The sequence below is a fragment of the Tympanuchus pallidicinctus genome, unplaced genomic scaffold (assembly GCF_026119805.1).
Source record: "Tympanuchus pallidicinctus isolate F22 unplaced genomic scaffold, pur_lepc_1.0 scaffold13, whole genome shotgun sequence".
In the NCBI taxonomy this organism is placed as follows: Eukaryota; Metazoa; Chordata; class Aves; order Galliformes; family Phasianidae; genus Tympanuchus; species Tympanuchus pallidicinctus.
Window position 1 is genome coordinate 18,429,151 of NW_026294648.1, and position 121,896 is coordinate 18,551,046.

At 55.8% G+C, this 121,896-nt stretch overlaps 2 protein-coding genes across 11 annotated transcripts; one reads left to right on the top strand and one right to left on the bottom strand.

Moving 5' to 3' along the window:
• Window positions 1-67,639: 67,639 nt before the first annotated feature.
• Window positions 67,640-79,375, top strand: LOC128076073 (relaxin receptor 1-like). Of its 3 annotated transcripts, none has more exons than XM_052673387.1 (18): window positions 67,640-67,988; window positions 70,222-70,365; window positions 71,026-71,106; window positions 71,195-71,300; window positions 71,643-71,714; window positions 71,965-72,036; window positions 72,344-72,415; window positions 73,236-73,307; window positions 74,734-74,808; window positions 74,903-74,974; window positions 76,084-76,155; window positions 76,253-76,324; window positions 76,480-76,551; window positions 76,636-76,707; window positions 77,764-77,993; window positions 78,089-78,499; window positions 78,659-78,874; window positions 79,116-79,375. In XM_052673387.1, the coding sequence occupies exons 1-18, from the start codon at window positions 67,928-67,930 to the stop codon at window positions 79,283-79,285; spliced, it is 2,142 nt and encodes a 713-aa protein (XP_052529347.1). In that variant the 5' UTR covers window positions 67,640-67,927; the 3' UTR covers window positions 79,286-79,375. The 3 variants fall into 3 exon arrangements, with proteins under 3 accessions (XP_052529347.1, XP_052529348.1, XP_052529349.1); XM_052673388.1 differs by having other exon boundaries at window positions 78,089-78,454; XM_052673389.1 differs by lacking the exons at window positions 76,084-76,155; window positions 76,253-76,324.
• A 136-nt stretch (window positions 79,376-79,511) lies between these two features.
• On the bottom strand, window positions 79,512-121,221 carry STARD8 (StAR related lipid transfer domain containing 8). Of its 8 annotated transcripts, none has more exons than XM_052673379.1 (15): window positions 121,088-121,221; window positions 118,659-118,692; window positions 91,902-91,973; window positions 90,357-90,438; window positions 87,630-87,693; window positions 85,212-86,581; window positions 84,289-84,462; window positions 84,031-84,190; window positions 83,550-83,748; window positions 83,229-83,439; window positions 83,011-83,125; window positions 82,523-82,744; window positions 81,955-82,175; window positions 81,664-81,840; window positions 79,512-81,426 (listed from the first exon to the last, which is right to left on the bottom strand). In XM_052673379.1, the coding sequence occupies exons 1-15, from the start codon at window positions 121,130-121,132 to the stop codon at window positions 81,309-81,311; spliced, it is 3,264 nt and encodes a 1,087-aa protein (XP_052529339.1). In that variant the 5' UTR covers window positions 121,133-121,221; the 3' UTR covers window positions 79,512-81,308. The 8 variants fall into 8 exon arrangements, with proteins under 8 accessions (XP_052529339.1, XP_052529343.1, XP_052529344.1 ...); XM_052673383.1 differs by lacking the exons at window positions 118,659-118,692; window positions 121,088-121,221 and adding exons at window positions 110,062-110,283; window positions 110,645-110,689; XM_052673384.1 differs by lacking the exons at window positions 118,659-118,692; window positions 121,088-121,221 and adding an exon at window positions 110,645-110,793.
• Window positions 121,222-121,896: the final 675 nt, after the last annotated feature.

The following is a 121,896-nucleotide window of genomic DNA, read 5'->3' on the forward strand; positions in this document are numbered from 1 at the left end:
ATTTATACAGCTGCTCAGCTGGTGTTGCAGTCTGGGTCTTCTGCAGGAGCACGGCGAGCAGCTCCAGGTCGCTGGGTAAGTGCAGCACCTCAGGCATGGCACAGCCACGGGCAGCAGCTGGGGGAGCACAGTTGGTGCTGGCACTGCTGGCAGCGGTGACCCATGGCCACCAGCAGCCCCACGGCCGCCTGCTGAGCCCGGCAGCCCAGGCTGTGGGCAGCATCCCTGCACTGCACTGAGGGCTGCTCCTGAGCTGCAGCATCTGGGGAAGGCTGGAGAATAGAAGCAGGAGGGGGAGGTGACAAGCCCTCTCCTCCTGAGCACAAGCTCCCTTCAAGCTCCAGCAGGGCAAAGTCAGGTCTCCCTGCAGCCATCCCTTCTCCAGGCTGACCACCCCCAGCTCTCTCACTCACTTTGCTGACCATCTCTCTCTGGTGCTCCTCTGGTGCACACTAGATTTGACCTTTGCTGGGCTCCTCAAATGTCCATCTCCATAGCAAGCGGAGGAGGTGCCCACAGGTACTGGGGCAATAGGGGAGGCTGAAGGACACGTCGGCACCTTCCATCCCCTCAGGAGCAGCCCTGAGCACCACCACCAGCTCACCACGAGCTGCCAGCAGCTCCCCCAGCCTGTGGCTTCGAGTGAGCATCTCTGTCTTTGATCCTCTCCCGTGACTGCGGTTCCCTGTTTACACAGACAACCACATCTCTTTGTGTTCACCTTCATTAACTCTTCTGAAGCATTTTTTGATCACCCTGATAAGACTCCGTGTGTCTGAGAGGACCAAGCCCACATCCCAGCATTTCCTTCCATGCCCTGACAGATCCCACAGAGGTTCTCACCTGCTGTGTTGAGCATGGCACAGTCCCAGACCAACCTATAGAGGGGGGCTGGGGGACTTTTCTTCCCCAGCAGCCAACGCACAGGCAGCACCTTGCAAAGGGTGATCACAGGGAGGGCCACAGGTAGTGCTCCGGGGGGGACACGCCTCAGTGACAGCCTCTCCCTTACGCACATTAGGGATTTTTTCTCTCTCTATATGCATTTATTTGCTCGCTTTTATCCTCCTCGCCTTTCTGGCAGGCTTTTGAACACACATAATGACTTGGAAGGTGCAGTCAAGGTTCTGGCATCTGCGGAGTGTGGCGGGATTGGAGCCAAGACACCGGGCAGCACGGTGGTTTCATCCCATTTGCAAACTACAAGGCTGCCTTTGAGCAGAGGGGGGCAGTGCGAAAGAACATGTGCTAAACATCATGTTGGGAAGCTTAGCGCATTAAGGGGAACAGCATGCTGGCTATGGACAAATGGAAATAGTTTGTGATTTGTTATAGGAAAAGGAGAGGCAAGGAGCAGTCTCTTTTGATTTAGGGCTCAGAGCACAGTCTGGCAGGGCAGGTATGATGGCCCTGGCTAGGTGTTTTAGCCAAGCAAGTGTCAGAACTGCATAAATCAGAACGTTTTACCCATGTCTGTCAACCCTTTGAGCAGAATTGCTTGGTACTGCAGAGCTCACAAACAAAGAGATGCACAGACACAGCGACGAGGCACAGAGAATTTGGGGAGGGAGAATGCAGACAACAGCCTGCAACATACGCTTCAAGCCTGGGCTCCATGAAGCTCCTCCAAACTACCTGGGCTGCTCCTGGCCAGCCCTGCTGTATCCTCAGTGATGTCACGTGGAAGGGGGACAGCTGCCTCTGGCAGCTCCAAATAAAGGGGGTCCACCTCATTGGGCCTTAGTGCACCCACGGTGCTTGCACAGTGCCCTCCTTGTCACAGCAGGGGCCCCAGTTCTCAGTGTCCCACTGCATGTCTCAGCTTTCCAGGCTGCTCCTGAAACCAAAATACCTGCAGGGCTGACAGACCCCATCTGTCATCGTGCTCCTTGGGATGGTGCAGGATGGAGTGGTAACCTTCAGAGCCAGAGCTGTGGGTGCTGACTGATGGGATCGTTTGGGTCAGCTTCCCTGGGAGCTGGGAGGAAGGTTCAAAGCTACAGTCAAAATTCTCCCTCTCAAAAGTCTCCCCTTCAAAAAAAATCCCATCTGTCCCCAACTTTCTTTAGCCTGAGTCTGAAGGAGTTTGTTTGGGCAGCGCTGGGACAGCAGGCAGGGCTCTGATGACTGCTGCAGCCAGAAGAGAAGCCCCTGAAGGAGTTCTTCTCCAGAGCTTTGTGAACTTTGAGCATCCACAAAAAGGTTCAAAGAAGCAGCAGCAAGCTGAGGGGCTTCCAACCAATGGAGGAGAGATGCTTATAGGGCCAGGTGAAGAGGGAAGGGGAAGTGCTGAGAGTTGCATCCCACATCTATTTCTCATAGAGCTCCCGTGCATGGTCCCCAAAGCCAGGCAGAGGGAAAGAATCAAGCACACCCTGCTCAGAGCCTCTTCAGGTCATGCCAGAGCCCCGTACACTCAGGGCACCACTATGTAGGAGCAGTCGTGTCTCCAAGCATGGTTGAGCTCCCCTGCAGCGCTCTGTGTTGTGGTGCAGAGTGGAGGGCTCTTCAGTGGCATCTCCATGACCTTCCCCTGCTGCACAGCCGGTGCCCAAAGTGCAGCACAGCAGATCTGGGAGATACTGCAGAAATGCCCCAAAGGTCCCCCTGCATCCCTGTGGCTGGGAAGATGTTTTCCTGCAGCCACGTGCACAGGAGGAGTCACAGCTCCATGCTGGTCAGACTGCTGCCACTGCACACGCGTGGTGCCAGCACCAGGCTCACCAGCCCCTTCTGTTGCTTTGCAGCACTACAGATACAAATGTTTAATAAGCAAAGCCGCAACACTGTCTGGGTGGTGGCATACATCAAATCTCGAGGCATACACCAGGCTGCTCCTGAGTGGGGAAAAGCTTCTTTCCTCTGCATCACTTCCAGCATTAATGGATATAGCAAATAAGTCACACCCGACAAGTATAAAAGCAGCACTTCCCCCTGTGATCTCACTGGGAGGCCAAAGCAGCGGCTCTGACATCACAGCCCATCACTGAATTCTGCACTGCATGGAAAGCCTGGCGCTGCTGCAGCCTGCATGCACCACTGCTGCAGGAACTCCATGCAACACAGCAGTAGGGACACCTCCAGGGTGACGGCCCACCCCACTGCAGCCATTTCCACGTAGCTCAGGAGCATCACTGCTCCGCTGCTCCCCCCCCTTTTTTTCCATTTGTTTGTTCATTCTTTCTTTATTCTCCGCAATTGTCCTTAATGGAAGCAGCATCTCAGCAGAAGTCACCCCGCAGGAAAGCTGTAGCACAGAGGGATTTTTGTAGATGGCTTTAATAAAAACACTGAAGGTCTGTTGTTGTTACAGTGCTGTGTGATCCATTAAGTCTATTAAATACAACACAGGGAAGCTGTGAAAAAAGCCAGAGGAGGCCGTGATGTCACACAGAACAAATGAGCAGGGCTGCTTTCCTGGCCCCCTTCAGCCGGGTGGTGCCACAGCTCTGTGGCAGAGAAGCATCACACCGGGGTTGCTGCCTTGCCATGTGCACACATTTGTGCTCCCATAAAAGAGGAGTTCCCAGATTTCGCACCCAACAAGAAAAAGCTGAGGCCCCAGGAGATCTGCTTTCACCTGCCCAATGCAAGTGGACTCGGTGCAAAGCAGCACGACAGGGAGATTTCCTTGCTGTTTAAATGGCTGTGCAAAGCCTCCTGCTGTGGGGTGAGGGGAAGGGAGGTGCCCCAGCCCAGCACTGGGCTCACCCCAGAGCTCGTGGGGTGATGTCTGATGGCAGCTCCTGCTTGGGAAGTGACCAGAGATGCTCTGCTAGAAGATGGATGGATTGTGGTTGTGCTCAGGTCCCTGCCCTCCACGTGTCTCTGTGCTTCTTGGCTGAGTGCTGCTCTCACCCCTGTGCAAACAGTGCAGGATAATCCACCCATACTGTTTATTTGCACAAGATTATTTTTTGTTGGTGTTCAAGAACCTTTTTCCTCCACTCCCCCTGCCCTTACATTGCCACTAAACGTCAGCCCCAGTGTCACAGCAGTGCAGCAGGGAATGCCAGCCCAGGAAGGCTGCACGGTGCACCCAGCAGGCCAGATGTGTCCAGATGCAGATGCTCAGGGAAGAACACAAGCAATAACTCATGCAGAGCGGCTGTATCCCATTGCGTCCTCCCATGCTGTGCCAGGATGGGGTTTATACCCCTGGAGGTGCTCAATATCCCCTGCTGGACTTTCTTTCTGAGAAGGGCCCAAATCCCCTCTAGAAACCTTTTAATTCCTTCAGGTACTGCACTGCTGTGTGGCAAGTTGGCTGGCAGTTCTTCCTCACCACCAGGCTCTCTGGCCATTCACAGTCCATGATGAGTTAAAATGGGTGCATGGACTTTAAACAAAAGCCCAGCTCCGTTACCCCATCCCAATCACTACTTATCATAATTACAGGCAGCGGCTGTGGGACTCGAGGAGCTACAGACAATATGTGGGAACAAGCAGAGCAGTGGAGAAGAAAGTCTCTGTGTGCAGCCCGTGGCTGCTGAACCCACTGGGCTTCTTCTCTTCCTTGTGCTGACTGCAGACAAGGAATGTGAGTCTCTCTGCTCCAACATAACTCGAGAAGGAGAGTTCCTTGACTGCAGAGGAGCACTGCCAGAAGTGGGTCAGAATAAAGAAGCCTGGTCTTGGAATAACAATATTCACAGCAATAGACTGTATTATATAATGTACTATAATAAAAGATATTACAGTATTACCGAGGGACGGGCACGCAGAGGGAAGGAAGGAACAGACGTGACAGTGATGAATAAATCTGGAGAAGAAATACCAAACGCAATATTCTTTTTGTCTCCCTTTGTTTGAGCCCGTGATAGATGTTTCCCGGTTCAAATAATAGAGCTCACAGGAACACAGTGCTGCTCCTGCTCTCCCACTTATGCATTAAGCTGATTTTATTAAACCACTCTGTAAACAACCATCGCCATGCATCTTTCCAGTTTCCCCCTGACACTTCTCTGGCAGCTGTTATACAGATGTCCAGCGCTGCCGAACGGGAGTGGCTGCACTTATAGGTGAGATAATTCAGCTTAAAATTGCTCTTGATGAAGACAATGCGGGCCTCGGGGATGCTGCTGATACTGCTGGTCCATAGGGCAGCTGGTGGGGAGCACACAGGGCATGGGGCACCCACTGGGCTGCAGGAGGGGGCGGTCAGAGGGAAATGCAGCTTTCCAGGCCTGGGTTCAGGGCAAGGTTTAATCACCTGTCCCATTTCAAACATTTAAGTGAGCCCATTGACTTCAATGATTTTCTTCAAAGGAGCAACCTAGATATTTAAAGTGGCAAGCCCTGCTGAATCAGGGCCTTGGCTCTTTCCCAAGTATTTTCAGTTGGTCTTCAAATTGACCAGTTCCTTTTATGTAGGTTCCTTTTCTTTCTTTCATTCTTTCTTTTTTTTTTTAACTCTTTGATGCTGTTAATTTACTTTTCTTATGACATTTAACCAGGGCGAACAAGAGCACCGCAATTTTTTTCAGCTGTGGAAATTAGGAGGAAAAAATGGTGACCTGTGACTTCACCAGGAGGTACCGGGTTGTCATTTCCCATAACGTCTCCCAGGGTTTCACTCTGTCATGCTGTTCTGGGCACCTGTGATGGGATAACTCCCAGGGGCTCTAAGCTGTGTTACTGTGCACTGTGGGAGGCTCCCAGATGGATTTCGGCTGCCTCACGGTGTTTTCAGGCACATCCTGGCACTGTCCATCCTGTCCCACACCTTTGGACAGGGGATGGGTGACAGCCCTGCTCAGAGCAGACAGCCCACACGGCAGTGAAAGCCCTTGACCCCAAAGTAATTCTGATTGACAAAAAGATGACTGTGATGGGCTCTGTCTGTTCATTTTCCTTATTTATCTTTAGTAAAAAAGTAACATTTCCTCTTCTTTGTTTTAATGACCTGAGGAAATCCTGAATGCTGGCTGGCAGAAGTCAGCTCTGCAAGATGGGGAGCCCAGAGTGGACTCCCATCTCCTTTGCTCTTTTCTCTCCCTCTCCTCCTGTTTCTGTCTCCATCATGGCTTTCCCTCCCCATCACCTCCACGATGTCCCCCGTGTTTTATCTCTGGATACAAAGAAGATCAGACCTCCTTTAGTTACATATGTGTCTCTTGGCTGTGTCTCCAAGCCTCACTAAGAGCCGTGCTGGCTCAGATGTGACTGCGTGCAGGCTTTCTGCTTGGTTACACTTGTTTATTACTCGTTCATTAGCTTTTTTACATTGCTGGAGATCTGAGCCACTCACATGGCAAAGGAGGCTTGAGCTGACAGCAGAAAAATCCTCTGCTAGTGAGATTATAGCTGCTCGCTGGCTCGGATGGGAGAGATGGAAAGGGCAAGGGGAGCACTGCCTTTGTGCTGGGCTGAAAGGCATTGTCAGAGAGTGGCAGGCAGCCTCCTGGAAAGGAATTCCCGGCCAAGCCCCAGGCACCTTAACCCCTTCCCTGGCAGCTGCTCCCCAGGGCTGTGGCAGAGGCAGGAAAGCTGCCTGCACCCAGCACGCACACATCGTGCCCCAGCGCCCGGCACAAGCCATCCCCTTTCCTTTGTAAAATGGGCTCATTTTTTCACACTGAGACAGAAGCTTCCATATCTTGCAATAAGTCAAGCTGACAATGTGAGTCCAGCAGCAAAGCGACTCCCTCCTGCCCTTCAGAAATCAGCTCCCTGAGTTTGCTGCAGGCCCATGCAGGGCAGTGTCCCAGTCACCACCTGCTCCATGCTGCCACAGCCATCCCATGAGGTCACTCGGCTCTGCCATGCCCTTGTTCCTGCAGGAGCTGCAGGGTGAGCAGGCTGAGTGGGACCCAGCTGCCCATGTGCAGCCATGCTGGCTTCAGCACCCCCAGGCTCCTCCACTGAATGTGGGCACTGAAGACTGGGCAATGTTTTACATAGGAATGCTGTAACACTGGCTCTCATGGCACAGATGGTTTGCTCTGGAAGTGAGGACACTGCAGAGCCCAAGAGGAGTGGGGAAAACACGAAGGTTCCAGGCAGCAGAAGGCAGAGACATCAGACATGGTCCCAGCAGGCAGGAGGAGAAGGGGAGGCTGATTCTGGAGCACACAGATCAAAATACATTGTGTCAAACCGTGTGTGGGATGGTAAACACCGCAGACAGCAGCCACAGCCTCTCCTCTCTGTGCAGCTGTGCTGTGATGGGATGCCAAGCAGGACTTGAGCTGCCCATTCCAGCCCTGCAGGCTCACCTGGAGCACCACTGGTCAGAATGGGTGTTACGGGGAGTCCCCTTGGCACAGATCTACGTTTTGTGACATGGTCCTGTGTGCCGTGGCATGGTTCAACCTGGTGTGGCCCGCCAAGCTGTGATATGTTGCTTGCAATGAACACCACCCTGTCACAGCCCTGTGGCAGAAGAGAAACCCTCTGCAGAACACCCTGTGGGCTCACAGACCCCTCTGTGCCCAGCCCAAAGGCCAGGGAAGCTCTCCTGGAGTGGAAGGAAACAAACAGCAAGGAGCAGAGCCGACAGGCCCTGGCACTGCGCTGTCTGCAGGAGGTTTCAGTGCCGCCTGTCCTGGGCTCCAGCCTTTCCCCGGCAGTCACAGCTCTAATGAACCAGCCCGCTAATGGGCTCCAAGGGTTTTAATTGCTTCTCCACCACCACTGGAGTCAGAGCTGCAGGGCGCACGAGTGTGAGAGGTTTCCTTTCACAATTTGCATTGTTCCGAAGGAAGCACATTTTTTTCCCAACTCCTAATGAATATTGCAAATTCCAAGGGCTTGAGGAGATAAATACTGCCAGGCCAGATCGCGCTCTGCAGAAACACTTTGTCACTAGCTGTTCCCATCATGTGCTCTTTAAAAGCCCGATAAAGTCTAACTCATGATTATGGACAGCTAATGTCTTCAAAGCCCGCACCGACAGAGTCTCTGGTTTCAGGTCATGGAAATGCCACTGTCACTTCAATGTCTGAATGTCCCAAACACATTGTCAATAGGGATATAAAATGCCCTGAGTCAACGGGAAGGAGGACAAAGGGGAGAGAGGCAGGCCCAGCAAAGCAGGCACAGCCCCGGCCGCTTCCACTAGAGCACAGGTCCCCTTCCTGCAGCCAGAAAGTTGGGAAGGTCATTCGGGCACCTGATCCCAGCACTGCAAAAGATTAAAAAGGAAAAACAGAACCTGCATCCTTCAGAAATAAAGCTTTGCTTCGACCCCCTCCTGCTCTCCCCACTGATTTGTCTGCAGGGTGCTGGGCGCCGTGCCGCACTGCCCTCTTCCCGTCAGTACAGCCAGACATTTTCTGCTGCATGTCAGGCAGGGGAGGTTGGGGGCTGCCATGCTTTGGGGCCTGATGAGTGCAGAAGTGACAGCCAAAGGAGGCATTCAGGTGTAACACACTTTCCTCTGAGCTGAAGGATTGTGGTTTGTTTGGCTCTGCTGCCCCATGGTGCCCGTGCCAGCCAGCACGCCATGCAGGGTGAGGAGCAGAGGCGGCTTCTCCATGAGTGCACTGCTGTGATCCAGCCCTGTCTGGGAACTCACCCCGCTCTGCTCTGAGGCAGGCTGTTCGATGGGCACCATTAAGCTGCCATGGGCAAGGGGCAGGCTGTGAGGATCAGGGCAGGGAGGTGATGGTAGCAGAGATGCACTTGGAAGAACGATTTCTAGCCAAGTTACTGTGATTTTAAGGAAAGCCAAAATGAGCTGACAGTGCCATGGAGTTTAAATTAATCGCTATGCGACTTTGCTGCCTCTTTTTCAGCTGAGCCAAATAACAATTTTGCTTCTTCTCTAGAGGTGAGACGTTTCTCTGAGGAGCAGAAAGGTGAGGATGAGGCCCGTTGTACCGCACCGAAATGTCACGACTGTATTCCTTGGGCCGGGGTCCCCAGCTGCTGCCAGCCCACACAGTGAGAGCTGATGGGGACTCAGCACATGGGGGCTGCAAGGAGCCCTGCTGGGGCTGCAGCAGTGGGCAGCCTGGGGCTGGTCTCAGGAATGGATCTCAGCTCTGTGGGAAGCAGCAGCAGCTCAGCCCTGTCGTGCTGCAGCAGGAGGCAGCGCAAGGGGATGTTTGGATAATACTGAGAGCACTTGGATAGTATTTACTGATAGCACCGGGATAATGCTTCTCTCTTTTGTGGTGTCAAGTTGATGCATTTTATGGTAAACCATCATAATGTTTGGTGTGAGCACGCTGGGCGTTGTGCTCCATCCATTGCAGTTCGGTGCATCTGCGGATATCAGCTGAGCATTACAGTGCTTGTAACAGAGCTCACATCGTCTGAGGGCACTCGTAAGTTGCCACTGATTTGTGCTGATAATACCCAGAGGTATTAAAACAAAGGAGTAAACAACAAAAACAAGGAGTAAATCTTTGGCCTGATGAACCAAAACGTTCCACCATCGCAGGGCCAAGACAGGGAGCACCGAGGAGCTGAAAGGCAGCATCTCACCCTTGGGAATAACGGTATCCTGCCCACAGTGGCCATAGGGGGATGAGAGCTATCCTGCACGCTCCATGCAGGCACACACAGGCAATGAGTGCTCGCTTCTGATCCAGCTACTTTCAGAGGTGTTCTCACTCCGCTGCTTCTTATTTATGCCCTCCATTTCATGGTAAGCACATCTCAGATGGTGTAAAAGTTTTCATTTTGGATCTGCTCTCTCCAGGAAGCAGGCAGCAGGAGAGTGGTTTGAAAGTCCTTGGCATCGTTCACTTCTTGGTTTTATTCCATTATTCTTAGTTTGTTTCTAAAACTGTCACTGCAGAGGGAAGGAGCCGTAGTGGAGAGGGGCAAATAACTGCAAGAAAAGGGAATCCCACATGCTGTGGCACAGCAGGGCCAGAGCCAAACTCTCCCTTCCCAGGAGAAGGAGTGGAGGGATATGCAGCAAAACCTTTTATTGAAATTCTAAAATCAAATTTGAAGGATGGATCAAGAATACATATGATTCTATTATATGAATACAGATTTTGGGGGCTCCTAATATCACCAAATTACATGAGGGACAATCATACACAGCCTCATAATGCAAAACACTTCAAGTCAATTCCCCTCAACTGAAATTAGGCCAGCAGTGGTTGTGGCTGTGCTGCCATGGCGCAGCCATGACCGCAAAGCAGAGCGTTCTGTGGGGCAGACAGAGCTGGGATGCTGGAACTCTCCTCCTGTTTTCTTTTGCACAAAACAGAATATTTTTTCTGGCTTCATACATCCTCCCTGAACTTAAAAATAGCTGGGTTCCTTCCTGGTGCAGTGGAATAGTTTGCTTTTCCTAGATTTGTCATTCAGATTTCCTATTCCCCTCACATCCAGTAATTGCTCCTGGAGACAGAGGGGTGAAGGCAGCACTCTGCACAGATCCCTGCATGCTCACACTCCACCAAGCACAGCTCTCCACTCACCCCAGCACGGTGCCAGCACAGACAGCCCCCCAGCAGCATGGCTGCCTTGCAGCAGGTTGGGCACACGCAGGTTTGCAGCCTTCACCATTCTCACCTTGGCTGCTGCTGCTGAGGTGCCCACAGCTCAGTGCAGGAGCAGAGCTCAGTGAGCCCTCGGTGAACACACTGCTGGGGAATGGGCAAGAGTGTGCAGCGTGTGCTTGGCAAAAATAAGAGGAGCTTTAAAGACTTGTCCTAAATTCAGTCAGTCCTCTTGATACATTCCCTTCTCCATGACTTGTGAATCAGGCTGGGATCTCAGCAAGCAGCCTTTGTGCTGACACTTTGTGTTTTCCCAGCAGCTGTCCGTACTGCTGCCCTCCTCCAAATACCTCTGTGCTGCCTCTGGGAAGCAGAGAGACTGAACTCTTTGCAGCCACATCTGTAACACTGCTGATGTGAAGCTCTCCTCTCTGAAGGAGCAGCCATGGAAGTGACTTCCCCTCCCTGCCCGTTAGATCGCTTGCACTTCTGCCTGACACAGCCTCAGGATGGCACTTGCCCTAATTGCTCAGCACTGGAAGGAGCTTCGGCTTTGCAGACAGATTAAGTCTGAGGCTTGGAGCTGAGGGCTAGGAGAGCTGCTCGAACAAAGCACGGCTCCATTTCTCTGCCTCCTTTCCTCTCCGGGGGAGGGCACCCTCGTTTGGAGCACTGCCTGTGCTGATGTTGCCCAGAGGCAGGGTGAGCAGTGAGTGCACATCTGCAGACACAAAATGCCCCTTTCCCACTGCAAGTGCAAGTGTTGGGGAAGAAGCAGGAGGCAGGTAGGGAAACCCAGGGCTCTTGGCTGGAAAAGCAACACTGGTGCTGGCAGCCTGCTGCTTTCCTGCACCAGCATCCCCAGCGCCTCATCTCCTCATTGCAGAGATATGTTCAAGTGGGAGCGAGCAAGGAGCTCACTCTATTCAGTCCCACACTGCGCTTGCAGAGCAGATGGCACTGGAGTGCTCGTGCTGCTCCCACCAACAGCACACTCGTGTCCATCTCATATGGAAATATGGGTGACACAGCATGACTTTGCAGTGTGAGTGGCCTTTCTGCAGAGTGCAGGACGAAGGGCATTTTGCCCCACACTGCTGGGCACCTATTTGGAATGTGCCTGGTGAGAGCCCTTCCTGAAGCACTAACTGGAATTGCCTTGCAGCCTCCAAGCCCAGAAACCCAAGGCCCATAGCAGCCCCCTCCTTCCCTCCTCCCACTGTAGTGCTAAATAAAAGTGAACCTGGGCCCCTCTTGTGTACAAGCTGCTGTGAGTGGCTCCCAGAGTGCTTACAGAGCAATCCCTGCACCGCTCACATGCAACTCCTCCTCCCCCTGCCCCCACGTCCCCCCACGTCTCCCCGCCATACGGACACAGCTGAGCAGCTACTAGATATTCAGAGCCGTGAAGGTTGATAAACAAAAGTGAGATAGGACATGGCACCAGAAAGACCTCAGCTAATGGAATTTTTAAGCTACTTAATTTGGGGGCTTGTCAACCTTGACAGCAAGCCTTTAATAAATGATGTGTTGTAATTTGCACCGAGTTCGCTAGGTATGGGGAACGGTGCTGCACGGGGGGGAGCCCAGCCAGGTGGAACCCCAACAAATCACTGCCTGCAGGGCAGAGCCTGCACTGCCCCACAGTCCTGCTGCAGCTTCCCCCTGACACTGCAAGCTCACTTGCACACAGCCGGAGCCCCCAGACCCCCGGGTGGCTGTGCTCTGGCATCAGAAGGGCTGCCCTGCATCCCTGTGCCAAGGCACATGAACACCAGCCAGGTGCCGGATGAGACCCCCTGTCTAGGGCAGCACTTATAGGAAACGGGTGCAGAGCCTGGGCTGCTGCACAGACAGTCACAGCGAATGAGAGCATCGCTGAGGAGCAAGCTGCCCTTTTCCACACTTCCCTCACTGTGGCAGTGTGTCAGGAGAGCAGTGCCTCCTCCAGAGGTTTCTACAGGAGCTCCAGTTTTTCTGAGCCCTTCTGCAGGAGGCTTTCCTCCTGGCAGGATGCAGGCAGGGCATGGAGTTAGCTGAATGCATTTAGCAGAGGACTTAATGGGTTATGCCCCTTTCCTCATCAATTCACTGTGGCACATGCTTTGAGCAAGTGACTGAAAATTAGCTTCGGAGTTGCTCTAATCCACAACTTGGCTGTGTGCACTGGAAGCTTTTCCCTGTGCCACGGCTGGATCCATCAGGCTGAGTGCTACATAAGCTCCGGATTTTTCTTTGCTTCATTGTCTCAGTGAGGTGGGCTCGAGCTTACATCTGCCACATACACACACACACACATATACACACCTGCCCACTCCCTTAGCACTGCAGTCTCACTGAACCTGCAAGGGAACAGCAGTGGCACAACATCACCACCTGTAACACCATCACTTCCAATCCTGCCAGCTCTTTGGGAGGTTGCTCTCGCTTTTGGTCATGAAGCCACCTTCACTTCTGTTCCGTGCAGAGAGAATGACCCAGTACAGCTCAGCTTAATGAGTGCTGCTCTGGCAGCAGAGCAGAGACAAGCCTCTGACCACTGCTGACTCAGAGACAGCAGCAGCAGCCAGGCTTCTGCACGCGCTGGAGTCTCTGAACCCAAGCAAGAAAAGTCATTAAGAAGAAAGTATCCAGGCTGGGAGACAGCCAGATGGCAGAGGTGGCGGGGAAGCAGATGGGAGATGTTAAATATCCTGCATATCCAAGTGTGCCGAGCCCTGCGCTGCTGCGGCTGCGTGCAGCTACCAGGGTGTGGGGCCGGGGCCAGAGCTGCGGGGCTGTGGGGCAGTGTGCCCAATGCAGGGTCTGTGCCTGCTGCTCCAGACTGCTTCCAGCATCCCCCCCCCTCCGGCAGCTGTCCTGCTCCACCATGCCCTTCTGTGGGTGCCTGGCCGCCCTTGGAAAGCCCGTTCCCTTGGAAAACCCCATCCCATCTCCCTGGAAGCTTCGGGAGAGGCCCGGCACTGTTGTGTGAGACAGCAAGAGTATACAGCAGGACGCAGCATCTGCAAAGACAGCCATGCCATGGAGCCCTGGGGCAGCTGCTGGCCACGACGTCATGCTCTCATGAGCAGGGGACAGTGTTACTACCTCAGCCACCACTGCCAGTGTTGGCACCACCGCCACCTGCTCCCTGCGCCTCCCCTGCTGCAGGTCCCACAGTGTCACAAGGGCTGAGCTGTGAGCAGAGGCACTGGGAACAGAGCCTGTGTCTCTGAGAGGGAAATGCTGATGGTGCAACACCAAGGCAGGACTGGAGGAGGGCTGCCTGTGTCCTGGGGAGAGCTTCTTACTCCAGCCTTGGGCTGTGGGATGCAAAGCTGCCAACTTCTCACGCTCGTTTTGCGCCTCTAGCCCCAGAGTCAAACATTCTCCAACCAGAAGTGTTCAGCAGAATTAGCTGAAAATCCTGCATAGGTGTGAGATGGCTGAGCTCACATTTTAAAGCAAATGTCTCATTTGCTGAATGCTTCTCGCCTGCCTCTAGAACTATGCACAGGAGGCCCTTGGGAAGAGGGGGATGGAGAGGAGCCAGGGGCCAGGCTGTGGGGCTCAGGCCGGGCCAGATGGCTCCAAGCACCCCATGCCGTGGCAGATCCTGCCTGTGCTGAGATGAATCACCCTCTCCGGAGCTTTATAGCTGGCCAAATTAATTTTTTAAAAGCCCCTCCATGATCTCTGGTGCCTGGCATTTGGCTGAGGTGTCAGATGCTCTCCAGCCTCCCATTCCTATGTTCTGATGGCAGGGTCAGAAGTAGGGAAGCAGGACCCCACCAGAGGGGTTGCGGCCAAAGGGGTCCCCAGAGCACAGGGATCCCATGGGGCAGGGATGGCCCCAGCCTGCTCTGGGGACAGCCCTCAGCCTGTCCTGCCCAGAGCTGCTTGGCACTAAGGACAGCAGGCTGGCACAGTGCAGCAGGGCTCCCTGTGCTGGGCCATCACTCTGCGCTCAGAAAAGGAACCCAAGGCCCTCATCACCAGCTGCCTCCAGCATCCAATTAGGCATGTGCAAATACTTGGGACTGAGGTGGTTTAATTACCATTTCTCTTATTTCCGAGGCACCCAGCTGGCACACACACAGCCACAGGCTCCTCACCTCCCAAATGCTTTTCCAGGTCCCCTCCACCTGGATAGCTGGTGCTCCCAGGCAGCTTTTCTCCTTTTCGTGCAGTTTGTCACAGATTTTCTGCAGATGTCAGACGGGCACTTTCCATCACTAGGTGGGCACTTGGAGGGGATGCTGCTGGGACGGCCCTAAGGTGACACCACCCTCTCTGCCCCCCATCACCAGCGTACACCCAGCCCCAGACACAGTGACCCCAGGTCACGGCACGGCCAGGACCAGCTCCCACTGCCTCCAGCTGCTGCTGAAGGGCGCCCTGCAGCCACCCTGTGCCCGGTGGGAAGCGCCCGGCTCTGCTTTCCCAGCCCAAGCTCCAGGGGAAGCCAAACCTCAGCAGCCCAGGCAATTACCAGGGGTTTATCACTCAAAACTGAAAACCGAGCCTATAAATAACCCGGATTTCTGTCTAATGGCTGCATTTCAGCCTATTTTTAATTATCATTTTATGAATGGGTGCATTAGAGTATATTTAAATACCGACTTAGCCGCTCTGTTAATGAGGCAGGATTGTTACAGGCCAGGTCTGGCTATATATTTCGCTGGTATATACATATGCTTCGACATCACATTTAAAAATTAGCTATTTGAAGCGTAAAATTATAATTGGTTTGCCTAATAAAAGGATAAATAAATATCTATTTAACTTCATTACTGTCAAAGGCAGGAGGCTTTTCTCCATTGTCTCCTTAGGGTTTTATGGCAGAAAAGCTAATTAGCTGTAATTGGGTGGATCCGAAGCGAATGAGGCCGGCGCAGCAGCGGTGCCGCTGGGAATGGGGCAGTGGGGCCTTTCCCGGGCTGCTGCCCTGCCTGGGCCGGGGCTGCGCCGTGTGTGGGTCCATCCTGCTGCCACGGGAGCCCCGCGTGCCTCCTGCTCACAGCTGGGATCCAGGCAGGGATGCTTTGCCTGGCGGCCTCAGCAGAGCGGGCTGAAGGCAGAGCCCACAGCCCCCCTTTGCTCTGCAGGATCTCACGTTGGATCTCGCAGCCTCTGTCTGCGGTGGGAGCAGCGCTGTCTGCTCGGAGGTGGCAGGAGCCTCAGCGGATGGCGGAGCTGCGCCGTGCGCTGTGATGCCGCTGCGTGTACATCACATCACATGCATGTGGATTTCCATTGCATAGGATTTTTGGCAAGAGGGGAGAGAGAAAAGCGGGGCTGACACTCAGCAGATCACCGAACTGCCAGCGAAACCTTTCCTTTTTATCTTTTTTACGAAAATGAGGAAGGTGGAATTTCAGTAAGCGCCCTTCCGCCCCAACAACGAGCACCAGGCGGGCGATGTTCACACGGACGGCGCTGCCTATGTTTGCTTATCAGTTCTGCTTGTTGAGCGTGTTCCAGGGATGGAAGAAACTCCAACAGACAGCGTGAAAAATTAATTTTTAATGCCTTTTATTGGCACTTAAGCCATTCAGAGAGGATGAAATAATCCCTGTTTAGGTGGAGTGACGAAGGTCTTGCAGGGCTGTCGGGAGGCTGAGTCACTCCCATGGCCAAAATCAGTGACATCCACAGCCTCACCCAGGGCTGGAGGCTCCTGGGATGGCGCTGGAGCAAAACCAATGCCAGCAGCTCTGCTCAGCAGCACGGGGAACAGCCCCAGAATGGGGATGGAGGGCATCAAGGCACGAGGAAGGGGAGCTTTCCTCCACTGGGGCTGAAATTCTCTTTCAGAGGAAAATTGCAGCCAAAATAATCCAACTGCTTCCCATAGCTCAGGGAAACCTTTTTCTCCTCAACATTTAAAGCAGACCTATATCCTCACCAAGGAATTAATACGTCCTGCACTCGAGAGCTGCCCTGGCAGAGGGCTGCTCCAGTGTCAGAGTGTGATCCTGTGGGAAGGCCAGCACGGGTTCACGTAATTAAAAACTGTATCATGACACATGCTCACAAGGGGGCTGATTTGGCCTTGTACAAATGACCCCTTTTGTTCTTGTAATGTATTCTTTTCTTCCATCTACTTCTCTTTCTGAGCATGTATTCAGCACCAGTACATTCTCTGCCTCCTTTTAATGAGGTTTGTCTCTGGGCACTCGTACACACCACACGTATCACACACACAAGCACACCTCTGTAACCCACACATGTGTGGGGACATCACCCACCCAGCATTTGTGTGACCCCCAAGGGCAGGAGACCCGGTGCCACCCCCCCCTGGGCACAGTGCTCCAATGCCACCCAGGCTGGGACATCCCGATGTCCCCAGGATGCCCATGGCAGGGTGGGAGCAAATGCATGTCCTCCTTCCCCATCACCTCAGCGATCACCATCAGCCCAAGGATGCTGCCACCCTCTCCCCAGGAGGAAGGAAGCTCAGGAGAGCCTCTTCACATGATGAATTTTAACGTTTCTTTCCACATTCAGCCCAAGAGCAAATCCCTTCAAAGCATCAGCCTAGAGCAGCAGAACTAATTTGAAATGTCACTGAGGTCAAGCCCAGCTTCCCCAGCCATTAACCCGCTTCTCAAGCTGCACACTTCATATTTATTTACATAGTCACTCATTTATTTAAGCCTCAGATCCCAGAATGAAGGAGGGGCACTGGGGCTGCAGAGGGGGGAAGCCCTGGTATGCTGTCCAGGGATGTGGGGGGAGCACCTCCAGGGGCTGCGTGTGCAGAGCACCCCAGGGAGAAAGAGGGGGGTGCTGGGAGGAGTGGTGCTCCAGCCCAGCTCTCCAGCTTTGGTTCTACTTCGTTTATCCCCTTCCAACAGCACGAAGAGCAACTCTGCCCTTCTGGGCAGGCCGCCTGCAGGCATAAATCAGTGCAGCATCCTCCAGTTGATGATGCTGATCGGCAGCAGCTTTGAACCTGCTCTGTATTTCAGCCCTAGCTTCTGATCGCTGATAGAGGAGAAAGTATAGACAGTGGGGGAATACTCTGCACATGTGTTTTCTTCCAAAGTTTGGTCATTTGCTCATTTCATGTCCCGCTTCCTGGTGAGTCATGGAATTTGGTGAAGATCTACACCCAAACTCTGCCATATCTTGGTTCCTGGTGCAGCTGCCTTCGGTATTGCTACAGCTTTGTGCTGCCTATAGATAGAACAGAAACATGTTTCTGTCTTCCTCACTGCTTTGCCCATCACAGCCCAACCTCCTGTGCCCCACGGACACCTTCCTGCCCCTGCCCTGGCCAGACCAACCGCGCTGGCATGGATCTGCTCTTCGTGGGGAAGTTATTCACCATGAACTGCTCCATGGGAGAAGGTTCTCCCCAGAGCATCAATGTCTTCCTAAATGCTTTTCCATTAGGATGTGCCAACTGGGAGATTAAAACCTCCTGCTGAGACATGTTTGGGCCCAGCTGGGACTTCTTAAATGTGAGTGGGCGCAGAGTGGGTCCCTGGGAAAAGAGAGACCTGGACTGATGCTAGAGGGAAAGGCTGGGCAGGAGAGCACAGCTCGTGCTCTGCCTTGTGCCTGACAGCCCTCTGCTGGGGAGGGAGATGAGACTGGGGAGGATTTCTGCCTTTATTACAGTGTAGTCCCATGTCCTGTCCACCTCTGAAGTGCAGGGAGCCCCACATACAAGGGGTGGTGCAGTGGGAACGTCTCCCCATCTTCCTTCCTGCTGGGCTGGAGTCTGAGGAGCAGGAGCTGACCTTTGCTTTTCTTTTTTCATTTGTGCTCTCATTGCTCGCTGAACTCCAGGCTGTAGAGCTGGTAGCCTGTGGTTTAAAAAAAAAAAATCTTCAGAGAGCTCTGGCAGGGTATTAAAAGAGTTCATAGTAACTCAAAATGAGTTGGATGCTCTGAGACAGATGTGAGCGAGGGAAGAGGAACTCGCTTGCTGCGTCTCCTCTCTGCTGCTGCTTGAAAGACACTAATTTGATGGTTTGTTTTGTTTTGTTTTTCCCTCAGAAGCAGACATCTCTCACCCCTCAGTGAGGGTAATGAAAACCCATTTCTCTTATGGTATTCCAACACCTTTCTTCCTGCTTTCTTCCCCTTCCAGCACACCCTGCTGCTGACCGGGGGGGGTTGGATGTGGCACTGGCTCAGCTGCCTCCATCCTGCTGGGGGCTTCTCCTGTCCCTGGGTGATGCAGTATCCATGGCCAGGAGAATAATGTTTGTGGAGGGGGGAAGTTCTGGTGCTGACAGTGACCACAGGGTGTGTGGGGGATGAAGGGGAAAATGTAGCAGAATGTGGAGTAGTTCTGCATCTCCAGGCTGCTCCCTGGTACAGTCAGGTGGAGGATGGAGCACTGGCAGGAGGGTTCCCATCAGAGGCACAGATGCTCTGAGTCCTGCAGAAGCAGCTGTGCAACTCCCACGTCCAGGGGGTGCATTGGCTGCTCCCAGCTTCTCCCACTTTGTGCCAGTTTGCTTTTGAGGGCATCTGGTGCCTGTAGGATGGCTTCAGAAGAGCTGCAGGAAGGGAGGTGTCAGGCCCTGATGAAGTTATCCTGCTGCAGCTCCACTTGGGGAAGCAGTGCCAGGCGTGCAGCAGCTCAGAGCAGCTGTGTCAGCACAAGGAGAGATGTCAAAAAGGACCAGCAACACATGGCATGACTAAAGGTTCTGAGGAAAAACAGTTGTCAGCAGGCTGTTGGTGGGTGAGATTCAAGAGCACCAGCCACACTACCAGAGGTCGTTGGTGTGGTGGAAGGGAGTCACGGCAGTGAGACCTTGTGGGGCAGATCTCATTCTGCACCAGCCCTCCCCAACCCCAGCTGCCAAGCAGCCTCGCTGAGCCCAGTCCTGCTGCTGCCCTCCTCCCTCTCACTTGGATTTGCATCCTCAGCAGTGCACGCTGTGCCACAGGGCAGGCTTGCTCAGTTGTCTGAGGTTGGTACGCGGGCACAGCTGCCCCATGTGCTGGCACCTGCAGGCGTTTCACCTCTTGCCCACAGTGTGAGATGCTGTGGTGAGGCCAGGCGGTCAGGCCTTAACAATCCACACCAGCTGTGTGCAAACTGGGCCTGACATCAGCAAGGCAGCTGGTCAGGCTGCCTCTGCTCCTATCTGCTCAGAGACGTTTCCTAATGGGAGAGCAAATCCTCATTGCCCACATAAGGGAGATGAGAGTGATGGAAGGAGTAGAGCTGCAGCGGTGCACAGCTGTGCAGAAGCATCCCACAGCAGGGTGCACCAGTGGGAGCCTGAACCTCATCCTGGCAGCACTGTGTGTTACTGAGCAAAGCAGGGCTGGAGAGCACCCAGGGTCACCAGCTGGAAATGTGCAGAAGATAATCCAAACAGGCAAGTGTCTGTCTGCTGCTCAGGTGTTAGCAGAAGTTAATGAGAGTCTCGGTGTCTGATCTCTTGCAATCAATTCCACTTCCTATCACTCTGCGAGAGGTGAATATCCAAGCTGCTGTGATGCTGTTAACTCTGGCTAACGTGCCTGCTTTCAGCTTTGGTGCCAAAGGAAATTGCTGGATAACTGCTGTGTGGCTGCAGATAGAGCATGGGGAGCAGGTATTCTCCTGGCCGGCCTGGCTCAACGAGGAGGCTTCTATATGAGATCCATTCACCCAGCAAAATTGCTGCCTGTCTTTCCACAGAATCATTTCTCTCCTCGGTTGGGAGAAAGCATGCAAAGCAACCAATGAAGTCAAATGCAGTGCAGAGCTTGTGGTGAGGGGCCACAGTGAGCTCACTGCTTGTTTATGAAGAGCAAGAGCTTTGCCAATGTTTCTTCCCTAAGAACAGAATTGTTTGCAGAGCACAAACACACTGCAGCTGCCCCACGCAGGTGAGGTGGGACACTAATGGAGGCTGTAGGACGGTGGGCAGGGCTTGTTCTGGGGCACTAAGCCTTCAGAAATCCTCCTTAAGAGAGAAAGCAGCAGAACAAGGGAATCCACGTGCAGAATTTGTGCTTCGACTGTTTTCCTTCCCTAAAACCAGCTCTCTCATTGCTCAGCATCGACAGCTGCTCTGTCGGCCTTGAAATGGGATCTGCGGGGGCTGCGAGAGGAGGGGTGAAAGCAGCGCACCTCATGCTCTCCCCGCTGCCCGTCCTCGCAGACTCACCCTGTCCCTTCTGCTCCCGCTCGCTGTCCGAGGAGCAGCACCCGGAGCTGCCGAGCCCCGGTACGGCGCTGCTCGGGATGCCGCCGGCTGAGCGCTATGCAAATGTGCCGAGCGGAGACGATGTGCAACACGACGCCAGCTGCTGGCTCCTTCTGAAATGCAAATCCCGACAAGGGGCCGTCGGGCTGACAGCGGCAGCGGGCGGCTCCGAACACGACAGCCGCTCTGTACGGCGCAGCGCCAATTTGCTGCGGGTGACGGCTCTGATAGAGAGAGGGAAAAGCTGCCGGAGTCGGGCCAGGAGCGTCCTGGTGCTGCCCGGGATGCCGGCAGGCTGAGGACGAGTCGCTGGGGAGCGTGTCAGGAAATCGGCCCCTGTTTGAGGCAGAGCACCGCTTTTGGCACAGCCCCCACCTGCTTCAGAGGGATCCTAAAAGATGGGGTGAGAGGGGGCAAAAGGAAACCTGAGTGCGAGCAGGGGGCTCTGAAGGGTGCCTTACATCGCCTCTGCTGTTATCTACCGCCTCTCGGATGGCTTCAGCATCAGTTGCTCTGCCCATGAATGCTGCCTTGTTCTTCGCTGTGAGAAGTAAAATTCCTGGCCCTTAGAGCCAGAGATCCTGAAGATATCAGGACTGCTGACTTCTTTGCTCCCAACTGGAACGAGCTGTTCTGCAGATAGCATCATACAATGAGGGCAGACAGCCTCCGCTGCTCCGAGGGGGTGATGGGCGGAGGTTCCCACAGTCCCTCCGTGTCGGGCACAGCAGAGGTGCTGCGGGCAGGAAGGGAGGGAGTGCTGGGCAGCCCCGAACCGCCCTGTGCTGCTGGCAGAGTGCCTTCATGGACACCCGGCCACAACTGTTTCTCTCCAGCCACCGGGTTTGTGGTTCTACCTTAGATGGAGCGTTTTGTTTCTATGGGACCCAGCAAAGCCTAACAGCCCTCTGTCAGCCTTTGGAATTTATGAGACCTCTCCATGCCTTGGGGGAGCTCAGGACCAAGCTAGCACAAGATCAGGGGCCAGCAGATATAAATTAGCACTGGCTCCAATGAGCCCTCATCTCTGTGCTCTTTGCACCATCCACAGCTGAGCAGCTCCCAGGACGCTGGTTATGTTCTCGGCCCACACTGGGCTATAAAGTCTGGGAGGTGGCAGAGGTGGGAGGAAAAATCTCTACATGTATGTGCTGTATATACGTGTGTGTCCATAAAACGTTCAGCGGAAGCCAATACTTGATCCAGCACAACCTATAAGTGTTAATCATAATAAATGGGAAAAGGGAAATGATTGCTGTTAATAAGGGAGAGGTGTTGCTGCGCTGGTGGGCTGCGGGTGGCCAGTGGCTCAACCCTGTGCTCCTGCTCCCCATCTCCACTCCACTGCCTGTCCAGGGCCATGTAGGGCTGTGGGGACACCATCCTTGGTCACACCAGCACCGTGTCTGTGCTGTCACCGCGTCCCAGTCCTTATATCCATACAAAGTGGTTGAGGAATACTTGGCCAAGCACCACTGAAGAAGGCTTAACCAGCCCAGCAACCACCCGAGTTCCCAAAGGCTCCGCTCTGCTGAACTCCAGCCGTTACCCAATGAATCCTAAAGGCTCCCCAGGGGCCTGGAGAGGGCTGCCCAGCAGTAATTACCTTGGCTGCGTGCCACCTCCAGCCCACTGCTGGGTGCCAGGGGACTGTGGCTACCTCTGCAATTATGCAGCTCTGCTGCTCCTCCTGCACCGAGGTGGGAGAGAACGCGGCCGTGGGGAGAAGGATGGGAGGTGGGCACGCTGCTGAGATGGAGGGGCAGGTTTGAGGGGAGAGGCACAGAGAGCCTTTTGCTTTCTCCCATTACAAGCCCTTAAAGCCAGCACTGACAGAATGCTTTGGCTGGGTGCAGGCAGCAGCCTGGGACTGCCCTGCAGCTCCCCGCAGGTTATAGGAGCCCGGGGGGTGAGGAGAAGAAAGGGCCTGGCTGTGATGGAGTGGTGTGTAATTTTATCACACGTTGCAGCATCTTGTCCTGGCAGCTTGTCACCGGCTGGGCTGTTAAATTCCCTTGAAAAATGAGGGATCTGTGGCAAATTACTGATTATAAGATAGGAAAGGTAATCTTGCTACATGTGATGGATCGCTTTGATACTGCAGTGTCAGGTGCCCTAGAAAGCCCCAGCGAGAGCTGCAGAGGAAGTGCTGTGCCGTGCCAGCCAGTGGCAGCAGGACAGACAGCCAACAGGGCACATCAGCAGGATGGACAGACAGCTGTGTGCCTGAGCTGACAGACAGCTGCAGAGAGATGGTGTCACCCATCAGAGGAAAGGGCAAGCAGGAGCCGATGGTTTTAAGGGAGCTCTGGGAATCCTCGTTGCGTTTGTGTTCGGAGCGTGAATTACACAGCAAGTTTACAGGTTGTTGCATCCACAACTGCTGGGCTGCCCTTGAGTTGTCTTCATTCTTACTTGGGAATAGCAAGGGGACGAGGACAGGGGAAGGGGTGGGTAGCTTTTGGCTGCTAAGCCACTGCACAGCGGTGCTCAAGCTCCAACATCCAGCAGGAGTTCTGTGCCAGCCCGGCCCTTCTCCAGTGCCATATTTTTGGGGAGCAGAGCAGGGGTGGGGGACGCTGCCCTGCATCCTCACTGGTCACGGTGGTAACGAGGCAGCCAAATAAAATGGCATCAAAAGGAAGAGCAGATCTCCTGGAAGTGCTGAAACAAGTCAGGAATAAAAGGCACTTGTGGAAATTCAATGTGCCTTTTCTTATATTTGACCACACCAATTCTCAACAAAAGAAAACCCGGGCTCATTACATAGAAACATCAAACCAGCCAAGATAATTATCTCTAATTAGTGCTAATTTAAAAGTGAGGTCTTTTCTGTAGCTGGATTGTTGCATATTTCATTAGTTCATTGGATGCTGAGCAGACAATGCCGATAAGAGAAACGGTTCGGAGGGATGATGCAAATCCTGTCCTCCCATCGGCAGCACTGGGTCCATCCCCACGGCTGTTGGGTGTCACACAGCATCAGCCCAGGAATGATCCAGTGGCTCAGTGGTTCATCCTCCGGGGAAGTTCAGTGCACACTGCTGAAATTCACTTCCCAGGAGTGAAAAAAGGGGAGAGGAGCGAGCGGTCCATCGGTCAGCGTTGTTCTCCCACTGCCTCGGCAAACACAGCTCCATGCATTGGAGGTCTCTCTCGGTGTCTGCACAGGGAGGGAGGATGCAGTGTGCTTCGGACCCCCACACAGCTGGGGCAGCTCGCAGGGGTGGCTCTGGGTGATGCCTGAAACTGACTTTCCAAAGAAGGACTGGGTAAACACAGAGATCTGCAGCTCCAGCACTTCAGGACTGCAGGGAAATAACCGCTTCCACTTGCAAACTCTACGTGAACTGGAATCCTTGCAAGGCAATAAAATATCCCTTCTCCTCACGCTGCAGGTTTTTAATCAGATTAACCTGACTTTATGGGGCTTTCGACTGCAGCCGCCGCTGGAGTGAGGTCCGAATTCAATGCGAGTTATTGTCAGGCAAAAGGCAGAGGAACTTTTAATCCTCAGGAAGTTACTGAGCAGGAACGCAGCAATCGAAGAACGTTACCACAGGTGTTTGAGGCTGTAATTAATCTTCGAGAAAGGAGGGAAAGCTTTAAAGGAGCAAACTTTGGGGTTCTGAAGCATTTCAGAAGAGCAAATTGAGCAGAGATGGTGCATGCAAGGGAGAAAGCTGTGAGCAGGGAGAGGGCCGGGGTTTGAACACTGGGGACGGGGAGCCAGCGGGGCTCATCGGCTCGGGGTGGGTGAGTAACCCCACAGTGCCATTGCCAGCACTCAAACACCAGCACTTCCCCTGCCAGCTTCTGATGATGGAACACTACAGATTTTCAGAACTGCCACTGGAGAGGCTGACGTGGCTACATGAGAGCATCCAGGCAGGAGAGGTGAGATTTTGAGTGCTTTACTGAGAGCAGCTCCTGAAAGGAGCCGCGTACAGCATCCAGGAGAATCAGCGAGTTAGTGGCTGCCATTGAAGATGGTGGAGGTTTAATGAACAGTAATTTAACTCATTGATTAATTGGAAAGCTTTCTACTCTGGTAATGCTCACCTTACCACGCAGGCATCTCCTGGTTGGTCCTGCCCTGCTCCTCACCTGGCAATGCTCAGAGTGGGATGCTGGGCACCAGGAGCCGAGGCAGAGGCACAGTGGATGTGGCTGGTGCCCAGCGCTGCACTCTGTCCATCCCATCCCATAATGCCATCAGGGGCTGCCTCCATCCTTCTGTGCGTGATCTCCCTTCTGCCACCCCCAGCTCCCTGCCCTGTCCCCATGCCATGGTGCCTTATCCCTGCCTCCCTGGGGTGCGGAGACCCCAGGCACCCCGTGCTTTGCCCCTGCATCAGCTGTCACCGGGCCCCAGGATCAACATTTAGATTTCATGCTCAATATTCTCAAAGAAAGTCTGACATCAAAACCTCAGCGTGGTGCCTGGGAAAGTCTGAGTGAGAGTATCAGAGGGAGCTGTTCTTACAAAGCAGCAGCCGTCAACAAAGGCTGCTGGTGATGGTGATGGTTCTTCATCCTGGAACACAAGTACAAATTATGAGTGTAGATGTTATTTTATTAGTAGTATCAACCCTCTTGATAGCAATCTGTTTCTCTTTGCCACAAACACTGTGCTGTGCTGTCAGCCAGCAGTGCCTCTCTGCTGCTGACCTGTAGTACAGACACAGGGCAGTGGGACCCATTGGGGTCTCTGCATGCTCCATGGCAAACCCAGAGCCGTGGCACACAGCTGGCCTGGTGCTGGCACAGTTGCCATGGCCCAGCATGAGCTCACCAGCGTCTGGGAGAGGGGGATGAAGAAGAAGAGGAAGAAAAGGACGTGATGGCACTTGGAGCTGGATACCCCCAAGCAGCGGGGCCGGCTGCTCCACTCCTGCTGCTGCCCCGTGTGCCTGGGCTGGGGGGATGCAGAGCCGAGCGAGTGCTTTTTGACAGCCTGAACACTTCCAGTCTTTGATTGGCAGGAGAAAGCATTTTCCCTCACATCTCAGCACCTTCAGGCTTCATCGTGAGGACAGCCAGAATCGTTCTGATGTGATATCAACAAGACCTACATGAATAAGGCATCACGGCGTTCAGCTAGGATCCGGGAGCTGTTCTGAAGCCGACGCTCGGCTCGCAGCAGCCCAGCCTCAGAGCAGAGAGCAGGAGGAGCAGCCGCCCCTGTGCCATCACCCATCTGTGCCCTCGGGCACTCTCAGACTACACTTCTACCTGGGGGGGCAGAGAGAGGCAGGAGAGAGGCAAAACAGTTGTGCTCCAGTAACACAGCAGCTTTTTTCAGCGAGCTCCTTTTATTTATCGGTTTTATTGCAGTGCCACCTCCCAGAGCCGTAGGGTCATGAGCTCCACAGGGATCCATTTCTCACTGATGGAGCTGAGGACGTGGCAGGAAGGAGCAGAGCCCCGCGATGCCCCCCGCGATGCCCTCTGTGGAGCCCTGGGACAGAGCTGGGTTTGTGAGCTGCCAGCACAGCCACCCCACGTGGGCTGCAGGGCTGTCCCACCGCCCTCAGACCCCCCCAGCAGCTGCTCTCCCTAACAGATTTATTGTTGCTGGTGAGGAAAATGAAACCATGTGGAGCTGTGCGCAGAGCCCAAGAAAGAAGCTGGCCACTTGGAGGCAGATGGGAATTTCCTGAAAGGTGAATATGGCAGAGCATTAAAAGACAAATAAATAAAAAGCCTTGCTTTATTCCTCTGTCTCAGCCGTGCTTCAACTTGCCTCAAACCCCAGATAATATAGGAGCCTAAGAGCTGCCATAAAGGGCAGACCAGAGCTCTATTTAGCCTAAGCTCCCATCCCTTCCAATGTCAGCTACCAGATGCTGCAGGAAAGGCCTGAGGCATCCCATTAAGAGCTCTGATGGGGCAACCCACTCAGATGAGATATTGCCACCAAGCTCCAGAGAGCCGAAGGATGCCTTAGAAGCAGAGGCAGGGAGGTTTATCTCCCCCGTATTTTTCTCCTGTCCTACCTGGCAGCAATATGAACACTCCTGGTGAATCCATAACACCGTACTCATGAGCACCATTACAGGTCCTGTCTCTGAAGCATTCTCACTGGGAAGTCTCAGGGAAGCAAGTGCTCTCTTGGCTCACCCCTCAGCAGAAGGGAGCAGAAGGGCCCTGCAACCCTATCACCTCATCATCCTGCCCCCATCACCCTGTCACCATATCAGCCCATCACCCCCATGCCTGGTTGGTGTGGAGCAGAGCTCCCTGCTGCCTGAGCCTGGAGCTGGGGCACGGCTGCTGATTTCTCCACAGTTGCTGCATTTTTCCTGCACATATTTCTCTTCACGATCATCTCTGCTCTCACTGCCTCTTCCTTGCCTGCCACATTGAGCCCAGATGTCTCCTTTAAAGGGGAACGGCAAAGTTTTGTTTAAAATAACACTATTTAAAAAAAAAAAAAAAAAAGCCCAAGATCCCCAGCAATTAATCAACTCTACGTGCAGACTCTAAACTTGCAAACACAGCCGAAAGCAAACGGCTTGGGGCTCGGCTTCCTGCACACCCACCTGCCCACTCCCAGCATCGTGGTTCTGTGTCTGCACGGCTGGGAGCTGCGTTACCTCTGGAGGCGCAGGGTCCCATGTTGGCGTGCAGGCAGTGCTCCACGCAGTGGCACGGATGGCAGCGGTCCTGCATTCCTTGGGCACAGAGCATGGGGTGTGTAACTGAGAACCTGGGCAGAGCCAAACATCGGGAGCAGCCCAAACAAGAGCCCTGTCTGCAAACTGCTGTTGTGCTTGGCTGCAGGATGGTCTTTGGGTCCTAACAGTGAGAATCGGATCCCCTATGCATCCTTAAGCCCCAGTGGTGACCAACAAGCTGCTGGTGGGGACATTGTCAGCACAGCTCAGCTCACAGCTCTGCTCTTTCTGTCCCACTGCTCCAAACATGCAGCACCGCTCCTGCTCCTTGTGTGTCCCCACTGAACTCACACCCCGTGCCCATGTTGGAGAGTGGCACCCTGGGCCACTGGGAAGGAGGATCTTCCCTCCTCCTCGTCCTTCTCCTCTTCTTCCTCCTATCCCAGCCCAGGCTCCCCCAGTGCTGCATCTCTGAATGAGTCTCATCACCCCTGACCCTCTCCCCACCCCCCGCCCTGAGATTTAATTTATCAGGAGCATTATTAAAACAGTCATTTCTCAGCTGTCTAACGTTTCAAACCCCTGCTCTCATTCATCTGATAAATATTTACAGAGCTTGACATTGTCTTCAGCTCATTCGCTTTTGCGCCAAACAATCCCAAACACTCACTTCCCCTCTCCCACCGCCCCGCGGGGCTGCAGCAGTGGGGCCGGGGCCGGAGCCCCCAGCAGAGCCCCCCACCCACACCCACTGCCCTCCTGCACCCAGCAGTGCTGCCGGTGCTGGGAGGTGGGTGTGAGCTGCCCAGAGAGCGGAGCGTTGATCTCCTGTTTCTGTTACAGCTCATCACGGTGTGTTTGTCCTGTTGTTTCTTTCATTTTCCACTCCCAGTGTCTCGGGCTGGGGACGAGGTTTGTGTCTAATGCAGCAATGGAGCTGCATGGAATGTGAAGCACCAGAGTGCAGCTTCAAACAGTGCCATTCCTCTGCTCTGGCTGCTCCTTCTCCCCTTGCTCCGGCACCCCTGGTTCCTGCTGCGGCTGCTTTCACCCCATCCCCACACAAGCTTCCCTGCAGAGCCTTGGAAGAAAATGCTGACCGCTCTGACCCCGTCAAACCACATCAGTGTCTCCAGCTTCACACCACCCATCCGTCCCCTGGAGCCCAGCACCCCCCCTTGCCTCAGCCCAGTGCCCTAATGCGGGGCGATGGGCCGGGGCAGCTCAGCACCACTGCTCATCCCTGCGCTCCCTTACAGCCCCTCCCTGCAGAGCACAGAGCACCACGAACATCCCAAAGCTGCCTTTGGAAAGCATCCATTTGTGTGAATTTGGACCCAGAGGGAAAGAGCTGCCTCTCCGCAAGGCACCTCCTGCACTGGGGCCACCAGGAGCCACAGGCTGTTCTCACTGGGACACCCAGCAGGTGAGGCACTGTGCCCCCACCCCCCTGCAGGCTGTCACCCCCACAGGGCCAGAGGAGCCAGGACGATCCGGCTGCAGCATCGCTGCTCCACGTCTATTTGTGTCTAAATACAGCATTTCATCAGAAGTGAGAACTCTTGCGGAGACGCATTGATTTCAATGCCTTTTTCAGCAGGTTGGGTCAAGGACTCTGCGGTCACTTCAGAGTGGATGGAGGGAGGCAGATGCTCACAAATCAAAACCCCAATTGTTCTGATTTGGAAATGGATGTTTCAACACCATTCCATTTTGCAAGGCCTTACAGGAGGTCAGATTTTGTTTCCAGAAGAAAAACAATCAATTTCAAGCTCTTGAAATTGTTGAGCAGCAGAATTGCCATCTCCCGCCAGTTTGATCATAAGGCAATAATTTCTTTCCACGTATTTTGGGGGTTAGAAAGATGAAGTCCCTTCTGCTGCTGCTGCTGCTCCTCAGGACACCTCTGTGAGGCTGCAGAAGCAAGCAGCTGCATGGGGAGCCCCGGGTCCCAACAAGGCCAGCAACCTCGAGGACTTCTTTGGGCCACACCACAGATTTCTCCATCAGCCTCAAGAGAAAGGTCTGATGAGATCAGTCCTGCTGCCTTCCAAAGCTCCTGCCAAGGCTGTCAGCTGGTCTCATTGTTTAGAGAGGATTTTTTTTTCTTTTTTTTTTTTTTTTTTTGCTTTCTTGGTTGTTTATTTTTATTTTCATTGCTTTTCTTTTGCAAACAATCTTGCAGAAATTCCCCTCCTTTCATTCCGGTGACCGTGCAGTCGCGTTGCTGTGGAATTAACAATAAATCACTCCCAGCACTGACAAATGGATGTGCCAACCCAGAGCTGCCCCTGGCTGGGCTCTGCCCACCTGCTGCAGAACGCAGCTCCCAGGCGTGGGGCAGTGGGGCCACAAGGCAGCACCCACCGATGGGCAGCCCATGGACAACGTCCCATGCTCCATGTGGGAGAGCTCAGGAACCCAGAGCAGGAGGGAGAAACATGTCATTGTTTCTGCTCTCTGCAGAATTTCACTGCGGCCAAATGCAGCCATCCACTCACTCACATACTGAACAAACACAGCTCTCTTCGGGTGCACGGCCCATAGATTCCACCACTGCTTCATCCACAGTGTCCACCACCAGCTCATCCATAGCATCCACCACCAACTCATCCCTGGCATCCACCATCGCTCCCCCTCTGGCAGCCACCATCCGTTGCATCCCCCAGCAGCTCACCCACGTGTCCCTGACGCTCATCTCCCACCTATCTGTGCTCACCCAGCCCCACCAGTCTGCAGGAAGCTTTGTGTTGGATCAGCTGTTGTGCTGATGTGTCCCACACGCTGGTGGCGCTCTGAGGCAATAACACCAAGTGGTCTCTCATGCACTGGAACAATCCTGCACACATGAGATCCATCTCAGACAAAGATGATGAAATAAACTGCTGAGAATGTGGCTCATCTCAGTACTTAAAGCCCAAGCACAACCCAAGGCCCTGGGGGTGCATGGGACCCTGCCTGCTCCTCTCAGGGCTGAGCTCAGGCTGTGCTCCTCGGTCGGCATTCTCCATGCTGCAGAACAGGAAACAGGGCTGGATTTTTTGTCCAAGTGTTCATGCGTGGTGAATTGTTAGCAGCAAACCTTGCATTCCCCGCCTCCCCTCACAGTAACTACAGTAAATAAATGCCACATGTGGGCAGCTCCCCACAGCCCAGGCACTGTGTGCATATTCCTTATAGATTATCCGGTGTTCCGCAGACACTGAATATTGGGATGTTGAGGAAGCTGGTGGTGTTTCACCCAGCTTCTGGAACTCGCTCTGTCATTTAGAAAGCAAGAACTTCTCATGGGAAAAGTGCTCATTTGAGGGTCAAATGGAGCAGTAAAGGCTGTGTGGTGCCCATGAGCCCCCTGTAGTCTCCAGATGTGGGACTCTCTGTGCCCCCCACACACTGTCTCTCAGGCTGCTCTGCCTTTCATCCCACGGACAAATTTCTGGGCAGAATTAAGGACCTTGCGCTCCTCCCCACACACCATGCATGGCCCCAGCCCTCACTGCTGCACTGCTGCATGCACTGCTGTGTTCCTGCCTTGTCACAGCTGGCTGCGTCCATGCGCTGCACTGCCTGCACCCAGGCACTCAGCTGTGATGTGACACTGTGCTGGGAGAATGTCTGCTCGGATGGGGCTGCGACAGAAGCAGTGAGCACAGATATCAGCGTGTCAGCCAGCCTCCGAGCTGCCTTGCAAGGGCAGTGTGCTGGCACTGCACCCCTCGTGTGCCCACATGGCCCCGTGCTTTGCTTTGCTTCCCCGTCTCCCACACCTGCAGAGCTCATTGTACCATCACCCCAGCAGATGAGGGAGCAGCATCAGGAGCTGCAGGGTTGGCTCCTTATCTTCATGCAGAAGCCACAGCCCAGGAGGTTTCTCTGCCCAACGCAGAGCTGATCCCTGTGGCTCAGCTGAGCCCAGCCATGCCAAGGGCTGTGGGCAGAGAAGCATCACTGCTGCCATGTCCCTCCTGCCCCTCCATCACACATGGCCCGACAGTCGCTCCCATCTTTCTCCCTCTGTAATTAGCTTCCAGCAGTGCACATAACCCACTCACTCACTCTTACATCCCTTGCACTCGCAGCTCAGGCTTGCTTAGCCCTGTGATTGACGTGGGACAAGACAACTGTGGAAACAAAGCCATCAATTGACACGTACAGTTTCTAACTGCAGGATGGTATTTGCAGCACTAAAGTGATGTCTCGTTACTTTGCTGTAGTGATATTGTTAAATGCCAATTCAGACCTTGATCACAAGAGTGGAGCACAGGATTCCAGCCCGAGGAGCAATATTGTGAAGGAAAGAGAAATCTAAAGCCTGCCCTGTAGTCCTTCACTGCAGTGCCATAGAGAGAAGCGAAAAAGGCCTTGTTATCTTCTCCCCTATCCTCCGTGGGCCAACACAGGCCTCTGTGTTAACCCCCAGGGCTCCTCTCAGTCTAAATTTAATGGCTCAGGTTTTCCATCACTCCCTTAGGATGCTGTATTGAAGCCTATGGAGTTGCTCGGCTCTGTGAAACTTCCCTGGGAGTCAGCCTAAATACTGAATTCCTTCCCCCTTTGTCCTAATTAGAGCTAGCAAAATAATGAGAAGATTATTTACAAATTATCCAGAGTTGAGATTTGCACACAAAATCCGTGGGTTGATTTCGCAAGCTGTGGGATGCACGTGTGTGTGCTGCATGCAGTGGACACGGCACACAGCTGCATGACTCAGAGACCATGCAAGGTTGGTTTGGAGCTGGGTGCCCCGGCCGCTGAGTGCATCACCTCCCACCATCCCCTCCCACAGGAACCCAAGGGATGGCCGTTCCTGGGGATAGGTGTGCATGGAGCAGAGCCCTCCCCAGTGCCCACTGTTCCATGCCACAGGATGACCATTGCTGCACGTGGGGGTGTGCAGCCCTTCTTCCCCACCCCCTTATCTCTCCCAGCCCCATGGTCTGTGGGTCACAGCACAGCCCCTGCCAGCAGAATGCTGCCCACAAGGCAGAGCTGCAGCACCACAGGGTGTCCATGGGAGCTCATCCCCACCACGGGAAAGTGACTTCTGAGGAGCACCGGGCAGGATATGAAGGCATTGCAGCCCCAGTCTACATAGCAGCACCATGTGCTGCCCTGGAGTGGTGAGTCTGTAGAGACTTCAGTTATAAGCCCCTCTTTCAAAGGCTTTTATTGCACACTTAGTCATAAAACTTTGCCTGGGGCTGACTTGGCAAACGAGTCTCGGCCCGGAAGCCAAACCCTTTTCAATTTTTAATAACATTTCATGAAAATCCATTTGGCCCTTTGTAATTTGGACAGGTGGGAAAACAATAGAGCTCAGTGCTCAGCCCGGGCTGAGGCGTGGGGCTCTGCCTGCCTGGGGCCCCTGCGCTGCCCAGTGATGCAGTGAAGCTGCACTGCTGACCTGTCCTTGCTGGCTGCAGTGATAGGGACTGCATGACCTGGTCCCTAGCATTTCCCTGCACTGAGTCCTATGTGCCCCTGACCAGACACCCATGTTTTCCAACCAAACCACAAGACAGGAGGTCTGCATTTGCTGTCAAGCTGATGTCACCATCACAAGAACACGAGGTGCTGCCTGCGTGGCTGGGGCTCTGCTCCAGCTCACAAGGATGGCAAGGAAAGGCAGAGAGGTGAAGCCTACACCACCCCCAGAGCTGCTCTCATCTCCTGCCTACTGCACCTTCCCCTGCTGAGGCAGAAGTTCCCATCTGCAATGAGATCAGGGCTGGAGAGGTGTCACCGGCCTGGGTGGCTCTGTTGGCACAGTGACAGCCAAGCTGCTGGCAGGAGCAGCCCCGCAATGAACTTATTGCCCGTGGTGTCTGCTGTTCTCCCACCTGAAAGGTCCTCCTATCTCCTTTTCTGACCCCTCTGTCTCTCTGCCCCAGGACCCAGGATGCCTTTCCTGTGCCACACCAGAGGTGGCAACCACTGACTCCGTGTCCCATCCCCACGCCTCCCACCTGCACACCGGGCCAGGGATGGCCACAGCCTCCTCCCAGCACCAGCCGGTCGCTGGGGCTTAAGCTGTCCCAGGGAAGCAATGGAGGAGAGACCTGGAGCTGCCAGGAGGCAGACATAAAGTTCAAAGACGTGTTAGATGGGTCTCTTGGCATCAGCCTCTATTTTTACAGCTTGAACGTTAATGCTACCAAAGTTTAAACAATTGTGAGGGACCAGAAGCTTTGAACATGGCAGGCTTAGTGCAGGCAGTGTGCTGCAGCCCTGCTGGGGGGATTTCCCCAAAGCCCCAGCACAGCCGTGCACGGCAGGCAGCTGTAGGCAGGCAGTGTCTTTCCTCAGCTCAGTGACAGCAGGGGCAGGGGGGTGGCACAGCGTGGGGATGATGTGAGTGGATATGGGGCAGGGTCAGGCCGTGGTGTGTGCCCTGAGAAAGCTGCAGCAGACACGCAAGCAGGGCTGTGCTGGAACATGGGGTGCAGCACATCATCACCACCTGCGTTTGGTACCAGTTGCCACCAGTGCCAGCCTGCTCTGCCCACAAGGAGCTGGTGAAGCAGTGTCACCTGAATGCTGCTCCTCAGGGCGCCTTTGGAGCAGTTTAATACCAGATCTGTGTTTGAAAGGTTGGAGTTATGAGACTGTCAGCATTTCCATTACGAGCCCTGATTAATTTGGGGGATATGGGTAGGGTTAGGAGTTGTCATTCCAGATGTGAATTTTTGTTTTAATTCCTTTTAAAAAAAAAAAAAGAAAAAGAAAAAAAAAGATGAAGAAAGAAAGAAAGAAGATTTAAATCCTTTTACTTTGTGTTTTCCCTCTCAAAACAAAGAAAATATGTGCCGTCTGGTCTGTTTTGTTTTTGCTGCAGAGCTCCAAATGCTGTTTGCCAGGTTTGTGGCCAAAACTGCTTTTGCTCGAGCTGGGTCCACGCTCCATCCTTTTTTACAGACTCACCCCAACCTCAGCCCTGTGCTGCCTGCAGATGTCCTGGGTGTGTGGAGGAGCTCTTGGCCCCCAGTGCCATTGCAACACAGTGCTGCAGGGGGGCACAGGGTTCCCTTCCTGTGTGACAGCAGTGCCAGCTGTGGTGCCCCAGAGCCATGGCAGCTCCTCCTGTACACTCACACTCTGAGTTCCCTGCATTAATTCTGTCCTATATAGGAACACTTTCCGTTCACATTTACAGCCCACATCCTCCTGAATGCTCCCCCGACACCCCTCCCTTGTTTTTACATCACAAGATAGGGAGCAGTACACCTAATCCAAATATTTATGTTCCCTAGGCCCCCCCGATGCAGTCTATCTGTGTCACATCCCTCCCAGTGAGCGCACCATGGAGGTCTGCAGGCCGAGGGCTGCGCCCTGTGGGGAGGGTTGGGCAGCTGAGCTCTGAGCGCCCTGCTGCAGGGTTGGCATTCAGGTTGGATGTTATTTCTGCTCCGACAGAGTGCTGATGCACAGCACGGCTGCACAGGGACTGGGGGGGTCACCGTCCCCAGAGACGTTCCAGAACCGCAGGGATGTGGCACTGAGGGATGCAGTGATGAGTATGGAGGGGTGGGCTGGGCTTGGGGATCTGAGGGGGTTTTTCCAGCCTTAATGATGCCATGATTAGGAGCATTGGCTCAACTTTTGGTGTCTTCCCATAGTGGAGCTGGTGGTGGCCACTGTGACTGTGTGCAAAGATGCCGCTGTGGGGAATGCATGAGGAGGAGGTGAGGAACCCCAGAGAGGGCAGCTCAAGGAGACAAACATTTTGCCAAAAAGCAAAGGAAATTCTCCAGCTGGTTCCAGTGGTGTGCAGCAAAGCACTGGAGGCCTCATTTACTCATGAAAACGTATTTGTTAGGGGATTTACTGGGAACACCACCATGCATGCCCCACACTGCAGCCTGGGGAGCACCCAGCAATGCCCGGCTGCAGGATGCCACACATCCACTCAGCCCCACATTGGAAGGAGCTGATCTACGTGGCTCCAGCACCCGCAGCCCTACGGCCATCCCCAGCCACGTGCCGGAGCCCAGAACAGAGAAAGGACCCAGCTGCTGGTCCCCGCTGTGGGTTGGAGGGGTAACTGGGAGGTGATGAACTCAAGATACAAGAAACGGGCGCAGAGCTCTGCGGAGATAAAAACAAAAGCACTGGGATTTGCTGCAGCTGCTCGGTAAGATTTGGAGGGGGCTGCGCAATGGTGAATTTCCTTTTATTGCCATCTTTTCACTTCAAAATCTGCCTGGCAGCTTTTCAACTCTTTGCAGACGGTTGTTGTTGCTTCTGCTGCTGATGATGTTGCCAGGAAGGGTTGCGAATAATTTTCCCATTGAGGCTGACTGGGTATCCAAGTTGGGATCGGCACTTCTCAGCAAGAAACAGGAAGGGGCTGAAGGCCCTGGAAATGCACTTCCTTCCACTTTTTTCCGAGTTTGAGGCAATGCAGGGAGTGCAGAGCAAGGGCAGACCTGCAACGATGCTGTGGTTCCTAAAGCCCTCAAAAAGGACATGAAAAGGGCAGGGAGCACTGCAGCAATTCTGCCAGGCTCTGATCTCCCCTACCTGCAGTGCTGTGGGGACGCTCTGCAGTGCCCAGAACTGTTCTGTCCATCACAACCTGTTCAATGAACAGTTCAGCTGTACTTTACTACACTGGAATCATTTGGGTTGCAACCTGCATTCCTAAAAACCTCCTGCACAATGGCACCAAGACGTCAGCTGCGGGGCCGTGTCCCTCCTGTGGGATCTGGTGCTCATGGGGATCTGTGGGCATGTTCCCTGTGTGCCCCCACTCCCTTGCACCCAAGGGTGCCCCAGCCATACATTTGGCACAGCAGCCAGACCTGCTTCCTCACGCCCTTGTTGGGAGCAATAAGTGAGTGGCCGGCACAAGGAGTGCAGGGAAAACACAGCTGAAATGCAAAGCGTGATTAAGGGAAAGGGAACCACTTCCAAGCAGGAGGTGGGATCTGGCAATTCCCCCCACCCCAGAGGCTGTAGCTTTGTCACTGTTTGCTGGAGGTCCATGAGCGGCCAGCCTCGGGCAGTGGACAGCACTGGGGCGCAGGTGGGGATCAGGGGGACCCTGCACTCCTGTTGCCTTCCAGGCCCCACGGCCCATGCACAGCACTGCTTCCAGCCCATCCTGATGTCCTTTCTCATTTGCAAAAGGGTGGCGTTCATCGATTTTTAATAATAATTCCCTTGTTCTCCTTTATCATAGTTCCCTTGGTCTCCTTTATGTAATAATTCCCTTCATTTCCATTATGTTACAGCTCCTTCAGTCTCCTTTATATTATAATTCTCTCACTGTCCATCACACAGCCCAAGAGCAGCCCTGGGAATGGCCTTTCCCGCCCAGCACACTGCCACCAGGGTCCCCAACCAGGCGCTGGGGAGTCCAGACCCAAAGCAGTGCATGAGGGCCTGAGCATCAACTTGTGATATTTCTCAGTGCCCGGGTTCTGGAGCAGCGAAGGGACACCCGGTGTGATGCAGTGCAGCACGATTGGCTGACGGGGGAGCAGCGGGCGGGGATGGGGCCGAGTGCGAGCCCTGTCCGTCGGGATCTGGGGCAGCTCTGGGCGCTGAGGCTGCTGACCTGGCCCTGCAGGGGGAGGTGGCTGGCACAGCAAGCCGACAGCCCCCGACACGCAGTGAGATTTCCAGCTCTCCCCACACTTTTTTTTTTCCCACAGCTTTTGTGCGTTTTCCCACCTCCCTCTCCTTTTTTCTGCTGTGTTCCCGGCTCCTGCTGGCGAGGCACAGAGTATGAGGAACAGATGGAGGTGGGAAAGGGGAAAGGGGAGGGGATTGCTGTGTGCCGATGAAATTAGTCATGGAAATGCAGACAGCATGTGCATTTGCACGTCAGGATGAAATAAGTGTGTGATTTTATGTTTCCCAAATGAGATTGGGAAGTGGACAAATAATTGTTTCAGGGTTTGCGCTCCATTGATTTATTTTTTCCTTCATCCCTCTCAGATTCTCCCCTGGCACAGCCAGGTGGGATGAGCTGTGGGCACCGGCACTGGGCTGCAGAGGGGGACAGCCTGACACCCAGCACGCGAGGTGTGATGCAGCCGTGTGTCCTGGGGACACCCGAAATGGAGGCAGCAGTGCGGGAGGAGGAGGGCACCCAGTGGGTGAGAACTGGTCATCATTCACCGTGATGGATGGGAGGAAAAGAAAGTGGAAAGGCGGACAAGGGAGAGAGCAGGGAGCTGATTTCCAGATAAAGTTTTCAGGGCACTTAAATAAACAGCTCGACTCGTGGGGAGGCTCTGGGCAGCACTGGGAGAGTTTCAGCAGGACACTTCAAATAAACAGCATTTAATAAATGTGTGCCAGACGTGGGGGCTCGCTCTGACTGCTCCCTGCAGCTCCCCACAGCCACAGCTGGGCCTGGGATGGTGTGCAGTGCTGTGTGACAGCAGGCAGCAGTGCAGCAGCGGTGCAGACCAGGCAGCCCCGTCCCACTGCAGCACATCCCTGCTGCCTCGTCTCCTTCCTCTGGAGAACAAAAGAGCAAAAGGGGAGATCAGAAAACGCCCGAGCCATTAAAAACAAAGATGGAGGGCCATCGATGAATTAATACAGCATTAAATGCTAATAATGAGCGGACTCTAAACATTTATGGGAACAGATTAAAGCCAGGTTCTGCTCCATTAAATTGCTCACATGGCCTCTGCTTTACACCCACCCCAAGTGAGGTGGAAGGAACGTGGAAGAGGCGTTTGCTCAGAGGGTGCCGGGTGCCGTTCCCTCACCACGGGTAGAGCAGCGCTGCTTCATGGGTGCTGCTCTATGGGCTCTGCTCTGCAGGTGCTGCAGAATGGGAAACCCTTCCAGACACAGAAAATCGATTCCCTCTGACACGATGCCTTCCCAGCTGCTCTGTTTATAGGTGGCTGAGCAGCGTTTTGCCAGCAGCCCGGGAGCACGGAGCCTTGCCTGCTGCAGACGCACGCACTGCCAGCTCTGTGGGCACCAGCACACACAGCAGTGCCCACGGCTGTGTGACCACCAGCCAGCTGCACCTCTCACTCCCTGGCTAACAAACGCATCCCCACCCGGCGCAGCCCTGTTGCACACACTGGGACGTGCCAATCTCAGGGCTTCCAGTGCTAATAAAGCTGCAATTAATCACCCCGCAGAGCCCCAGCATACCTTTTATTTATTTATGTTATTTAGGGAGTATTTGAAGCCGGGCGGTCAGCCTGCATCCCATCGTGTCCAGAGCAGTCAGAGCATTTCCTGAACGCCTGCATTGCTTTCCCAGCCGTGCCCTCCTCTCGCTACTGGGTGGCTGGGTCAGTCAGCCGGGCAGCAGCAGTCATAGGAAACACACGGGGGATACATTGTAAAAGGTTGCACTGCAAGAGCAGCATGTTGTACTTCTGCAACAATGTTCACAAACGGCTCATTTCCACCCGAATGAAGCCCACAGCGGGGACAGAGAGCCGAAGGTGGAAGAGAAGGCAAAATGCTGGTGGGACTGCGAGCACCGGATTCCTCTCCTGTTCTTGCAGTTTCACCACCATCCTGGCTTGGTCCTTTACACCAATGCTGTTTGTGCAAATCATCCATTCCTCCATAAGCACTTTTTTTTTCCTAAGCTGACCTCTAGATTCTGTTATGCCAAACCGCTTCTGGAAATATGGTTTTCAAGCCGTTCCCTTCATTTACCAAAAGACAACCTGAAATGTACACAGCAAAATAATAATAATAATAATAACGGTTTCCCATATATTACTTTCTGAACAGAGAAGTGCACTCCTTTGTGAATGGAGGTGTCCTCAGGCCACTGCCTGGGTGCTGCCAGCCCTACTCCTGGTGGCTCACACCTGAGCTGCTCACCTTGCTCTCAGCTCTGCCCTGCTCCCTTTGCTCACTGGGAGCACAGCCTGTGCTCAGTGTGGGGAGGAATGCAAGGAACGTGTCAGGAATCCTGCACTGCCCTGAGCACATAGGGACGGCGCTCATCAGCATGTGCTGCCAGCCCCAAGGCAGGGAGCAGAGTGGCAAGGCTGTGCCAGTGCTGTGTCCCACCGGCTGGTGCACCGGCTGCATGCACATGGGCACCACATCTTCTCCTCTGGTGGGAGCAGCACTGGGCTGGTGGGCATTGCCACGGTGCTGTGTGTCCTGGGCATCACTGCTGCATGGCCCCACCTGCTGCAATTCCTGCTATTGCATCTCTCTGCCCACTGTATTTCCCTGCCCACTGTATTTCCCGGCCTACTGCATTTCCCAGCCCGTTCCTCCAGCCTGGTTTAAACTTCCCCCTGCCTACAACCAAAGCTTTTCCCCACTGCTGTAGGACATCACCGTGCCACCCGATGGGAGCCGGTTGGCCGCATGCTGTCTCAGCAGAGCCCCATCTCCCCTGCCCTGTGGAACAATGCAGCTCTGTGCTTGCAGCCCGCAGCCCCGTGTTGTTCTTGGCCGCCCTGCTCGGCTCTCCGTGCTGCGGGTTGGGGCGCGGGGTCCTCGGTGGCGAAGCCTTTTGCAATCGAAAGCTTCCTGCTGAGGACCATTCAAGGGCAGCCCTTGTAGCAGATCTAATTATACAAACAATTTTGTTCTGCTTCTCCAAATAAACACAGCGAGGTCTGCGGGACACGGCACGATGGGAAATTAGAAACGAGAACGCTCGCTAATGGGCTCCTTAGCTGCAGGGGTAAACAGATTGTTTGAAAAGGCCCCGGCCGCCCCTCCGACATCTCCACCGCTCCTCTCCCCTCTCTGCTCCCCACCTCCCTTCTCACCCCCCCATCGCACCAAATATTAACAAAGCTTGTGATTTAATCAAATCTCTGAACTGTGAAGGGAGACTTCTGTAGATTTGATTTCAAGGTTTTTCCCAGTCAAGATCTGCGTTGAGAAAATTAGATTAAAATCCTGCATGTAGGAGGAAAGGGTCGGGGGGAACGGGCACGGAAGGGAATGGGAAGAGTCTCCCAGATTCCATCCGTCGGAGGGATGGGCTGCAGGTGCCCAGCTGGGGAGCTGGAGGGGAATTCCGTGTTCATCTCCTGCAGACAAACGGCCCGTGTGGTGTTGGGAATGGGTGATGTTTGTGCTGAAGACAGGTTGATGATGAGGAAATACAGATAACAGAACCCTGAGGTAACTGAGCTTTGCATCACATCGGTGCAACCCACACTCAGTCCCACTCCTGCTCACCATGCGCAGCTCTCCTGTCCCATGCATGGCCATCAACACCCAGCATGAGAGGAAATCTAATGCAGGTTTGAGTGCCTCAGCGGCAGCTTGGCTGGAACACACTGCTGGCCAGGGCTTTGTTTTCATTACTGCCCCATGTGATTTGCAATTGTATCAAAACCGAAGCTGTAATTACAGCAGCAGCAGCCTCACCACCCATCCCAGCCCACGTGAGCAGCGCGATGCTCCCAGCCTGCCTGTGGGTAGGCTGCAGTGGGATGGGGAGCAGTGGGCAGGGATGGGAGCAGCTGATCTGGGCTCTCATCCCTGCTGGGACAGTGACAGGGACAGGAATGGGAATGGGAACAGTGATAGGGACGGGGACAGAGACAGAAATGTGTCAGCTTGCTCATCTCAGCACGTGTGGAGCTGCTCAAGGATAAGGACAGATGCGATTAGCACACAATAAGCTCGGTTACCTGTGGTGGAGCACTCGTGCCCAGGTGTGAAGATCCACAGTGTGTAACACACGTTGGGAATTACCTAGCAGCTGGGAAGTCATTCTGGTTGACTTGAGGTTTTTTTTCTCAGCCAACCATACCGGGCCTCTTCTTTCTGAATTCATTTTCTTCATACTGAGATCTTTAAATTAGTTTTTCCTTTTCCCAGATTAAGAACCCCCCTTTGATATTTCAACAATGCAATGTGTCGATTTTTCTGTCCAAAATCCTTTGCTTTTAAAGCATCCTTCAATCCTACTTTTTAAAAACTAATGCTCCAGAACAAAACAAATATTTAGCTGCAAGTCAGACGTAACATTTCACTAAACCCAGATCAATTCCTTTTTGCTTTCTGATTCCCTAAGCTTGGGTCTCTTCCAGCTGCAGCTCTCACTGAGCTCTCTGCGGTTTGGGGAAGCCTTGTGGTGCAAGAAATGTTTGGCTCTGCCCTGGAAGCCAAACTTCAGATGCTTGGACTGTGGGACAAGGTGGGCAATGCGGTGATGGAGCAGGTGTGGGTCAGAGGGGACCTGGGGCTCACACTCACTCCATAGGCGGTCTGTGTTTAAAGTTTTAAGTGTCTTGTCACATTAATTCATTTCCTGCCTTGCTTCTGTGCCTTTATTGCAGCTAATGCATCTTGTCTCATCAATTTTGCAGAGTCCTGGATTGCACCCAGCATCGTGTCCCACCTTGTCCCCGCTACCCTGGGCAATGCCTCCAAACTCAGCTGGCATCCTCTCTGGTTATAGAGACATATGAGCTTTCTCCTTCAATCCCCGCATCTCTAAACACACCATTCCCAGCTCCCCGTGCTCCTTGCTGTAGCCTCTCTCCAAGCCTTCCCCCTCTCCATGAAGGAAGTCCCTCTGTTTCCCAGGGCTGTGATACCACTGAGCTGAAGGTGGAGCTCAGAGCCTGCTGGGGGCAGCCCTTGGTGCCACTTGGTGCCAGCCCCCAATGCCACCAACCCACCTTGTCCTGCTGGGCACCAGGACAGCTCAGTGCCCCCTCTGGCATCTTCTGGTGCCACAGCACTGTCCCCAATGGGACTGCAGCCCTTCTGCACACACCTGTCAGCAAAACCCAGATGGGAAAGGAAAAAAAAGAGAGAGAGAGAGAGAGGAAAAAAGGACTGACAGAGGGAAAGAGCAGCTCTTAAAGGAAATCCAATCCAGAGAGCAGGGCGAGCAGGCGGCTGGCCCGGCTGCGTCTGGGGCTATTGAATGGCAGAGCTAAGTGGTTTCCTCTCCACCTCACAGGGGAGCAGCTTTTATGTTCCGCTGAAAAGGTATCCTGCTTGAACAAGCGGAGACATAATGGGGAGAGCATCCATTAAACAGAAGGAAATGAGGGCATGTTAAACATGAAATATTCATGGGGGCTCTCTCCGGCTTGTTAATGCATTTTTGTTTGCAAAATACCTCTCACTTGAGGCTGGGGGGGGGGGGGGGGGGTGGTCCTGGCTGCAGTGTGGGGACAGGAGGAGGGACAGGAGGGGCACAGGTGACTCCTGCCTAGTGTGGGAAAGGTTTGCTCATAGAGTCCTGATGAATATTCCTACAGCCGGTGCACTCAGCCCCAAGGCTGGGACTCTGGCACTCAGCGTCCTGCTCCTGGCACCTGTGGCCCTGGTGTGCTTGGGTCCTGCCAATTCTTTTGTGCCATTTCACACCGTGCATCAGCCCAGGCTCTGCTGCTCCCAGCCCTAAATCCTTGCTGGGACAGCTGGTTTTCCCTGGGAGCACAGGGACTGCAGCAGGGCAGATGTCTGGACTCTGAGCTCCATCCTGCTGTGGCACGGAGCAGCTCTTGGGATGCACTGAGCCTTCCCCAGCTGCACACAGTAATACGTGGTGACACTGAGCACCCAGGTCCCAAACAGGAGAAGCACCAGCGCGGTGCTGTGCCTGAGAAACAGCCACATGGGTCCTCCAGAGGCACCACAGCATCGCACATCCGTGTCCTCCAGCTTCCCACGGCACAGACCTCACTGCTCCCCACAACGCACCGCTGTCTATTTACTGAGACATTACCAGAGAGCATCAATAATTAAAAATAAACTACAATTGTCAAAACAAGCAAACAAAGTGCATCTGGAGATGAATTGCCCTAGCTATGCAAGATGGAGTTCGCTCTGTTGCTTGCTAAGCTGTGGATTTCATTAACTCGCAATGGGTCTCCCAGTTATTTTGTGCTAATTAGGGAAGCTCTATTGTATTATTGCTGCTGATATTATTGTTGTTGTTGTTTTGGAATGCAATCTCACAGGTCTCTAATAAGAGATGCTGCACTGAATTCGGACCTGGATGAACCCAGCAAGGCATTGCCAGGTGCTGGGGGAGTCCCCAGGGCACCAACTGGGGGTGGTTCCTCAGCCCCAAGGGGGGATGGGGTGAAAGCTGAGGGTCCCCCAGCACAGCCCAGTGCCACTCAGCTCTGTCTGCATAACAGATGATTGGATGGAGTGCCACCAGACAAGGAGAGGAGGAAGGGAGAAGGTCTTAATGAAGAAAGTTTTCTTATGGTTGCTATTTTTCACTCCTAATTAATGAAAGCAGGCATGGGGTAGGCAAGCAGGAGCAAGGCAGGAGGAGGATATGAGGAGATTTGCAGTGTGCATTGCTGGAATTGGTGGAGTCCAGCAGCAGGTGAGGAGGAATATCCTGCAAGGGGAGAATCAGAGTGTAATGCACCCATGATGGGGCTGCAACACTGAAGGAAAAAGGCTGGGAAGGATGAGGATCCCATTGAAAAGTGGGCAGCCTGCTGAGGTCTGGGGTCTGCAGGTGAGAGGTGGACATCTGGGTGCTACAGTAAAGGTATGAACTCTGAAAGCCACGAGTCTGAGGGACAAAAGCACCAAGGGAAGATTGTTCAGATGGGGTTTATGCTGTGCAAATACCTCTTTGCAGTGGCATTTGGGAAATGCACTCACAGCTGCGGCCTGGGAGGAATTAACACCAGGTTGAAAGCAGCTCAGGCTGAGTGTATCAGAAACCATCCTCTCCTGCACCACCCAATGCTTTGGGGTCTGTGCAGCCCTCTGCCTTCCTTCTTTTTTCTTCCGCTCATGTTAAACAATGCCCACCTTTGCTGGTAATTTAAAACCAGGTTAACATGGCTGCACAGTGACCAACAACCAGCTCATTTGCACTGAAATAGGTTTATAACACTACATCTTTCCCCTTTTCCCCCTCTGGCTCCCCTGGCACAGCTGAAAGCAGAGGGAGGAAACCTGCAGCATTGCCCTGCAAAGAGAGATGGGGTGGGATAGATGGGGTGGCATGGGGCTGAGCCAGGGCACCTGGGCTTTGCTAATAGGATGGCCTGTGTGCAGCCGGGTTCAGATAAATTGAAGCAAGCAGGAGAGGTCTGAGGGCTGGGCGGAGGTCTTGGGTCCTCATGTTTTGCTTAGAGGGGGATGACAAAGAGGGCAGTGTTTAGTGAGGAGATGTTTGGAGGGCTGGACTCACACAGGATAAAGCCTCATGTTACTGGAGCCTCACCTGGATGCAGAGCCGGGGGTTCCTGGGCAAGCTGGGGAGCCTTGAGCAGAATGCAGCTAACAGTCCTGAGTTTGGATCTGCATCTGAACGTTGTTTAAAGCAGGGAGGAAAATGAAAAGAAGTGTGCAGAAAGCTTGCACTGTTTGAAAGGTGAGAGAGGAATAGAAGGGACTGCCTTGTTCTGGGTCATCTGGCAACAAGGAAGAGACGTTGGCACTGTGGAAGCCCATAGGATGCTGCAGGACGAGCCCTGTCCCCGGGCTGCCCCCAGCCCCATGTGTGCTGCAGGGAGCTGCGCTGGGAACCCACTGCGTGCTCTGACCACGGGTCGTTAGAGCAGTGGGATTCTTAATAAATAATGAACTGGCATTGATTGCTTTTGCCAGTAAGCGCAGAGTGACCTTTATTAAAAATACACGAACGCGCACTCAGGGAAAGTCGCTGCCTTTTGCTGTAGGTGGGTTTATGCAAAAGGCTGAATTGTCCCACAGCAGCCAGAAATGTGGAATGGAGACTGGTGGGCACCTGGCCCTGGTGCCACCCTGGCACCTCAGTGTCACCACGCCAGCATCCTGACTGCAGCACAGCAAACACAGAGTCCTGAGAGGTTGTAGGGTGGCACAGAGCCCAGCAGAGCATCCCCCGAGCACTGAGCTGCTCTTTCCCAAGAAGTGCATGCATGGAATGCAGCCTCAGGGGTCCCCGCAGCCCTGAAGGACAGCAGCCCTCCACTGGGAATCTGATGATGTCGACTCCTGCAGCCTGGCCATGAGCTCCTCCTGGAGTCTGAGAGACCTGGGCAGGGATGCTGGGATGTGTGGATGGGGTCAGGGCTGCTGCATGGAGTTGAAAGCCTGCCTGAATCAGAGCCAAGCGGGCGAAGGTGAGATTAATTGGAGTGTATGTGGGTGAGTAGCATCGATCACTGAAGTCAGGGGAAGTACATTAGTTATGGATTTTCAGCAAGGGCTCCTGGAGCAAATGTGTTTGATTGCTAAATAGAGCTGGGATTTGAGTTTATTTACTCTTTCCCTCTGCCGTTTTTGGGTCGGTGTCGGGCACCTGCCCTATGCACCTCACTGTGCCTCCCATCAAAGAACCCAGCTCAAGCCGTCAGCCAGCAGCCGGCTGGGCAACAGGGAGATTCTACCGAGGCAGGGAAGTGAGGGGTTCCAGCAGAGCAGAACTGCCCTGTGCAGATGGAGCAAGGACTGAGCAGGGCAGTGCCGTGGCCGGGGGCACTGCCCACCTGCAGGCACTGCTCCTACAGAGCCCTGCACTGCTCCTGTGCTCTGCTTTGGGAAACCCCTTCTGGAGAGCAGAGAGGAGATGTGTGTAAAGGCTTGATGTTTGCTTTTCATTTACAGAATTGCAAAATGAGAAGTAAATAGGCAGAAGGCTTTGATGATCAATAATTCACCCAATTTGCACTTGTTTTTCTACCCAACGCCCTAAGGAGAGATGATGTTAATAAATATGTAACAAAATGATTGGTCTGTTCTCAGATAGCTCTGGGAGCACAGGGATACGTGGGCTCACATTTGCTTCTTCACCTCTGTGACCCTCATGGCTTTTGTATTTAAAGTGAGGGTGGTGGAGAGACGCTGTTTGTGTTTTGAGACCTTTTCTCCAAATTCGCAGATTTTTCTCAACTTCCTGCAGAAATCTCCTGGCTGAATAGCATTGATGGGGAAAATAAGAATCCACCTTTTTTCTAGAGCCCTCAAGATGTTCCATTTTGGAGCAGCCAAAGCACATTATGAAACAAAACAGGCTGCAATCACAGCCCAGGCAGGAAAGCTGGAAACAAACGGATGCGAGCATGAAATGTGATGTGCAATGAGATGAGATAAACTCCCCGTCTTATTTTGGTCCATTACGGCAAATTATTCATCAAAACACTTTGTTGAAATCAGCCAGCTCCGGGATTTGTTAATTTTCTCCGTTTCAAAATATCAGACTTGAGGGGAGAAGGAGCCAGAAATAGATGCGTAAGTGGCTGCAGCCTCATGGCCCTCGAGTTCAGCCCAGCCCCTCTATTGGTACTCATTGGGTTCCTGTGGCAGTTTGGGGTCGGGGCAGCACAGAGCACCGCTGCTCCAGCGCTGTGAGCACGGCTGGGACGGGAGAGTGGGCAAAGCCAGGGCTTCCTGCGTGATGGGGTCAACCAGCCCCACATGCAGACATGGGGCGGCAGCAGCATCTGACAGAACCCATCAATGTGCAGCTGGGGCAGAGCAGTGAGAGCTGATTTGTTAGGTGCTGTTGATTTTCTAGTATTGGTCGCAGGCTTGTTTTGTATGACTAAGTTGGGTGCTCACTCCTGTTTCTTAGCAACCCTGATAGGCTAATGCTTCTCATTTCTCCGGGAATTGCACAAGACAAATTAAGGCCCAGTGTTTCTGTCATCCTGTCCTGTGCACATCTGTCCTGGCAGGTGAGGCACGGCAACCCCTGCTCCGAAGGGGCTGGGGACATTATGAGGGCCATCAGCCCGTGTGCCTCCAGCACATTGTCCACCTGCATCCCCCACCTCTCCAACCCCGCACCCCCCAAGACGGGGCACCGAGTGGGCAGGGATGGGTTTGGTGTTCCACACTGCAAAGTCTGCTGAGAGGTTTGTAGAGCCGTAGAATTGTTCAGATTGGAAAAGGCCTCTCAGATCCACAGCCCACCCCCCCATGTCCATCACACATCCCTCAGTGCCACACCTCCACAGTTCTGGACACCGCTGGGGATGGTGACCCCTCCCCTGCTCCCTGGGCAGCTGTGTTGGCACAGCGCTGCTCTGTTGGAGAAGAAATGTTTCCCAGCTGGAATGGGTGCACCAGACTTTCTTCCTCGCATGTGCTGGGCTGCATGCCTGCTGGGTCACCGTTCTGATCCCCAATGAAGGCAGTGCACAAAGCCAGGCCAGAGCTGCTCAGCCAGAGCTCGGGGTGCCGCTGCCCACGAGGAGCTCTGCCCTGGGCAGTGCACTAGGGTGCATTTAGCCGTCCTCTGTATCTTTAAATTGCTGAAGCAGTGTAACTTCTCAGGGAAAAAACAAGTCTTTAAAGCCGTAAACAGCTGTTTTCCCTCTTTCTATATAAGAGCAATTTTTAAAAACACTAAAAAATTTAACAACCTTCTTTTTCTCTGCAGTTTTTTAGTGGAGTAGGGCCATTTCAGGGGTCTGTCAAGCATACTCAGTAACAGCGTGACATATCCAGTAACTACATCACCAGTAACCAGCTTGGCCTTCCTCTCTGCTCGGCTTTATTACAGCCCCTAAACTGGCCCGGTCGGGATTTCTGCTCCGTATTTAAATGAACTTGCAGGCAGTAAAGGAGCGCATATAAAGGAAGGGGTGAACGTTATGTCAGTTTTGTGTATTGTAACCCTTTTACTTACAGTCTCTATATCTTCCAAGTTCTGGCAGGGGCAAAGGCACTAACTTATTCACTCCCACTGTCTCCATCCCATAAGTGTGCAGTTAATCCCGGAGCCCAGGCTGCAATATCAGCTTTCTGTTCTAACCAGGGCAGAAAAAAACCAGAGCAGGATGGACCAGCTGCGCTTAGCGCCCCATCAGCTGAATTTCAATGGAATCATTTTGATGAATTGTTTAGGAAGGGGAAAAAAGCCCCATTAGCTGTACATTTGCTGTTAATTAATAGTCTGCTTTTTTCCTTCTCTTTGACGCAGCGCTTCCGCTCAGTTGCACACTCCTCCAGCCGTTCCCGACGCTCCTCGAGCAGCACCAGCGCCAGGAAAGGGGCATCCATGTGGGTGTGAGCCTGAAAAAGGGAAAGGGATGCGGCTTCAGAGCTGGGAGGGATGGAGGTGTGGAGAAGCAGCTGCCCACTGCGCTCCTGACACCGACACGGAGCTGCTCCTGGTCCAGATCCTAATCTTCACCCTGCTCTCCTGGCTGACTGCTCCTTGTCAGCAGGGCTGCCGAGGCATTCCTCAGCTCCCCGCTTTTATTATTTTTAATAACTTCTCCTTTCTTGTATTTATTTTCTGTGCACATCTTGTAAATACCTCTGGAATGCTGCTCGGAGCGGGCTGGCCAACATCCCCAGGGAAGCAGGGCCACGCAGCGCTGCCAAACCCCCACGCAGGGGGGCAGCTTTGGGTCAGTCTTTCCCAATTGGCACAGCAATGTGCCTCGGGGCTCCGGATGTGGTGCAGACAGAGCCACAGCATCAGCTCGTGCCCACTGTGCCCCATGAGGAGCAGCCATAGGATGTGAGCCCGAGGGAAGGTGTCCACCCTGAGCAGAGCCCCCCTGCCACAGCCACCCATGAAGGCAGTGCGTACAAAATGCATAGATGGTGCTGCATCCGTGCACTCGGCCTGACCAGCCCCAGCAGCACTATTCAGAACTCCTCACGTGATTCTCTGTCTTTCATGCATTTGTAGATCAGCCTTGGGTAATTAATCCAGAAACAGTCATTCGAGTTCAGCCTGGATTTAGGAAATGACCACGGCTGTAAACATGGGCTTTTCCAACCCGCTTGCATCATCTTAACTCTGCAAGGCTGGAGAACTTCAGGAATGTGGATTGTGATTTATCTGCTTGTCAGAGACCCCTCTGGTGCCCACACACCTATTGGTGCCCCAGCAGTGTTTGCATTCCCGTCAGTTGCTATCTTGGTGCCTGCATCCCCAGCAGCCCCCACCTCCATGAGCTGCTCTCGTTCCACCACTGCATCCTGGCCCCAGTCAGGGCTCACCCCAGCCCTACACGAGGCCAGGGCTGCCTTAGGGTCAGGGACAGGTGGGCTCACAGCCAGGGCTCCACATCTCTCATCCTCTACTACACTGGGACCAGAAGGAGGGGGTAAATCGGCAGCAGGGACTGAAACAGTTTGCTCACCTTCAGCAAGGCCTTTCCATTCTTTCAAGTGTTTGGGTTTCCTGCAATAAGCTCTGATTTCCTGGGGCTGTTTTATACTTCTCAAGCTACCGTGGCCTCCAGCTTGTACTGGCAGATCCCTGTGCCTGCACAAAATACCCCTGATGTCAGCCAGATCTCCGTGCCTGTGCTGGAATCAGTACAGGCGTGGTCTGAAAGCTTCCCTGGGGGATTCTTTGCCCTCAATATGTGACGTGCATGCTCAGTTTGTGCTTCCCTTTGGGAAGCCTTTCCCCAGGTGCCCCATCCTGTGCTCCAACCCCCAGCCCAGGACCGGAGCTCTGTGGGCAGGAGTTCCTGTGCTGTGCCACATGCTTCATTATCCTCCCTAGAAAGAGGAGCCCTGGTAACATTTGGTCCAAATTAATGATGGTTTATTTTGAAATGCAAATAGGTTTTAATCAGAGGGGGAAAGGTGGAAATAGACAGCACTAAGTTTCTACATTCAGGTTTTTTTTTAATGAAGCCGTGCATCTGTGCTCTTTTTTCTTTTTAATATATATTTCTTTTAATATGGAGAATAACTTTTGTGTGGGCCGAATTAGCTCTAAATGAAAGCAAACAAGGCATAATTAGAAACCGGTCTACATTTTTTCTTCTGTTTCTTCTCCTCTGTAAGGCAGCATTCTAATAAGGTGTGCATCTGGGAGGGGAGGGCCGGAGGGGAGCAGAGCACTGCAGCAGAGGGGCCAGGGGCCATAGGGCTGCAGCTGAGCCGTGCCTTGGGGGCAGGGCATGGTCCCTGTGCACCCACAGCCAATGCTGCAGGCACCAGAGCTGCAAATTGGCCCTGGGAAGGAGAGGGCTTTGCAGAAGTGTGAATCCGGGAAGTTCCCAGTTGGAAACTACAGGAGTTTCTCATTTAATATGATGCCACGCTGCATTCCTTCTCTATAAAGAGACCTCATTTAACTTTAGGCGTGTTTATTCATCTAATTAAAAATTGGTCATATTTAATTGATTGCATATATCACTGCTGCTGCCGTCCTGCATAAGAAAGCGTGGTGCAACGGCTTCAGCCCACAGCGGCTCCCTGGGGCTGGGCACAGCAATACCTCAGCTGCCAGATCACCCCTCTCTGTGCCACCCCCTCTCAGCCCACACTGCTGGGGAGCACCTGAGCACAGCGGGGAGCTCCATGCAGACAGCACCGAGCATCCATGGCTTCCTGCAGCACAGCATCACACGCAAGGAATTCCACCCTGCACTGGTGGCTTCCAAATCCCTGGGGCTGAGGAGCTGAGCTGGCTTCCCCCAGCCCTGCCTTGGTGTGGGGCAACCCCACAGCCGTGGGGTGCTGCTCCTCCTCCTCCCCTTCCTCTCTGTCACACCTCTCCTGGGTAATTGAATCAGATCGTCAGCAAAGAAGGGATGATGATTCAGCTCCTGTGAAAGGCCAGACTATTACCTAGCAGCTTAATAATGAAAACTGTCATCATTCTTGCAATAACAAAAGATAAATAAGTTATTAAATGCAAGAGCTTGCCACCCTCCCCAGGCAGGGCGCTGCGCCAGAGGAATATTAACTTCTGGCCCCAGCCTTCCTATCAGGGAACAGAGAGGAGGACCCTGAGTGCTCAGAGTGCTCTTTCTCCTCCAGCCAGCTCTCAGAGGTCTGCAGCTCGCCTTGTGCATGCTCAGCAAAGAGCTGGCCCTTCCCTGTTCATCCCCAGTGGGGAGAGGGAAATATGGTCCCAGTGAGTGCAGTAATCAAAGCTTTGCTGAGCAGCTCCAGCAGTGAATGACCTGCATGGTGCCACCAACCAACAGCTGCGGTGTCACAACCAGAGACCTGCGCTCTGTGGCACAGAGCGAGAGGCACATCACGTGTGCAGGGTGAGAGGTGAGAAACAGGAAGGAAAGAAGGCAGATGAGGTGACCTCTCCTTCGCAGCTGCATTTTGTTGGGAGGAAATCCGTGAGTTGTTACACGCCCCACCAGGAATTAGATGGAGCGAGCCCTGGTACTGCTTAGGTAGCAGCTGTGCGCGGTGGAGACCCATAGGTGCGATTATGAACTGTCAGCCATAACAAACGACCTTCATAACACCTTCCCTCTAAAATTCTCCCACTTTCCCACTAATAAGCAATGTGGTTGTCGAGGCAGTCCTATCGTTTTATCTAAAAATTTCTCCTTCCTTCCCTGAGGAGCACCCACGGTGCCTTCCCGTCAGCACACAGCCACAAGTTCTGCCCCAGCCCTCCCCTGGGGTCAGTTGTGCTCCCATCATTCCCACCTTTTGAGCTCAGACCCTTTCCCACAGCTCTTAGCTCCTCAGGGATTAGAAAATATTGTTTGCAGCCGTGGAACCTCTCTCTGAACTCAGTGCCATTTTTAGCCTCGGCGCAGCCCCTGGAACCACCTTTTTTAATCACCACGTTTACACGCACCTCGTGGAGGCTGCAGAAGTGCCCCGACAAGTCTGAAATCAAAGGCTCCGAGCTGCCCCAGGACAGGGACCGAAGCAGAACCGTTACCCTCAGCACGGCCGGGCTGCAGGAACGCGCAGTGTGGAGGCCAGGCCCAGCCCCATGCACCCTGCAGCCCCCGCTGCTCCTCCCCACCACCCGCAGTGCTGCAGGTCCCGGCACGCCGCACTGCACTGCTCGCAGCCCCAGCCCCAAGACGCCGTCAGAGACCACAGGCGAGTTTCCATGCGTGGCCATAAAAGAATCCATAAAGTTAGCGAGCATCTTAAAATTAAGCATCTAATGAGCCCCGTGTGGAAGCCAAGGGCTTGGCTCCAGCTTGGCACTGGCTCTGCTGTGCCCTGCCCATAACGGTAGGTGCGTCTGCTCAGCTCGCGGCAGCGGGGCTGGGAGCAGTGAGCACAGGGCATGGGGAACGTGGGGACGGTGAGAGGGGATCTATGGCCTTGTGCTTGGGGTACATCTGCTCAGTGAATCCCTGCATACCCATCCCAGACACTGTGCTGAGTGGTGGCTGTGTGCTCCTTCCTGCAGGAAGTGCTGTTCAGGTGAGTTCACCCAGCGCAGGGTCTCTGCTGTGCTACCCTCGAGCCATGGTTCATTGCTGCTGCAGAGCATCCCCAGAGCATCAGTGGTGAGACCTGAAGGCAGCAGGGAGGGGACCTGTAGCCACACTGAGAGCACTGGGTTACGACATACTGTGTACCCCCACTTTTCCCACTATTAATAACAGCATTCAGTGAGTGAACAGACTGCTGCAGTGCTGGGCGCCCCAACAGGAGGAGACGGCCTCCTCCCCAGCTCTGTATGGCTTTCTCATGGTGTCACCTCCCTTGCAGCCATCCCTCATGCCCCTGTACCGCAGTGCCCAGTGCCCCTCCTTGCCCTTTACCAAAGCACTGCCCCAGGAACAGACCCGTGCTGCCCCATTGCAGGCTCCTGCCCCCAGCCCCACTCCTGCCGGCTGGTCTCTGCTGCTCACTGCCCTCTGCTGCTTTCCTGCCAGCCATAAAAGTATATAGAATATAGAACATTATTTTATGACATGCTATTAAAAAAATAAAAAGACCCTGGAACTATAAGACATGTGCCAAACCTCAGCAGCACATGCAGGAATGCCTTTGTTCCAGTTGATGCTGGATCGCCTGTGTTCTTCCGGGCACAGTTTGAAGGCTTTTGGGGACAGAAACCTTGTTTTCTTTATTTTGCTTCTTCTGGCATGGAGCAGCAGCACAAGTTGTGGCCATACAAATCCTGTCTGTGCTTCACATACAGACCATCCATCTCTGAGCCACTGGCTGGGACTGCCCACGTCAGTGTTACAGGTAGAGTATGTAAAGTGTGCGTACTCAGTGCATGCACTCAGCTTGACAGTGTGAGGGATGTGCAAAACAGGCAGAGGTCTCTGATTTCTCACTGAGGATGCTCTCCACGTGCATTGCTCCTGTGCCCCTCCTCCAGCAGCCCCCTCCTTCCTTGCACCCTGATCAGGCAGCACAGAGCCTGGCAGTGCAGTGCAGGCTGCCTGGCAGTGCAAGTTCTTTCTAGGGTGTCATCACAGTGCTGCCTCCAGTTTGGATGCTTTGGAGGAACCGGTGCACAGAAAACTGCCTGCATTTCTTGTCAGGGCTGAAGAGACCTAAAGGCCACAGGGACAGGACTGCAATCCTGCAGGACTGCGGGGCTCACTGCCCCACTCAGCCCCAACCGACCCTGGGGGAAGCAGGGCAGAAAACCTTCAGGTAAATGGCACAGATCCTTCCTGGCTCTTTGGCAGAGCTTTCCCAGCCCTCGGGGCACTGCACCTCTGCTTTGTTTTCTCTTCTCCCATGAGCTCCTCAAAACAGACACAAGGTTTCATTTCCACTCTTTCTGATGCTTTGAAGCGAAATGAAAGCCCGCTGGTTCCCACCACCACCCATGGCACAGCCCTTCTACCCTGCAGCAGGACTCCCTGCCCCAGTCCCAGCCCCTGGTGCCAGCTCCTGCTCCTCCCTTCTTTTCCCTCCTGGGCCGGTGAAACTTTTATATAAAACCTGCACACCGAGCTCCATAAAACCCTCGATTCATTCTGCAGATATTTCCTGCACTGGGGCTTTCAGCAGCATCTGCTGGTTTGAAGTACGCATTTTATTCGTCCTGAGGGCACCATTACTTTCAGCTTTAGCAGTTTTGCCTGCTCTGTAGTCCCTGCCAGGCTCCATGCGCGGAAGAGAAAATTGGTGAAAGAATAATAATTATGATAGTTATAAGTATGTATTTCATGGAGGGGGCCGTTTGTGGATATGTTCATTGCTGATGAGGGAGGGGGGTGCCGTGCCCTGCCTTCCTCACCACCCTCCTCCTCCTCCTCCCGGGCACTGCCATAGGGCCCACAGTCTTATCCAGCAGGGACCCGTCGGGTCCTGGGCTGGCAGAGGAGGGAGCTGCTGAGCTCAGGAAACGCGGTGCACAGCGCGGACTCTCTCTGAGTCAAGGAAGTATTTTCCGTCCTTCCCGCAGCTGAGGATGAGCACCTTCTCCCCGCACTGAGTAGCGCAGTCCTGCAGGCTGGGGATGCTCCCAAGGGCCCCTCAGCCACTCAGCCCACTCTGCTTTCATTTCCTGCTGCAGAAATCAGCGGGTTTTTCAAATGCTCGCGTGGGGTTCCTCGTTCCTCCCCTGATGGGACAGCCTGGGGGCAGGGCAAAGGGAGCTGAGCAGGATGGATGCACGGGGACACTTTGCATTGCTCAGCCCACTCAGAACCACCCCTCCTCACAGCTCAGACCGTCACACGTTGTCCCACCTGGCCCTGAAGATCCACCTATGCAATTCCATCCGTGTGTGAGTGATGTCGTTGCTCTCAGCTCCCCACACCCACCCACAGCTCCTGCCAGGCTATGAAGGGATGTCACCTCAACACAGAGAAGGAACAGTCCCATAGGCGTACAGCTCCCGAGGGAGGAAACTCACCCCGCGGCACTGCTCTGCAGTAAGCCCATTTGCCATAGCTCCTCCAGAGCACTCAAAGCAGCTTCCCAGGGCTTGTGTTGGCCACAAAAGCAGAGAAGAATTGGGAGACTTCACCCCAGTGCTGCCCCTGCCCCACCAGAGTACAGCAGCCCAGGCAGCTGCAGCTGCAAACGCACAGAGCAAGAGATGGGGGAGCACCCAGGGAATCATGAAAGATTGCTCCAGGGACATTAAATTCTGCTGGAAACCAGTGTTGTGAGCCAGAAACATTGGTGTGCACAAAGGCAGAGACCCGGTGCTGGGCCTCTTGCTGACACAGGCTGTCCTGTCAGAGCTGGCTGCTGCTCAGCGCTGTGCCCGGCCCCATTCCAGGGGGTTCTGCTGCTCCAGCACCTCCACCCATCTGTTTGCTGCGCCCTGCTCCTTACCCTGTGTGCCTGGAGGCCGTCAGCTCCCTGCCTGCAGCTGCACTCCCTGGCCTAGCAGCCCTCCTGAACACCCTGGTATCCATCTCCCAAAGCAAACATGCATTTCAATGGACAAGCCGAAGCTTGGCTCAGGCAGCAGTGAGGGATGTTTGCTAACACCCAGTGTCTGAACCCAGGGAGGACTGGCACAGCCCAAAGGGGCTCAGTTTCATGTTTGTACACAGGGAAGCTGTTTCTTGTGTTAATTTGTGCTTCAATAAATGTGAAACAAAATTCATTCTGCCCTTTCCCAGCTGGTGTCACCACCGTTCCCTTCTGTTTAGCACATCCCAGCCATCACCCCGGCAACCATGGCACATCCCAGGCAGGATGCAGGCTGCAGACAGGTGCCACACGTCAGAAACAAAAATCCCAGTGTCACCAGCTGTCTGCAGTGGCACAACTGGGTGAGAGCAACCCAGGCAGACAAACGTGGGCCAGGGCACAGCGCTTCTGAAGGGGTGCTCTGATGGAGCAGCTCTGACAGGGCTGCTCTGATGGGGAATGCTCTGGCAGTGCCTGATCCTGACGGCACCCCAGAGCTCCCAGCTGCAGCCCCATTCCTCAGAGGTGTCTTCCTGCAACCTGCAGACAGGGACACCCCCACTGCCTGTCTGCAGCACCAGGAAGGAAGCAGACAGAAATCCCACCCAGAATACGGCACCGTGGGTGCAGCTCCAGGTGCTGGCACTCCTCTCCACACCTCCCCGCTGCCCGCTGCCCCACAAGGTACCCATCTCAGCCCTGCGAAACGGCACCATTCAGCCCTTCATCATCAGCCGTTGGTTTGCCTCCTTCTTCCCTTTTTAGCCTCGCATCGATTTGATTACAGAACTCACTTTGCAATGAGGTCACCGTTCTACGATGAGCCCCAGACGCTCCCGCACGGCGGAGCAGCGCAGCGCAGAGCCCCGGGCGGCCCCCGCCTCTCCGCCTCCTCCGCGGTCTGTGTCTGCCCCCGCGCGGCAGCGTCCGGCCCCGCACCGACCCCCCCCCCCCCCCGGCCCCGCACCGACCCCCCCCCCGGCCCCGCAGCTGTGGGGACCTGGCGATCGCAGCAGCAGCTTGGATCCAGGGATTAGTCGCCGTGCGTCTGGGACCTTTTTACCCTTTGCCATCTATTCGTAACGCACCAGCCCATGAGCATTCCCAGAAGGCTCCCAGCCCGCCTGGAGATGAGGAGTTAAGGAACGGGGGTGTCAGGATCCACCCTCCTTCCTCCACCCTCCATACACACACACACCACCAACAGGGTGTGCAGGGATGCATCAGGCAGCTCGGCTCACAGAGCAGGAAAATACCCCCAACGAATTCTAAAAGCAGCTTGTAAGCAGTGGGGAGATAACGAGGCAATCAGAACAGTCAACACAGGTTTCTCAAGAACAAATCATGTCAGACCAGCACTCGTTTCTTTTTATGACAGAGCAGCAGCCTTGTGGATAGAGAAGCAGAAGTTGTCCTATATCTTGTCTTTAGTGCCTTTTGATGCTGTCTCTCCTGGCACACTCATAAGCAAGAGAAAAACTGAAGTGATTGGGAGCAGGGTGCTCCCTGCGTGCATCCCATGCTCATGGCAAGGGGATCGGTGTTGGCTGTCAGGCCGCAGTGTTACAGGGCTGGCTATGGGCTCCTGCAGTCATTAATGGCTCGGCTGACAACATGAGAGCCTGCCTGTTTATTTTGCATGTGAGATCGAGCAAGGAGGACACAGACGTAGGATTAGAATTTGAAATGATCCTGAGAAATAGGAGAAATGATCTCAGGAGGAAAGCAAAGCGCGGCCCAACAGGAACAGATGCAATGTTCTGCCCTTCAGAGCAGTCGTGTGCAGAAGGAGAGAAGGAGGGGAAGGACAGAATGGAGGGTGCGGGAATCGCAGTGACCTCAGGCTGGACCAGTCAAACATTGCCTGGAGGGTCTGCAGCAGCAATAGCAGTCCAGGGGTAGGTAGAGGACAGGCTGTGAAGCCCTGAGGGCATAGCAGGGAGAGCATTTTCGAGCACAGTAATTCAAGAAAGGCCTGTGAAATGGCCAGAGAAGAATGGTGAGACTGGAGAAGGAACGCAGCTGACACAGGCTGGTATTCAGATGACACAGTGGCATAACCCCAGGGTCCATAGCAGCCTGATTTCAGATCAGCTCCATTAACTGCAGCTCCTGGTGGCACTATGGGTGAGATGGGTCCGAATGGGAGCAGGACCCTGGGGAGCCCTGTGCCTGTCCCACGCCCTGCAAAGCACTGCAGCTCCCCTCCCCATCCCCAGCATGATGCTCACCCCAGCCCGGCAGCCAAGGTGAGGTCTGCGTGCCAGAGCGCCCAGGGGACCCTCGTGCAAGGCTCTCGGCTGGCACAGCCCACAGATGAAGATTAAATAGCAGTGTGAAACTGCCTTGCCTCTTATCAAAGAGCTGCTGCTCTCCCCTCCGCAATGACTCATGCTCTGCTCGAGCACTTTCCCCGGCCTCATCTGGGATGTATTACCACTTGGACCCCACTCCGTCTCCATACAGATGTGGAGGCTCCTGGAATGTCTGCCTCCTCCTTCTCCTCGTCTCCCAGTGTTTCTGCTACCCCAAGTGTCCCCTCCCCACTGAACACAACGCAGTCCCCCACGGCCCCCAGCTCCCCAGCGTTGCCCATTTCCCAAAGGCCACACTCTGGGCACTGCAGAGCAGCCCATCCATCCCCTTCCCTCCGGCCCCCAGCTGTCCTGCCTGAGATTTCCCACAGTTTTTGAATCCATCACCCTCTCCTTTTGAGGCCCATTTGATTCTGACCTACCGAAGGGAGGGAGGGAGACATTCAAATTCAGAGCAGTGAGCAAAATTCATTGGATCTTCATTACGGGCTGGCAGCTGGCATTTCAGAAGGGGTGAGCGCACACCCTTCTGTTTAGTGCTGTTTAATTTAACTGTCTCCGAAGCCCATACATCTCTCGGTGCCTGGGACAGCGGTGACTCGAGGAGGCAGCAGAGCTAAATCAGATGCCAAATACTGATTCCTCTGCACATCCCCAGGGACTGACAAGTGGAGTTACTCTCACCATCTGTCTTCCCGCATGCAGCCCCCGGAGAAGATGCGCACTCCTTCGGCTAACCGTAAAGACAGCGAAAGGACAAATGCGTTCATTTCCAAGCCTATGGATTTTCTGTTCAGGTATTTCTGGAATGCACTCCATTAAGAGAATGTGTTTTGTTGTCTCTGTAATGGGGCAGAGCTGCTGCACCTCGCTGTTGTTACAGCTGTTGCTGTGCCCATGGTTTGCTGTGTGCCAAAGGTAGATGGAGATTCCTCCACGCTCCCTGCCCACAGCATCTCCAAAGGATGTGTTTGTGTCTGGAGGTCCTCAGAGGAAAAATGTGCAAAAGGCTGTATTTATTGTTCCTCGTGCTGCTGCTCTTCTGTTGGGCAAGCACGGAGATTAATGGGCCGGTCAGAGACTAGGGACGTATGATTAAAGCATTTCATTTCTGGATAGGACACATCTTCATGGGAATGAGTCCGGAATAAACCCATCCACCACAGACAAGTCCATGGTCTGAGCTCAAAAGCGGTGAGGTTGTGAATCACTGCAAGTCTGGGACTCAGGGATAGAAACCAGCTTGCAAAAACACTGGGTTAGACCAAAACCTGGAACTGAACTCTTTTTTTATTCTTTATGGTTGAAACTATTTAACAGTTTATATTCCTCACATTCTCTCTTCATTTCACACTTCCCAGAACGCAGGAGGGGAAACCCCAGCACTGCAGACCCATCGTGGTGCAGCAGAAGTCTGGTGGCTGCAGGGTGGGCTGATGGGACCCCACGGGGCTGCAGGGCTGTGGGGCTGGCTCAGCCCGGCCCGTGTCACCATCCATCCACTCACTGCTGGCTGACATGAGAGTCAGAAGGGTTCCCACAGACAGAGTGAGCTGTGGTGGGAAAACTGTTCTCTCCCACTTTGCATATTCATTTATGATGATGAAGAAGCTAATCCAGTACCCCTCCCTTCACCTCGACGTCCTCAATACCCATCTGCATGGTGCACGGCCTTTCCCCTGCAGTCTGGCTCGCAGACCACCCACAGCATCACCCTGCCCTCCCTCTCTCTCCCTCCCCTCACACCTCCCTGCTACCCTCAACCAGCGGATCCTGGGAGCAGAACCCCAGCTCCAGGACTCCTTGCTGTGGGAGCTCAGGCCTCAATCCCCCAAACTGCCCTGAGCCTCTCCCTGCATCTTCTCTCTGTGCAGTTCTGCTCCTGCCTTCAGCTTTTCTTGCAAGCTCCATCACCCAAGACTTACTTTTCTTCCAAACTGTGAGAGATGGCAAACCCACTGGATCCAAATTTAAGTGTCCCATTCTGACAGTCAGTGTTTTATTCAGTGCTAATTTGCAACTCTTTGCATTCCAGAGGATATTGAAGCGACTTTACTCTTAAGCAACAGTAAAGCCAGAGTTTGTACAGACCTGGAAGAAACTCATCTGCTTCCTGCCAGCTTGGCTCCCATGGCACTTTGCAAAGAGCAGAGGATAATTGCACAAGGATGAGCCGAGAAGAGCCATACTCCTTCCTTTGTTTTCGCTTCCAGGATTAAAATCTCCCTCTTCCTCAGCTCCTGCAGGGCTGCCATCACAATTAACCCTGCAGCGATGGGCACCGGGGCTCCTCGGCAGTGACCTGATGGCCCCACCTGCCCTGCTCTCCCAGGCACCGCACAGCTCCGCTCCCCTGTAGTGCAGGTGCTGTTCACTGGGGTGATGCTTCCTGTTGGGTTTTGTTCAATTAAACCTATGATCCCCTATTAGCTGACCCACACTCCGGAGTCTCCCAGGCACTGCTAAGCGCTGCTGTCTCAGCTTTTCATTTACATGTTTATTTACTGCCTTTCAGATCGCCGGGTTTGCACCGTGCAGCCTCTGATGAATAAATAACCAGTGTCCTTGTAGGCCAGATTGATTAAATGTATTTAATTAATGAGCTCAGCTCCCCCTGAGGACTCTCCCAACTAAAACACCGAAACCAGCCCTTTGTATATGATGCCGCCAGGACCCATTGATTTGAAACAATATGAAAGAGGACTAATTTAGGAAGTTCATTGACACTGGAACAAGGACAGCGGGGAGGACGGGGATGGGCTGCAGCTCTGGGGCACTGTTTGGCCATGCTGGCTCAGCCCTGAACAGCTTCTGCACGCAGCAGGGAGTGGGCCCCCAAGGGAAGAAACAATCCGGTGGAGTTCAGGAGCTCTTGACCCTTTGCTCAGGCCATGGGTGGATAAACAGTGGGAAGAGGCAACAATGGGATTCTTTATGAAAGAAGTGCAGAGAAAGCCAGGAGCTGTGTGAAGCAGGGGGCATCGTCCTCTGGGCACTGCAATGGGGAGTCCCACATGGCAGAGCCCATCCCACAGTGCGTGTGCACTGCTCCCAGAGCTCACAGCCGTGTTGCTGCTGATGGATGCTGGGCTCACAAGCGGCCTTTCTGAAAGCCACCAGCAGTCTTCTGCCCCAGCTTTCCATCAGCCACTGCCGTGACGGGCAGATATCAGGAGCTCCCCAGGGCCTCTGCTCACCACGCAGGTCACTGAGGCACCACCGATCAGGGCTCTGAGCAGCTCTGAGCACAGACCCGCAGGATTTGTCCCTGTGCAACAGGGCTCACAAAGCGCAGCTCACCCCCATGCCCCCCCCAGAGCTGGGAGGGCCCCTGAGTGCTGAGGAACGAGGGAACTGGAGGGGACATCCCACTGCCACCGCGTTTAGCAGCACCGGAGAGAAACTGCCGCGTGAGTTTGTTCATTAACCCATTAGGTCATCACCAGAGCTAATTGAGACTTGCGAGCTCCCTCCCTGCTCCCCCCCGTGCCAGCAGCCCGCAGGACGAGGGCTGGCACTGTGCGGCTCATCAGCTGCGTGGTGCTGCAGGGAGCATCGCCGCGCGCCCTGCGCCAGCCCCCGCCGGCTGCCAGGCGTCGCGTGACGAGCGGCGGGTTTTAATTAGGCTCAGTCACGATTCCTGTCACAAACACTCTGCTGGGGGTTGTTTGTTTTAATCAGGGACAGGCAGAGATTGGGGGAAGAAGGAAGATAATTAAATATGACTAAAAAGCTCGGAACGCCGTTGATAAGGACGTCCTCTCTCGCACAGCCCTGTTGCTCCGCGCCGGCGCGCCCCGGGGAGCGGAGCAGGAGAGACTCGCGGCCCGCAGGGGGCGGTGCGTGGCCGGGATGCACCGGAACCGCGGGGCTGGGTTGGGCTCGAGGGGGGCAGCGAATCGAACCCCCCTCGGTGCTCCGTGGGAGCTGTGGCAGCTTTGCTCCCCAAGGAGAAAAGGGGCTCCGGCGATGCTTCAGCAAAGCGTCACTCAAAAAAAGCAAAATCCCACTGGCTTGGAGGGGGCTGGGGCCAGGTGAAGGAGGTGAAGGATCATCACCTGGGCTGACTTCTCCACTCCGCCTAACCGAAGCTTGCAGAGAGCTGCCGTGCTAAAGGTCTGCTGAGGTTCCTAGCCAGGGACTGGTATGGATGTGGGAGTCCCATCTGAGAGCCAAGTACGTGGGGAACAGCTCCCGTGGCACAGAGCTGCACAAGCAGCAGGGCCATGAGGTGCTTTGCTGTGCCAGCAAGCCCCAGAGGTTGGCTGTGAATCTAGCCCTGGGCCTTAGGGAAGGCCAAATTCCCCAGAGCTGGGATCTCAGTCCCCTGCATGAGGAGCAGCAGCTTGGCATGGGGTCAAGCAAGCACGTCAGCCCTCTCTTTGAGGGCCCTCAATGAGCCCCTTTGTCTCTGGGTGCTCCTATTTCCCTGTGTGTGTTTCCCTGCTTAGCATGGAGAATATACTATTCCTAATTTCCCTGCTTGGTTGTCCATAAAGCAATTATCTGATAATTATTTCTGTTCATTGGCAAGTTAGTTCTAATGATGTTTGCTGAACGTTTGATTATTATTGCAAACACCGCTTTTGGATTCGGAGCTGTGATTGCTGCAGGCGGTTTCTGGAAGAGGTAATTCTTACAGGCAAGTTTTTATAGAGATATCACAGTGAGAGCTGGAATTTGTGATGCTCTCGGCTCCTTTGGTTCTGTAGATAACATAATGAAGGCGATAAGCTTGTATGCAGTGATAAGCAGTGGTTTGGTGACTGATAGCATTAGGCAGCAAAACTCCACGGTGGTTTGGGAAGGAGCTCTGGGAGGAGAGGGGTAACAGTGCTGGGAGCAGCTGGGCTGCTCGTGGTCCTGGGCTGAGTGCTGCCAGCCGGACAAGTGGGAACCAATTGATTCCCTTCCCAACATAAAGATCCTTTTCAAGCCCTGGTTTAGCCTGGAGACCCTTGTGCAGCTCTTGAGGAATTCTATTGCAGGCCTTTCTGGATGATTTTCTGTGATCAGCGCCTTACACCGAGTCAAACGGCAGCAGAGAGGGCTCATCCCTGGGGAGGGCTTCCAGTGGGGGTTTGCCTGCTGCCAGCAGCTCTCAGAAGGAATGTGAGCTTTTCTCACATCACTTCCTTCTACTGCAGCAACCATGGCAGCAAAAGAGCCCTGGAGGAACAGCGGAGTGCAAAACAAATAAGAAACGGAGCAGAACTGCACACTGCTGGTAGAGCTGGAGGTGTCAGAGCCCTCCCATGCTGCACACACAGGGCAGGGCAGGAGATGGAAGGGGCGAGGGCAGGGTAGGAGTTTGAGCTGTCACTGGAGCAGTGGAGGGGAAGAAGGTGATGTTGGTGACATGAAGGAGGCTTTTGTCAGCAGAAGACTGAATGAATGGAGGGGCAGTGCTGCAGTGCTTTGTAAACACCTACAGCACTGGGCAATGGGAAGAGGAAACTGTTACCTGGTAAAGCTCAGGTTGTCTAATTCTCATCCAGTCCTGTGGTTTTCAGATCTTCTCCCAGAACTGAAAGTCTGCATATCTACTGCAGTGGCTCCCAGACACCCTCCTGCAAGCTGCAACCATCAAGAAGTGTAAAGAAATAGAGGCTGTGAACCCTAAAAAGCAGCACAGCTCAGTATTTGTGTCTACAATCCACCACCACAACATGGTGTTCTGATCAAACCTGTCTGCTTTAAGGCTGGCAATTTCACACCGTTTCAGCGTGACAGCTAGAAAGCAAAGACCTCGATGGCCCAAATATTTTCTTGTGATTCATTCTGCAAGGCTCTGCAGAAGAAAGAAGCAGGTAAGTCTGCAGACTCTGGCAGAAGCTGCAGAGCATGCCAGCTGGAGCAGCTTCAGTGGTTCGTTCCTCTCCCTGCCAAGTGCTGGGTTCTCTTTCTGCCGATCCGCTCCCAGTCAGTGGCTGTCCTGCCAGCGAGCCAAGAGGGTCCCTTCTTTCCCTAAAAGCAGATCTGTGAGCTGAGATGTTGCTCTCCAGGCTGTGAAGCAAGAAACCTGAATGCTCCAAGCAAAGCCCCAGGGCAGAGTTCTGGGCTGGGGCTGCAGGGGGAACCAGGCAGGCAGAGCACCACTCCTGCTGCAGCTGCCATCATACCGTACCTCCTCGCTCCTGCAGGATTGGAGTTAGTAAAGTCCACGAGTCAGCCAGGCCCTCAGCCTGAATGTCACAAAGCAGCACAGCATTACCTGGTGGTGTTCCTAGGAGGACTTTGTTTCCTCCTTCCACCCCAAGCCTTGTCCAGCAGGGAGCTGTGACCTCGCTCCCACCAGGCTCTGCGCAGAGCTGTGCCATCTCTCTTTCCAGCAAAAGTGGTGATGAGTAGCAGAGGTGTGAAGCAGCAGGAGCTCTGTGGGGATTCACATGTGAAGGGCAAGAGCTTCCTGCTGCCCATCCCCAGGCGTGTCTCGTGGAGAAGTGCAGCAGCTGTGCAATTTAATCTGAAATGCACACGGCTCTCATTTTGTCTAGCTGCAGATGTTGTCCTGGTCTGACCAACACCGTCACATCTCAGTAGCAGTGCCCTGCTCCTGTGGGCCTTCAGTCCTTCCCAAGTCATCAGGAATTGGACTCCCAGTGTGGTTCTGGCATTGCTGGAAGACCAGCAGTGATGTAAAACAGTGCAGCCACTTCTGAAGAGCTGTGGGCTGGCTCACGTGAGTGAGATGCAGGCTTGGGCCAGTATATAAAAGTACAGAACTGAGGCTGCTCTGCTGAGATCAGCACCCTGCTTCCCAGGGAGGGAGCATGGCAGCGGGCTGTGCTGCTGCTAGATGGATGAAGAAACACAGCAATGGCCCCAGACCAACAGCTACCTCCAAGCAAGCCAGCCCTACCGCCAGGCCATGTGCTCTGGACAAAGGCAGGCACTGCCCGGCCTGACTCTGCACTTCACCTCATCACAGGGCAGTGAGAGGAGCCTGGCAGCAACCTGTGCTGAGGTGGGGTTCAGCCAAGACCCCCGGCACACACCCTATGCTCTCATTTTGTGGTCGGGGCTGTTGCCCAAGAACAAGTGATTTATGGGTGTTCTGCATGAAGAAGGGAGCTTGCCTCCACACCAGCGGAGGATTTACCATCAGTCTGCAGAGGGAAGGCTGTCAGGAGCCAGGATGGGGATGCACATCAGTGAGTGCACGTCCAGCAGGTGTGTGAGGCCCCGTTCCCGTGCTGCCTGGCTTCTGTGAGCAATCTGAGCGGTGAGAAAACCAGGAATCCTGAAGCAGCCTTTTCCCTCACTTTCTCTTCCTTATAAACCGCAGCAGTGCGCAAAAGGTCAGAAAAAGGAGGGCAAAAGCTGAGAGTGAGGAATCTGTCAGTCGGTGAACCAGCAGCTAAACTCTAAGGAGGAAAAGAGCCTCACGTAGAGCAGCACTGTGGGCACTGGGGGTTTCTGATGTGCTGCAGCTCAGTGCTGTGAGAGCCTGCAAGCTGTGCTGCAAGTTCTCTTTATTACATATCATGAAAGGTATTCCAAGAACAGTGCACCATTGCAGCACAGGTGTAAATAACATGCACTGCAATACAACCAAGCCATGTCCAGAGGCTCTGGCCTCGGAGCTTGGAATTGCCTGTGGGTGAGCAGCTGCAGCACAGAGCTGAGCTGCAAACCCCATCTGCAGCCCCAATGCACTCCTGGGAGGTGCTGGGGAAGGTGGGAGGTGGAGAGAGCCTGAAAGAGGACGAGGACAGTGGGAGGACATCTGCCTGCTCGATGCCGTTGTGCCACCCACCCCCAAAGCCTCCCCACACACCCAGCCAGGACCTGATAAGCTGCTGGGCTCTGGATGTCACTTCAAAACAAAGTAGATTCAATTTGGGAACCAAAGTCCCCAGCTGTGTCCCCTCAAGCTCACATGACCATTAAGGTCTGTGGGATGCTCCCCAGGTCCTCAGCTGCTCCGCTCCCACCTCTGACACCAGGTCCGTGTTTGCATTGCCACTGTCCATCTCTTGGCACCCAGCTGCACAGTGACTCAGTTCCTCAGCAATTTCAAACACTGAAACATCTGCTCCAGCACAGAGTAATTAATGACTTTCTGGTTCATCTGCCGAGGAGAAACACTTGGGCTTGCAGCTCTGGTGTAGACTTTTTTAAAAGGCTTCCCATCAGGAGTGTTTAGGTTTCCCTAATTGCTGTGTGGCTGACAGAGAGCTCAGGGCACATCGCGGCACTGAAAGCACTGCGCACCACACAGGAGCTGCAGGCAGTGTGCTCCAGGAAGCTCTAGGCACAGCATCACCTCCCACGTGTGCTCATCGTGCATGGAGGAGAATCAGGGCTTGGGCAGCACATCGTGGTGCAGTGGCAAAGCAGGGCTGCAGACCCCAAAGAGCCTAACCAAAAATCCAGCACCCAGAACGACAGCAGCCCGCGTGGGATGAGTATGAGTTTTCCTTCGCTGTGCCCTCTCTCTTGGCACTTCTGCCAACAGCATCTTTCTGGGTACCTGGGGTGCAGCATCCTCAGCTCCCTGCTTCTTATGGGAGCAGGGCAGGCAGCAGCCTGGCACCAGCACTGCTGGTACTGCGAACCGGTACCCTGCACAGCAGAGGCACATCTCCAGCAAATCAAGAAAAGCAGTGCTGGAGAAGTCCGGCCTGAGCCAGAGGTAATGGATTTGGCTTGAGAGTCATCTCAGTGGAAAACAAAGTGGAAGGAAAGCTGGCTCGCTTTGCTCAGAAGTAACATTATCTGGGGATATGACAGAGCTGCTAGCAAGACGCACTCGCTGCAAGGCTGGGCTGGAGCAGGCGCAGTGCTGCGAGGCCACGCTTCTGACCCCAGCTGTAAATCCACGCCATGCCATTGCACAAGTCCCTTCTGAGCCGCCTGGGACTCTGTTGTATCATATTGCTGGGCTTTACAGAGATTTAATGCATGCACCGAAGCCTCCAGCGCCCATACATCACTCGGTGGTTAGTGGGAGGCACAGTCAAGAGCTGGACAAAGATTTCTGCCAAAGGGTGTGAGGGGAAATGCTTTGGCCCATTAACAAAGCTCCTGCAAAGGAATGCAGACATGGTGTGAGGATGCTGACAGCCGGCAGAGCCGCAGAAGAAGCAAGCTGAGGGCTGGGGGGAGCGGAGGGACTGCAGGAACACCCGGCAGGAGTGGTGAGAGGAAGCACCACTGCTTTCGCTGGGAAGAGGGAATTGGCCGCCATCAGTTTGCAGATGCCTTTCCTGCCTTTGCCCAGTTGTTGCTTGCTCACAGGGTTCCTGTTTCCCATCCTCTCTTGGGATGGCCTCCCGTGCTGCTGGGCAGCCCTCGCTGTAGCTACAGCCAAGCTAAAGCAGAGAGGAATTTTGTTAGACCCTGAAACATGCCTCACTCTATCCGGCTGCTGGCTTCTATGTGCCCTTCGATCCTAAATAAATCTGATTTAGAACCACAAATGCTCCGTGTCATCTCCTTTTGCAGGCTGCTCCCCTCATCCTGGCACAGCCCAGTCCCCCACATCCCCCATGGCCCCCATGGGGCGCAGTGCCAGCAGTGGAGCAGGCAGGTTTGGGGCCATGCAGCCCTCCAGTGCAGCAGCTCAGTGCCTGGGGTCAGAGCCATGTCCTTGCATGGCTGTCAGCGTGGAGCTCTAGAGGTGAAGGAGATGTGTTTTATTCTCACCTGCTCAGTGCTGATAGGAATGGTTGTTGGGTTGTTTTAAAAGCGTCAGCAAGTTTATTGATAAGTTTTAAATGTGTTAATCAGAATACTCAAATAGAAAGGGGAATGTGTTCATCATTGAATCTCACACACCTACATCATGCAGCTGAGGGAAGTTGGGAGAGCCACTCCAGCGTCCTGAGCGGATTTGCCTCCAGCAGCAATGGTTGTATTTGTTATATATTTACAGATTTTCTGGACTCATAACAAGCATTCAGAACTTGGAAAGGAGATTCCAAGCAGATTCACCACACCGATGGCAGAGGAACGGAGCACAGAGATCAGAGCATGGTGAGGCCACCAGATCCCCTGCAGTGGCACAGCTGTGACTCCTCAAGGTCCATCCTTCCTCTTAAGGGTGAATCCAGGCCAGCAAAGCAGTTCAGTCTGCTGGTTCCTGGGAGCTGAGTGAGGGCAGTGGTGACCTGAAGGTGCCGGGGGTGGATCCCTGGCAGACACCCTCCGGCTGCATCACGTGCAGAGTCTGGGGCTGCCCTGCCCCACATGGGAGCATCTATCGAGAGGGCAGGAGCACAGGCTGCAATGCCAACTCCCTGCGTGGAGAAAGCAGCCCTCTGCCTCCTCCTCCTCCTTCTCCTTCTCCTCCTCCTCGCCCTCCTCCTCCTCCTCAGCTCCCAGCCTCCCCAGCCGGGCATTGCACAGCGCAGCACATGGCTTTCGGAGAGCACTGACAACTTGCAGCACCCCAGTGCTGGTGTGCGTTGGTGGAAGCTACTGGGAGGAGAGGACGGGTCACATCCCCACGCTCCATTTGCCTCCTCTGCCTCCCGCAGCAGCACTCTCTCGGTGCCATGAGCCCCATGATGGAGCTGCTCCTGCTGGTGCTGCCCTCGCTGCTCTGCGCTGCCACAGGTACGTAGGTGAGGCCACTGCTGGAAGTGGGGAGGGCCGTGGACCGTCTGCTGGGGGGCAGGAGAGGGGGTTTTCATGGGCAGCTGTGTCCCAGTGTTCGGGTGCAGAGCCCAGCACAAACACGGCGATGCCTGCAAAGCGCCGTGCTGCACGGAAGAAGAATGCTGGGTTCAAGGAGCGTTTTGTGCCGCCGCTGACGCTGCTCTCTTCGCTGTGCTCCTGCCCAGACTCCCACGTACCGCAACCCCATGGACACGTAACCCCAGAAACTACCGCAGGTTGTGCCTCTGCCTCTTAGTTGGGAGAAAGCGAGCATGGAGCAGAGCAGGGGAGGTGCAGGGCAGTGCTAATGCTGCGGTCGGACAAGGGACGGAGCAGTGGACAAAACCATACGAAAACCAGGTGCTTTTGTGGGGAGCTGGGAAGGGGTACGCCAAGCATCCAGGCGTTCTGTGGTATTTCTGTCGAGGATGATTTGTTGTGCTTTGCTTTTGTCGATGGCAACGCAAACCATTCCTTCCCCAGCGGCCCGTGGGAGGGGAGGGTCGGCCTCTGTCTGATGTGCAGTTAATTATCGGGGCAGCCCTGACAGCCGCGCTGGGGGCACAGCTCAGCCAGCAGCAGCGCTGGGTCTCAGCAATGGTGGGATGCTGGGATGCTCAGCATGGGATGGCCGCATCCTGGGCAGCACCAGCAGTGATGTGCTGGCAGCAGCCCTGGGCTTTCCTTGAGGATAGAGGTGATGTAGATGTAAGTCAAGCTGCTTTGCTGCGTGGGTTAGCTCCTAGAGTTTTTACCTTCTGGAAATGAATGTATTGAAGTGACTTGGGAAACTGCTCTGAGTTCAGGGAAGGCAGAGCAGGGCTTTGGTTTGGTTTTGAAATGAGTGGGCTCCCAGCGGAAAGCTCTCAACCCATCCCTCTGGCACTCACATGCAGTCCCACAGAGCTGCATAAGACCCCGGGATGAAGTTGCATGATGAGGAAGAATGTGGTGTGTATGGACTGGGGCTGAGAAATTGGCCTCAGCTGGGCTGCCCCCCCCCCCCCAGCAGCACTCTTTGGCTTTGTGCTCTATTTTGGTCGCAGCCGTTTTATGGGGCTGCGTGGGCTGCGTTTACAGGCCTGTGTGGCCCTGCAGGGATGCAGCAAATGCCAAGATTGGCCCCGGCTAAATTTGGCTGCTTCCTCTCAAGGCTGCCTTTTCCCAGAGCCAGGCAGGGGGTACACGAGCAGTGCCCGCTTTTCTTTGTCCATTTGTTTCACTTTTTGCCCATCTCTCCCCATTTGCCTGATTTCTCCCTCATACTGTAACCGGTTCCTCCAGCCCCAGGTTGGTTAGTGCAGAGCAGATCCCGGGGCCAGGGAGCATCAGTTCCACTGCGACCTCCGCTTCCTTCAAAAGCAGCATCTGCCTCTGTTTATGTGTGTCAATATATATGTGGATAAACTCTTCTCTCGCGGTATTTACATAGCTCCATATGCAAACACTCTCTGCTGTGGGGACCGTGAGGTCCTTCTGCCATGTCTCTGCAGTGTGGGGCTCCCTGGGTCCTGTTTTGAGACAGGTCAGCACAGGAGCAGCTCCTGCACCTCACCATGGCCAGCATGGGACAGTGAGGCTGCAACCAGCTATGGGATGCTGCTCTCCCCCTGTCTTGCTTAGGGCTGGTGGCGAAGGCAGAGTACTTGCTGACGAGCGTGTGTGCACGAGTGAGACAAAGTGCTTTTAATTATAGCATGCCCCATTAGCCATTAATAGGCTGACAGCTGAAGGAAATGTTGAGCGACAGGCTGGGCCCTGAAAGCAGCCCTGCTCCCTCCTGATTCCTGCCTGCTGCCACTTCCCGGTTCGTGATCAAAGCAGGTGTGGAAACGTTTAGCTGGATCTGAGGCATGCCTCTGCCGGGGATAATTGCAGGATGCTAATGAACAGAGCCCTGGAGCTGAGTACCTCAATGGCTCTGACAGAAGGGGCTCTGCAGAAAGGGAGCCTGAAGCAGCCATGCGCTGTGGTGGGACAGAGGGCTGGGTGTGTGGGCTGGGGTAAGGTACAGGGAGAATGTCTGTCCATGGAGGAATGTCTGCCTGTGGGAGAGTGTCTGCTCTGGGCGTCAGGGAGACCCACAGGGAGCAGAGCCCTTTGCTGAGGGTTGGCAGATGGCACATGGTCAGGTGGGAACACAGCAGGATTCAGCCCCCCGAGTACTGAGCATCCCCTCTTCCCTCTGCAGAGCCTCTTCCCACGCCCTCCAGTGATGGGTACGTGTGTCCCCTGGGGCAGTTTCCCTGTGGCAATCTCTCGGTCTGCCTGCCCCAGGCCCTGCACTGCAACGGGGTGGACGACTGCAACAACGGCGCTGATGAGGAGAACTGTGGTAATTAGCAAGACCCTAGGAAGGTGGGGTGTCCCTGGGCTGGAAATGCCAAGAACTGGGATGATGAGAGCATTTAGGGCAGAGCTGCAGCCTTCCCTGTGAGCGATAGCAATGGCAGGAATCATGGACCACGGCGCCCTGGTTCTGGCGCTGTAATGCATGCCCACTTAGCAGCTCCCCTGTTTGGGACTCTCCTGCTGCAGTCCTCAGGGTTGTGTGGACTGTCTGCAGAGACAGAGGAATGGGAGGTTCTGTGCCAGCTGTTGGGGCACACGGCTGCAGCAGATGTAAGAAAACAAAGTGAATTCCCTTCTTTGCACAATATGCTGTGCCACTGGGGGGCTTTTCGCTCAGGGATGCTGGAAAGCAGAATGTAAAAGAGTCAGAGATTGGGCAAACATGCTGCTGGGAGCTGTGGGTGCAGCGCCTGGCACAGGACAGGTTTGGTGGGATGGGAGAAAGAGTGGAAGGAAACGTTTGGATGCACATAACATGGCCGGATGGAGCTAGCCCTGCTTCACACAGCCATGGGTCTGGAGCCAGCCTGCTGCCTTCTTCCTTCCCCGCACCCTGCCTGGGGCTGTGGGGTTCTGCACCCACCATGCAGAGTTGCTGGGCACTGTGGGATGCAGCCATGCCTGACAGCACTCCTGCCCACAGTGGACACCACGGGCTGGCTGGGGGTGCTGGGCGACATGCTGGCTGGGAACATCTGGACAGAGGACGAGGCAGACACGTGCTGTAAGCCACCTTCAGGACTGCCTTCCCATCCCCTCCCCACCACGTGGGCCCCCTTTGCCCCCTCAGCACATCCCCTCTGGTCCTGCAGTGCTGGAGATGTTCCCGGAGCAGTGCCGATGCTGGGGAAGGGCCGTGGACTGCACTGCACAGAACCTCAGCGCTGTGCCCAGGCTGTCCCCCAATGTGACACAGCTGTGAGTATCACAGGGCTCCCCCCATCCCAGCACTGCCAGGCCGGGGGCTGCCAGCACCACTGATCCCCCAGTGCCTCTCACATACGTGACATGAGAGCAGGGAAGGGGGGGGAAGCATGAAAATTCTCACCTGGAGAGCAATTAGCAGGATTGTGTTAATGAACAGCAGCTGCCTTGCAACACATTCCTATTTCAGGGAAAGGGAGTCAGGGCTCTCTTGTCCTCCTGTTTTTTCTCTCTGGCTCTGAATTTGATTTTTAAATTATTTTTATTATTAGGTCTCTTTTTTGTGTTGTGTTTTTTTTTTTTTTCTTTCTTCTTCTCCTCTCACTTTCCTGATAGGGACCTAAAGAGAAATAAAATCCACACTCTGCTGGACAACCAGTTCGCTGGGTGCTGGAGCCTGAGGAAGCTGTGAGTACTGCCTGTTCTGTCCCATGGGGTTGCACAGGGGAATGGAGTGGCTCTGCTCTGCTCCTCATCTCTATCATTTGCTCCTCCTGCTCCAGGGCTGCAGGTCCCCAGCAGACATGGGGCACGTCCTTATTTCCTGGGGACCTGCAAGCCCTCAGAATCCCTTAGAAAGCAACTCTCTCTCAATCTGCTTTCTGTTTTGTTGTTGTTGTTGTGCTTTTGTGGTTTTTTGTTGTTTTTTTTTTAATAGATTCTTGCAGAACAACAAGATCCGTGTCATCTCACCCAAGGCATTTGCTGGACTTTCTCAGCTTAGGATGTTGTAAGTAAGAATGGCTGCATGATGAGGCCTGGGGGAGAGGGGCCATGGGATGCAGCTCCTCACGCACAGCACAGCTGCTCCTGTGAGAATTGCACTGAGCTGCTGTCAGCTGGAGTGGGGGGAGAGAGAAGGGCAGAGCAGAGGCACCTCCAGCTCCCCCAGCTCCAGCTGTGCTCTCCTCAGCCCAATTCCCTCTGAGCCGGCCCTGTGCTGGCACTGACCAGGGAGTGTCCCAGGCGTTGGCAGTGGGGGCTGTGAGCAGCCCCACCAAGGCAGGAGGAAAATGCCTCTCCTGCTCTGTCCGCAGGTTCCTCAGTCACAACAGGATCTCCCAGCTGCTGCCCCGCACGTTTGAGGACCTGAAGCGTCTTGAGTGGCTGTGAGCTCCCTCCTGCTCCTGGCTTCCTCGTGTGCATCGTGACCGTATTTCCTTGGGGGTGGCAGCCCAAAGCCCTGGGAGGGATATGGGGTGGAGCAGAGATGCTGGGCTCGTGGCTCTGTGGTGGCAGCCAAGCGCTTCTCTCCTGCAGGGAAGAAGCCGCTCCTGCTGGGCTGCAGAGGGCAGTGGGTGTGCACAGTGCTGGGCACGGTGCAGGGCACTCTCAGGACCACAGCTCTGTGTGAGACCTTCCCAACGTGCAGTCAGTTTGCAGGTCCAACCCCCCTCCAAAAGTGCTTAAACAAAAAAGACAGCCTGTACCGTTCGGTCCTGTTTGCTCTCTAAGGCTGCATTTGGTCAGAACTGGGGTGCAGAGGCTGCTCTGCACGGTGCCCCCCTTTCCCCCCCTCCCCGCATGCAGGGCTGCTCCCAGCTTCCCTCCCGATGTGCCACAGGCCCGGCTCAGCCGTCCCTTAAATCAAAGAGGGAAACAACAACGAGCAGCTCATGCAGGGTGGTCTGTGGAGCACACAAACCAGAGGATTTCAGAGAAGTCAGGCACAGCCCCGAATTCCCTGAATGGTGTTTAATTTATCATTGTTTCACAGCAGAAGAGAGGAAAAATCCAGCAGAGCCTGACTGTGAGGGAATCCAGGCTCTGCAGCTGGATCTAACGCTTCAGCTTGGCCAGGAGCTGAGGGGAGGGGATGGGATGGGGCAGCCCCCAGCCCGGGGATGGGGCCGTGGGACAGGCTCCCAGCGCTCTGTGTGCTGCCAGAATCCCTTCCCTGCTTTCACCTCTCCTTCCTCTCACCCCCAGGATACTGGACAACAACAGGATTGCTCGGATCACCCCTGCTACGTTCTCAGGGCTGAGGTCGCTGTACTTCCTGTGAGTCCTGGGGAGCCACTGTGGGTCACCTCGGTGCCTCCTGCACTGCTTGGCCATGCCCCAGCTCTGGGCTTTCTGGGCTCGGCCAAGGATGCTGTGCCCCCACTCTTTCCCCAGGGATGCCCTCCCACTGCACTGCCAGCAGCTGTTGGGGCAGGGTGGTGCTGGAGGTGGGACCCCAGCCTTGGCCAGCCATTGTCTCTTGTGCTGCATGTTTGTACAGAAGGCAGGCTCAGGCCAAGCATTGCTTATGGGGCCCATTTCCAAGTGGAAGAAAAGGATAACTCTTGTGTTGCGACTGCCATAAAAGTAATCTTGCAGTCACTTAAACATGATTGCAATGCCTCCTCCACCTCCACAGTCCGCTGTGCAGATCAGAAACTCTGGCAGCAGCCTGGAGTCAGTGTTAGGGGAGAAGTTTTGGCTGTCAGAATGGAAAAAAAAATCACAGAATCGCAGCAATGTGTGTGTGAGCACACATTCACATATGTATGCTCATGTATATCTGGCTGCTATAAGCTGTAATCCCTGAGCACACAGCTGCAAGGGAAGAGCCTCAGTTATTGCTGCTGCTGTGGGTTTGCACATCTCTCCTGGAGATGTCTGGGCTGGAATTAGTTGTAAAAGGCCCAAAATGGGGTGTGGGGATGTGGTGCTGAGGGGGCTGTGGCCAGAGCTGGGAGCTACCAGGGGTTCTGGGGGTCTGGTGCTGGGTGACTGGGACAGCGAGCACCGCAGAGGTGGGGATGGTTGGGGCTGTGGGGCTGGGGATGGGCTCTGGGCAGGAGGTGCTGTGCCCCCAGAGCTCTGTGATGCCTGGTTGGCACCCCGTGTCCCAGCTCTGTTCCCAAAGCTGTGTGTTCCCACGTTGCGGGCAGTGGAGCAGCTCAGTGACGCAGCATGTTTATCATTCTGCCTTTTTTTAACAAATCAAACAAACCAATAAACTGCGGTCACAAGAAGTGCACCAAGAAGCCCTGCACGCAGGCATGTGCAAAGGGGTTGAAAAAATGTCAGAGGGATTCTGGGCTATAAATCTGCATTTACTGCCTTCACCCTCGGGTTGCTCGCTGCTGGCTCTGTGCACCTTTCTCCCTGGGATTCACTCGCTGGCTGTGACCCCTCCCCATTACATCCCAGGGAAGGTGAACAAAACTCTGCACTGCAGTTAAGCTGCGTGCATCAGGTGTTTGCATGAACTGCTTTGTGCTTTGACATGGGAACAGGGGTGCAAAGATCCATCAGTCAGGAAGGTGATGCCAGCCCTGAGCTCATCTGGGTACCGCTGTGAGGAGCCCTGTGGTTGGGCCAGGCACCAGCAGAAAGCCTTCATGATGTGCCATGTGGCCCAGTGTTAGCAGCAGGCTGCGTCCTGTGTGGGTGGGCTGCACTGCAACCCTATTTTTCCCTACTGCCTCCCCCTCAGGTACATGCTGAACAACTCCCTGGCCAAGATACCCGATGGTTCCCTCTGCGTGGAGACACCAAAGCTGAGCTGGCTGTGAGTACCTGACTGGGGCAGCTGGGGTCTGGGTACTGTTCCTGGGGGCACTGGGATGGAGCTGGGGAAGCAGCAGTGATTGCATTCCCTGCAGGGAGCTGGAAGGGAACAGGATCCAGGCAGTGCGTGGGGCCGTATTCCAGCAGTGCCGTGAGCTCACTGTGCTGTGAGTACTTTAGGGGTCCCCCTTCCCACTGTGGGTGCATGGAGGTGGGTGATGAGCAGTGCTCAGCGGGGACCCTGCTCTGCTCTGGGCTGTGTCCCAGGTGAATGGTTCCACTCTGTTTTTGTAAGCAGCATTGGTACTGCAGTCAGCTTTGCAGACTCAGCTTTGCCAGCATTGCTCTCCAGAGCCTTTTGTATGGCTGGATACCCAGCGGGGCAGGGAGCTGCAGGCAGGGGCTGCTGTGATCCACGGGGTCAGAGGCAGGACACTGCATGGAAAAAGTTGCTTGTGGTGCACAAGCAGCAGGGCCTGCAGCCAGCTCTGAGCCTCCCGCTGGCATCCAGAGCCCCTAAAAATATCCCCAAGGAGACATAAAGCTCGTATGCTGGCTCCGTATGTCAGAGAGTGACGAGCTCTGTTTAGTCCCCTCCTGCCCAGGGCTGAGCAGTGCTCCAGGCTCTCATGCAGGTGCCACCCTGGCGCCAATGAAAGCAAAGAATTCACCTTTGCCCCTGCCCACCCCCTCCTCCTGGGCAGAGCTTTGAACAGTGCTCTCTGCTCCCTTTGGCTCCCTCATGCTGCCCACTTTCTGGTCCTGCTGTCACCATTCTCAGAAGAGGGGAAGAGCCACTGTCTCATGATCAGAAGGAGATGCGGGTGTGATGAAAGTCCCCTGTGCGTTTTGTTCAGTCCTTGGGGACAGGCCTGGGTTCTCCCTGACCTCCTCTCCCACATCCATGATGGAGGTGATAGCAATGGGACAAGGGGAAATGATTTTAAACTTGAGGAGGAAAGGTTTAGAGTAGATGTGAGGGGGAAGTTCCTCACAGAGACAGTGTGGTGAGGTGCTAAAACAGGCTGCCCAGAGAGGTTATGGATGCCCCATTCCCGGAGGTGTTCAGAACAGGTAGGAGAGAGCCCTGGGCAGCCTGGTCTAGTACCAGATCAGGAGGTTGGTGGCCTTGCCTGTGGCCTGGGCATCGGAACTTGATGACCCTCGGGTGCCTCTGCAGCATCTTGAGTGCTCACAGCCAGCCCTGTGCTGGGGTATGCTCACGGAATGCACATGGACAGTGCTGCATCTGTGCTCTCCCTTCCTCCTGGCCCAGGATCCTGCGTAGGAACAGACTCCGGTGGATCCAGAGTGGGGCGTTCTCTGGGCTGAGCAGGCTGGTGGAGCTGTGAGTGCATGGCTGCTGTGCCCCTGAGCCCTGGGCTGGGGCCCTCACTCATGTGGGCTCCCCCCTGCCTCCCTAAGCACCGCTCTGCTCCACGTAGTGACCTGTCCTGCAATGGGTTGGATGAGCTCCCACCATCTCTGTTCCACAGCCTGGCTGCCCTGCAGCAGCTGTGAGTATGGCTCTCTGCTCGCCTGCATCAGGGCTGTGTGCTGCCCTGGGGTGGGGAGCTCTGAGGAAGAGCCGGGAACACGGCTCCTTGCCCTCGTTTCCAGCTCCTGCAAACGCATCCAGGGGGAGGAACAGCGGCGCCTTGTTTCCTTCTAGGAACATCTCCTACAATCCTCTGAAAGAGATTTGCCCCAGCCAGTTTGAGAGCCTGCCCCAGCTGCTGTCCCTGTGAGTCCCGCAGCACCCCAGCCCTGCAGTGCCGCAGTGGGCCCACACCCAGCAGCAGCACCCAGCCCTGCCTTCATCCTGCAGGAGCCTGGAGGGGCTGGAGATCCCCAACATCCACAATGTGACCTTCCGTGGGCTGTCCAACCTCTCCCACATGTGAGTGTGGAGGGAAGGGGCGCCCCAAGCCAAGAAACCTCTCCCTGGAGCAGAGGGGGTGGCATGCAGAGCTGCGTGCCCCAGAGTGCATGCTGTGCAAGGGTGCTGTGCAGCCCTGGGCACAGGTGGGGTGTGAAGGGTGGGCCCTGCTGACTGAGCTGGGTACAGGAAGCCAGGGTTAAGCAACCCCATTCGAGCTCCTTTGCTTGTGCATGAGCTAATGGCCTGAGAGCAGCAGAGATGTGCAGGCAGGGTGGGCATGGTGGCAGTGCAGCCGAGGAGCCAGCTGTGAGTGCTTTGCAAGGAGGAAAAAAAAAAAATCATTAATTTTCTGCAGATGCACATTTTAGAGTACCTGCAATGAAAGTCAACTGTACATCTTCCTTTCTGTAATTGGTCTGTTTGGACTGCAAATATGGTACATTTTCTACCTGACTTGCTAATAAGCAATCATTTCTCTCCTTTTATCTATAATTAAGCAGAAATGAGCCTTGCATGTCAGTTTTGTAGTAATTTTCTAATGTGGAGTTTTGCTAAGCTTACATGGAATTGCTTTTCTAAGGCTTGAAAAGATTAATCTGAAATAACGTGCAGGGGAAAAAATTTGAATCCCTGCTAATGGAAGCTGAGAGACTCCAAAAAGGGATTAATTTTTTAAATGTTTGTGAGAATCACAGGCTGAAGGAAAGCACTCTGTATTTATTAGCCAGCAGCGCAGAACAGGCACAGGTTTAAGTGTGTGGCACTTGATCCAGGAAAGCACAGGGGTGCCTCCGGGCTGTTTTGTAAAGGATTCAGGCTGCTTTTGTGTCCAAAGCAAATTGCGGTGGCTGTGCAAACCGCAAGCCCTCTGGTGCTCTGCAAATCCCTCTCTAGAAGAGGGTTACCAGGCACTCCTGTCTTCCAGCAGAGGCTCTCAGGCAGTTGGCTGCAGTGTGAGGGTCCGACCGGCTCTTCACCTAGATGGGGAGTAGTATCCCAGCGGGGCGGGCAGGGCTGGAAGGAGGATGGCTGTGCAATGGCCGAGGCAGCAGCCAGGATCCCCCCCCCCTGCAGCTACTTCAAGAAGTTCCAGTACTGCAGCTCCGCGCCCCACGTGCGCAGCTGCAAACCCAACACCGACGGCATCTCCTCCTTCGAGCACCTGCTGGCCAACATCATCCTGCGTGTCTTCGTCTGGGTCATCGCCTGCGTCACCTGCCTGGGCAACCTCTGCGTCATCTGCATGCGGTCCTGCGTGGTCACAGAGAGCAGCGCGCACACCATGGCCATCAAATCCCTGTGCTGTGAGCCGGGGGCCAACAGGGGCTGTGGGGGCACTGATGCCACGGGTGCTGCTGAGCGCGGTGCCTCCTCCTCATGGTGCTTTGTCTCCCCCCAGGTGCGGACGGCCTGATGGGCATCTATCTTTTTGTCATTGGTGCCTTTGACCTGAAGTACGCGGGAGAATACAACCGGCACGCGCAGGGCTGGATGGCCAGCGTGCCGTGCCAGCTGGTGGGCAGCCTGGCCATGCTGTCCTCTGAGGTGTCCGTGCTGCTGCTCACCTACATGACCCTGGAGAAATACTTCTCCATCGTGTTCCCCTTCAGCTACCGCAGAGCCAGCAGGAAGCAGACAGCCTCAGTGCTGGCTGCCATCTGGCTGCTGGGCCTCTCGCTCAGCGTCGTGCCGCTGTGCTGCAAGGAGTCCTTTGGCAACTACTATGGGAGGAACGGGGTGTGCTTCCCGCTGCAGTCTGAGCTGGGTGAGCGGCCCAGTGCCAGGGGCTTCTCCACCACCATCTACCTGGGTGAGGCCCTGGGTAGGGATGGGGATGGGGAGAGCGGGGTGCGGGGTCAGGGCAAGCTGAAGCTACAGTGGTGTCTCCTCTCTTCCCACTGCTGGAAGTGGGCTGCTCTGCTCCTAGTCTATCAGACATGCTCAGAGCAAAGTTTCTCCCTGTCTCCAGGCTTGAACCTTGCAGCTTTCATCACCATTGTCTTTGCCTACACTGGCATGTTCTACTCGATCCGCATCACCACCTGCAGAACAGCGGAGAGCAGCGTCTGCCCCCGGGAAGTGGCCATCGCCAAGCGCTTCTTCTTCATCGTCTTCACTGATGCTCTCTGCTGGATCCCCATCTTCCTGCTCAAGCTGCTCTCCCTGCTGCAGGTGGAAATTCCAGGTGAGGTCTTGGAGTCTGCTGCTACCCACCCCCATTCCCAACTATGGGCTTCTTGGGGTGGGTGCTGTCGAGTCTGGGTGCCCCCCCACCCACATGTGGGCTGTGAGGGGAAGAGGGGGGGAGCACCGCTCATCCCTGGCTGGGCCCTGGCAGAGGGCAGCAGTCATGAACCCCCACCGTGTGTGGGGTGCTCCCCCCTGGGGGAGGCTGGCTGCCTGATGGCATTTCCTGGTTGGAGCAGGCACCGTCACATCCTGGGTGGTCATCTTCATCCTGCCCATCAACAGCGCACTCAACCCCATCCTCTACACCATCACCACGGCTCCCTTCCAGGAGAAGGTGAAGGGCTGTCTGCACGCCCGGCGCCCAGAGCTGAGCTCCCGGCAGAGCTTCATGCTGGTGGTGCTATAGGCAACCCCTGACCCCGCCTGGCACCACCAGCACACCGAGCATCCGCTGCACGGCTCAGCCCTGCGGGCATCTTCACAGCTGCTCTCAGGTTTGGCTGCATTCTGTGACCCAGGGATGCGACCCCGATGTCTCCACAGCACTGCATCACAGCACTGCATCACCGTGCTGCTCAGCTCTGCAACGGGGCATCAGCTCACAGCACCAACTCACCACCAGGGTTCCTGCATCAGCCAGCAGCTATCGTTAGTACTTTATTAATTACACGGATAGGAAGAGCAGCCCCAATCCAAGTCAAACAATCTGTTGCATTGCGTATGATACAAAACGAGAAATAGCCCCTTAAATACAAAATACACATCTTTTAAGTGAGCATCACCTGGTGCTGAGCTCTACCGTCCGCAGTTATATATTAATATTCCAACTGTACAAGTATTTATATAGGAAGAAAAGAAACATTTTTTAAAAAAATCAGGAGAAAAATCACTCCCTCAAGAAGTTATGTATTTTATATATATATAAATATATATATATAAAAACAGAATACAGACTGGGTCATTCTTATTTTCTTTTTAACCAAAAGAGAGACAGACATGATTTGTTATGGCAAAACTGGCACTGGGAATTGCTCCCGCCTGTGGGTCGTGTTGCCTTCCAGTTGGAACGACGTCAAGTAACTTGGGTCCCTGCCTAAAGGAGAAACCAGGTCAGTTCTGGGCACTGCAGGAAGAAGGAAGGGCTGGTAAGGGGAAGCCAAGCTCCTTGGAGGGGGTGCTGGGGCAGCTCTGCACTCCTGTGGGGCACAAGCTCTGCTGCCTGCAGTTGCCCAGGGAGACGTGAATCCACCGTGCCTGTTTACTGCAGTGCACAGGAGGCATACGAAGCCTGGCTCTAGCAGTTGGGTTATCACCATTTGCTTGCTTTAGTGGAAGCAGTTGCTGCATGATCAGCTCCCCTCACCCGTCTCTGGCAGGGGTGCACTGAGACCCTCCAGCTGTAAGCAGGGAGCTGGGAGCTGCAGTGCTGGGCACATCCTGCTTCCACCCTTCTTGCTCCACTGCCTCAGCCCCCTTGTATTGCTGCCCCTTCATTAGCTTCCCTGCAGCTGCTCTGGGTTTCTAGCCTTGTCCACCCCCCGTCCAACTGCCTGACACTGGTGTGGAAGGATGGCACCTGGCTTGGACGCACGTCCATCCAGCCCCCACTGCAATGCAGTGCACAGGGGTATCTTTCAGTTGAAGAAGTCCAAGGCAGTGGATCAGACAGCTTTATCCTTCATCTCCTATGAAATTTAGCACCAAAGGTAATAGCAGTAGATTCCTTCTGCCACTTGACAATGGTTGTCAGTAAATGGATCTATAGCTATCTATGTAGTCCTCTCCTCCAATAAGAGCATCCTTCAGCAAACAGGTTCCCAGCCCAGCTCCCTGCCTGTCCCCACACTGGGTGACACTGCACATGCACGCTTGTCCTCTCACCACCCAGTCCTCACCTCCTCACACAGCACTGTGATCTCTGGCCTTGGCTCCACCTGCCCCCTCAGCTCCCACACCTCTGCTGCCTCCAGCTTTGCTCCACACACCCTCACCCGGAGCAGCTCGTGGTCCAGCTCATTCTGGACCATTGGGCATCACCCCAAAGCCCCCTCTCTTCTCCAGGGGCAAGCAAGATGCTCTTGTCCATCTCTCCTACGCAGCCCCTTGGGGCACAGCTCCGTCGCTGCTGGCAGCCAGCCCTGTAGCACGCATGGGACAGGACAAATGAGCAGCGGCAGGTGTGGGGGGTCCAGCTGCCCCTGTCCCTCCAAGGAATGGTGGCAAACGGCCCTGCAGGGGGAGCAGAGAAGAGCCACGCACACATAGGGCAGCCTGTGGCTCTTTGTTGGGGGGCCAGGCCCAGGTTAAAAGGAAGCATATAAATATGTGCCCATCTTAGTGGCATGTCAGCTTCTCATTCCCCTCCGCGTGTCCCAGCCCCATTGGCTGCAAGTCCGTGGTCTGACAGGATGCAGCATCTTCCCAGCTCCTCAGATCTTGGTCTCAGGGCCATTCGGACTCAGTGCTGGGAAAGAATCTCGGATCCTCACCAGCTCCATGGCGCAGAGGTGCCCAAAGACTTTGTTGTACCACTCCGGCGATCGGCCCCTGGGAAAGGGAGCAAGGCAGGACAATGGGTAAACGGGCAGGGCAGGCCACAAGCAGCACCTTGTTTCTTGCTAGCTGTGATGGCCTACGATGAACAAGGACACTATGGCAGCAAAAGGAGCATGTCCTCCCCCCTCATCACTATGGGCACACAGCAAAACGCAGGAACAGCTCCCACACCCCCACCGACATGCACGGATGCAGAAGAACAGCAGTGATCCCAAGGGTTTCTCGTACCTGAGGTCAGCCCTGCAGATGTGCGTCACTTTGGAGCGTCCCATGGCGCTGGGCTCGATGAGATACTGCGAGGTCAGCACCACGGCTTTAACACCTCCCTCCACCTGCAGCTTGTCGTGCTCCACCGAGATGGAGATGAGCAGGCAGGCTCCTCGTGGCAGGTCTGTGCGCCAGCACCTGCACGCAGAGCGGCACTCAGCCCTGGGCTGCACCACACGGGGCTGGGAGAGCCCAGCAGCCAGCCACACCAACCAAGAACAGCCCTCCAGCTCCGGTCCCACCTGCCCTCACCTGAGCACCACGCAGTCCCTGCGTGGGTGAGGCGCCATGCTGTCCGTCACATAGTGATACACCTCCATGTCCTTGTCCAGAGCCTCCACCACCTTGCTCTGAAGCAGGTCCTCGTCCCAGAGGTGGCGCTCCCTCAGCACCCGCTGCAGCACCGTGGAGGGAGGGGCCTCGACCTCCGTGGAGACCTTCCACAGGCGCAGGGGGTGCCCGTCCCCAACCTGCTGGGGCCAAAGGAAGGGTCAGGCAGGCTGTTGTGGGAGCCCGTCCACCAGTCCCCAAGCAGTTCCACTGACGGGTCCCACTGCCGTGGAACAGCACCATGGGACAGAAGAGTTGCGTAGGGTGGTGGAGAGGGGTAAATAGAGATGTGATGGGCTCTGAATATAGAGCGCGCTCTACCTCTGAGCTGTCCCCCTCCAGCCAGGGCAGGGACCACCGACTCCCTCCCTGCAGAAGGGAATGGGCACCAAGGCCTCATCAGGCGCCCACAGGACCTGTAGCTCGCAGTGGTTACTTTGCATCCAAATCACCTTGTAAATCCAAAGATCCCATTTGCAGTAACATTCACCTTTTTGCAGGAGAGCTCCGTGTTGAGGGGTCCTGGGGTGCTCAGCCATCCCTTGAATTTCTCTGATGACTCTTTGAGCAGGTTCCGGACGCTCTGCTCAAAGTAGGAGTGTAAATCCTTGCCTTCCCCTTGACTTGGGGTCATAAATTCGGACAGGGGGTGGGGGTAAGCATCTGCTGACATGTAAGAGCTGCTCAGCTGGAGCAAGATGTCATGGGAGACCTGCAAAGCAAGAGTGCACAGCTCATCAGGCTGGGAGTGATCCTGAGCAGCCAGAAAACCACAGCTCCTCATTGAAGGAGGTGAGAAGGACAGATGCAACCTCCCTGGGCACACTTCCTGCAGCCTGTGACCGGCTCCACAGTGAACAGGGCTCTGCTGGCCCCGTGATGCCCCAGGCTGACCCTGTGGGTGCCCTCCCCTCACCCTGCACTCACCCCACAGACCCAGGAGGGCAGCACCAAGCTGAGCGCACCACAGCCACCCACCTGGAAGAGCTTCTTGCAGTCAGTGATCATGTGGGAGAGCCCCTGTGTTGCAGCCATGTTCTCATTCAGGTCCTTCTGGTCAGGCTTCCCCATAGTGCCTCTCCTGTGCATCACCCTGTGGATGGCACGAGCTGAGAGCAGGCACCAAAGCCCAGCCCCAACTCACACCACCGCCGGCCCTGTAACGCAGAGCAGATCAGCAGGAGCAGAGCCCTTACCTCGGCGAGGTGCTCTCCCTCTTGGACACGTTGAGATGGAAGAGTGAGGGGGCCAGGCACACGGCCAGGTTTCCAGCAGTCATCTGGTTCTCCTCGGCAGAGGCAATGTCACTCAGGAAGTAGAGCAGGGTCTGCAGCACCTCACGGTTCTCATCCGGCATCAGGATGATGGCAGCCTGCACTGCCTGCAGCTGCTGCTCCTTTGGCACAACTGAGGGCAGCGCCTGCAGTCAGCGCTCTGTCCTCACCTTAATGGACCTCCACCCTCCCCTTCCCCAGGAGCAGAGAGCTGCCTGCCCCCCCGCACAGCCCGTGCCTTACACTGGTAGATCTGCAGGAAGGTGTCTGTGAGCTTGCTGGTGAAGATGGGCTCCGGCAGGTCACGGAAATATTGCTTCAGCAGGTCTGCCACGTCGTACGCTGACTGCCCCTTGTAGTTAACGTTGTCAGGGCTGGTTTCATTCATGTGACGGAGCACCTGGATCCTGGACTTCACCCCTGATTTACGGAAAATGCCAACCTGCCGGGAGGGAGCGGGAACATGCTGGGATGCCAGCTGAGTCCCTACCCAGCTCCTCACCCCCTACCCCACACCACCGCACAGCACAGGTATGGGATGGCTGCGATGACCCCACAGACATGAACATCCCACAGAGAGCCTTGCACTCCTCCTTCCCTACTTCCAAGTGCTGCAAGAAGTGAATGAACTGCTTGCAGTTCACTTTTTTTTCCCCAACTATAGCACTGCAGACAGCAGCTGCCCATGCTCAGAGCCCCCCAGCGCCCACAGCTGCAGCATCACCTGGTCCAAGCACTGGCTGCGGATGTAACGCATTGCCTGCTGGATGCTTTGCGGCAGCGGCTGCCCCGTCCTCTGCACATTGATGATGGGTGGCACCCCAAAGACTGACTTGTCCCTGTAGTCAGGGACTTTGCTCCGCTTCATGAACTTGGGCACAGTCCTGCAGGGTGGGATGGAGAGGTGGTCAGGGCAGCCCACTAGCTGCCTCGGCAGCACTATCCCCAGGGCTCCATCCCAGCTCCCTCCCCACCAGCTCACCACGTCCAGGTTTGCTTGTGGGGCACGGAGTACTTCTCCATGATAGCTGTGAGCCGCAGCAAGGAGCACTTCTGGAGCAGGTTGAGCTGAGCAGAGGACTGGCGATTGATCTCCAGCGAGGCAGAGTTCAGGCTGGGCCGGTGGGAGTTCTGGAAGCTGTGCCAGCGCAGCTTTCTGTGGGGAAAGGCAGGCGTTCAGAGCCTTCCCTCCAGCACCTGAGCATGGTATAAGCACTGCAGCAGCCAGGCTGAACCAAGCCAGCCCAGCACCAGCCCAAGTGCCACAAGGGATGCTTCCTACTCCTCACGGAATAAGCAGGGACAGTGCCAGAGCACAGAGACACAGAGAGAGATATTTTATCCACTTAAAGGACCACTCCCATCCCGACACTCTTGCCACATCAGCATCCTCCCACCTGCACACTGGCAGAACTGCAGGAGGGCAGGGGCTCTGGGAAATGCACTAGCAGTAACACCTGCTTGCTCAAGGATAAAAGATGCTCCAACAAGCCAGTGCTCCGCTGGCAGCCTATCAATCCCTTTCTGTCTGCGCTGCTCCAGAAAGGCTCCTGCCCAGCTCCTGAGCTGCATTCCCGAGTCCAGCAGGACATAAAGGGCATCCCCAACTCACGAGAAAAGCCACCTCCATACATTCCTCTTTGCCCTGCTCAGGGGCACACTGCCCTCCAGCATCAACCCCGCCGGCTTGGGAAATCCGCAGAACTCAGCAGTGCCGGGAGAATCTCTCAGAGAAAGCACGAGGGAGCGCCAGCACAGCGAGAGGGAGCGAGAGGGAGCGCTGCCTTCCGCGAGAGCCGCCGCCAGCCGGCCCGCTACGGACGGCGCCGCGCGTGGGGAGCAGCAGCGCAGTGCGGCCGCCAGGGGGCAGCCGCGAGTCGCGCCCGCAGCCCGCAGCCCCGCTACCTGCACGGCCGGGTGAGCGACGCTCCCACGCCCGAGTCGCGGCGCTCCCGCATCTCCAGCTCTTCGGCCTCGTTCAGGGAGTTGCCCGTGCTGTCAAAGTCACTGGCAGAGGTGCCGACGTCTGACATGGAGCGCTCCTCAAGGTGCAGGTTGGAGGGGAAGGTGGGCTCCCCTCCCGAGTCTGTCTCCTCTTCCTCCTCCTCCTCCTCTTCCTCCTCGCCCCCTTCTTCCCCCACCAGTTCGGGGGAGATGGCTTTATACCAGAGCTCCACTTTCTGCTGCAGCCCCCACATGTGCTGCAGGATATCGTCCAGGTTCTCGTAGGTCACCTCCTCATCTCCCTTGCAGAGATCCTCAGCGCTGCCAAACTCGGGCACGTTGTCGTACACGCTCACCCGGCTGCCCAGGGAGCTGCAGGAACCGCGGCGGCGGCAGGCAAAGCCCTGCGGGGAGGATGAGCCCTCCACACCGCTGCTGCTGCCACAGCCCCCCAGCAGACCCCCAGGTTTGGCTCCCGGCTTCCAGCTGCTCAAGGAGCCGCTGCCGAGGGGGCACAAGCTCTCAATGGAGAGGGATTTGGGGAAGGTGCCCGGCTTGTGGTCCCTGGGAACATAGACCAGGCAGTCCCCACGGCACGCCTGCCGGTGCTGGCATTGTCCTGCAGCCCAGTCACCACTGGGCTCTGTGGCTGTCTGACAGGCCTCCAGGTGGAGCCCGCTCCGTTTTGGGTCAGAGCCCACCTTGCCTCTGCCTGAGCCCACCAAGCGGTTAGTCCTGTATGACACTGAGAAGAAGTGTTTTTTGCCATGGAAAGAGGCAGATACTCCTCTTTTAGGAGAGTTGGCCTTGGTGGCTGAGAGGTCCCCATTATTCTTTGTGCAGTCCCAGCCAGGATTGGCCACAACTCCGCCGCATGGAACATCCTTCTCATCTGGGCCAGCTTTCTCTTTGTCCTTCCTTCGGAGCGACTCGATCCTCTTCAGGAAGCTGCGAGATCTCCTCTTCTTTGGTTTCTCCTTGGAACCTTCGCCGTGGTTCAAGGGCTGCTTGGCCAAGGAGCAGCTGCTGGAGCTGCAGGTGGGCTGGGAGACAGCAGCACCGTGGCCGGGGGACAGGTCAGGTGGTGGGGCTGCGACACCGAGCGTGCTGCCCATGCTGGCGCTGCTGTGAAGGGACACGGCCTCCGGGTTGGTGCTGAGGTCAGTGAGGACGCTCTCATGGCTGGACGCCTGCCGCACGCTGGAGGTGGGGACCTCAGAGGCCTGGGAGAGAACATCAGCAGAGCCCACCCGGGACCACCTCTTGCTGTCCCGCTGGAAAGCCCACCGGTCACTGATGGCGCACAGGTCCTCGTCCTCAGAGTCTTCATTCTGTGGGAGGCAGAGCAGAGGGGAACATCAGACCAGGGACACGTGGAGTGTCCTTCACCCTGCTCTGCAGGGACGAGCTCCTGAACTGCGGGCACAGCATTCTCCCCGTTACGCACACAAGGAGGCCAGTCCAGCCCTTCTGCAGCAGGGCTCAGGGAGCACAAGGAGAGGTTGTGCCCGAGCTCAAGTGCTGGGCTAGGCAGTGAAGAAGTAGTAACATTCTTGCACTACCTCAGAACGGCTCCCAGGCAATAACTGTATCTACAACAGCAAAACACTCGCCCGTGGAAGCTGTGTGGGCACAGCCCACCCCAGCAGCCCTCGGTCTCTCCCAGCAGCTGTCCATTTCCCTGTGCCTCTTTCACACTGAGCCCCGTCACCCCGCTGCTGCTGCAACAGCTGCACCACAAGCAGCTCCAGCACAGCCCCTTCCCCTCCTGCTGCTTTGTGCTCCGGAGAAGGGGATCCGGACATGGGAACAATGTCCCCATGTGGTGGCCTTCCTGCCATTCTGCTGGGCAGGTGGGGGTCCTGGGCGCAGAGCCATGGTGCCCCAGCTGTGCAGAGCCCACCTGGGATGTGTGTGGTGATGATAGGGGCAGGGACTGGCTGCACCCTTTGGGGGGAAAGCCCCTCCACAGCTAGGGGGCAGGAGAGAATCCTCCCACAGAGATGGCAGGAGAGAAGTGATGGTGAAGGAGGTGCAAGAAAGGGCCAAGAAGTTCTGTGACCCCAGGTCTGTGCCATGCAGGAGTCCCGGCTCCACACAGCAGCCCCAAGGCTGCTGTCATCACCACCACAGTGGCAGAGGCCAAGGCTCATCAACCCTGCTTGATGAACCACCGTTACCAGGAGCACCAGGAGTTGTGGGGCAGAGACAGCATGGGCACACAAGGGCAGTCAGCAGCTCCCAGGCTGCACCCTTCCTTGCAGCAGGAACAAGGGGAGCGAGCACCGTGTGTAGCTGCGTGCACCGACCCAGGGGCAGCACCAAAAAAACACGACAGGCTTGCTGCTCCACGCATCCCCTTGAGAGTCCTGCACTCACCTGTTTACGCTGAAAGTGGACTTCCAGCTTCATGGAGGCACATGTGTTCAGGGTCATCAGCCTCCTGCAAGAAAACAAGAGACGCTGTACCCCGGCTGTGGCTTCCTGCTCTGCTCACAGTGCTTTCTTTCTTTTTCCTTTTTCTTCTATTTTTTGTCTCAGAACTGTTGTTGTGCCTGGTCACCTGTCACCCAGCAGCTGTGGCTCCAGGGATCAGGCAGACACGTAGAGCTGGAGCAGCTCCAAGCACAGCACACAGCTGTGGGCAGGCTCTCGAGCTGCGCCCTGCCTGCAGAGAAGTCCAGGGGCCCTCTGCACCTCCTTCGCCCCAGCACAGGAGCCATCACATGAGCCCTTGGCACGGCAGCAGAGGAGTTTGAACCGCTCTGGCACACTGATGGCACGGGCTCTTGGTTGTGGGCCAGCAGGGGTTTTGCCAGCGCAGCCATCAGAGCGGCACTCAGTGCTCAGTGCAGACAGCAGGACGTCCCAGCCGTGCCTCGGTGCCTGCAGCCCCCAGCACCGTGTTTACTCTCACACAGCAGCAGCCCCAGCATCAAAGGGTGCCTGGCTCCCTTGGCTCACAGCACTCTGGGCACGCTGGGGTGTGAAAGGACAAATGCAGGGGAAGGGAGATCACCAAGCTGAAGCCAGCAGAGCAGCTCTGAGCAAGCTAGAGAGGAGAGTTGCCACCCCAGCCTGCCCTGAGCCCACCCCCGTGCCCCTCCACCTATCTCTCAACTACAGATTAAGGTCCTGTTTCTTTACGCAAGTGAATGAATCTCCAGTTCATTCATTTTATTTAGCACTTTATAAACTCTTCTGCAAGCACCGCACAACTTCTGTTCCAGCTTGAAAATTGTGCACCTGCACATTCAACAACAACAACAAAAAAAAACTTAGGTACACTTTACCAAAAATGTGATTAATGCTCCTTCTGTAGTTCTGCTGAAAACTTCCAAACATGAGCACAGTCGTGCAGCTCATCCCCTGGGAGCAGAGGCATGTCACCCTATCCAGGCTGCTCATCACACCTATCTGCCTCCAGGACAGTGCTGAGAGCTCTGTGAACGAGCGATTACTCAGGGAGCAAAGTAACTTTGCAAAGCTATGACTATCATGGCTCAGAAACATGACTTCTGCTCAGAACTTAGCCTGTGCTCGGCTCGGGATGAAGGTGACCTGGAGTGCCCAGTGGCCACCTGAGAAGGTCTGCTGGGTACAGAAGCACCACAGCTTTGGAGATAACATCCATCAGCTCAACAAGAGCGGCAGCCTGAGCTGGCAGCAGAGCACTGGCCTTGCCCTGTCCATGCAGTTGTTGGGAGCCATCCATGCAGGACAGGGACAACCTGCACCTGGCCCTCAGAGCAAAACGCCCTGTGAATGCCTGCTGCCCGCCAGGCAAAGACAAAAGGACACAAAAGTCTCAAACAGGGGTGGGTGCTCACCCTGGCACTTCACAGCCTCCCCAGCCTGCACTGTGCACAGCACCATCGGCAGAAGATGAGCTCTGCAGCCAATGCAGGGCAACAAGCAGCCAGCAGCCGCCCTGCCCTGCACCTTGCTGCTCCCCAGAGCATGTCTGGAAGGCAACAGCTGTGCCAAGCACTGCTCAGCTTCTCAGCGTGGGGGCACAGATGTGGTGATGTGGCCCAAAAGCAAAAGCAAGGCTGAGTCACCTCCCTGCCAGCGTGACACACGGCCTGCCTGGACAGACAGACGTGGGTCCCTCCTGTCGGTGTCTGGTCATTCAGAGCTCATCTCTGAAATGCCACGCTGCTTCCTCTGCCAGAAAAAAAAACCCAGTGGCATCTCTGAGAGCTATTTTCAACCCTGCACTGTGAGAGCAGCACGTCCTTGTGGGAAATGTCCTGGCTCCTATTGCCAGGCGCTGGGTGACCAACACCGCTCTGTTAGCAGGGCAGCCCTCGGAGCCACCAGAACAGCATTTATTCCAGGAATGGGCAGGAGTTTACAAGCACGATGCGAACCAGAGCTGCACAGCTGACAGTCCTGAACCTGTGCTTCTGAACACCCATAGCTCCCAAGGACCCGCACACAGGGCCAGCACACAGCACCTCTGCCCCACGCAGTGCCTCTCATTGCACGAACGCTCAGCAAATCCCTCGCCGCATGCCTGCTCTCTGTTGCAGGTGGCACAAACCCAATGACCGAGTGCAAATCTGCCTGCAGACAGAATTTCATCCGCAGGCACTTTGACCTGGATCTGGCTCACACCATAAACCACACACAAACCAACACAGAGGTGAGGTTTCCAAACACCATTCTTGCAAAATCAAGCCCCAAGATGTCCCTCCCCTATGGCTCTCCCCCCAGGACAACGTGTGCATGAAGCATGGCCCAGAGCAGCCAGGAGGAGGGAGAGGAGCTCAGGCAGTAAGGCCAGGTCTCCTAGCACCACTGCTCAGTGTTACAGCTCACCTCTCACCAATCCATTTTCAGCAGAGCTCCACAGCCTGGAGTTACCCACATGTAAAACTACAACAAGGCTCAAAAGTCAAACAAAGAGAACTTCTGGCTAATGTCTGTTCTCCTCCAGCTCTGCATGTTCACGACAAAACACAGTGCAGTTTCCCTGGCACCACAGTCCACCCAACACAGCAGCTGTGTGAAGCACCCTCAGTCACTGCAGGACAGCAGGCAGCACCTGCAGGGCTCAGCTTGGCATTCTGCAGCCACCAGCCAGCTTTGCGGAAACTTTACCTGCAGAGAGATTTGAGAGAATCCTTGTCCAGGAAACTGTGGTCCTTTTTCACAGCGCCGATGTCAAGAGGGAACAACGAGTCTGGGGATAAAGGCAAGAGGTGGTCAGTAGGGCTCCAGGCAGCTCCACCACAGAGAGGTCAGAGTAGGAAGGGGCAAGCAGGGCGAGACATAGGGCAGGAGCAGGGGGCATAGGGCAGCAGTGAGGGTGGCAAGCACCAGCCCAAAGAAAAGAAGACCTGTCAATGGCACTGACACCAGGAGCAACCAATACAATGGCTTCCACCACTAGAAGGGAAGAGCAGCCCAGCAAGAAGGGCCCAGGTCCACAAAGTGAGAGAAGAGGGACCTGAGTGATGTTACCCCTGCATGGAGACCTTGGGCCATGGCAGGTTTTGGAGAGAGGCCACCCCCAACCAGTGCTTGACAGCCGTCTCGGTGCCCATAGAACACCACATCCAATGCACAGGGATCCCTCAGTGCCCCAGACTCCCTTTGTCCACTATTCCATCAGGGTCAAGAAAGCCTCTTGGCTCCACTGAGGAGAGCTGAGAACTGCTAAGAAGCCTCCACCCCAAGAAAGCAGCACCAGTACAAGGCTGCACCAGTTCCAGAATCTTTTTCCATCTTTCCAAGTTCAAGTGAAGGCACTGTGTGCCTGGACTCCCCAGGCAGATCATTTTTGGGTGACGAGGTGCCCCAGGGCCTCCTCCAGCACTCACAGAGAGCTCAGGGATTGCTGCACAAGGATTGCTGGGCTGTGAGCTCACCTGGCTGCTGCAGCCGCTATGGAGTGCAATTACCAAAGGGTCACACAGACCTGCCGGCTGCGGGGAACAGAATGAAATGGCCGTAGGATGTGGGAAGCTCTGCTCAGAGGCTGGGGAGGGGGGGTTCATTCACAGACCGCAGCAACCTCGGTCAGCACAGAGCCCTGGGGCCGGGCACAAACTGCAGGACCCGGGCAGCCACCGCACGTGGGGCCAGCCCTGAAATAGGAACAGGAGCCGAGGTGCAGCCGGTAAGGGCACTGGCACCTGGTGAGGCCGTGCAGTAAGGGCATCGCCTGGGCACGGCGGTGTCTGGATCACAACGTGCACAGCAATGAGCGCCGTGCGGAGCAGGGAGGGGGGAGGCAGACAATGGTGGGCGGTGCGGCCCCACAGCCGCGCTTCCGCCGATTGTCGCGGCTGCCGGGCCGGGCTCCCTGCAGGCTCCTGCCGTGTGGGGCCGAGCTGCACACGAGCTCACCTGCAGCACGGCGTGTGCACGGCTGGGGGACGGGAGTGGATCTGCAGGGCCCGGCAGAAGGCAGAGGGGCAGGACATAGCGCTCCCTGCGCTGCCCACGTTGGCCATTGGCACAGCCTGCTCGCACCCAATGCTCGCACCCAAAGCTTGCACCCAATGCTTGCACCCCGACCCGCCCTGGCCCAACCAGGAGCCCTGGGATGTCCCCCACAGCCCTGCAGCAGGGATGCCGTGTTCCCTCACCCCTCACCCAGGCACAGTCACCCTGCCCCAGACCAGACTGGGCAGCTCTCACCTTCATAAAGCTGGGCATACTGCGGGAATCCTGCCGCTCGCAGCCAGTCGCAAGCCTTCTTGGCTTCAATTTCTGAAACAGAGCAAAGGAACAGTGAGCATCCAACTGGCAAAAGCAGTGCTGCATCGTGGGCAGCTCCCCACGCCAGAGCCCAGCAGCCGTGTCACCGGAGCCCAGTTTTGTATGCACCAACCAGAAGGAGCACCAAGAACACCCGCTGGGAAGCAGGTGTGAGCGTGGTGCTGGCAGCAATGAGGCACTGTGGGCTCCCACCATACAGAACACCAAGCAGAAACTGCTCAGCTCTGGGTGCTCCACTAACGTGGGACAAACATAGCACAGGTGGGACAGGCCCATGGACACAGTTCTAATTCTAACTCCTGATGAGACGCTTCGTTTCTAAACCCACCAAACCAAACAAAGCACTCTGCCAGGAGAGGGAGAGGAACATCTTTATTTTCAATACTTAATTCTGAGCCCATCAAAGCTTAGGGCTGGTCACTTCATGGAACTTTTGCAAACATCCTCCAGAGGAGTCTGCCAAAAGAACCTTTTCTTTTCCCTCCCACTTCCCCCATCTCTGACCACCCCCTCCTTTCTTTCCAGCTCGCTTTCATCCTGGCACGCAGCACAGCCTGCTATAAGCACAGGCTCTCCAGCACAGAGGGGAATTGTAGCCACACTGGACCATGGGATGCAGACAGACAGCTTGCCCAGCCACCAGAGCCCCAATGGTTTCTACAACTCCTGCCCAGCCCATCCCTGCTTCCTCATCCACGGTTCAGCTGTTCTCAGGCTGAGCCCATCCAAAGCCCAGCACAAAGTTCTGGGAAATTTCTCAGATTTACAGAACTTGAGGGAACGTGCAGCCAGAGAAAGCTGCTGTCTGGTGTCAGCAGTCCATCCGTCTGCTGAGATTTACAGTTCTTGTCACAACAAACAGTTGACTTCAAATGTAGAAAATGTGACTGCAGCTCCAGATTTCTGCCCTCCCACAGAGGCTCAACCCAGAAAACACTGGGACTGAGCCTGATTCACCCAGAGTGCACGGCAGTGAAACTCTCCAATTTCATCACCATCTACTGACAGCCGCAGCTGAGAGCTCCTCTTGCACTTACAATCAAAGATACTGTGCAAAAAAATTAAAAGGACAATCCGAGCAGTTCAGTTAAGGACAGAACCAAGGCAAAACCCCTGACCTGAATGCCTGAGGCAATTCAGGGAGGAGGTTTGGAACGAGCATCCAAATGCGGATCCAAACAGCTCAGCTGTGTGCTGAGCCCCAACAGGACTCAGTGGGTCTGAGATCCAGGGGTCTCTCTGCAGCCCCCATCCAATGCCATGGGGTGGGTAACACTGTGCCCTCACGGCGGGGAGCACTTTCAGACCGTTCTGATCACCTGTATCCCTCCTTCATCCCACACAGCTCCTTCACAGCTGCCTCACCTCAACCTGCCTTCCCCCCCTGCCCCTTCTACCTTCAGAGCTGAGCCTCTGACCACAGCACCCAAAGAGTCAGGCGTCCCCTGTAGAGATGAGGAGCACAACCCTCCAAACGTGCTGCTGCCCCACAGGAATCCCCCTGCCCACAGGCGGGGTTGGGTCTGGCACTTCCACCCCCTGAAGGAGACAGCAGAGGGAAGGGAAACCAGCAGCAGAGCGTGTGCCCACCCAGCGCGCCGCAGCGCCCAGCTTACCCATGCCAGCAGCAGGACCGAGCTGGTAGAAGAGCATGGCCGAGGCGGCGGAGGGTCTGTTCAGCTGTGCAGGTGGTGCAGGGATGCCGCAGCCCCTACCAACCCCCAGTGCTGGCAGGCAGATCCACAGCCTGCTGGGGCTCAGCACCCGCCCCGCTCCTCAGCCGCTCTGCAGCCTTGCCAGCTGCCTTCCCAACGCCCGCACAGAGCCCAGACCCCGTCCCACAGACTGGCACAGAAAAGGTTTCCAAGCGTCCCCGTCCCGGACAGAGCTGGCCGCCAGCTTCCTCCTCCCACCGCCCTTTCCACAGAAGTACTTTCCCAAGGAAGTGCAGGAAAGGATCTTTCCGAGCCTTGATAAGAATGGGCAGAAAACCACTCATACAAATGTCACAGGCGGCTTGTGAATGGCCCGCAGGGGAAGCAGCAGTGAGACTGTGGCCAGACTCTGTGACAGGGTCACCCACCACAAGCCATGTCTTCAGCCCTCCCCACCACTCCCAGCTGTGAGCTTCAGCCCAGGCACAGCAGGCTGAGAACCCCCAGCCAGCAATGGGCAGCTCGGCACCTTCCTGCAGCCCTGCTGGAAATCCCATCCCTGATTCTCCAGGGATGCACGCCTGCATGGGCAGAAATGTGCTGGTGGCCAGGAGCCATTGGAGCAGGGATGGGGACAGGTTCCCTACCGAGCCGCGTGCCTGTGCCGGTTCTCTGATGTCTAATACAGCTCATCCTCACAGCAGTCCGTGCAGAGGGTCTCCTTCCCTTCTTTTCTTAGCAAAGGGCTCTCACCAGCTTGTAGCAGCTTAATATCTTTGAGATCCGTCTTTCGAATGTGACGGAAATGATTGCATTCAAATTGTATGACAGGAGGAGCAGGCACACGGACAGCAAACGGCATAAACACAGCGTGCTCACTTCCTTCGGGGCAAGGTAAGAAGGAGCTGCACAGAGCTGCCCTCCTATCACCAGCAAACCCAGCTGGGAAAGCACACACGGCACAAGCAGGGCTCCTGCACAGAAAGGGCACAACAGATAACACGGAGTAGAGAAAGACAGCAGCACTTCCATCTTCAATGTCACAGATTTCTGGGGAGGAGAAAAAGGGCTGCCTTGTTCCTGTTATTTTTAGATGGGTTTCCTAAGACTTGTGCAACCTTCCCCTTTCCCTGGGCGTGCGTTACTCCAGCTGTCAGTACCAGCAGCGCTCCAACCTGCTGCCCAGCTTCACACAAATCTGACAGAGTAAAGACACACACAGAGCTGCTGGCGAGCTCCTTGGATGCAGCTGGACAGGCAGACAAACAGCCCCTTTATGGCTCCCACATCAGAGGCAGCAGTTGTGTGAGAGGAGCCCTCAGCAAACACCCAGACATCCCCATAGGGGGAAAAAGCTCCCGGTGCTGCACAGCCATTGCAAGACACCAGAGAATCCCCTCTGGGCACAGCTTCTGCCCTTCTCCAGCAGCTGCTCTGGGGCGTTTCCCAAGGAAAAGGCTCACATGCAGGCAACCATCCCCACCCCAGTGATCTCATCCTCAGCAATGGGGACTTGAATCAGTCCCTGGGGACCAGGCTGTAGTGGCACAGGGGCTGCACTCTCTGCTGTGACACAGCGTAGGGGACAGATGGCTCTGCATGGCAGATTTGTGAACGGGTTGGCAACTGGGACCTGGCTGTACAGCCCAGTACCCTGCAGGGAGGATTGGGAAGGAGAAATGAAGAGAGGCTCTCACTGGTGGTGAAAGGAGAGCCCCTCACATTCCTCCTCCTGCCCAGCTCCTGCAGTGTGGCATTTCACTGACCACAGGGACTGTTTGGGAGCTGGAACACTGGGGGCAAACAGCATGCCTGATAGCAAAACTTGCCAGGACCCTGGCTCAGCACTTTCGCTTTAACATAAACGATAAAAAAGTCGAAGTAGCACCTCAGCATCTGAATTCCCCATAAAAAGTCCCACACAGCCAATTAGTGTGTGAAAAGAGAACCACGACATCAAATTGCCCATATGACATAATGGAGAGCCATTAAATCTGCTGCCAGGCAGATGGGAGCGCAGCACTGCGTGGGGATCCTCGTCTGGGTGTGTTTGCATGTTTTCTTTCCACCCCAGTTTAAAACAAACTGTTGCCAACAACACTGAATGCGCAGAAATTCAGCTCCGTTCGCAGCTCCTAAGCAGAATCCCTGCCTACTTTTAAAGAAATAACAGAAAATTCCAACACTCCACCTAAGCTGTGGGTCGTGCCTCAACCGCTCACACACACAAGGATGTGAAATAACCATCTCCCATGGTGAACACACCCTGCACTGCAGAAGGTGTTGCGGCCAGGGGCAGCGCAGTGCCACTGAAGGCAGAGGCATCCAACCTGCCTGCAATGCCCAGCTCTGCGGGACCCAGCCTGGCACTGCCCACACCTTGTGCTCTGCGCTCTGCCCACACCAGCTGGGGATTAGAGCTGGGCAGGGGAGCAGAGCTGTGGACATCCCCCATCCTGCACAGCTCAGCACGCTGTGCCAATACGTAGGAATGATCAGCTGCTCACCCGTCCAGCTCCCCACAGAGCCCAGCAGAACACAACGATTTCAAAGCTGTGAGCATGGAGAGGGCACAGAGACAGGAACGTCCCAGATGCAGTGGGTTTCCATAACTAGCCTTTGCTCTGTGAAGAGGTCTCGAATTTTGGGAGCTCCTCCTTGCAACGTCACCAGCAAGGAATTGTTTGGCACCCACTCCACTGGGTGCCAAAATACCCCATGTGCTCCAAGAGGCACCCGGCACTGCACAGGCACTGCTGAGCTGTGACAGGGAGGGGACAGCACGGTGCCCCAGCAGCCTTGGAGTCCATCACCGCCCTGGTATGCCTCGGAGAAGCAGTGTGGGGTGCCAGATGAGCAAAGGGGATCCTTAGGGAACACTGCTGCAGGAGGCATTATATAGAAATCACCAGCCAGCACCCACATGTGCTGCGCTCTAAGCCTTGTCCATGCAGATGGCCACCAGGACAAGAGGAGAGCTGCAGGAGGGAAGAACACAGCTGGTGTGCAGGCCGCAGGTACAGGATGTGGGCACAGACACAGGCACAGGATGGAACTGCCTGGTGGCTTCTTGCTGTGCTTTGGGGCTGCAGCCCTCGCAGCAGACTGGATAAAGATAGACATGTGTGAGGGGAACTGGTCACTGCGGAGGCAATAGACTAGCACGCTCACTTCCCCTCTGCAGGTAACCAAAGGTGTGCTCCCCACAAGCATTTCCACCTGTCACTGTGTTCCAACCCCAGACTTGGACCAGCTCTGATCCAAATTGCTCCAGCACAGCTCCAGACAGAGAGCTGAGGGAAAAGCATGGCACCCAGCAGGGCAGAAAGCAGAGCTCTGCACACTGCCTCCATGCCCCTCTCTCGCACACTCTTGCTCAACCGCCCCTGCACCCAGAGAACAAATCCACCCTGGGGCCAACAGATGCCTGCAGGTGTGCTAATGCAATTACTGCACTCACAAGGACCCAGCACTGATTTAACAGCTCCCCAAAGGCTGATGATCGTATCAGACACTGTGGTTTCTGTTCAGAAACAGATAAGAGCACGTAGCCATTTTCCGCATCCTGTGCTTGGAAGTGAGCAGATCAGTGCCTTCCTCCTGAGTACAGCCCCTGACAACCATTCGCTCGCTGACCGTGTGCTGTCACACATCTCTGAGTCATGCTGGCTGCTCTCATTCCCGATATTGGAACCCCAAAGGAGAAGCAAGAGCTGAACAGCCATGGAGATGCTCAGCAGAACGAGTGCTCCTTGCCCATCCTGCACCCCACCCTTTCTACAATTGCACCCTGCCTTCCTGCCGCCTGTCCTGCAGCTCTCACTCACTGTTTGGACAGGCAGGCGCCGTCCCAAAGCAGAGCCCCATGCAGTGTGTGCCTTCACCTTGGCAAAAATAGGATTCCACTTTTCCATTGCTCAGAAGCGTTTCAGACCCGGATCAGCGGAGAGATGCCCTCGCAGCCTCCTCCCACCCCCAGCACACTGTGCAGCTGCATTGCAGCCACCACCGAAGGCCAGCAGTGAAGGCAGCATTGCTCTCACCTCTGCAGGGAGCCCACAGCTCCGTACCACTGCATCTGCAAGCAGTGCAACATGCAGAAACTCCTCTCCAGCTTTGAAGCCACCCTCAGCTCCTTCTGCTTTTAAATCCCAGTATTAATAAAATATTTACCTGCTTAAGACAGGAGGGAACTTTCTCCTATTTTTGTGCATTTATTGAGAAGAAACACCTGGATCTGTTACAAACTGCACAGAGAAGCACTGTTCCCTTGTGGGCTTTCTGCTCCTTTGTGCAGCACAGAACAGGAGTGGGGCACCTTACAGCTGGGGCACCCAAGGACCCCTCCTGTGTGCTGGGGCCCCCCGCAGCCCTGGGGACACCCCCTGGAGCACAGTTGGTGCTGCAGTGTCTGTGTCCCACTGCCACCCTCCTGTCCCAGACTGGAGGCCTCCCTGCAGCTCTTCTGGAAAAGAAAAATAGTTGCAAAATCGTGGCATAGAACCTTGATGTGAAATCCCAGCTCCAAAAAGCAGCCAAACGGTGTTTCTCGTGCAAACACAGCTCTGCATAAACGAGGGCAGGAATTTCTCCATGCCCACAGGATTCCCCCCACTGGGAGCGCGAGGGGATTAACCCGAAGTCACAGATCCCTACTGCTGCCCAAAGCACACAGGCGCTGTGCTGGGACACCCCCAGCATTGCTGTGGCATTGGTCACTGGCACAGCTGCACAGCAGTTCCCAGGGAGGAATTTCCATTTGCTGCAAGCACGCATCCGCCCCCCTGCCCTGCAGCTCACCCTGCTCAGCAGCACGGCCCTTTCCCTCTCCCACCCCCCCACTTCCTGCCTTCCTTTCCTCCATCTGAACACGACATTTCCACTGCAGGCGGTGTGGGATGGGCGCATCAGTGCTGCTGGGACTCCCAGCCGGAGCCTGTTCTCATCCCCACTGCCGGGCAGTGCTCACAGGGCACTCTGGCACAGGCTCAGGAAACAGCCAGAGGTCCCCAGGAGCTGGCATGCCACGGAGTCACCACACTGCCACCAGCCTGGCCAGCTCAGTGAGAAACGAGCCCGAATGTTAAAGAGGCCGCAGTTCTTCTACGTCTGCAGCATCTTAAGCAGAGAGCAGAGGGGCTGAGGAAAAGCCACGCGCTGTGCACACACTGCAGCCAGCCCTCAGTCAGCCGCATCCATTTGCCCTCTGCTCCCCATGTGCACAGCCACATCCTGAGCCTCGCTGCCCTCCTCACATCAGGGCCAGTGGGAGCAGCCCCTCACCCTATGGGAGCCACGGAGCCGTTTAAGGGGAGAAGAAAAAGGTAAAGGGAAATCTGCTCTTCTTTTCAAGATGGGAAAGCTGAACAACAAAACAAGCTGCACCTCCTAACCCTTCCCTCAGCCCACAGCACAAAAGCCAAAGCAAATTGTCTGGCTGCAAAGGAAACGTGGTTTTCAAGAAATCTCTTGACAAGAAGGTCACCTCACAGACTTTCCCATCTCCCCCCAAACGTGTATTTCTTGGCTGCAGCCTGCTCCAGGATGGAAAGGCAGAGCCGGGGCACTCACCACAGCAGCAGCTGTCAATCCTGGCTTTGTCCATCAGGAACGGAGGCCGAGGCACAGTGAGGAGGAGCAGCATGGCCAGAGGCCACCCCAGGCACCGTTAGAAGGCACTGATGGGGCAGGCAGGCAGGCAGCTGGAGGTCCAACTTGTTCCATGCAGGCCTATGCACCACGCTGCTGAAACCGGCCCCTGGCACGGCCAGCCCAGAGAGCCATCCGAGTTCCCTTTGGCAACAAACAGGGCACCTACAGCTGGGCAAAGGGCTCAGCTCCAAGGAGCAGCAGTGGGAGAGCTAAGGCAAAAGCAAAAGCAATGGTGCACACACACACAGACGGACGCTGCTTAACTGTTTCGAGCTCTCCAACTGCTCTGCACAGCCCTCCCACGCTGTGACTCACCGGCAGCGGCTCAGGGGCGGTTCTGTCCCTGCAGTGTGGCTGTGAGATGCTGGCAGCAGTGCTGCCATCACCACTCCTGGCACAGGCAGACAGCAGCGTGCCATTGCACTGGACACAGAAAGAGCTTCAGGTCACACAGGCTGTGCTGCTCCCTGCAGTCAGCCAGCAAGAGAGGAGTGGTGGTGGCAGTGCCACCAAGTTCCCTTTGGGCATTGCTCAGCCAAATCACCGCCAGAGCTGTAGCAGTTCTCCTCAGCCACACGTGTACAGACAGCCTGGCATGAGTGCAGGAGGGTTCAGCTTCTCCTATGGGAACCATGTCCCATGGGAAAGCTCAGAACCGAAAGCAAGGGCTGCTGCCATCAAGACATCAAAGAGGAGCAAAAGCTTTGGGAAAAGGGTGGTACAGGGACAAGAAGAGGAGTGCCAGCCGTTCAAGATACACAGACCTAATGGCTGAATATGCTCCAGATCCCTGGTTGTGCTCACGGCGCTTGGCTTTGCCCCATGCCTTCCTCCACTCCTGCAGGCAGTGCTCACTGAGCCCCACGGGCTGCAGCCCAGGGCACAGCACGCTCAGGGTAAGCAGATTTGGTTGACATGGGATTAGCCTCTGTAATGAAAAGCACATTCTCTGTCACTGCACACTCCTCATTCAGTGCTTGTGGCACAAATAGGGAATGAGCTGCAAGACCCCCCCATTTGAGCAGGACTGAAGCTCAGGAGGAGACAGCTGAGAACCACATGGAACACACCTCTGGGAGCAGGATGCAGGCACTCGTGCATGTCACAGCCTGGCACAGGCACCCACACGTCACAGCAGGGACAAAAGGCTGCCATTTGCAAGTGGTTCCATGGACACCAAGGCATCTCCGTGGCCATCCAAGTTACCAGTGACCATGTGCAAAATTTCCACCAACAAGGGAGGAGTCCGAAACCACTTCCAAATGTGATCTCATGTCCAAACGATGTGAGGAAACACCGGGCCCCAGAGGCAGCAGTGCTCCTGCCCTTCTGTGCTCCAAAGGAAGGGACCGAGGCTGCCCAGGACCGGCGCATGAAATGCTGTACCAGCATTCTCAAGGCTCCTGCAAAACTTTGTTGATGCAGGAGGTCAGTGAAATCCCTAAACTGAGAAGTCTTGTCTAAAAGCAAACGGTGCTGCTAAAAGCAAGCTAGCAGAGCACAGCTAACCAGCAGTAAGCTATGACCCTATACACAGTGCTGGGGGCCATTTGGGCTCACCCAGCAGGAGCACACTGAAGGCAAGGTGGGCAATGAGCTCGGGGAGTTCTGCACTCAGCACAGGGACTTTGCTCCAATTCTACTCAGGAAAACCCTCCTCTGTGCCCTTCCCTGCTGGACCTTCCTGTCACTGCTGCTCCCACGGCGCCACAGGAGGAAGCCAGACTGCTATTCCCAGGCACATCAGCAGGGCAGGAGCTGCCCCCTGGGTCTGCAGCCAAGCAGCATCTGGAGGTGGGAGAGGGGAGAGGGAGCACAGGCCCCAGGGAGGGGGAGGCAGGCAGCTCTGGGGGTGCATCTGTGGGCTCGCGCTCCTCCTCAGCCTGGTCTTCTGGTCCATCTGAGGTACAGCCCTATTGTCACTAATATCTCAGCATGCACACCACAGCTTTGCTGTTAACAAGCAGTATTGGTTCAGGACAAACCCTCCACCTTTACACATCAGCCCATTTACTCCCCACCTTGTTCCCAGTACCTGAAGGGGAGCACAGCAGCTCTCGTCCCCACTGCATATAGCACTGCACAGCCCCCTGTGCCCTCTGGCTTTCCTCCTGATATCCAGTAGCAGGGCAGAGGCCAATGCAGGGCAGGGCTCCAACATGTGGGCCACAGTGGTGACTTTGCTCTCTGCAAAATTCTCCCAAATCAGAACCCCTAGACCACACTGCTGAGATGGGCAACACAAGCACAGAGTCACCACAATCACATAGAGGTCAGAATTAAACCCCAGAGCAAAGGTGGGACCAAGCAGCACAGATTTGAGGTTCATGGAGCTGTGCTGAGCCCCACAGGGGCCCATTCCCCCCATCCTCCTCCCCACCACATGATGGTGAGCAGCCTGAGCTCAAGGCTTCCCTTTCCTTGAGAAGCTAACAGAGAGAGCAGCCAAAGAACTGCTGAGAAATAGTTTTAAAGGATGTCACAGTTTTGCAAAGAGACAAAGGAATATATTTTTTTTTTTAAATGCAGACATCTCCTTGCCAGGAATGTGGGGAATGTCAGGGAATATCATAAAACAGGATGCAAAAAGGTGGCCTCGAGCAATGTTACAGACTCATATGCTGGCCTGACAGTCAAGATGCTGAATCCCAGCGAAAGACAAACCTTGTGTCTGCAGTGGGAATTGCAGACCTGGCTCACCCAGCTGGTCCTGGCACCAAGGCAGCCAGGTCTGCCAGGCCAGCCTCGCTCCCCCTTGCACACACACCCACCAGCCGAGGCGCAGTCCCACCCCTTTACGCACAATGGAAGCCACAGGGTCCACTCCTAAACCCCCACACCCACTGTAAGCAACAGGAAATACTTCTCAGCAATGGTGAAAATGACCCTTCCCTGTAGCTCTGGTCATTAACAGCACTCTGTGGCCATCCGAGGGCTGCAGGCAGGCTCACGTCCCTGCCCAGTGATCCCAGTGGTGCTCCGCCTGCAGCAGCTGCACACACGATGGGGTCAGGAGCAGGGAAAACCTCCTCAGGTCACACTGAGCAGAGCCCCGGAGCTGGAAGGCAGCAGGAATCCCAAACTCAACACACTGACCATTTGCATCATCAGCATTAGAAAACAGAGGCCACTTACTGGCAAGAAGCACCTTATGGAAGGAACAGACACATTTGTTTCCAGTTTCCCGTCCCTGTGAAATCCCCCGTTGAAAGAGGAGTTCCGTCACAGCAAGACCAACTCAGGGCCCTGGCTCCTCACACCACCAGGCTCAGACCCAGCAGTGTGCTGTCGCTGCCCTACATGCTTCTAAGGAACCCTTTCCCTCAGCAGGCACCTACCTCAGAGCCGCAGGCTGACGACCTTTGCGGTAAATCACACAGCTCACATCTTTCTGAAAATCACCTGAGTCTGTTTTTATGAGTCACTGATTTCTGAGTAGCGTCTGTCCTCTGCAGGGACTCAGAGCCCAGTGCACAGGAGGGCACAGCATCCACGTCCCCGTGCCCATCACCACGCTGCCAGGAGCCGCACACAGCTCCTGCATGGCCAGGATGGGGGCACAGTGGGGCAGGTGAGGAGCGGCCACTGCAGCCCTGGTGGATCCCAGGGGTGGTGGAGCTCAGCACCCTCAGCCCAGCGAGGGGCCGGGATCACAGCGCCTTCCCACTGCTGGGGCAGGACTTGTGCCAGCAGGGCTCGCTCTGCCAAGGCAAGTTTTCTCAGTTCCCCATATTTCCTCCTCTACGAAGACAGAGGATGAACCTCATCGAACACCAATCGCTCCACCTTCTGACCCCGCTCCCTTCCACCCTCTGACAGGCTGTGACCAAAGCACAGAGATGGAGATGAGGGCTCCTTCATAGCCCTGCCGTACCTCAGCACACCAAAGCAAACAGAGCCCCACACTGCGGCCCGGGGCGGTGGGAGGGGGCAGCGCGGGGCCGGCGGCCGCGGCAGAGCAGGAAGGAAAAGCGTCAACGTGCAAATCCCTGCCAGCCTTCGGCGCTGCTTCCGGCAGCAGCTTTGCAGGGCGTAGTTAATGAGCAAACATCTGTGGCCTCACATCCCGTAAAGGACATTCACAAAATCCCCCCCCTCCCCATTCATGAGAAGAAAGAAATTTTTTTTAAAAGAAAAGGTAAATGATTTCTCCCACAGATGAGAGCATCATGGGGTGGGCAGAGGGGCAGCAGCGATGGCACAGCCCCAGCAGCACTGCCTGCGGCCCTCAGCGCTCAGCCACCAACTCCCGTGGCTGTGCTGGGGGTTGGCTGCTCCCATCCACAACACGGGATTTCCAGCTCCTTGCAGCACAGCACACAGCAGCCATCACTCGTGGTGTGGGGAGCAGACCGGCCTCCCGTCGCACCGATGCACACATCCGTCATCTTTGCGGCAGCTGTTTGAGGAGCGTATCACTACTTTCCTTATTTCCTATTTAACCGTCCTACTGGAAAACCCTTCAGTCAGAGACAACGGTCAGATGGTGGTTTGACAGTTACCCATCGGGGGCAGCTGCAGTGCGAGCACCCATAGGGCAGAGAGAGCTCTGCAGCTTTTAGGCACGGAAACAACAGATGCCAGGCACGAAGGGGAGAGGAGCAGGCAGCATGAACCCAACCCCAGCCCTGGCTCCTGCAGGGAGCCACCTCACCTCCTACCTACAACAGACCTGAGAAGGACACGGTTGCTGTGGGGCCAGGAACAATCCCTGACAACCCGAACAGCATCACCTGGCCACAAACTCACCCTCTCCTCTGATTTGTTCCTCTTTCAGAGCTTGAATGCAAACCTCAGACCAGCAGCTGTCCTTGCACGCAGCCCTGGTGTGCAGCTGGAATGTGAACGAATGGAGCGGGTGACAACGTGGTGCTTGTGACTGCTTTGCAGCTTCCTGTCTCCATTTCAGCAGCTGGCACTGATCACAGGCCCTAAGGTCTGATCCCACTCAGACATATGGAATCCTGCAGGCAATCCTGCACGTGCACAGCGTTTGGAGTGGTGCTGAGCACCAGCTGAGAAATGGCACCAAATCCCATTTTCTAGATGTGAGAACAAACGCATACAGGAGAAGCTGACCACCTCCCACCAAAGGCACAGCCCACCTGAGCCGGTACCCACCAGTCCCAGAGCGGCTCATGCCTTCCCAACCTACAAACAGGGGGAGCCCACAGCAAGCCCCCGACATCGCAGTGCCTCCCCAGCAGCAGTGCCCACAGCTCAGCTCCATCGCAGTGCCTCACTGCCACGGCACCCTGCTGGGGGCTGCCCGCCCCACGGCACCACCACGGCCCCAACAGCCATAGGCCAGCAGCCAAGGAGAAACAATGAAAACCATTTACAGGGCAGGAAGCTGCATCTGCTGGATGAAACGCTATCTTCAAACAAGACGTGTTTGGATAACTCCAGTTTCATAACTCGCCTCTTCCGATGTTAGGAAATCACAGTAATAAAAAGAAAACAAAATGGGGGAGAAGAAACTTGGCACAAGGAACAATGGGAGAATTGCTCGACCCCAACCTGCTGCATCTTAGCTTGGGCAGCTGCAGCTCCTGCAGAAAGCCCTGGTGACTTTGCGCAAGAAGAAACGTCTGATCAAGTATCAGCAGGAAAGGAGTTCAATCTGTTCTGCAAACACCACGAGCACAATGCGCCCTGATGATCCTACGTATTACCTGCCTGCTTTATGTTTCTTTTTAACCAGAACCAAAGTGACCACGAGGGCAGCAGGAACACCGTTAGACAGAGGTGGCCAACAGCGAGCCCTGGAATTTGGGCTCTGGCAGGGATGTGCCCATCACCAGCAGGGATGGCAAGTCCTCTGCTCAGCACAGACCTCCCTTGGGCAGGGCAGGACAGACCCTGCAGCGTTAGCAGGAGCAAACTATGGTGAAGGTAAAACCCTCTGCCTCGTAACTGCCTAATGCTAACCAGAAACCTTCACAGGTACCAGAGAGAATAGTGCTTCATTGCACCTTACTGGGGCCCCGCTGCTCTGCAGCACTGAGGCAGCCATGAGGCAGGTCAGAAACAGCAAGAAGAAGGGAATTCCAAAGGGATTACAAAAGGCACGGTGTGCTGAGAGGATGTGGCACCTACTTGGACCACAGAGGGTCCAACCCAGACAGGGCTCTGTTCGGTCCCACTCAGCCTGACCCAGCTGTGAACGTGCCCTGGGCACCAGCAAGCAGGACAGCCACTGCAGGGCCCAGCAGGACAGGGACATGCAGGTCCCCTTCCTTCCCCCACCTTGAACAATCTGGCAGAAGCAGCCAAAAGCTGAGGTCACCCCACCGAGTTCTGGCTCCCTCCCCACCCGCCTCCTCTCCGCCCCCTCCCCAGTCCAAATATAAACTTGCTTACAGGAAATGCCTTAAAGAAAAGGCACCTCCCCGAGCCCCGAAGAATGCCCAGAAAATAAACTGTCTCTGGACATGAAGGAAATGGCTTTCTTTCTTTTTTTTTTTTTTAAATAACACTGCAAAGCAGATTTAACCCTTTCAGTCCCTGCAGGAGCTCAGCCACCCCTGCCCCGGGAGCTGTGCTCCGGATGGCAGCACACAAGTGCATCCTCTGCAGAGGCATCTGTGCACCACCAGCAGGGCTTGAGCAAAACCAGTCTCAAATCCACAATCCAGGTGCAAACCTCTCCATCCCCCGAGCACCCACTGAGCCCTGTCCCAGTGTCCCTTCCTTAGAGCCTCCCCAGGGGCCAAGCTGTGCCACCTCAGCACCAGCAGTGCTGCTCCTACAGGGTGGGATTCGATATGAAGGGCAGGTAGCATGAGCAGGGTTGGGCCACAGGCAGCACCCAGATGGGCTGCACAGTGCTGCATTTGTTCCAGTGAGGAGCACAGCACCATGCGGGGGCTCTGGAGGCACAAACACCACTTTCACACCAACATCCCTGCACGGAATATGAGACAGAGATGTGGAAACCTCATACCCAGAGGCAGCTGTCTCAGAACAGCCATCCCAGCTCTCACACAGGGCTAAGCAGGGGAACACAGGCACCAACTGCAGTGCTGTGCAGGCGGCGAGAGCACGGAGCAGTGCCAGGGCGCCGCTGGGACATGAGGACCAACACAGCTTGGTGTGCCATGCAGTGCTGTCCCCGAGCTTTTACAGCCTACAGACCATTCACAGAGGGACACCCTTTGTTGCCCCTCATCTAGGGAGGAATCTGAGGCAAAGGCTCCTTCAGCAGGGGGGCAGCCCAAGCTCACAGCTCCTGCACCCCCAGAGGCACCACCAGGCAGCTGCAACACCTCCCTGACGGTGCTCCTTCACCTCTCCGATGTGCGAAGCAGTTTGATACAATTCAGCTGCTGCAGGAAAATGCCTGAAATATCTGTTGCTTTTCTGGAGCAGCAGCAGTGCTGGGGATGTTCCAACGTGTGTACAGGCAGCAGGTATGGGAAAGGAGAGCAAGCAGCTCAGCTTCACTTGGCTGCAAAGCACCATGTGCGTCCAGGGCTTGAGGCAGAGTGTCAGCAGCAGATCCAGCCCACAGGCACAGCTGATGTATGCACCACAGGAACAAATGGGGCCGCATAACACAGCAAGAAGTGCTCCCTGCTCCAACGTAGCAACAGAAGTTCAAAATTAGAATAGCTGTAACTAAAGGTAAAAAGATTCAGAGATGGATGAGAGAATGCTGAATGCAACAAGCAGGATGAAGTAAGGGCACGTTGGGCTGAGGGCAGCCCACAGACCTGGGGAATCAGCCCTGTGCCTGTGGGGAATGCTCTTAGGGCGGGGTGGAACCAGGAGGAAGTGGGGTTCTGAGGCTGCACTCCCCTGTTTCCCACATGCACAACCTCAGGGGCGCTTCAGTTCTTCAGAGTTTTTTTTTCCAGAAGCCCATTATTTGTAGCTGAGGGAAGGTGACAGTTTCCACCTTCTGTCTGTGTTTGGGCTGCTGGCACAGCGCTCAGGGCTCCAGGAACACACTGCTACCACAGCTCCCCTGCTCCCACCACACAGAGCCGTGATGAGGGCTGACACCTCACCAGGGGCTGGGGCATGACTGCTGCACGGGGTGATGGGGGGGGGGGTGGTCATACGAAGGGCTGATGGGCAGTGATCTGCCTGGGAGGAGGCTGAAACTGCCCCGAGGTTCTGCTCTTGCCCAACGATGCTGATGAAATGAGGTCATGAGCTCTGAGTCACCCTGAGCATCACCATCTTGTGACAGGGTGGCTGCCACAGCCCCCAGCTGCATTTTCACATGGGAGAACAGAGATGCTGCCCCATAGCCCTTCTGCTGCCCCTTCCCCAGCCGGTGCTGAGCAGAGGCTGCAGCACAAACCCCTCCACGCACACAGATGGAACGTAGCAGCAGCACCGCTGTGCAGGCGGCTGGGGAAGCACTTTGCTGCCTTTCCTCAAAGGCACGGGGGGAGCTTGCCTCCTCTGTGCTGCATCAGACAAAGGGGCATTCAGAAACTGAACTTGTGCCCTCGATGGCAGTTAAAATATTCTTGTGAAACTCATAGGGGAAAAAAAAAAAGGAAAAAAAAGTGAAAAGAGTGGGAGTGGGAGAACAGAAACCCCTCCATCCACCCTGGCAAACAAATTGCACTCAGACAGGAACACACTGACAGGTCGGCAGCATCCTCTCTCGATGCCCCTTGCCCAGAAGCACCGCTGGGAGCACAGGGGCTTTCCCTGAGTGGTGACAGAAGCACTCGGTGAGCACTGAACCTCGAGCATCACAGGCAGCTGCAGCCAGGCGCAGCACAGCCACTGTGAGCAGCTCGAGCAGAGCCCCACACGCTGCAGTCACACACCGCTACTCCCCAGATAAGGGCAGGAAATCCCCGCGTGGCCGGGCGGTGCTGAGCTCTGCGGCCAACCACGAGCAGGGGCACAGACAGCCAGAGCCAGCTGCTCTCTGCAGCCGCCCGTCCCTGTGGGTCAGCACCTCCAGGCTCCCCTGTGCTGAGCACAGCGACCACGCGATCGCATCTTCAGGAGCAGGATCGCCTCCAAACCCCCGCTTGGTTGCTGGACCCAACACAAAGGCAGCTCTGCTGCTGCATCCCACACCGAGGTGGGAGGGAGGACCTCGCGCTGCTGTTTGCTCCCCAGGCAGCCGTTAACATTTGTCAGCCCGTTACTGGCACTGGTGACGAGTGCCCTTGTCTGATAAGGATCCCTGCGGGGACTCACAAACAGCCCCACGTGGCACAGGCAGACAATCATTAACCAGGACAGGTAGTGCCTGGCAACAGGAGTGGGGAAGAAGAGCACACAGAGACAGGTGCAAAAGGAAACCGGCAGTGCAGTGAGGGCAGTGTGGATGCAGGAGCACATGTTCAGGAGTGCACCCAGCATCACCCTGCTGCCCTCCCCAGGTCGGTCTGGCCCCTGATGCAGCCCCGAGCAGCTGAGGGGGCCAGAAGAGGCAGGAGAGCCTTGATCCTGCAGGGAAGCGAGTGTGGGGTTTGAAGAACGCGGCACAGGCAGCTCTGTGCTGCCTGCACACGGTGTGGGAGCCCCAGGATGGGCAGCAGCAAGAGGAGAGCACATCTAAAGCATTTTCTGCTGGAAATAGGAAAAGGAGCCTGGTTCTTTACATTTCTGTGCCCAGCCCGACAGCCAGGCAGAGTCAGTGCTGTTACTGGAGGTGACTTTCAGAAACGCTCTCGTACAGGAGGATTATTGCAGGAGGTTACTGCAGCTCAATCATTAACTGAGCAGCAGACCCCTGGCTCTGCAGGAATGCGGCTGTGCCTGCAGTGCTGTCTGGAGCAGAGAGTGGAGCAGCTCCGTCCCCACTGACATGGATCCACATAAAGGCACTGCCAGCAGCCTCCCTGTGCCACCCCATTCCTAAAGGCCCAGAGCTGCCTTCAGCTGCTTCTCCATCAGGGTCCCTTCACCACTGCCATCAGACAAGAGGAGACGACACTTCAGACTGAATTTTGCACTCACCTTTCTGCAACTTCTGTGCAAAGCCCCCAACTGCTGCTACTGCTGTGGGACCTGCACACACAGGGTGGCACGGGACGTTCAGGAAGGCATCTCATTGCACTGCATCACATCTCATCTCAACTCACTGCATCTCAGCCTCGGCCAAAACAGCCTTTTTGCACACAGAACAGCCATCTCCACTGTCAGTCCTGGGCTCTGGCACTGCATGTTGCCAGATGTGAGGGGCAGAAGGACAGAGCAATGTCTCCCTCCCCGCGTTACCCAGAAGCCCCCAGCCGAGCACAGCCCTGCAGGGCCCCCCAGGGTCCCAGCAACTACAGCAGGAGTACCTCCAGCTCTGCTGCCTCACCGCACGCTGCCCGCGTTTGGAGGATTCCAGTCCCACATCCATCCGAATGCAAGAGCCCTTCCCAAAGCACACACACGGCTACGGCCCCCTGCTGCTGGGCAAACCGCCTCGCGCCCTTCAAGCAACAAACGGCATAAAGAAGGAGACTCAGTTCTCCCTGGCGGAGCCTCACCTCGTTCCACAGAAAGCACCACTCGCCTGTTTTTCCCCACTCGACTTTAATTGACTTGGAGAACTGTCAAATCTTTTTGAAATTTGCACAAAACCCGAAGGGAAGCAGCGCAGTGCCCTCAGTCACCACATTCTGCCCTGTTACGAAAGCACACTGCTGGCAGCCTGTCCTGTGCCCGCGCTCAGCAGCGGACATTTGAGGCAGTGCAGAGCAGGAATGCTTAACAGAAGCACGACTGCACTTATTCAGTCGGTCTTTTATTAGAAAAGTATTTCTCGAAGGACATGTGAGCATACAAAAGAATGCCCTCACCTCCTCAGAAGCCGCGGTTCACATCTGAGATGGGATGTTTTGTCACATATGGAAATTACCGATGAGCTTTTGGTAGAAGGATCTGATTTATGTTTTCCCCCAGATGAGCAGAGGAGGGCAGGGGCTGAGCCGGGCCGTCGCTCCCAGCACAGCTCACGGGAGAGGGGCAGACCTCGGCACAAACCCGCATTGCAGAGCTGCTCCAGAAGCGTTTCAGAACCGCTTTCAGTTAAAAGGTAAACAGAAAAAAAAGCACATTCATTGATAAGAGTTCACGTACGCGCACGTAAAAGAACGCGAGCTGCTGCCAACACCACCCCAGCGTGCGCTCTGACACCTCTAACAGTACCGGATCTGCACAAGAAAGGGCTTCTGCCCCGAGCACCAGGGAGCGCAAAGCACAAAACCGAACACGGGAGGGCTGATGTTTGAGCTAACCGCGAACAAACAGCCGGGCAGCTGGCAGCGCCGGGACAGACCGCTGCCGGTCCGCCACACCGCCAGCTCGGCTCCGAGCTGAGCCACCTCCAGCCCCGAGCCCCGCCGGCACCAAACCTGAGGGAGCCGCGCGGTTCTGGTTTACCTTCGGGCTCTGCCGAGCCTCCGTCGGAGCCGCGCTCCCTGCGGGCAGAAGTGCCGAGCGGACGGACGGGGGCGGCGGGTGCAGCCCGGCCCCGCGGGCTGACGTGAGCCGGAGCTGCGGCCCGGCGGTGCGGGCGGCCGGGGGCCGAGGGCCGGGGTCCAGGTGTCCGTTGCGAAGCCGCAGCCCCCTCAGCCCCTCCCGGCAGTCGGGCCAATAGCGGCTCGGATCGGCTCGACTCGGCTCGGCCCCCCGCTCCGCCCCGCCCGCTGCCCTCCGAGAGCCGCGCCCCGCAGCGCCGGGCTCGGGTCACCGCTTCGGGTCCCCCGCGTGCTGTGCGCCGGGACGGGCTGAGGGCTGTCTGCGGGAGGCTGGAGGGTAACGCGGGGGTAGAGCGCGGGGGATACGAAATAAAAAGCTGTATTTACTGTATATCGCCCGAGGGAGAGATTTGTTTGTGGCAAATGGAAGGAAGGAGGGTGGGAGGTCGGGAAGCAGCAGGCTGAGAGGAGCAGAGCTAAGATAGGTACGAGGAGGAGAACGCGGACGCTGAGGGCTGATGGACGGGAGGGACAGGAGGGACGGGGATTTGGTTCCGGGAAGGGGGCAGGGGCAGCCCGGGGGCAGGGGTGGAAGTTGGCAGCGCGGGGGCACGGCCGGGTAAGGGGCGCGCTCCGCGGAGTTCCGCGGTCAGAGCCGGGCAGCGTCGCCTGGGCGGCCCCGGGGGAACGGTGACGGTCAGTGGAAAAAACAGCTCGGCTCCGAGGAGGATTTCAAGCATTTTCCACTCATTTCCCCATGCAGACCGAGAAGGGGGGGGAGGGAGCGGTGGAGAATCAGCGAGGCGGGAACTCTCCCAGAAACGCCGAGTTAAGAGCGAAGGGGACGGCGCTCGGCACAGAGCCGCTCACACCGGGACGGCCGCCGGCCGCGACCCGGGCGATCGCTGGGAGGAGCGGAAGATGCGCGCCGCACCCCCGGAGCGGAGCGATGAATGGGCCGCATTCACAGCCGGCGGTATTTATAGATCCCAGAGCACGGCCGAGGGCCGCCCGCACAACGAGCGCACTGTGCGCGGGCACGCGGTGCGCCCACAGCCGGCAAAGGGTCCGCGCTGCGCCCGTGCGGGGGGGGAAGGAGCGCCGGGTAACAGCGAGCGAAACGTGGGGAAAGGGGGTAGCCCGGAGCGGAGCTTGGGCGCACCGGGGAGGATCGGAACGCGTCCAGCGAGGCCCTTTTAGACCGCCCGGGGCCGATCCCGCACCCGGTCCCGAGCAGCAGTGTGTGCAGCCCAAGCCACGGAGCTGCCGTAAGGCACGGCAGGGCAACGGCTGCTGCTGCCCACGCTGCAGCCCGGCCTGCTGTCTCCTCAAAATCCCCCCCTCTGGGCTGGGGGCGGTGGGACGACCGGCCTCGCCGTGAGCCAGTGCCACAGCTACAGCTAATCTGCGTTTTGAAAGGTGGATCACGCTGACAGACAGTCTGGAGTGGATCAACAATTGGCACCCTGAGGGACCTGCTATACTATTCCACAGTACCTGAGCACGTCTCAGGCCTGCAAACCTTCCCAGGAATCAGCCCAGCGAGCAAAAAGCAACGCATGGGTATGGTGCTGGCAAGAGCAATTTAAAATAAAGCACTGAAAAGCCCCAAACTGGGATATCCCTCAAATGGGAAAATGACACCGTGATGACATGGTGAACTGCACCCCTCCTGGCACTGTGCAGCACAGCCTGGCTGGGTGGGAAGGCAGAACAACAAATAAACTGGGAGGGAAAGAGGGGGAAAAAAGCAGCGATTCCATAGGAAATGCATCCTCACTCCCTCTGCCCACCCACCACGAGAAGAGCACTGCGCGTCCACAACAAACACATCCTGAGCAGCCCTGCGCTGCCATTGTATGCTCCTCTTTTTCCAACAACCAAAGTAAACAGCGCAGAGAAAAAACACTAAAATTCTTCTTCAGGTGTGTCAATAAAAACTGACCACAGAAACGGGCAGAGCAGGAGCGGGTGCCCTGGGGAAAGCTCACAAGCACACACTCGAGGGATTCTCGCTCTGCTGATGTTTCACTCACGTTTCATGATTTTCCACTGCCACAGATGGGAGGACAGGAGAGCCCTGTGACGTTGCCAGCTCTGCATGAACCAGCTCTGCCCGAACTGAGGGTCTGTGCTGAGCACAGCCTGCACTGCCGTGCCTGGAGCAGCCCCATTTGTTTCTGTCTGACCTCAGAACAGTTGTTCACTTCTCTTACATCGCTGCTATAGGAGCTGACGCTGCACCCCGCAGCCCCCAGAGCTCCGTCTGCACCCAGCACAGCCCTGTACAGCAGAAGTGTCCCCAGACACAGCACAGCCACCCAAGGCCCCACGCTGGGACCAGTGCCAGCATACAGCAGACGCGGTTGCTCTGCTGGAGAACACACAGCTGGGACGGGTGGCCACCAGCACAGGTCACCCAGTGTTCCTGTTCAAAGAGGCAGCAGCATGATGGGGCACCAGGCCCTGCACGGTGCTGGGGACAAATCGCTGCTCATGGAGATGGAGTCGGCATTGCACAGCGGGCAGAGCTTCACCAGAACCAAATTCCCCAGCTTGCAGGGGAGGAGGGCGAGAGGGAGGAAAAGAGGAACTCAGAGACGTGCACAACAGCATCATTCATAGGAGCTGATTCCGTGTAACAAGGGTCCTGTGTCTGGCCCGGAGCTCAAGGCAATTAAAACAGCAGCCACAGATCTCAGAGAAACAGCAGGAATTTATCTGAGGAATCCGGATTATGTGGCCACTGCTGAACCGGAGCAGAGAGCCTTCAGCTCCCACAAGATAAACGAGCTGGTCAGCAGCGAGCACCCAGCTCCAGCACCCATCCACCCACTGAGCCGCCTCCCAGGGAGCAGAGCAGCCACAGGAGCTGCCCCTGGCTGTGCACAGACGGCATCAGCAAGAGGGGCTGAGCGGGGTCCTCTCAGCCCACACTCCGCCAGCTCTGCCCTCGCAGCCACGTGCAGAAGCAGCAGAGGTGGGCGCAGGGCTCTGTGAGCAGGTGGTCACCGCAGAAGCTCCCTGCGCCATGTTTGTGCCAGGGGAGGATGCTGACGGGGAAGAAAGCCGAGGACGGTTTATTGTTCCAGAGGTAATGGTGGTGGGTTGCAGAGCTCAGGAAGTGTTTTTCATTCTGGCCCGGTCTCAGGATGCACACACGGGGTTTACCACAATGAGTGAAAACAGACGCGATGCTCATTAATCTATGAAAGCCCTCCTGGCTCCAGGCACAGCTGCAGCCCAGGGGCAATTTGCAGGCTGCGGGTCCCCAGAGCAACCTTCAGGACAGCAGCACCAAGCACAGCAGCCTGCACTGGGTGCCCACACGGGGCCGGGGTGCCGCCGTCCTTGGCAAGCACAGCGTGCTCTCACCAAGCATTAACAAACCCTCCTCCAATATGTTCATATCAGCTTAACTCTTAGGAAAACCCATTTTCCTCCCTCACCTGTGACAATCAAAGCCAGCACTGCAGAATAACTCATATCCACGTGGTGTGCTGTGGGCCACCCCCAAAGAGATCAGCAGCAAAAGCAATTGGTGTCCACTGTAGGTGGGCAAATACGAGATCCAGTTCTGCACACCAGAGCCAGGAGAAAAATTACAGCGGTTCCCTTTTCATGTAGCTCAGAACAAACTGCTTTCGAGGTTGCTATCCATGGGCTGTCATCGCCATCATCTTTAAAGCCACTTTTAACAGAGAAGTTTGAAGTGAATACAAAACAATCCCCTTTTCTATGAAAAGTATGGTGGGATCTTTCTTTAGAGAGAGGGGTTTTTTAAGCCATTTTTTTTAAATGGAGAACGTGCCAAGCTCTGAGCATCCCGTTATGGAGCCGTAATGCCCACGGGGGGAGGAACCGCCCCCCCGGATCCCACTGCAGGATGCTCCCATCCGGGATGCCGGCCCAGCTCAGCTGCTCAGGAAGGAGCCGCGGGCACAGAGAAGCAGCAGATTTGCTTCCCACGGGATGACGCGCGTGCAAACACCGCTACGATCATTGCAGACACCCCCAATCTCACCAGCACTGCGGGCGGCAGCACGACGTCCCCTCTCCGCACTCGCAGGCACGTCAGCTGCCCCGCGGACAGCGGGCTGAGTCGCCGAATGGGCGCAATTACGCCCCGGAGGAGGGCGGCCGAAGCCCCTCGGCGCACCTTCGTGCCGCGCTCTGCCCCCCGCACCCCTCCTCACCCCTCCCGCAGCCCCGCTCAGCACACAGCGGCCGCAACGGCCACGAGCTCCGCTGCCCCTCCGGGCGCTGAGCTGCCCCGGGGGCCCCAGCCGAGAGCCCGCAGCTCCCAGAGCCGCCCGGTCCCCGCTGCAGCACCGCACTCGGCCTCCTTCCGTTATCGGCAGGGAAGCAAGGAAGGAGGGAAGGAAGGGGTTCACAGAGCCGCGCTGCCGTGGGGTTCTCCGCTCCAACCCGAGGTTCCCGCGGACGAGGCAGCGCCGGAGCTTCTCCCGGGGCGGCCCCATCCGCGCCGCAGTCCCGCGGCACAGCGGCCCCGTCCCGCGCTCACCTGCTCGCCCGCGCCTCCCGCAGCCGCACGGCAGCCGCAGCCCCGCGGAGCGCCCGGAGCCCGAGCGCGGCTGCTGCGCCCCGGCCCCGTCCCGGCTGCCGCCCATGGGCCGCGCTCGGCGGAACGCCGCTCCTCCCCGCCGGGATGCCCGCGGCCGGGCGGGGCGCGACGACGCAGCCGCCTCTGCAGCCCCTCCGGGCGGTTCGGGGCCCCTCGTTCCGCCCGCGGCAGATCCGCGTGCAGCGCGCGGCTCGCACGTTCGCACCAAACCTCGCCGGCCCTCGAAAGCCCTCGGCCATCCCCGCCCCCCGCAGCCTCCCGTTCCTGCGGCGTTTCCTGCCCCGCTCCGCTCCTGCCGGGAGTGGGCACCGACTCGGGGCTGGAGGCATCCCGGGAACCAGGAGCATCCCGCTGCCTCCCTGCCTCCTCCCCAGGGAATGGGCGGCGCTCGCTGGGGCACCGAGAACATCGCATCGGGGTTCAGATCCTCGTCGTTAGGAGGAGAAGGAGTTAACCAGACAGGACCTGCCTGCAAACACCTCGCGCCTTTCCTTTTCCATCTGACCTGTTACGCTTTGAAAAGAACCGCACCAAGGCTACGGAGCAGCCGCACAGGTTCCGTGTGCGCCGCGCAGTGCCCCCCCCCGACAGCACGGCTCCCTCCAGCAGGGCTAATGGACTCCTTCAGACGTTGCAACCATTACCTTCCTTTGCGTTCGTAATGCAGCTCACACGTAAAAGCTCCTTCCAAAGAAAAAGCCCCGTGCAGCCAAATCTTCCTTCCAGCTTCCTATGCTCTCATTTTAATTTCAGGGAAGTAACCACGCTCGAAATTCCCTCTCGATCCCTTTGGTCTCAGAGGACACAGAAAGAAACGGCCTTCCTTGCCTGCAGCTTCCTTCCAGCCCGTCCCAATGGCCGCCCGCTGCCACAGGAATTGCTCCTCAGCACGCCAGGCACAGCCGTGCAGCCAGCAGCCCCCCAGCACGGAGCCAACCCTCTCTATAGCAGCAACTTTTCCCTCGGTCCTTTGGTGAAAAGCAGCCGAACCCTGATAGGATCCTGCTGCTGAGAGGGGGAATCTGCATTCTGTTAGCTACAGGAAACAGAAAACTTCCAGACCCTGAAAGGAGAGCCCCAGAAGGGCCGGGGGAGGCAATGGGGGATGGGGGGCAGCTTCCTGCAGCAGCCGCTGGATTTCAGTTACAGAACATTTTATGGGCAGGAGGGGAGCAGGGACCAGGAACGGCTCAGCTTCACGGTGCCTCTCTGACAAATACTTTCCTCGCGATCATATATTGGAAAAAGGCAGCTGTGGCCAAATTGCTTTTGATTTTCTTTTAAAGTCCTTTTTTTCTCATGTTACGTTTCCGTGTTGTTCCTCAGCAGCAGCTCCCTGCACTCAGCTCAGCCCCCGCCTGCAGCCTGGGATGGCAGCGGTTCGGTCAGCAGCGCTCGCATTTCTGCTCTAAGAGCAAAACGGCGACAGGAGAGCAAACAGAAAAGGCTGTGCTGTGCTGCAGGGTGAGATAATGCCACAGCCCTTCACCTGCCTGTATCACTGCCAGACGGGAGCTGCTAAGGAACCAAACTCTCTTGGGGGCCGCTGGTGTTGGAGGAACTCAGGGCAGCGGGCAGTGCGTGAGCAGCACTGAAACGGGCTGCCACAGCAGTGCAGATGGCATCCAGTGAGCATCCCAGTGCCAGGGGACAAGAGGGACACGAGCAGACCTTGGCTGCGTGCAGAAGCCCCCTCACAAAGCCTGACCTGCCTCCAGAGAGAAATTAAAGCAGTATGGAGAAACACACATCAGAGAGCTCAGCCGTGCAAAAATAACCTCCAGGTTCACAAGGAGGCCGGAGAGGAAGTGCTGGAGATTGTCTTGAGCCAGAGCTCTGCGTTGAACATCTGATGGAAGCAGCACAAACTGCAGTTTGACTCACCCTGCCCTGGCAGGGGGGCTCTCAGGGCGCACGCTGCCATTTAGGAAGCGCCCCTCCTCTTCTCAGAGGCACTGGGATGGGTCACAGAGGATCTCATCCTGCACACAGCAGAGACCTGGTGAGGGGTGGGTGGGAGTGGAGGCTGCAGGAGAAGAGCAGAGGAACAGAGGAGCAGCACGGCCCCAAGTCTGACCCACAGGCAGGGGAGAGAAGAAGAAACGAAGCCTCTCTTCCATCACATGGCACCAAAAACAACAGTAATCACATTCGGTTCACTTTTCTACTTCCCACCACTTCAATCACTGCTGCACTGCCATTTTCCGCCAGGCAGTGACTTCCCAGTGCCTCACGAGCTCCCAAAACAGGCTGGGCAGGCGATGCTGCCCCGTGTTCTGCATGTGGGGGTGAGCAGCCGTGGCTCCGCGCTCAGAGCACTGATCTGCCCAAACTGCTCAGAGCTGGTTCGTGTACAGCAAGGTCGGGGGGAGGAAGAATAGCTCAGCTGTGACAACACATCAACAAGAGCTAAAATTAGCAGGTTATTCCTGGAGATCCAGATGCTGTGCAAATTCATCCTTACTATTTCACACAGGGGCAAAAGTTCAGCAGAATCCCTCCTTTCTTTTCCTATGATTTCAAGATGCCCATTAGGAGAAGCTCACTTCTCTGTGAAATATCTCAGCATCACCACTGCCTGATACAGTTTTTACGACATTTGAGGATGCTGCCCGCTCACTCCTCACCTCCCAGCAACCAGATTGAGGTCACCGCTTGCTGACATTGGCAGAGCGTGCTCCAAAACCCGCTTTTGGAGAGGTCCGCTGCTGCTATCAATAAGATTTTACATGGAGGATGGAATTCTGGCTTGCACAGATTGTGTGCAAGCCTTTCCTTTCTGCTTCGTGCAGAACAATACGTGGGAAGCGTAGCTAATGTCGGAAAGGAAGCAGGGAGCGAAGGAGCCAACGAGGAGCCGGGCTGCGGGGTCGGTCCGCAGGGCGGATGCCGGCGCGGCTCCCATCGCGTACACGGTGGATAAGAGCCGATCGGCCCCGGCCCTCCTCGCAAAGCGCTGCCAGAACACGGAGGGGCTCCTCCGGGCACCCGGCGCAAAGAGACAGAAAGCCGTCTGTGGAGGCAGTGGGGTCCCTGAGAGCGCGCCGGCCGCTCCCTTCACAGACCCCCGTCTGCAGGGCGCTCCTGGTACGGAGGGCAGCACGCGCTGCAGCCGCCCGCCCCGCAGCCGAGCCCGGCAGCGCCAGGAAACGGAGCACGGCGCAGCTCCGACCGCACCGCGCCGCGTCGGATGGGCACCGCGCTCCGCCGCTGAGCCGCCCGGCCCGGTGCTGCCCCGCGCTGGCGGCCTCCGTCGCTCTGAAAACCAACGCTGCGAGGAAACGCAGCGCCGGCGGGAGCCGGCAGCACAGCCGGGTTCCTTTTCTCCTCGCGGCCCTGCCCAAACCACAGAGAGAAAGTCGGTGCCCAGAAGAACGTTATCTCAGCTTACCTGCATCTTTTTTGTCTTCCAGCCGTGCGAAGCACTGCGAAAAGAAAGAAGAAAGGAGCTCATCATTCTGTTACCTTCTTCATTTTCACATTCGTGGATTCCTACGATTTGTGCTCCTCGTGCAGCTGCACTCAGCCCCACATGCAGTGGTCCCAGGGTCACGGGCAGCAGCACAGGGTGGGCCCCCAGGAGGTGATGTGGGGCTCCGTGTCTGACTCGTGCAGCAGAGGGCAACAAACGCACTGCACTGCAGCCATGAGCAGGAGGTGAGCGTGGGGCTCCTTGCGAGCACAGCACAGCCTTGGCCACGGCCACGCAAAGGCAGCAGCAGCCCTGGCACGGGTCTGCAATGAGCTGGGGTCATGGGCTCAGCCTGTTTCGCACACATTGTAGGGTTTGGGTGAAAAGCATCACCGCAGTGAGCACAGAACAAGCGCTTCTCTGAGACAAATCCCAGAAGAATGCCTCAGCCACGTGCAGCAATCTGCAGTTCTAAGGGCTTCCTCCAGGAGCAGAACTGTGGGAAGGGGCTCTGGTCCCAAGCACTGCCATCCCTTGGGATGCTCTACTGGAGGCACGAGGAACAGCTGGAGCAGAGGGAGAGATCCCAGGACATTCAGACCTGCCTGGGGTGGATGACTGCAGGGTTTGAGTGGTGTGGGGTCATCAGAATGTCTCTCCTTTGCCCACACACTTTGCCCGTGGAGGCAGTGAGAGTAACAGAGCAGCATCACAGCTGGAAGGAAAGGAGGGGAGGGGGCAAAAGTCCTGTCCTCAGGAGACTCCATCACGCCCTCCCATTCCCTCCATGCTGCCCTCAGCAGCTTCTGCTCCCAGCAAACCTTCCACATGGCCACAGCTCCACCTCACTTAACCCCAAGGCTTTAATCCCACTGACAGCCCTGCGCCTTTCTGCCTCTTCCAGAAATCCTTCTGCTCTCAATAGCGGGTAGCTGAGATCACAGGGAGGGAAAAAGGAAAGAACAAAAAGAGAAGGCTGAAGCAAAGCCCTCGGCCTGCAAGAGGCCATCAGCGATGTTCTTACCGCAATGGGAACAAGGAGAGGCCACATCCTCCATCACATCCTCCCAGCTCTGCTGAGCCCAGCACTGCAGGGCAGCACCGCTCTGCTTAACCCTATTTTGGCAGCTTTCCTCTCTCCCCATGGCCAGGAGACAGAAGGGAACCCCATCCCCATCCCCCAGAGCTCATCCACATGGGGCAGAGCACAACTGTCCAAGTGTGGCCACCTCGCACCAGACAGCTCCAGAGCTTCGTCTGCCCATGTGCCCCTGCATGGAGATGCCCATGGTGGGGGTGAAGCAAGGACATGGGGGGGTGAGCAGCAGGGGCTGGGCAGTGAGGACAGGCCCTGTGCATGGCCCTGCAGTGGGAGTGCAGCTCTGCTGCTCTCAGGTCCCAGGACAGAGCCCTCGGTGCTGAGCTCACAGGGATGCAGGGGGTTAAAGGCACTGCTGAGCTCTCTGGAGACAGCAGGGACAAGATAGCTAGTAATGCTATTAATGAATTTCACAAATGTCATTTTTAGACTCAACAGACTCAACTATTTTGAGCTTTGCATTGGGAGCCCCAGGGAAGAGCACATTCCACAGGCGCTCAGCAAGCAGACCCACGCCTGACAGTCCTGTGTGCAGCACTGTCTGCAGAGCAACTGCAGCACTTCCTGCAGGCTGACGCTCCCCAAACCCACCCCACCAGCACCTCCAAACCTGCCTGGCAATGCAGTGACCCCAACACAACAAACGGGCTTTGAGAGGCGTACACCAAACCCAAGTGAAAAATACCAGCTACCAAGAGAACAACTGCTGCAGGAAATTAAAAACCCCATGGCTTGCGGTCTGCACTGCTCCCCCACCTCTGCAGCCACCTCCACCGGGTGGCACGGCTGGGGCTGAACCAGAATTTGTGCTCAGTTTGGCTGGGGGCTCCAGGTGTCATTGCTGCAGCACGGCCATTCACAGCACGGGGCCAGGGAAGGCGTCCGGCTGCGGGTGCTCAGGTAGTGAGAAGGGAGAGATTTGGGCTGTTATCAGAAATAACCGGGAAGCAGCTGCCTTCCGAAGGCATGGCGATGCCTGCCCGGGACAGCAGAGGCACCACTTGTTGCTGCCAGTGATTTGCAAAGGACATGAAGGGAAAGCAGCACCTCTCCCAGGCCCTCTGCTGCCACGTCCTGCCCGGAGCAGAGCCGTGACGGGTGGCAGCCATCCCAGCCCCAGCAGAACGCAAATACACGCGCTCATGCACACACTCATGCACTCGCACACAGCGCCCATCAGCTCAGCACCTTCCCCGCAGGCACGGGCACGACGTCCCCCGCAGCGCACACCGAGCACCGTGTGACCCCAGCCCTGTGGGAAGGAATCCTGCGGGGCGTGGGGACGCGCTTTAAACACGCGGCTCCTTACCTTGGCTCTCCTGAAGCACGCCCAGAGGAAATCCAGCAGCGGCATGGTGGGCAGCGGGCGCGGCGCGGGCGCTACATGTTGGGGCTGCACCCGGGCAGGGGCTGCGCCCGACTCAGCGCACCCATGGGCGCCGCAGGCAGCGCTGGGCAGCGGCGGCGGAGGCAGGGCCGGCAGTGAGCCCTGCCCGCGGGGCGGGACGCGGATTCAAAGGCTGCACCGTTACGCAGTTGGTCGGGAACGGGCTTGGATTGCGGTTGGAATTCCCTAAAGATTGCGCGTTTTAAAAAGCGGCAGGCTTTCCTTCCTGCCTCCTCAGCGCTGCGTCCCCATTCCCAGGCAGCTGGAAAGAGCGAAGGAAAAGAGAGACCCGCAGGGCAAAGGGAACAGGAGCTCAGTGTCAAAGGCGCACGGAGGGCGCTGGAAACCCAAGCCCAGATAGCTTGCATTTCCCTGCGGCCCCGCTCCAGCTCAGCAGCGGTCGCAGAGCCCGGCGCTCGCAGGCACGGCTCAGAGCTGCGGCCCCAGGTGCCCCCCGGACCCACACAGCCCCGCGCAGTGACCCCCATAGAGAGACAGAGTCACCAATCCCGGCATTTACCGCGCCTCTATTCACAGCTCCTTATCTTCCCCCGCAAACATTTCTGCACACACAGCGTTTGTTTGCAAGAAAGCCCATAATACAAGGAAGCGTCACAAACCTCCGTGCAGGGGGTGGGTGTCGGATATGCAGCCCTCAGGCTGGAATTAGGCTGCTTCTGTGCACTTCAGAAATGAAACACCAAATAGCGATTTCTGAGAGCATTTCAGAA

Bases quoted from the DNA above. Each gene is read 5' to 3' on its own strand.
- LOC128076073 (XM_052673387.1), top strand. From the start codon at position 67,928: ATGAGCCCCATGATGGAGCTGCTCCTGCTGGTGCTGCCCTCGCTGCTC. The intron at 71,107-71,194 runs GTAAGCCACCTT...CTGGTCCTGCAG, and splicing joins GGACGAGGCAGACACGTGCT to TGCTGGAGATGTTCCCGGAG. The intron at 71,715-71,964 runs GTGAGTACTGCC...TTTTTTTAATAG, and splicing joins TGCTGGAGCCTGAGGAAGCT to ATTCTTGCAGAACAACAAGA.
- STARD8 (XM_052673379.1), bottom strand. From the start codon at position 121,132: ATGCCGCTGCTGGATTTCCTCTGGGCGTGCTTCAGGAGAGCCAAG. The intron at 91,974-118,658 runs GTAAGCTGAGAT...GCTCTGTTTCAG, and splicing joins GGAAGACAAAAAAGATGCAG to AAATTGAAGCCAAGAAGGCT. The intron at 90,439-91,901 runs GTGAGAGCTGCC...CTTTATCCCCAG, and splicing joins GTATGCCCAGCTTTATGAAG to ACTCGTTGTTCCCTCTTGAC.